The sequence below is a fragment of the Eleutherodactylus coqui genome, chromosome 3 (genome assembly GCF_035609145.1).
Source record: "Eleutherodactylus coqui strain aEleCoq1 chromosome 3, aEleCoq1.hap1, whole genome shotgun sequence".
Lineage (NCBI taxonomy): Eukaryota > Metazoa > Chordata > Amphibia > Anura > Eleutherodactylidae > Eleutherodactylus > Eleutherodactylus coqui.
The window spans coordinates 292,408,733-292,552,911 of NC_089839.1; the positions used below are offsets into that span (position 1 = coordinate 292,408,733).

General features: G+C 45.7%; 2 protein-coding genes across 4 annotated transcripts; one reads left to right on the forward strand and one right to left on the reverse strand.

Moving 5' to 3' along the window:
* Positions 1–1,874: 1,874 nt before the first annotated feature.
* On the reverse strand, positions 1,875–77,875 carry EFCAB7 (EF-hand calcium binding domain 7). Of its 2 annotated transcripts, none has more exons than XM_066597696.1 (14): positions 77,791–77,875; positions 69,000–69,187; positions 61,534–61,745; positions 54,638–54,724; positions 50,871–51,048; positions 50,079–50,188; positions 25,757–25,895; positions 23,381–23,490; positions 18,622–18,779; positions 15,673–15,806; positions 13,378–13,526; positions 7,667–7,876; positions 5,741–5,848; positions 1,875–2,085 (listed from the first exon to the last, which is right to left on the reverse strand). In XM_066597696.1, exons 2-14 carry the CDS (start codon positions 69,184–69,186, stop codon positions 2,011–2,013), a joined length of 1,857 nt encoding a protein of 618 aa, XP_066453793.1. In that variant the 5' UTR covers position 69,187; positions 77,791–77,875; the 3' UTR covers positions 1,875–2,010. The 2 variants fall into 2 exon arrangements, with proteins under 2 accessions (XP_066453793.1, XP_066453792.1); XM_066597695.1 differs by having other exon boundaries at positions 50,079–50,191.
* ITGB3BP (integrin subunit beta 3 binding protein) lies at positions 77,875–119,174 on the forward strand. Of its 2 annotated transcripts, none has more exons than XM_066597699.1 (8): positions 77,875–77,922; positions 93,926–93,968; positions 95,316–95,439; positions 99,892–99,973; positions 105,655–105,733; positions 111,604–111,697; positions 116,597–116,639; positions 118,708–119,174. In XM_066597699.1, the coding sequence occupies exons 1-8, from the start codon at positions 77,891–77,893 to the stop codon at positions 118,709–118,711; spliced, it is 501 nt and encodes a 166-aa protein (XP_066453796.1). In that variant the 5' UTR covers positions 77,875–77,890; the 3' UTR covers positions 118,712–119,174. The 2 variants fall into 2 exon arrangements, with proteins under 2 accessions (XP_066453796.1, XP_066453797.1); XM_066597700.1 differs by lacking the exon at positions 77,875–77,922 and adding an exon at positions 77,990–78,142.
* The last annotated feature ends 25,005 nt before the right edge of the window (positions 119,175–144,179 follow it).

Here is a 144,179-nt window from a genome sequence, read left to right on the forward strand (position 1 = left end):
GGGCAGGCATGGAAGCTCTAGTACCATGTTGTACCTCCCATAGCTTGGATTCAAGATGTGATACAGGCGGGCATGGAGGCTCTAGTACACTGTTGTACAGCCTCTAGCTTGGATACAAGATGTGATATGGGCAGGCATGGAAGCTCTAGTACCTTGTTGTACCACCTCTAGCTTGGATTCAAGATGTGATACGGGCGGGCATGGAGGCTCTAGTACCCTGTTGTACCTCCCCTAGCTTGGATTCAAGATGTGATACGGGCGGGCATGGAAGTTCTAGGACCCTGTTGTACCTCCCCTGGCTTGGATTCATGATGTGATACAGGCGGGCATGGAGGCTCTAGTATCCTGTTGTACCACCTCTAGCTTGGATATAATATTTGATATAGCCAGGCATGGAGGCTCTAGTATAATGTTGGGCAGCTCTAGCTTGGATTCAATATGTGATACGAGTTAGCATGGAGTACATGACTGTCTCTAGCTTGAATACAAGATATGACACTGGCGGGCATGGAGGTATACAGGTTCCGTATTGGTATTCTGCAGCATAGCCTTTAGAGTGTGCAAACTTGTAGGCTGTAGAAGTTGGCGTCCCATACATGTTCTTTGGCGACCGGGTAGCCACGAAAGTGTGTCAGTGTTGTGGAGGCATTCCTGTGTGTGCGGCCGAGTACTATCCTGCTGGAAACCACCATGTGGCTGCAGGATATGCTGAACATATCGCTGAGCTGTCATTGTCCCTCGTACCACTGTCGTATGCTATGGCCCCTGTAGACAGGTGAAGGGTAAAGTGCTAGATGGGGTGTATATCTTGCCCAGACACTTCTTTACCCCCTAACAAGCTGGGTACTCATTTTACCAACCTCTGACGGATGGAAGACTGAGTGAACCTTGAGCCGGCTACCTGAACCATGCAGGGATTGAACTCGCAACCTTCAGGTCATGAACAAGAGCTTAGGACTGCATCTAACACTGTGCCACATGAGGCAGAGAGCTCGTGGACTTTTGATCACCTTTGCTGAAAAGACTGCTGCCAATGGTTTCGTATCTCAAGAAGAGAGCATCTGGAGTGTTGCATTTCCACGTTATACGGACTGTGCTGTTATTTACATCTGGAACCTATGTTATGTGAATCTACAATATAAGCCGTACCCCGAAAATAAGCTCTAGCTGCAGAAAAAAACAAAAATAACACAAACCTCACCTAAGAAGCACTGTCTGGCTCTGCTGCATCTTCTCCACGATCCCCGGCAGTTGTCTTCAGGCATGTCTTCTGGCCAGGGATTGGAAGTTCCGAGCCTCCAAGAAGCGCTGCCTCTGATTGGCTGAGTGCCGTGGCCAGATCCATTGAATGGCTGTGATTGGTTCATTAAGTGCTGGCTCCGATTGGCTGAGCGCTCCATGAACTGGGCTGAGAGATGTTATTTGGGGTTGTTTCACCTGGTGTTCCCTATCCTTGGTAACATTCGTGTGGGCCCGGTGCTCACTCACTCACATGACCGTAACACAAAGAAGGTAGGCCAGCATTTGGCCTGTATAATAAAATCTTCAAAGTCTATTGGATGTGTCCTTTAAAAATCAAAAGCAGAGAAGGCTTATGCGTTTCGGACCCTAGTAGATTCTTAGTCATCGCGTAGCTTTTGAGTGTGCAATAACTTAGTATCCATTTCTTCTAGATATTTTGTGTGCTGCCTGTGACACGCTGCGTGCTGCTGCATAGGACGGCCTGCAGCCTCTCCTGGGCCTCGGACCTGCATCTGTCTATCCAGCATCCTGCTCACAACTGGGGATGATCCGTATGATATGGACCATGCATATGGGAGATACAGCTGTTGCCTGCAGACAGGGATTTCTTCAATGATCATGGAAGACAGAAGTTAGAGGAATAAATATTTATTAGCACTACAACAGAAAAATGTGATACTTTTTATATTGGATGAAAATCTTTGGCGATAAAAATATATAATTTCTTCTCAGAAAACCCGACTAGCGTCTTCCATGCTTCACTAGGCCTTATGTGAGGACACTCTGCACGCAGTTATAGACCCACTCCTGCTTCTCATTGACTGCCATAACATGCTGAGAGACCTGCAGATGGAGAGAGATTCATGTTAGCTCATGCCATTTTACTCCCATAGACTTGTGTGATGTCACTGAGGTCACAGTGATGTCACAGGAAGTTGCATAACTTTCTGTGAGTCTAAACTTAAAGGGGTTGTCCCGCGCCGAAACGGGTTTTTTTTTTTTTCAACAGTCCCCCCGTTCGGCACGAGACAACCCCGATGCAGGGGTTAAACAAGAACACCGGACAGCGCTTACCTGAATCCCCGCACTCCGGTGACTTCTTACTTACCTGCTGAAGATGACCGCCGGGATCTTCTCCCTCGGTGGACCGCAGGGCTTCTGTGCGGTCCATTGCCGATTCCAGCCTCCTGATTGGCTGGAATCGGCACGTGACGAGGCGGAGCTACAAGGAGTCGCTCTCCGGCACGAGCGGCCCCATTCAGAAAAGAAGAAGACCCGGACTGCGCAAGCGCGTCTAATCTGGCGACGCTGAAAATTAGACGGCTCCATGGAAACGAGGACGCTAGCAACGGAACAGGTAAGTGAAAAACTTCTGATAACGTCTGTATGGCTCATAATTAATGCACAATGTACATTACAAAGTGCATTAATATGGCCATACAGAAGTGTATAGACCCACTTGCTTTCGCGGGACAACCCCTTTAAAGGAGTTGTAGCAAAATAGACTTTTAGCACCTATCCATAGGATACGTCATAACGTCTGATCAGTGGGGGTCTCACCTCTGAAATTCCCACCAATCCTGAGAACGGGCTCCCATATCCTCCTCTTCTATTCACTGCAGTCTTACTGAAGCCCCCATCGTGCAGAGGAGAATAAATGGAGTGCTGGTTGCACATGCGCGGTGCGGCTCCATTCATCTTCAATGGGACAGCTGGGGATAGCCTTGTAGTCGACTATTTCCATCAGCCCCGTTGAATTGAATTGTCTTGTCACACAGTGTTTTGCAGTGGCTGTCACAAGTAGGATCTTCAGATATATAGATCCAGTGTATGCCATTCTATCGGAATCAAGTGTCGATCATTGCCCTTAAAGGGGTTGTCCCACTTCTAGCTGTTTTCAGACAGCTTCATACATTGGCCCAGGTTGGTACTGTAGGCTAAATCCTATTGAAGTAAATAGGACTTAGCCTGCAGTACAAATGCAGGCCACTGCACAATGTACAGAGCTGTCTGTAAGCAGCTAGAAGTGGGACAACTTCTTTAAGGGTGGCTACTAGAGATGAGTGAGCACGCACGGAGGAGAAGGTAGTTACCCGAGATGAGTGAGGCTCGCTCAAGTAACTCACCTTACCGAGCGTGCTAGCTCATCTCTAGTGGCTACTCACTAGCAATATTTCTTCTTACGCTGCAAGAGCGAGTGTCTCGCAGCGCAGAGAAAACTCTGTGATATCGCACACTATCTTCAATGGGGCCAGCGGCAGCTGTGGCAGAAGTCTGTGGTGCTATCCCATTGCTTTCAATGGGGTCGGGATTGCTGCAGCCCCATTGTAAGCAGCTGGTTGTAGGCAGCCCACGCAGCGATGATTTTCAGGGGAGGGCTTGAAATAAGCCCTTCCCTGAAAATCAACGCTAGCTGTAAAAAAAAACTAAAAAAAAAAAAATTACACTCCCCTAGAAGAGCGGTCCGGCTCTTTTCTCCGGCACGTCAGTCTTGTTCTGTGTTCTGGAGGCCACGGATTGAAAAATCCCCGCCCCCCCAGAAAGTGCTGGTGTCATTGGCTGAGTGCTCAATCAACTATAGGCAGCGCTCAGCCATTCACTGAATTCAATTCATTGAATTTGATGAATGGCTGAGCGGTGCCTGTGATTGGCTGAGTGCTGCAACCAATCACAGGCAGCGCTCAGCTATCATTCAATGGCTGTGCAGTGCCTGTGATTGGCTGAGCACTCAGCCAATGAGACCAGCACTTTCTGGAGGCAGGGATTTTTCAATTTCAGGCCTCCAGAACACAGAAGAAGACTGCCGTGCCAGAGAGAAGAGCTGGACGTCTCTTCTAGGTGAGTATCTGTGCCCGTTTTTGACATGAAAAAAAGTACCACATTTTGAAATTTTTGAAAAATTTTTTGCTCCAAAGTTGAAATAAAAAAAATGAGTGGGGTTTACAGGAACAAGAAATCCCATGACTCAACCGACTTACTATAATTTGCAGCAAAAACTGCTGTAAAATATAGCTCATAGCTGGAATAGATTTCAGCTTGTGATGCACGGACCACACAAGACGCTCTTAACACATTTGGTGCATCTTCCTCTAGTGGGGCTCAGATGAAGTATGAAATGCCAGGCTTAAAGGGGTTGTCTCGCGAAAGCAAGTGGGGTTCAGCACTTCTGTATGGCCATATTAATGCACTTTGTAATATACATCGTGCATTAAATATGAGCCATACAGAAGTTATTCACTTACCTTCCCTGCGCTGGCGTCCCCGTCTCCATGGCTCCGTCTAACTTCAGCGTCTAATCGCCCGATTAGACGCGCTTGCGCAGAAGGGTCTTCAGCCTTCGGCTCTGTCCGGCAGCAGCGGCGTTCTGGCTCCGCCCCTTCTACGCGTCATCGCGTAGCTCCGCCCCGTCACGTGTGCCGATTCCAGCCATACGCGATGACGCGTAGAAGGGGCGGAGCCAGAACGCCGCTGCTGCGTGACAGAGCTGAAGGCAGAAGACCCTTCTGCGCAAGCGCGTCTAATCGGGCGATTAGACGCTGAAGTTAGACGGAGCCATGGAGACGGGGACGCCAGCGCAGGGAAGGTAAGTGAATAACTTCTGTATGGCTCATATTTAATGCACGATGTATATTACAAAGTGCATTAATATGGCCATACAGAAGTGCTTAACCCCACTTGCTTTCGCGAGACAACCCCTTTAATAAGCTGTCGCTGCCATCCCGCTTCATATACGGACGGTTGTCTGACACTCAACAACCGCCTGTAACAGCCATGATCAGCATGTTAACCCCTTAAATGTTGCTGTCAATTCTGATAGTGGCATTTAAATGCCCCGATCAGTTTTAGGGGTACGGGGTCCTAAATGGCTCCCTTGCGATAAAATAGCAAGGTGCTGTTGTCATGGTAGCCTGGAGCTTTCTAAAGGCCCCCATAATTGCTATGAATGATTACCTATTCAGTTGTGCATGTGCCACGTCTTAATAGACTGCCTGTCAGAATGCAGTATAATGCAATACTAGGGTATTTCATTAGACTGCATAGGCAATCAAACAATGGTAGACTACGGTATTGCATTAGACTGCATGGGCAATCAAACGATCGCAAGTTCAAGGCCCTAGGGGTACGAAAAGGAAAAAATGATTTATTATTTTAAAAAATAAAAGGATATAAAAAAAGTTTTAAAAAGCCTTTTCTTATATATAAAATAAAACAATCAAAACAAAAAACATTTGGTATCGCTTCATTCATAATAGTCCGATCTAGCAAAATAAAAGCAATCTTTATCTCAAAGGTGTGGAGGAGAAGAAGGCCGCATCCTTAAGAGGTCCACAATCTCCCCCAATATGTTAAACATATCTAAAACCCCATTTAAAGCGCCTCTATTCACTGCATCATGTAGTTGGACCATCCCTTAGCAAGCAGTGTTTGCCAACGCATGCATGCAGGGCCGATGCCAGCTTTCTACAACTGTGTGATAAGGATTGCCAGCCTCTTTTACCATGGTTGATTTCCCTGGCACTTCTACAGCAAACATGCTCAATCCTCGGCTGCTGATACAGTTCTTGCTCTGATCGTTATTTACTTGCACCATGATCTTCTTATCGGACTGAGAAAAGAAAAGCAGAGTCATCATGTGTAATACAGATCTCCAGCCAGACAGAATCACTTGCACAGTAGAATGCTATTTAGTCTTCACCCTTTAACACTTCAGGACTTTTTTTTGGCCATTTTGGGCTTTGAGGACAACTTAAAACTTTTACATTTTCATCTCTGCATTCTGGAACTAAAATAAAAACAGTTTTATTTTTTCATCAACGCGGCCATAATGGGGTCTGGCTTTTTGAGGGACGTGTTGTATTTTCTACATGTACCACTTTGGAAGGATTAAATGAAGGAGTGGCCACTTTATTAGAGACCCCAATCTAATAGGGAGTTGGATGTCTTTTGGCCATAACCGCAGCGGTTCGTCATTGTGTAAAACCTCCTAGGTGTTGAAATTATTCTGCAGGAATACTGAAGTCTATTCATGTCAAAAAACAGTGATTCAGAAACGTTACTTGGAGCAGCAGCGTCGTATTCTGCTGCCCCTGGCTGTGCACTGCCTTTTCATCAGAATGATTCTTGACATCCTCTCTGACCCCTTTTGTCGACAAACTGTTTACGCCAGCAGGATCCCCTTTCGCTGGAGGTTTTTCCTTAATCACGCCATTCTCGGGATACTCCTCATAAAACTGTATGAAAAAAACCCACAAGGTTGGCAGTGAAATCCTGGCCTTGGCTAATGTATCACCAATGTCCGGGCCTCGTTGGAAGCCGCTCAGATCGCTGATGATTTGCTAACTAGCTGCAAGTAGTCATTTTTGGCAAGCGTTCCTGTGAATAGGTAGGGTTAGGGTCCCTTTACACGGGATGACTGTTGGGTGCTACAGTGCCTAAAGGCTCATTTCATGCAAAGACAATTTTTCAAATGATTGAAAGATTGACAGCTTCAGCGATCATTTTGCATAAAGTACTAATGGGCACTAATGCCCATAAGCACTTTATCAGCTTCATTTGCATGTAAATGAGCCTCTGGGAAGTGCTTGCAGAACACAATGTAATCAGCTACTCCCGTGCAGAACACAGTGTGCAGTGCCCGCTATCTCTTTCCGACTGAATGATGGATTTTAAGCTCACCTCAAAATCATCGTTCTGCCGAATAGTGAAAGATGTCAGCGTTTACACTGAACTATTATTGTTCAAAAGCCATAGTTTGAACGAATTTTAAGCGATAATGATTGTGTTTAAATGGGGCCTAAGAGTCATCCCAGAGATAACTGCTCAACTGCTTTTACACCGATGCGATGATCATTCAGTGAATGCAGGTGGAGCGGCCCGGAGATCGCTGTAGCCGCCCACCTCCATTCACAGTAAGCAATGAATGACTATCGATCGTCGTTTGATTTTTATGCCTGCAAAAACTGAACGACTAACAAATTATGGTTCATCGTTCAGTCGCTGCCGGCATTTACACTGAACCATTATCACTCAGATTCCCACGATCCAGCGAGAATCTGAATGCTTATCAGTGTAAAAGGGACCTAACAGAATCTTCTTGCAGACACCACCTAGTAGGCATAAGGAGACTTATAGGCCATGCAATGCTCCTCTGGGAAATTTGGTATGCAAATGGCAGATGTTAAAAGGTCAAACATCGACTTGTAGGGAAGCTACCTTCTAGTCGGTGGCGCTGCTGAGGCATTGTAACACCTCCCATTTCCGTTCCTATGAATAATCACACTGTCCCCATGGACCGTGTCTCCAAGGCATGCACAGTGAAACAAGATGTACTTGACTTAGCATTTGCAAAGAAGCGAAGGAGATTGAGCACATGTTCGGATATAGCTGTTGCTGCGTCTATGGTGATCACTCAGCTGGTACACACCTTATTCTCAATGACAGAAGTGATGCGGGTGTCATTCTTATAGGTGTAGATGGTGATGTGTTCATATCCATCCATGGGGCTTGCATCTCCTTTGAGAATGACTGATTTGCACAGCACCTTCTGCAGCAGGTGGCTGCCGGACTCCAGACTTGCGACTTTCAGCTTGGGCTTACTCTTCTCAGTATAGACATCGATGATAAAAGGACAGGCCTGCGGGATAGAATAAAAGCATGTCATAGTATACACACACACTATATCGCAGGGTTCTTTCCATACTGTTCTAACTCCCAATTTGCATAATTTTCATGGCAGAACCTTGAATGGACGCTTGTACAGTGGAACGTATCTGCTTCCTATCGAAGTATCCACCTCTTCCCTGAGAAAAAAACATTTTTAATGCCTTTTTACAACAAATTAGGCTTCCATTGTTAAGACATATTTCTAATGGTAACCTAGCAGGGAACCTTAGAGTTACAACACTGTTCTAACCACATGAATTGTTACAGAACACCATGTGCTCTAAGGTACTAGTGTAGTATGTCTCCACTCAGGAAGCGATTTTGTCAGCATTACCTGTAAGTCACCTTGGCCAACCCATACATCCAGTGGAGACATACTACACTAAGACTGTGTTCTAACTCCTGCTCTTACCTTACTATTTGATATGATAGCTTAAAGAAGGACATTCCCTTCAGTTCTGAAAGAGATCTAAATCTAAAAACTTACATACAAAGACACCGCATGCAGAGTTATACAGTGGCCAAAAGTTTTAAGACTGACAAAAATTTTGGTTTTCACAAAGTTTGTAACTTCAGTTTTCTTAGCTCTTTTAGGGCTCAGTTACACTGCGTTTTGACACGCACATTTTTGTGCGCATAATTGATGCATTCAAAAATTTGCATGACTGAAGCGGGCAGCACACAGCAAAAAACGCACCTAGCAACGTTTTCCACAAAAAGTACGCTGCCCGCTATCCCTTGCTGCGGCTGTCACATCCAGGGTTTTCACCTGTGGTCAATGGGGCCAGCGGCAGCCCCATTGACATACAGGGAACATCGCGCTCCTCTGCTACAGCTGTAACAGAGGATTTCTTCATCTCCGCGGGGAGTCCCTTTGTTGTCACTGAACACTATGACAGCATTGTCACAATGTCCACTGACAATGGGACTCCCCGCAGAGATGAAGAAATGGAGCTGTCACAGCCGGCTCCATTAAAAGCAATGGGCTGCCGGCAAGCCCTGCAATGATTTTCAGGGAAGGGCTTAAAATATAAGCCCTTCCCTGAAAAGCATCCCAAAACTGTGTAAAAAATATCTATACTCACCTCTCTGCAGCTGCTGGGCCTCAGGCACGTCCAGACGGCTCTTCTCTATCACTGCTATGAGGAGCTTTCAGCAGCCGGGGATTTAAAATCCCCGCCTGCTGAAAGGGCTGTCTCTGATTGGTTGAGCACTGTGACCAATCAGAGGCAGTTCTCAGCTATTAAATTACAGCTGAGAGTTGCCTCTGATTGGTCCCTGCGCTCAGCCAATCAGAGGCAGCACTCACCCATTCATGAATTCATCCCACTCACCCATTCATGAGAAAATCACGCTCCTCTGAAGGCATTGCATGAAATCAATGCGAAACACTTCCAAACCCCTATCGTGCATGAAACTTGCGCAAGAGGATTGTAATCTCACAGAAGGGATTGCAAGGCGATTTTGCATGTAAATCGCCTTGCATCCAAGGGTAAAAATGCAGGTTGCCGGGTGCAATATCGGGCTTATATCATGCTCGCCCTGTGGACAGGCGGCCTCAGTCAGATGTTTGTATAGTAAACTGAGGTACAAATATAAGTATTTCATCAGTTGTTAAACTTTTATTGACAAATACATCAAGTTTAGGGAAAGACTCAATATTTACAGTGTTGACCTTATTTTTCAAGACTTCTGCAATTCACCCTGGCACGCTGGATTATCAGCTTCTGGGCCAAATCCTGACTGATCAAGTAGAGAGAGGTGGAGCGAACCAGGTATGTGCCTGAGGCAGGAGGCATTGTTAGGAGTGAAGCAGAGGTGCTGCCAACCAGGTGAAACGTCTTTCTCCGAGGGGACGTGAGAGACAACGTATAACAATGGATAAAAAGCCTGGTACACGGGGCAAACCTCCAAAGAAACAAGAAGAGTCGGTTTTTATATCAGTAAAGCCGTAAATAAAACGTGTTTCAAGGCAAAAGAGCCTCTTCATCAGTTACCCTGGACAGTGGGCAGCGGCACCAACTCCTACCACTCACTCCAGCTACCATCATTCCCCTCCTTCCCCAGCAGCTAGACTTGGTCTACTATACAGTATAACTGAAGAAGAGGCTCTTTTGCCTTGAAACGTGTTTTATCGCTGGCTTTACTGAAATAAAAACCAAAATCCTGACTGATGCCACCCATTCTTGCCTATCAGTGCTTGGAGTTTATCACAATTTCTGTGCTTCTGTTTGTCCTCCTGCTTTTTGAGAATTGACCATAGATTCTCAATGGGATAGAAATCCAGAGGGTTGCCTGACCATGGACCCAACATTTTAATGTTTTGTTCACAGAGCCCCTTAGCAATCACCTTTGCCTTGTGACATGGTGCTCCATCATGCTGGAAAACGCATCGTTCCTCACCGTGGAGATCTGTCAGCTGGCTCATGCTCCCCAGCGGTGGCTCCTACAGCGGATCTCGCAACGCCCATGGACAGGCAGCCTAATAGTCACTTATGTGCCCGACAGTCTTACCATGTAAAGGTACCTTAAAAGATCTAAAAACACTTAAAAAGCCAACTTTGTGAAAACCAAAATTTGTGTCAGGGCTCCTTCACTGGTGAGAAAATTGTATGAGATTTGTGCGTTGCGAGCTTCTCTTGAATGGGTGCATTCACATTTGCGATGTTCTCCTGCATAGCACTGCGTTGCGATACAATGCAAAAAACAAATTGCAGCTTGTTCTCTCTTTTCAGCGATATTGCCCATTGTCTTCAATCAATGGGAGAGGATCGCGAAACAGCTTGCGGGGCTGAAGGAATCCCCCATAGCGACGAGATCCAAATATGGGGAGATCTCTAGGAGATCCCCTGTAGCTCCGCCTCCCTCTCTCTCCTCGCTATGGGGGATTCCTTCAGCCGCACAGTGATGCGTGGCTCTTTCCATGTGAAATTGCCTCGCATCCAGGGGTTTTCAGAAGGATGGCGAGGGCGATATCGGACCGTGAATCACAGCCGGATATCGCTCTCGTCAGTCTCAGAACTTTTGGCCCCGGCTGCAGGTTGTTCCACAAGTATTACAAGTAATGTTAACTAAAAAGTAGTACAAACCATTCCCTGCAGAAGAGCCCCCTAACGCCCTGCGCTCTCCGGAAGAGTGTTTGCACAGTTCTGTAATGTCTCTCGCTTATCAATGTTTTTTATCACTTCACATTTAGTTTTTATGCGATTCACAACGCTGACCGGCTGGAATTCGGAACCTTCTATTGGGGGCGTCTTCTACAGGAGAAAAGGGCCATTTTTTGTGTAGACTTTCTGTTTGGCCTGTGTCACAGAAGTTTTTGGCAAGATGCAAATTAGGTCACCGTTTTGTAATTGTAAAAGTCCTGAGACTTCGGGTGAATAACAATTTATTTCCATTTAGTAGGAGGGCTGATGATATTTCTGTGCACAGAACGTGGGCTATTTACTTTACAATTAGACTTTAATCCCTTAACACCCCGGTATGTACAGTTACATCATGGGGGTTCGGGGTTTGTATGGAGCGGGATTGGGAGCCAGTCTTGCTCCGTACAATGTGGGGGCTGGCTGTGTCTGACAGCTGACACTCGTTTGCAACAGCTGCGATTAGTGTGAACTCTGATCGCGGCTGTTGACCCTTTAAATACACCAATCGGTATTCTGGAGTCGCAAATGGCACCCTCCACGCAGAGATCGAGAGGAGCCGTTCAGTGGCCATGGCAACCTGGGCACTGTGAAGGCCAACAGGGCGGTCATAGCTGATTGCCTGTGGTGTGGCTTAATAGACTGCCTGTCAGAATGCGGTATGATGCAATACTTTGGTATTGCATTATACTCTATGATCAATCAAATAATCGCAAGTTGAGGTCTACTATGGAAACTAAAAAAAAAAAAGATAAGAGTAAAGAAAAGGCTTAGATTAATTATTAGAAAGAAGTAAAAGGCATTAAAAGTTTAAACCCTCCCGTTTTCCATATTTATAATGCAAAGTCAAAACAAACAAAAGATACATAGTTGGTATCGCTGCACCCCAGCGCCAAGAAAAAAAATGTAATAAAACACGGTCAAAAAGTTGTATGTACTACAAAATAGAAGCTATAGATGTTCTGTAAAAAAAAGAGCCCTCGCACAACTATGGTAATGGGAAAACAAAGAAGCTATGGCTGCCAGAAGATGCCGGCAGAAATAATTTTATTTTCTTCCAAAGATAGTTCATTTTTTAAAGCTAGTGCAGCAAAAAAAAAACTATATAAATGGTATCGTAGTAATCAGACTGACCCACAGAATAAAGCTATCGTGTATACACGTTGTATACGCCATAAAAATAAGACACCCCCCCCCTCCAAAAGATGAAAAAACAAGCCCTTCGACAGCTACGTCAAGGGAAACATTATGATTTTTTGAAAGTGGGGAGGAAAAAACGAAAATAGAAAGAAAAAAACAGCTGAGTCCGTAAGGGGTTAATGCTGTATCCAGCACACCTCCTGTACACTGCTGCGCCCCGGGTACCTGAAACATCACCTTATGCTTATCTTTACACAAGAACTCTAACGCTGCCACTGACATCAATGAATTTTGATTGAAATGAAAGGTCTGACCGTAGAATGATTGTTTGTGGACTGGCCCTTCTTTCTGTGAGCAGTTAAGGCCCTTTTACACGCAAAGATAATCGCCCAAACGACTAAATGACTCAATGAATTGATGACATTTTTGGATAAAATTACACGTACAGATAATGGATCTATTTCCCTCATGTAAACTTTGTAGAAGGAGAACAAGTTGTTTGCTCAGGTGGGCGTGTGTTTATGTGAGGGATTATCTAACCGGCAGGATTCCATTGTCTTCTCCAGACACAATAAGCGATGTACTCATTATGTATGCAAGGTAAACACAATGAGTACACTGTTTACTTCCCACAAGTTATCAAGCCGCTCAAAATACTGAATGATTTTTATTTAAAAGGAGCGAATTTTGAGCGGCGTGATGCCTTTTTATGCCTGCTAAAAACCTGCACTAAACAACCAGTGAACGAACAGTGCACGACTGCATGCATTTACACGTAACGATTATCGCTCACTTTTGGCTGAACTTTGAGTGTAAAAGAGCCTTTACATCACTATGGACGATACCGTATCCGAGAGTCTAATAGAACAAAATGGAAGGATCGGTATACCTTGTGGAATTATCATCCAAGCATAAAGTAACACCGCCTCCTCATAAATGACGGGAGTTAGAACACAGATGTATATTTAACAGAGTCGGACAGAAGTGAAGTTAGAACAGTCTAGAACTGCGGCAGCGATATATCTTCCCCCTCCCTATATTCACTATGTATTTGCGGACTTTCCTAATGTTATCTCTGCTCAGTTCTTGTACAATTCCACATAATATTGCTGGAAACAAGCGAAGGATTATCAAACCTTCTGGATTATAAAATGCCAGATTAAAGGACTGGTCACAAACAAATAATTACCTCTATCATTTCCAGTGCTTTGTTATAGCCCATGGACTGCAGCGTCACCCAGAGGTCACTGGGGTCTCCTTCTCGGTCATTGGCTTCCATCAGATTGAGATCCATAAAGCCCTTTCTTGTTAACTCATTCTTCTTTGTTTCAAAGTTCTCTGTTATAATAGAATGTGCTGCATGTGAACGAAGCACCAACACAGAAGTAATGTCATGTATGTACACAGCAGAATAGTGAGTGCAGCTCTGGGGTATAATGCAGGATGTAACTCAGGATCAGTATAGGATAAGTAATGTGTGTACATAGTGACTCCACCAGCAGAATAGTGAGTGCTGCTCTGGAGTATAATACAGGATGTAACTCAGGATCAGTGCAGGATAAGTAATGTATGTACACAGTGACTCCATTAGCAGAATAGTGAGTACAGCTCTGTAGTATAATACAGGATGTAACTCAGGATCAGTACAGGATAAGTAATGTATGTACACAGTGACTCCACCAGCAGAATAGTGAGTGCAGCTCTGGAGTATAATACAGGATGTAACTCAGGATCAGTACATGATAAGTAATGTATGTACACAGTGACTCCACCAGCAGAATAGTGAGTGCAGCTCTGGAATATAATACAGGATGTAACTTAGGATCAGTACAGGATAAGTAATGTATGTACATAGTGACTCCACCAGCAGAATAGTGAGTGCAGCTCTGAGGTATAATACAGGATGTAACTCAGGATCAGTACAGGATAAGTAATAAATATACACAGTGACTCCACCAGCAGAATAGTGAGTGCAGCTGTGGAGTATAATACAGGATGTAACTCAGGATCAGTATAGGATAAGTAATGTGTGTACATAGTGACTCCACCAGCAGAATAGTGAGTGCTGCTCTGGAGTATAATACAGGATGTAACTCAGGATCAGTGCAGGATAAGTAATGTATGTACACAGTGACTCCATTAGCAGAATAGTGAGTACAGCTCTGTAGTATAATACAGGATGTAACTCAGGATCAGTACAGGATAAGTAATGTATGTACACAGTGACTCCACCAGCAGAATAGTGAGTGCAGCTCTGGAGTATAATACAGGATGTAACTCAGGATCAGTACATGATAAGTAATGTATGTACACAGTGACTCCACCAGCAGAATAGTGAGTGCAGCTCTGGAATATAATACAGGATGTAACTTAGGATCAGTACAGGATAAGTAATGTATGTACATAGTGACTCCACCAGCAGAATAGTGAGTGCAGCTCTGAGGTATAATACAGGATGTAACTCAGGATCAGTACAGGATAAGTAATAAATATACACAGTGACTCCACCAGCAGAATAGTGAGTGCAGCTCTGCGGTATAATACACGATGTAACTCAGGATCAGTACACAATAAGTAATGTATGTACTCAGTGACTTCACCAGCAGAACAGCGAGTGCAGCTATGGAGTATAATGCAGGATGTAACCCAGGATCAGTACAGGATAAGTAATGTATGAACACAGTGACTCCACCAGCAGAATAGTGAGTGCAGCTATGGAGTATAATACAGGATGTAACTCAGGAGCAGTACATGATAAGTAATGTATGTACTCAGTGACTCCACCAGCAGAACAGCGAGTGCAGCTCTGGAGTATAATATAGGATACACCCCCAGATTAGTACAGGATAAGACATGATGTATGTACAAACAGCGACTCAACTATTTCTATACATTATATTAGAGTATATCCTAATTAACCGCCGTGGATAACACCAGGACTGTGCGTGGCAGCCCCGCTTGGTGCATGATCCAGTGACGTTCTGCACATCTCCACCAGGAGGGACTGTGAAGCTTTCCTATCCTTTTATCTGCATATTTCCAACGAGCAGCAGAATTAATAACAAGTAAATGATGTTACGTTTTCCTCGGTAACGTCCAAGGAAAGAGCCGGGCTGTTAGCGGGTGATATTAAGGTCATATGATAATAAATGCTACCCGCGCGTGGCCTTTATGCCAGAGGCTTTTTTTTTCACCATCTTGCTGAAAGGTTAAAAGAAAAGTAATTCAGTTCTAATGCATTCTTAATAGAAACCATAAAAATGCAAATGTTTTGCTCAGAATTAGTGGACTTTTTACAGCCTGTAATATAGCATGTATTATCAGCAGGATAGTGCGACATATTTAAATCTGTTCCAAATTATCTCCCAATAACACACTTTTTCCTGTTAAACAACTGTATTAAGTGACTTCATTAATATAAAGGAGACAACTGCTGGCAAGATGGAGGCGACGCGCACAAAATACAAAATAAAACAGCACGCACCTTTACAAACCTCCCAGGCATCGTCATCGCACTTCTCACCGCTGCTTCGCAACTCAAAGAAATTATATTCCTCCAGGCTCAGGAACCCGTTGCCATCTAAATCAATGATGTCAAACACGTCTGACAGAGCGGATCTGAAATGTGGGCGAGGAGGAAGACGGGAAGCCATTATTTCACAGCGTTCTATGGAGAGAGCTGGCGATACTATAAAACGCCTCCCGCTTCCAGAAACTTCTGCTTGGAAGGAAAGTCAATCATCTTTCCATTCGCTGTAGTTTATTATTCTCTGTTATCAGCCATTTCAGGCCGGTTACACACGAGCAAGAATCTTGTGCGAGTTTTGTGCGTTGCGGGACGTGCAAAACTCGCGTGAATATGTCATTCTTTTTTCAGCGATGCTGCGGGGAAAAAAATTGTGCCTTGTCCTATTTTTTCCGCGTTCCTCGGAACTCGCATAGTCCATTGCTTTCAATGGGACCTTAAATACATCACATGCCATTACAAATCCAGCGTTTAATACACTGTACCGCCATAGGCTCCCATGTTGTTGCTTGCACAAACTGCGCAAAATACATGCGTAAGAAAAATCGCAGTATGTATTAAGCGCACATACGTGCCAAGATAGTGCGTGGTGAATGGTGGTACGCCGCATGTACGCCGTGTCATTGTGAACTTGATGCGTGCCGCGCACATATCGGGCAGCATGCAGCAAATTACGCTCATGTGAAGCCGTCCTTCATTGAAAAATGAAAAGCTAATTGTAGCTCATTGTGTTGCCCTCTAAAGGCCAGTGTGGAAATTGCAACACTTGTTCATTTTCTCTTGCATGGCTGACACACAACAAAAAAAAAGCAAAAACTACCAACAATTAAAACAAAGAGTTAAAAAATGTTTTTGTTTTTAAATCTCCCTTTCTGACAATAGTGTGCGTTTAAGATTGAAATGATTGTAAAGCGTCTCTCCTTTTGCACTTTAGTTCAATTCAGTGGTTTGCTCCCTCTTATCAGCCATTTCAAGGGAGGGAGAGGCCAACTGCTGTGTCAATAGAATTAGGGTGGCTTCACATCTGCGTTGGAACCTCGGGTTGGAGATTCTGTCACAGATGCGTCTGAAAATGACGGAAGAAAGAGCGCTGCATGCAGGGCTTTTTTTTCCTTCCAAAAGTTGAGCAGATGGGCGGAAAGCGTGTTGGATCGCATTATAGTCAATGGGGTTGGCCCGGCGCTGTTCGCTGACTGAAACGGAACCGTTCGGCCGTGGGGATTCCCCTTTCCTGCTCCCCAAACAGAACAGGAAAGCGGAGCCCCCCCATGCAGATGTGAAAGCAGCCTTAGTGACAGGAAAGCCAATAAATAAAGGAGATGGAACAATATCTCCACAGCGCCACCTATTGGAAGGCAGCATTCCTTCAAGCCAATGTCAGACTCTTTATACAAGCCTTGTAACAATGACTGGGAATTAAAAGCAAAGCTCTCCCTAAGGAGAAAAAATAGGAAATCCAGTGTAATCCGTGGCCTCCTTAGTTGCTCCTTTTTGTGCCATCCCCCGTGCTGAACAGCTCCAGATACACTTATATACGTATCTGACATCCTTTAATGCTCCTTCCATTGGTTGGTAAAGTATATGCAGCCTTTATAACCAGCATATTGATGCTGTAATCAGCAATATTTTTTGCCATCCACAATAAAGGGGGTTTTCCAGCTCCTAAAAATTGATAACCTGTCTAAAGGATGGGTCATCAATAGTCGACCAGTGCTGGGACCCTGGGTGATCAGCTGTCCGCTGGGCTGCTGTCACCCTGTACATACCGTAGTTCCATACACTTTAGAGTGGTCCAGCATTGTGCTGCAGGCACAGTTCCCCCCTGAAGTGAATAGAAGCTGTGCCTGCAATACAACAACCAGCCACTACACAACGTACAGACTGCACCGTGCACACTGAGAGCTGCTTGGTGAACGGCGGATCGACCAGGACGACCTTGGACCATTGGACAGATCATCAGTTTTTACAACCTGAAAAACTCCTCTAACCCCTCAGCACTTGTCCATTTTGGGCCCTGAGGACAAAGGCATTTTGCCTTTGTTTTTAAGGTCCTTTTTTATTTTACATTTTTTGCCATGCAGGATAACTATTGTATTTAATTTATTGTACGACTCAATATAGATACGATGATACTAAATATGTGTTTGTTTGTTTTTTCATTTAAATAGGGAATGTGCGCAAAAACTTTTTTTTCAGTTTTTTTTTTGTAACCGCTCCCCCTGCAGAATGGCGCGGGTTCAGCTTCCGTTGCGTTAAGTACCCCACATCCAGGATGTAAAATTAGCTGTCGCACTAAGGGGTTAAGCGCTTATCTTAAGCTGTTGTTGGTACCACCTTGTGTTATAGAGGACTTGGTGCAGATCAGCACCAAAATCTGCATCATATTTTCCACTGCGGATTTTGACATGGATCCGCAGCAGATTTCACCCTTTCAAAAGAAAATCTGTATCACGTGCGAATAATCTTAATTGCTTTTGTTGGAAAATTATCAAAAGAAGCGCCATGTTGCCATTGTTTGTCTCTGTACGGCTTCACTATGCAGGGCCAACAAGGAGTTATTTACGCTCCTGGCCGCTGTGACTATAGGCCTGACGCCCACTGGGGACGGTGCGGATACAGCTGCTATACCGCGCCGTACATACTTTACGCAGATTCATTGGAAGCTAAAACAAATGTGCTGTCCGGCTGACACCCTTGACGTACGACCGCCATCATGTTTTTAGACACTACATTTATGTTGTTAGTTATAAACGCACAAAGGCTTCTGCGCCGCTGACATCTGTGCCGTTAAGGACTGAGGAGGAGAAGGATAAAATACCGACCCGACGGATCACTTTATTATGATTCGTTTTATTACAGAACAATAGCGCCGCTCCGGCCATTCGCCACCTGAACGCTCGGACTTACCTAAACTCGGCGGTTAGTTGTAAATCCTGGTTGTCGTCTCTGTAAACCAGCCGTGCCTCTTTGGTCACCGGCTTCTTATTCTTTCTCAGCCGGCAGCCGGTCGTAAATGGTAGAAGTGTGTAGGAGCCGGATCCAAGTTCACCTTTCCAGACGTAAGACTGAACAGAGAAAAAGAGGGACGTCAGCTGGCATCCATGCATTCATATACGGCCTGATCATGTGACCAGAATGATATAGGTGACGCTATAAATCCCTGGATGGTAAATATGCCCATCCTGTTATATGATGGGCTATGTATCCACATGTTGATTGCGGAGGTTCATTCGCGGCCCCTTATGGCCCCTTCGGAGTTTTACTATACTGTCCCTGTGATTAGTATTGCGGCACAGCACCAGTCACATGACGTACCTGGCTCAGTACTCTGCCCCTTCATTCTAATAACTAGTGGGGGTCCCAGAGGTCGTGTCACCCATGATCAGCAAGTGATGATATATTCTAGCAATATGTTATATCATTCGCTAAGGTGGGATATCCCCTTTAAAGGGATTATACCAAATATACAGGATAGGGGATTACTTGCTGGTTGGTGGGGGTCTCACCGCTTAGACCCTTGCAAATCTTGAGAATGGGTGTTTTGTGTCCCCCATCCTCTTCACTATGTGATTACTGTACCCCCTGCAGTGAGGAGGAGACTGAATGGAGGGCTGGTCTCGCAAGTGAGCTGACGCTTCATTCACTTTCAATGGGGCTGTGGAGAAAGCCGAATGGCAAGCACTTGGTGATTTCCAACAGCCCCAGAGATATTAATGGAGTGCCGATCGCACACGCTCAGCCAGCGCTCCATTCATTCTGACGTCACTGCTGAGGGATAAGCGACCCCCGCAGTGACAGGCAGAGGGGGACACAGGAACCCTATTATTGAGATTGGTGGGAGTCCTGTGGATTGGGGATAACTTCTAATCTTGGTAAACCTCCATTAACCCCTTAATGACCACCAATATGCCTTTTTTTTTTACTTCAGTCACTAAAAGGCTATTCCTGACTGAGATGGGCATAACAGACAATACATTGCGGGATTATGGAAACAGCCAAACTGGTTGTTCTACAGTGTAGCACAGTGAGTCACATTGTTTACGCACCTCGGAAGTTATAGAAACAATGTAGCTTGCTATGCTATGCTGTTTCCACAATCCCAGCCACTGGGGGCCACTGAAGTGTTCAGCCAATTAATGATATCCTAGGTCCTGCTTTAAAGAGGTGTTTCCATTTTGGATTTTCATAGCCAAGATGGGAAATCACTGTTATAGTCCCGGCCACTCAGCTAGTAACTATGAAAGCAGCGTGGGCTTCAGTGCAGTGTTGTTTCTGTAGCTTCTATTTAAGTGAATGGGAGCTATGGAGACAGGTGTTAGGCCGGCTACCCGTGTCTGCCACCCTCTTGCTATTTGGGGCAGATGCGGGCGTTGCTCTGCTCCTCCTGTATGTATGGACTCTTAGCTTCTACTTTCTATCACCACTGCAGGAGTTAACCCTCCTGAGTGCTCTCAGCCCTGCTGCAAAGTAAATGGCTATTAGCCACCTATTTAGCTGAACTGGGGACCAATGCTCTTTGTCTAAGTGTTGTTGTGTGTTTGTCTCAGACACCCAGCATAGGTCACCTGTCTCTGACTTTATTGTCTGCTCTTATCTTGTACTAGTATCTGTATACGTTTATTTGCTGCCAGATCCTGTTTATGTTTGTTTCAGTCACCCAGCATAGCTTTCCTGTCTATGACTTTACTGTCTGCTCTTTATCCTGTGCTCTTGTCAGTATTCCTTTGCTTGCTGCTTCTCTGACTTTGCACCAGATCCTGTTGGCAGCCCGGCCTGTTTTATGGTGCCTTGCACAGAAGCTTCTGACTCTTGGGGGTCAGCTGCCAACTACACCAGGACTATTCCAAGAGGAAGTGGCCTGCTCGGTTTCCCATGGGGGAGTCCAGATCCCGGTACAGGGGTTAAAGAATGAATACCAGGGAACCGGCAAGATAACGCCCTTAGGTTTAGCCCTAAGCCAAATCGGTTTGTTGGCACAGTGGGTCCAGACTTGCTGTCCAACAACAGGGTAGCATGGACCCTGAGAGCTAGTCCTGATGTTTTTGAATCTTCCCTAGAAAAGAAAGAGAGGATTCAAAAAGGGGCAGCGACTAACAGAATGGTATTTAACAAGGAGAAATGCAAGGTCCTACATTTGGGCAAGAAAAATGACAAAAAGCACATACAATATGGGAGGAATTGGGCTAAGCAGCAGCACATGTGAAAAAGACTTGGGTATACTAATAGATCATAGACTGAACATGAGTCAACAATGTGATGCAGCAGCCAAAAAGGCAAACACAATTCTGGGATGTATTAAGAGAAGCATAGAGTCTAGATCACGTGAGGTCATTATCCCCCTCTACTCTTCCTTAGTCAGACCTCATCTGGAATACTGTGTCCAGTTCTGGGCACCCCACTTTAAAAAAGACAGAGAGAAACTGGAGCAAGTTCAGAGAAGAGTTACCAAGATGGTGAGCGGTCTGCAAATCATGTCCTATGAGGAACGGTTAAAGGATCTGGGAATGTTTAGCTTGCAGAAAAGAAGGCTGAGAGGAGACTTAATAGCGGTCTACAAATATCTGAAGGGCTGTCACAGTGCAGAGGGATCAGCCCTATTCTCATCTGCACAAGGAAAGACTAGAAGCAATGGGATGAAACTGAAAGGGAGGAGACACAGATTAGATATTAGACAGTGAGGGGGGATCAATGAGTGGAACAGGTTACCACAGGAGGTGGTGAGTTCTCCTTCAATGGAAGTGTTCAAACAAAGGTTGGACAAATATCTGTCTGGGATGTCTTAGTGAATCCTGTACTGAGCGGGGGGCTGGACCCGATGACCCTGGAGGTCCCTTCCAACTCTACCTAGGATATTCCTTTAAAATTAGCCAGTTTATTCTCTTAGCAACTCGAATACATATTACTTCCAAATGGAGTACCAAGCTTCTTCATTTTCCAACAGTTGTCTCCAAGGTCAATGCTATTATGCTATGTGAAAAGCTAAATATAATTCAAAATGATACAGTTGTGCAAATCAACTCTGACAATGTGAGATATATATCTCTATACGGTCCTTGTTCCACCAGTCATTTGATATGTGTCATTGTATTTTTGATTCTCTGGCAAACTGTTGACTTGAATTATGTCTAGGTCTATACTGAAACCTTCTTGCTTTTGACACCTATATGTATGTCCTTGAAACATTTTTGGCACTGTGCGCATTTACTTTATGTTGCCTCATTGAGACTTCAATAAAGTTTTGTTTTTTTTTGTTTGACACTAAAATACCTTTTTGTGCACATACATTGAATAAAATCCAAATAACCTACATGGTATTGGCCAGTCGTACAGCCAGAATTTACCCGGAAACATGGATAGTATAAAATAAAAGTCAACGCTGGAACTCTTTTCTGCTATATTTGTGCCGTAGCAGAAAAAAAATATCTAAATTACACAGTAACATACCCTAAAATGCCGTATACAGAAGGCCTCATGCAGCCACATAATTGACAAAAAGAACAAAGGTTGTGGCTGCTGAAACCCGGAGAGGCAAAAAGGAAAACATTTGGCTGGTCATTCAAGTGTAATAGTGCTTTCTAAAAATTTTTGGCCTGCTTCACCCATTGATCGATAGAAGGAGGTCCGCTGAAGGGCTTTTATATAGCTCATCTTCACCTAGCAAGCAGTGACAGTACTAAGATGACTTGTTCTAGTTATCAATGGCAGTCCCGGCAGATGGATTCCCAGCGACCAAAACTTTGATATGTCCCTGTGATCACGTCTTGCATTAGGTAGTTAGAAAATGCGATTGGAGGAGCAGAAGCGAAAGAACAACTACTGGTAATATACCCTCCTCCTCCCCCTCTTGACTCCAGACAGAATTTTTGTCACAAAAGCTGCTTGAAAGGGATATTCTGGGACTTTGTTAACATTTGACCCATAGGTGATCGAAGACCTGATTCCAGCCAATTCCTGGTGCCGCTATGGTCAGCAGCAAAAGCAGAAAGCACTGACCATAGTGTAGCAGCCCGTGTTGGTATTGCAGCGTAGCTCCCGTTGAATTCAATGGGACCAATGGCTGCAATACCAACCCGGGCTGCTATGCTATGGGCAGCGCTTTCTGCTTCCTCCACTGACTATAGCGACAGTGGCACCAAGAATCTACTGATTGGTGGGGATCCTTGCAAATCATCTATTGATCATCTGTTGTCAAATGTCATCATCAAAATGTTAACAAAGCCCCAGAATACTCCTTTTAGGCTATGTTCTCACAAGGTGGAATTGCCACGGAATTTCCGTGAGGACTTTTGGCTCGGAAAGTCCGCCGGCAATTTTTATCCCGGGATAAAGCAACTAAGTGGACGAGATTTGCAAAAATCTTGTCCACACGCTGTGGAGTAGCTGTTGCGGCCAAGCCGTGATGAAACTGACATGCCGCGCAGAATTCAAAGCCCCACATGTCAGTTTTATCACCGTCTCCACTGCGGCCATCTTTCCTCTCTAGAGTGAGAAATGGCCATGGCAGAATGCAGGCGGCGAAGCCACTTCAAAACCCGTGCTGAACGGCGCAAATTTTGAAGCTGTGTTTCTGTCACGGAAATCTCATGGTATTTCCATGCGGTTCCGCTGTGGTCATTCCGCAGGATTTACGCCCCATGTGACCGCAGCCTAATAAGCGGACTCTTACTTCTTTGTTGCGCAGTTCTGTGAAGGATACCAGCTGAGGTTCTCCTCGCCCATCACTCTCCTTCAGGACATACAGCGCCGTGTCCACAGAACTCCAGGGGGAAGAGATCCCTACAGAAAGGGAGAATTTCTTTAAAAGAAAACTGAAAAAACTACAACATGAACATCACAGGATATAAAGCAGTAATCCATATATATAGAGCGTAGCGCACATCGTCACCCAGATATGTCTACTGAGCGCCACCATGTTTCCGTCCGCCATCTGTTCGGTGACAGGCAGTCCACTTCCATATCAGTTAACTGGCGGCGGTGCTCAGTAACAGTTGCAGGGTGATTATTTGCGCTGCACTCCTGGGCTGGCAGCACAAATAACGTGGAGGTGATAACAGCGCTCATATGCAGGCGGAAATTAGCTGAATCCGAGTCAAGGTCCGTACCAATGCGTGGATTTTGTTGCGTTTTTTTAATGCGAAAATGCAGCAAATTTTGCGTCGAAAATTTTCGCTGTCGCAGCATTTTTCTGCCTTGTGCATGTACTCTAAGGTCGCCATGAAAATCGCACAAGATTTGTGCGTTGCGAGAATGAATATGAACCCCATTCTTTTGAATGGGGTCATACACACAAGTGAGTTTTCCTGCATTACGGTGCTAGAAAAATATTGCGGCTTGTCCTATCCTTGGGTACGCATTGCCCATTGTTTTCAAAGGGGCGGCAAAAGCATCGCACTGTGTTTGAGGTGCACACAAGTGCGATATGAGGTAAATGGGAAACACTTGCTGATCGCTACTTCCCTGAAGTGATGGGAGGCGTTTTTGACACAAAAACAACTTGCATCCGCAGGGAAATAGCACATTGGCGAGTGCGATATCGAGCCGAGTTTCATGGACCGATATTGCACTCCCCCATGTGAAATTAGCCTATGGGGTGATCAAGAATTTTACTATTGATGATCTGTCCCCAGGATAGGTCATCACCAGTTGATCGTCAGGGGTCCGCTGCTCAGGATCCTCAAAGATCAACGATTTGTTGGGTCAGCTGCCAGGTTGGTATTGCAATAAACTCAATAGCAGCTGTGCCTGCAGTACCAACCCGTGCGGAGGAACCCCATTGATCAACTAGTGATGGCCTATTATCAATAGTAAAGTCTTAGCAACCCCTTTCATCATAAAGTTTTGCACCTATCCAATATATTTCCGGTTTCACCTCTTCATTACACTAATTACACTAAAAGTCTGAAAACCTGTTTTGACCCAGTCCAGCTCACGGAGGGTCCTAATAATGTATCAGAACATATAACAACCAGCCTGGGGTCCATTGAAGAGATCTGCGCTGCTGCACCGTATAGCTCAAATACAATAATCTACACTAAAAAAAAGTTTCCATTCACTGACAGCAGGCAGAGATCAGACTGTAAGTGAGGAATGGTAATGCAACATATATTAGAAAGTTGCAGAACTTTTTATTATGCAATGAGTAAGCTGGATGAGCCCCGTAAGTACAGAATACAACTCTTTATCGGTAATACAGAGAACATAAAGCTGTTTGGCGAGACTAGCTTTATATTGGTAGGTTAGCAGAGGTAGGGAGCAGAGGATTGTTTAAATTGCTGCTTTCACACCCAAATGCGAGCGCAAAATACGGAAATTTGAATGAACCCACTGAAATCAACAGCAATATCACATATAGCACAGATACAATATCGCTGCGATTTTCTCACGGCGATACCGCAATTTTGTGTCGCACGTGGTGCGGATTTTGACAAGGACTGGCAGCAGATTTCCCACTTTCAATTGAAGGGATGAAGTCTGCTGTGGATCTGCATCTAAATCCGCACCAAATGACGGGGATTTTGGTGCAGATTTTTCGCTGTGGAAAATCTGCATTAAATCCACATTTTTATTCCATAGCGATTGAGATTTTGAAGATCTCATCCACTTTGCTGAAAATCCACAGAGAACATCTGCAGCAAATCTGCCCCATGTGAACATGGCTTCAAAGTGGTTGTCTCCCTTTGGGGTTTCACCCTCGGCATGTCCCGAAGTTATTGCAGCAGCTGTTATGTACGCACGCTGAGCGCTTGAACTCAGCAATCTCCAGCAGTCCCAATGAAGAGGAGACGTGTATGCATGGCCACTGCGGCCAGAACTTCAGAACGCAGTGAGGGTGAAATCTCAGAGGGGATTCCAGCAGTTGGATCCCCACTGATCAGCGAGTTATCTCCTACCCTGTGGATAGGGAATAACTGTACTCCAAAAATACTCAGATACCCATCAAACTGTAGAAACAAAGTTTGCAATGTATTCAGTTCCTCAGAACAGCACTAGAGGGCAGCACATCCAAAGTCATGGAGTAGCTGCTGGACACAGTGGCACATACCTTCAGCTCTACTGAGGTTTAAGGGCTTGATTGTCAGGTAGACCGTAGATTTGAGTGTTAGCTGCAGCCGATAGTGATGGCTCGCTATGCTGTTCTCCTCCAGGAAGAAGCATCCTTTGGACCGAGTACAATGCCAGGCCTAGAAGTGACAAGAACATCAGAAAGTGTCAGAAGCCGCAGGGTGTCAGTCATCTACAGCAGGAGGAAGCCATGTAAGCATGTGTGCACTACACCAACTTGGACTGCCTCACAGGTAGATCCCCGGTGATCCCTGAGCCAGGGTAGCCCCCCACCGCCAGGCAAGCTATGGGCAGGATCCGTACATACTGGGTGAATGGGAGTCTACCAATACCAGCCTGCTGCATTTAGGTGGAAGCAGAGCCGCGTGCAAACGCAGCCACCCTTCTATTGAAAGACATGGAGAACACGGCGGCGAGGGATCTGTGAACAGGGATTGGGTAACATTCACATATAGTGGGTTCTCAGAAAGAACTTTCCAATCCAAAACTGGCACAAGAAAAGTTACTGTTAAGACGAGAACGAATAAAGTTATGTTAAAACGAAGCCCACCGCTGTTTTTCTAGTAAACTTCTCTGCCCGTCTGATATGTCACACCGACCTTCTCACTGAAAAAATGAGTCGAATCCAAGATGGCGGCATTCGAAATGGCCGTCATGTTGGTGATATGGCTAACAGGCTTCCCTCTTCCTCCGCAGCTTGTATGCAAACTTGCACGATCGTCTGCCAAACCGTTGTGATGCTATAATGATATTTCCAGACTTTTGAGACTTTCTGCTTAATGAAAAGTTCCACAACTTTCAGTGGCATCCAGTCTAGACAATCTGTGAAGAGCGCGGACTCCAAACTGATATATTCCACCTGCGCTGATACACTGCAGCAAAGTATCAGGACGGGAGAGAGATTTCTGCCGCTGCTGATGTGTTCACCTAACAGAGGCTGCAATTGTAGGAAACCCTCTGATTACACTTGGGATGAACCGTGACTTTGGGGGACAAAGTTACCGCAAGCGTGTGACCCAAAGGGCCCCGATCGCAAGGATTCCCGTGCGGTCAGGATTCTTCTGACTTGTCTGCAACTTTTTCCCAGCATAAGGAAACACTGAGGATGAAGTCTTAAAAGTCACAGTAAAGTCTTAGAGTTACAGTTGATCCGTGGATGTTTTCAATGTTTCCATTCACTGACAGCAATTACTGAAGAACTTAAAGCAAAGTTTATGAAAAAGAAGTATTCACTATACAATGAAGCTTATAGTGTCCCTCCAGTTATATTACCTGCTGTTGGTCTTTTGTGCCGCCATTCCTCCGATCCACCAGTTCCAGGTCCTGCTTTGGTCCGTCCAAAACGGCCGATAAAATCTTCTGACTGCCTTATCCCCACAGTGCATTGGTAGTATTAGACTACTAATGGACTGTACCTGCTCTCTGATTGGCCAGCCCTGCTCACATGATTAACACTGGCCAATAAGAGAGTATTACATAATTGAATTACGGAGATAGAAAATTGTAGCAGGCATCACTGTATAGCTTGGAACCAGTGAATAGAGGGACAATGGTAAGAGAAGAACAATGGCAGGTACTATACCCCTCCCCCTGAAACTATAGGGTCGCTTTAAATACTTAAAAGGGTTTTCTGGGACTTTAATACTGATGATCAATTCTGAGAATAGGTCATCAATATCAGATCGTTGGGGTCCGACACTCGGGATCCCTGCTGATCAGCTATCTGAAGAGGCTGAAGCGCTCAGGTAAGTGCCTTCACTGCGTAACAGGCATAGCGCCGTATATTGTATAGTGGCGATGCCTGGTAAGGCAGCTCTAGCCCAGCCACATGAAGTTGTCCTTAGGCCATGTGACATTACAGGTCTGAGAAAAGGTCATGGTGCTCACCTGAGTGCCGTCGCCTCTTCAATCAGCGCCTCCACCAATCGGATATTACTGACCTATCTTGAGGATAGGTGATAACATCTTAGTGCCAGAAAACTTCTTTAAGGACTAATACCCACGGAAGGATTTCTGCCACGTTTCACGTGGCGGAAATCCGCAGCATTATCCCGTAGGTTCTATTGAACCTAATAGCTTTCTGCCTTTCAATGTTCACACTGTGAGTATGGGGTCTTTGTGGGGCGCCGTGTCGGACTCCGCTGCGATATTCCGCCACGGCTGTGGGCATGAGGCCTAAAGGTGATCAAATGAAGGGGAAGAAGACAGAACTTCCATGTTGAAAAGTCCTCTTTGTCCTATGCTCACAAGTTCTACAGGTTCTTTCCCAAGCAATTCCATGAAGAAGGTTCTGTTGGACTGAAATGTAGTAAAGGTGAAATAAAGAGGTCACCGAGGAAGAGATGTCTTCTCCTCCTTCATCTGATTGCCTCTATTAGTAAGGGTTGTGGACCGAGTTCTGGGAAGACTTGCACCCATATTCATCCACTTCTGTGCCGTTTCATCTGACATATCCTAGGGGTTCTCGAATGGATACTCCTAATACTAGGACATGCCATTACTTTGTGATGAGTGGGGGTCCGACATCTGGGATCCCCACTGATCCTAAGGATGAACAGTGATTTACAGCTATGTCCCCTTCTAGTTTCTCCCTGCACCATGGCTTTCCGACTACCTGGCTGTACAGACAACTGAAGTAATTGCGGCCGTGCTGCAGTTTCCTGCACAGCCGCATGTCTGAGAAAATAGTGATGGGGAGACAGTGCTATGGGACTACTGCAGGATCTATAGGGGTTCCAGAAGCCGAGCCAAGTCCGCTCCATACCCAGGAAGTGCAGGCTGACTTTGTTAGCTGACACCGGCTGCAATGGTAGCAATCTGGGCTAGCTCCAATCACTGCCGTTAACTGTCAAAGTTGACATTGCATCTAAGTAGCCAGTTGGGGAGAATGAGCCAGCCTCCGATGCCCATCGGCCCTCCTGCAACACAACTGTAGGGTGTCAATGAGTTCACATGGGACTAGTGCAAGCTCCCAGGGCTGCCATGTATTGTAGCCTATTAAACTCTGCCTGTGGCAAGGCTTAATAGACTATTGTTAAAAAAACCAATATACTGCAATACTGAAGTATTTAGTCCGTGTGGGGACTATAAAAAACTTACCATAAAAATAAGTTAAATAGAATTTTAAAAAATCGTAAACAAATACTAAAAGTTCAACCCCCCCTTTTCCCATTTCTCACAAAAATAAATACATAAATAAATAAAATAAACAAAATAAACATAATTGGTATTGACGTGTCTGTAAAAGTCCAAACTAATAAAACAGATCATCATTTATCCATCATGGTGAAAGTCACAGGAACAAAAATACGTAATGTCAGAATTACGTTTTTTGGGCCCCATGTCTCCTAAAACAACTGAATAAAGAGTGATCAAAAAATCATTTGTACCCCAAAACGGTACCAATAAAAATGACAAGTTGCCCCGTAAAATACAAGCCCTCACACAGCTCCATGGATTGAAAAATAAAAAAGTTATGGGGGTCACAATATGGCGAAAGAAAGAAAACATTTTTTTTTTAACAAAAAAGGTTATTTTACTTTTTTAAAGTAATACTACCTGAAATAATAGCATAACGTTGTTGTCACATTCGCTGTGACCCGCACAATAAAGTTAATGTCCTTTTTGCTGCAACACGAACAGCCAAAAAACAAAACCCAAAAAACAATAGCGATTTTTTTTTTCTATTTTTCTCTACTTTATCGACTAAACGTTTTTCAGCACATCATATGGTACATCACACGGTACTCTAAGGCCGCTCTCACAATACGCGTGTTTTTCACGCGCGCAAAATAAACAGCACTAAACTGCCATTTATTTCAATGAGGCCTCTCACACCAGCGTTTTTGCACAGCGTATTTAACTTACACAAAATTGCGTGCTGCATGACAGCTGAATGACAGCTGAGAGCTGCCCCTGATTGGTCCCTGCGCTGAGCCAATCAGAGGCAGCACTCACTCACCCATTCATGAATTCATGAATGGGTAAGTGAGAGCTGCCTCTGATTGGTGAGGCTGTGACCAATTAGAGGCAGCTCATTCAGCAGGCGGGGATTTTAAATCCCCGGCTGCTGAATACTACTCAGAGCAGTTCAGGAGAACTGCCGGCCGGCCGCGGCTGAACTCCGTCTGCCGGGATCAGGTGAGTATATATATTTTTTTTATTTTTACACATTTCTGGATGAATTGCAGGGAAGGGCTTATATATTTAAGCCCTTCCCAAAAATTCATCATGAGATCGCCCGCAGCGCATTGCTTTCAATGGAGCCGGCTGTATTGCCGGCTCCATTGAATTCAATGCGCCGGACAGCGCTGCACTGCTCCGGCCCGTTTCTATTGAAAGGCGGCTATGAGCAGTTTTCTCGTGCGATTTTTCGGCCCCGGTCACGCGATTTGTGGATGCGCATCCGTCATGCGATCCGCAAATCGCGGGAAAAAACGCCCGTGTGACTAAGGCCTTACAGCGCAAAAATACACAGTAAAACGCAGACAGATGTGCACAAAATGCTGCGTAACACGCGGTGAATGGAGTCGATGAATGTACTTTAACTTTCATTGATCCATCCACACTTGTGAATATTCAGTGTAGATGGAATATTCAGTGTAGAATACACGCGCAAAAAAAACAAACAGCTGCATGTTCTATTTTGCCGCGTATTATGCGTTAGAGAGCCCATGGTTCTCTATGGGTGCGGAATCAACACTGTTCATACGCAATTACATTGCTTATAGGTGGCATTTATACACGCCGTTGCGAAACGACAGAGCGGGGAATGTAAGCAAAAAAAGAAACCAGGAAGACCGCGTATGGCGGCGGGCGTGAGATATGCCGCCATGCGCAGTCTAAAATCGCTGCCATATGCAGTGATAGCCCGGCACACCGCTGGCTTTACGTTTACAGTCCTTATTCGGCGCCGTTGATCAAAAAATGAAAAAGTTGTAGCCCTTGAGAAGCGGGGGACGGACAAATTGCTGGTCTTTAAAGGGTTAACAGGCGGCTGGAAGTTTTTCTCAATGTCTTAAATACGGCGATATATTTTATTCTTGTGAGCAAACAGTAAATAAATCTCATAAATAAATGGCGTGTTATAAACAGGCTGTGCGGCAGAAATATGACGTTTAGCGGGAGCACCTTTCTTTCGGTGAGCGGCGTCTAGCCGGACTCATCGCTCAGCGCGCCAGGAAATAGCCGCCCATTGACCCGTAATGTAAGTGTCAGGCCGGATACGATTTACAGGAGGTCGGGGTAGGGAACAAAACCAGGAGTTGTTATTGGAAATGAGAACGCGCCCCGGGAGGGCCGTGACTGCCGCATTTTCGTCCTGCGTTCTACAATCATTTTATGTGCCTGCTACGGATCCCCGGGGCCCTATAACGCGGGGCCCGACCAATTTGCCCTTTATGGTTTTGATATCTGCAGCTATTATTTCAGGTTGCGGGAAAAGAAAAAATAAAATAAAACAGAGACCCTAGTAAAGTCCGAATGAAGTAAAAGGACTGCGAAGAACCGCTGATCAATAATAACACTCTACAAATATTGACTCTGGGAAGGGAGTCTGATGGGTCCCCCACCGGAGAGGCTGCGCCTGTGATTTATCAACGGGACCAAAAGTCGCCTCCTAAATGAAAATCAATGGCAGTTTAGAAAGAAGTTCGGAGGAGGGGAGACAGGAGGTTATTAGGGTGCCTTGTACCTCGACTGCACAACATGTCCGCTCGGTACATGCCACTTAACCCATTCCACTTTACCACGGAGCTGCTGCTTGATACCTAGCCGATCCTATTTAAAGGGACCTAAACGAATGCAAATAAGGAAGATGGAACAATACCTTTGCAGCGCCACCTATTGGATGGCAGCATTCCTTCAAGTCAATCTACGACTTTTTAACAAGTCTGTAAAACAATGAATGGGAATAGGAAACCAACTCTAAACTAAGTTATGCTGCTTATAGGACAGGGAGTATGGAGTCCGGTGGCATCATTTGTATACTTACCAGGCTCCCCGTTCCCGCACTGTCACCCTAGGAAGTTGGCGTTCCATCTATAAGCATGACTCTACTGGTATTCTTGTATCTTGTCGCCACCAGAAGTGTAGGTGGCGACAAGATACAGTCTGCTTGACAGGGCTTCGTACGAGGACAGTGAGGGAGCGGTGGCACAGCGGCTGCCCCGCGGGGCTGCCTACATTGTGCAGCGGTGGGGGAGACAAAGTAAGCGGCGTGTTCTCGGTCAGCCTGCCTGTACTGCCCAGTGCTGGCGAAGAATCAGGGAGCGGTGCCGCCAGCAGAGCCGCTTCCCCGTCGGCCTCCTTGCACTCAGCAGCGGTGGCAGATTTTGGGGGACCTGCGGTGGCCACAGCACAGCGCTGCCTCAGAGTGAGTGACGGAGGGAGGGGGACGTGGAGCCTGGAGGGCAGCGGCGGACAGTGAGGGGGCGGTGGGGGCAGCAGAGCTGCTTCCCCGTTGGGCTCCCTTCACTCTGCAGCGGCCACGGACACTGAGGGAGCAGTGGACCTGTGGGACTGAAAGTCACTCAGGGAGGGAGGCAGGGAGACGCGGAGGCTGGAGGCCAGCAGCGACACTGAAAAGAAAGTGTGGGGACAGATCTGGCTGACGCTGTGGCTGGGATGGAGGGTGGCGGTTAATACAGAAAGCTGCCGTAAGCCTAACCCTTCATCCCAGCATTAACGAAAGCCACAGTCTGCTAGGACCTTAAAGGCTTGAACCAATCGGGAGCTAGGGGTGTGAGAGGGGCGTTCCTGCTGGCAAACCCCTAGCTTCCGGTGGCGTCAAGATACAAGAATACCGAGTCTATTTCCCCCATTGTTCTCTATAAGATAGAGTCAAGCTCATAGATCGAGTCCCAGCTAATCGGGGTGACAACACAGGAACTGGGAAGTTTAAAAAGTTTACCCAGACTCCTCGGGACCTGTCCTATAAGTATCATAACTTGGTCTATGATGCTTATAGGCAATTGTGTTTTTGACCCCGGCACAATGAGTTAATGACGCAACGTAATTGAGGATTGATACCCTAGGCCCGTGATGGCGAACCTATGACACGCGTGTCAGTGCTGACACGCGTGGCCATTTTCGCTGACACGCGGCCCGCTTGCAGCGCATACAGAAATTATGTGGCCGCACGCGGAGAACCGGGATGTTTCATCCTCGGCTCCTGCACGGCCAGGTGTAGTAGCCGAGGATAAAACATTGTGATGGGACGGTGGGACGGGTAGACGCTGTGCGCCGGAGGTCTGTAGGCCAAAACCACAGACCTTCGGCACAGAGCGTCTAGTAGTGCCGGGACTTCCGGTTAGGGGGCCGACATCACTTCCGGCCGGCGGCATTATCAGCCGCGGACTGCGCAGGGGAAGGGATCTGGAGGCCATATTAGCCACCAGCAGCAGCATAAGTAAGGCCATCTTAGCCACCAGCAGCAGCGGCGGCAGCCACCAGCGGTGGCGGCAGACACCTGCATCGGTGGCAGACACCACCAGCAGCGGCAGCCACCGCCAGCAGCGACAGCCACCACCAGCACCGGCAGCCACCAGCAGCAACGGCAGCCACCAGCAGCACCGGCGGCAGCCACCTGCAGCGGCAGCCACCAGCAACGGCAGCCACCAGCAGCAGCAGCGGCAGCCACCACCACCAGCAGCGGCGGCAGCCACCACCAGCAGCGGCAGCCACCTGCAGCAGCGGCAGACACCTGCAGCAGCGGCAGCCATCAGCAGCAGCGGCGGCAGCCACCTGCGGCGGCAGACACCAGCATCGGCAGCCACCACCAGCAGCGGGATCCAGCAGCAGCCACCACCAGCAGCGGGAGCCAGCAGCAGCCACCACCAGCAGCCATTACTGAGATAAGTGAGGGGAGGGTCTGTGTAGCAGCCATTTAAAAAAGCCCATTAGCGCCATTACTGAGAAGTGAAAGGAGGGCCTGTGTAGCAGCCATTTAAAAAAAGCCCATTAGCGCCATTACTGAGAAGTGAAGGGAGGGCCTGTGCAGCAGCCATTTAAATAAGCCCATTAGCGCCATTACTGAGAAGTGAGTAATCTTCTGCCATTGCGATCACTGTCTGATGGAGAACCCAAAAAATAAAAAAACAAGGTTAAGTAAAGGGAGTGGTAGTAGTAGCAGTAGGCGACCCTTTCAAGAGACATGGACTGAGATGTATGGCATTATAGAAAAAAATGGCAGATCATTTTGCGTTCTATGTACTGAGACGGTAGTAAGCAGAACATGGAATATAAATAGACATTTTGAAACTAATCATTCCCAGCTCTTGAAAAAAAGTGAGGATGAAAGGGAAGGAATACATTTCCAGGCAGCTACACCTTTATAGGGGCCAATCAAATTCCATCCTTAAATTTGTCAAAGGCTCTACAAATTTAACATCTGCACCCTGAAAAATATGGCAATGGCTTTACTCACAATTTTTCCCTCTACGTACTTTTGTGAGACCTTATTCTCAGCGTTAAATAATATCAAAACCAACAAAAGAAACAGACTGACAGATGACGTTAGTAGTGCTTGCTTGGGCTTGAAGTGTACAAAATACCAACCTTCAATTGAAGATGTAGCTGCTGAAATTCAGCAACAAAAAAGTCACTAATAGGCAGGTTAGTTAAAGAATTTCCCCTCCCCTCACTTATCTCAGTTCATGGCACCCCACATCAGTTAGAGTTTAATATTGAACTGTTAAATATTATCAAGACCCACAAAAGAAACTGACTGACAGATGACGTTAGTAGTGCTTGTTTGGGCTTGAAGTGTGCAAAATACCAACCTTCAATTGAAGATTTAATTTTAGCCACTGAAATTCAGCAACAAAAAAAGTCAATAATAGGTAGGTTAGTTAAAGAATTCCCCCTCCCCTCACTTATCTCAGTTTACAGCACCCCACACCAGTTAAAGTTGCATATTGGACCGTTAATTAATTTCAAGACCAACAGAAGAAACCAACTGACGGATGAACAAAGAAGTCACTAACCAGGTAAGTTAAAATAATTAATTTTTGGTTTATTCAATACTGTTATATGTTACAAGTATACATTTTTCTTATTTAAACTACAGATAGTCCCCGACTTGCGAACATTCGACTTACGAATTTCGCTAGATACGAACTATCTGTTTTGCACAGTATGATGTAATGCTATGGCATGACATCATACTGTGCAGGGACCGGACAGGCTTCTATCAAGCCTGATAGAAGCCTGTCCGGTCACATCGCGGTTGCTAGGCAGCCGGGGGCCTTCTGAAAGGCCCTAGGGCTGTCTATGCAGAGCGCCTAGCAAGCCGTGCGCTTGATAGGCACTCTGCATAGGCAGTCCTGGGGCCTTTCAGGAGTCCCCGGCTGCCTAGCAACCACACAGCGTCCCGCGATCTCATCGTGGGACGCTGTACGGGCCCCCTGAACGTCGGGTGCAGGCTGTTTCTTACAGCGGGCACCCGGCGGCAGCAGTTCCGACGAGCCGCGCCGCTCGTCAGAACTGTTAACACTTTAAATACCGCTGTCAGAGCGGTATTTAAAGTGTTAACAGTTCCGACAAGTGCCACGGCTCATCGGAACTGCTGCCGCCGGGTGCCCGATGTAAGAACAGCCGGCACCCGACGTTGTATGGAGCGGGGTCCACCCGCGATCCCCTCCATACTACCATTTGTTCGACTTGCGAACAAAACGGACTTGCGAACGGGCTCCTGGAACGGAACCCGTTCGCAAGTCGGGGACTATCTGTACTAATATCACAAATGTTGGTTTTTTTTCAAAGTGACACACCACCCGAGTTATGCTCGGTTTTTCGGCGAATTTTGACACACCAAGCCGAAAAGGTTGCCCATCACTGCCCTAGGCTACCTGCACAAGGGCGAGCGCGATATTGGGCAATGAAACTCGACCCAATATTGCACTCATGAACGTGCGATTTACCCACATCTGTGAAGTTCTGATCCTCTGGCGCAAGTTTCACATGTGATAGCGGATCGAAAGTGGTTCCCATTGATTTCAATAGGAAACCTCGCACTTGCATGCACATGACAAGGCATGCGAGGCATTACAGGTCCCACTGAAACCAATGGACGAAACGTTCTGAGAAACACGAAAAGTTAAGAGTATGCCACAATTTGTTTCCTGTACCACATCGCTGGTGTATATGACATCACTGTCCAAGAATGGGGTTCATAGTCACGCAAGATGTGTGAGTCTCACACGATTTTCTCGGCCGTGTGAAACCGGCCTTTGGGTGGGTTTACATGAGACAACTATCATCCATACAGTGGCTCGACATAACCACTACAGCAAGTTGTCGGCATATGGACGACTGGCGTTTGTGGGCTTTAACAAAGTTTTTCGGAGTTGCTGAAGAGCATGTCTCCCTGTAAACGTATAACCTAGTCGTTGAAACATAAATGATTGCCTGTTTACACCTGACGATAATCAACTAACGACTATTTTTGTTGAGCTGAAACAAAGCGATTAAGGACTAGTGAATGAATCATCACTCGCCATCCTGTTGATGGCTGTGTTTACACGCAACAGCTATCATTTGTATTCATTCTATCGAGCGATTATCCTGACGATAGTTGTCCCGTGTAAAGCGAGCCTTAAGCCGGGCTCACATGGATGGGTCGGATTCTGCATGCAGGAGACCTGCGTACCTGATTTCACTGTATTGCGTATTACCGCGGCGACTCGATGTGGGTCATGTGCAGCGCGTTTTGGTTTTTTTTTCACTGTTTTGTATTTTGTGTACCATCACTAAGCAATGACGTGGGTACCCGGAGCCCGTACGCAATGTTAATTGTGTATGGGCTGTGAACTGGACGCCTCCATTGACTTCAATGGAGGCCGTCCACACAGAGTCAGCAGCATGCTGCGATTTTTCTTCCACTCGCGAAATCTGCAATTTGTATCCATGAGTGTGAAGGAAAAATCAAAAGTTCATGCCTTTCAGTGCCTGCCTTTTGCCGTGGATCCTCCAGGTGGACGGCGATTGCGGATTCCGCAATTAGAATCCATTCATGTGAGAAAAACAAGAATGTTAACGGCCGGGCAGGCGATAAAATAACGAAAAAGAGCGTAAACTTACCTGTCTTCAATCCCCTGAGAAACTGCTGACTGGATGTTGCTGTCCAGTTCTGTCTACCAACACAGGAAGTCATCAGAAGCTGCAGCAAACTCCTGGCATCATGGCGCTTAGGATGTGAGTGCTGATGCCAGGAGTTTGGAAAGTGAGGCTGTGGCCTCTGTTTGGCCGAAGTAGTCACCTGACTTCGAGCAGGTGTTGTCACACAACCCTTCTAGGCCTCTTTCACATGGCTACAGCGATATCGCCGTGAGAAAAGCACAGCTAGGGTTTATTTTCGGGGTAGGGCTTATATTTCAAGACCCCCGAAAATCCCGGCAAAAGAGCGTGACTTTGAAGCAACACAAAATCGCAATATTGCCGTGAGAAAATGCAGCGATATCGCACAGAACACCAATGCGATATATCTGCAATTTTCTCGCGGTGATATCACTGTTGCCCGTGTGAAAGAGGCCTAAAGCCAGTATTAATTCGGGTCCATTTAGATGAGCCAATTTCTCGTTTGAACGGGTGGTGCCCAAGTGACCAAGCTGCCTCAATATGAGGGTGAATTCAAAATCTGTGATACGCAATTTACAGTATGATACATGGGGCTTTAAAAATGCCATCCACATATAGTGGTCCTGGGCTTTAATCCGGAAGGATAGCAAAAAAATGGTGCAGGATTAAATCCTTCCTGTAATCAAGAAGGAGCAGGTCAAGTCCTCGGCTGTCAGACCGCTTCTACCTTTTCCTATCCAGGCTACATAACGCTCAATGAGTGCTATGCACTAAAAAGTGAAAGCGGAAGTGTTGGTTCTGCTATGCAACTCGGCAATCACATGACCGCTGGGTGCCCCCTATTATGGCAGAGCTGCAGGGTCCTAGCAAACCCTGATCAGCTCTGCCAGTGACTATTGTCATTACAGGGTGATATTTTCCCCTATAACTGGGGCTCATATGGATGCTGATCCTATGAATGCCCGAGCTACAGTGGAAAAGAGTCAAATTAGAGTAAAAAAATATGTGAATGACCCCCAGGAGGTCTTATATGATGTCATTGGAGTCACAGATGGTAAAAAAAATCGTTACAAAAATAAGTAAAAAAAAAATATAAGTATAAACATTAAAAAAAAAAACTACTGACTGCCGACACCAAACAAAACCGTCGCTGTATGTGCCTGGAGTCCAAAACTATACAAATTCTAAATCAAAATGATTAACATATTCCCATTCTTTATTTTAGTGTAATATACTAATTTTAAAAATGAACAACTATAAATTAAAACAAAAATCAATTAAAAAAAAGGGATGGGGGAGAGTCAGCAAAAAAATATATTAAAAATCGCCCTTTATGTTACGGGGGGAAAAACGCGGCAAAAATAATTTTGGTAGCTGAAAAAAAAATAGGGCAGTAAAAGCAGCACATGGGTAAAATCCCTAAACAGTATCTGGGCCTTTAGGACCAAAACATCCCGGTCCTTAAAGAGTTAAAGGCAGCAACCTAGAAGCCATATTATATACAATAATTATATCCCATTGTGCCCATCCGATGTCACTGAGAGTTACCATGGCGATACGTAAAGTAGTGAGTAGGTCAGAGGGTATCTAAGAAGTGGATGGTATTGCAGGAGGTTGAAATGTAATCTTCAAAAATGAAATACAAGTTATATTCATTACACCGCTTATCCATTAGATTGGAAGACCGAAGCGGTAACCGCGCAATTTACTCAACAGCAGCAAAGCAAGTAATAGGATGGATGGATCTGATGATGATGATCTGTTCCCTTATCATTTAGGTGAAAGACGGCAACGAGTCGGGGCAAAGTACAAGGAAAGCTAGAATTCCCACACTATAAAAGTAACCGTTCTGACACTTGCGTATTGTATCTGTGCACTTATGTATTTCTCCCTCATATATGACATTGTATATCAGCATGGAAGGCGAGGAGGGGAAGGGATCATCTGCATCGGAGGTTCTGTCCAGAGCCTTCAACACAGGTTGGCATTAAAATCCGTGATGAAATAACGCTGCTTCATACTGGAGGGCGGAACAGAATCTGGACAAACCCTGTTATAATTAATGCCGTCCGGCTGGCGACGTTCAGGTCTGGCTTGTGCTGGGTCTGGCACTCCTGGATATATATCGTTCCTCCGCTTCTAGAATGGAGCCAGACAACTGAACCACGCAGCGCAAGCGAATTGCCCTAATTCTCCACGGTCAGCCTATCTATCAGATTAGGCTGACCGCAGAGATCCTCCCGCGGCGGAGCTCCGCCCATGGACAGGGGGCCTTAGGATTTCTGCTTGCAGTCATTGAATGGAGATAATCTCCATTGCATCCAAAGTCCGAGGTGAAGGTTTGTCACAGTTGTATCCAATCTAGACAATCTTCAAAGAGCATGGACTCCAAACTGATACATTTCTTCTGCACTGATGCATTGCAACAAACTATCGGGTCGGCAGAGAGATGTGTTGTTGCTGATGTCTTCAGCTCTACTAGACAGATGTTTGACAGTCAGTTGGAAGTAGTATTGTCCTGGGATCCAGTGTGATTTGTCCACACCACAATGTTAGTGAAAGGGTCTCCTTAGTGAGGAACCAGTTGTGCAGATGGGGTCTGTGTGCTCTCTAATGTGTTTGCATCTGATTTCTAAAGGGACGATGTCACCAATGGTTTATGTATTAATTAAAACAAATTTTCCATTTTTCTAATAAATTCTGATTGTAGAATGATTTATTCTGCAGTCTGCGCACGACTATGGCGGGGGGAGGGGGGATTATACCTGAGCTAGGTTTAACAGCATTTAGAAGATATGTAAGGTGGCCAGATTTTTTCTAGGATCAAAGTGGGACAGAGGCGTGGTCAGGGGCGGGGCTTATAACGGATGATAAAAAGTACAGGGCCGCTTCAAGAAAGGCAGGGAGCAAATTCTACATCCAAAAAAATAGTCAAAATTTGTACCATTGCGGATCAACAACCTGCTGGTCATCTAATGTCTACCACACTCAACCTAATGGCCACTATCTATCACACAGGCTCCGACCAGCACGATTCTATTATGATATCAGCAGCTCGGAACCCCTACTACTAGAGCGTGGCTGCCATTATAAATCAGTCCTCGCCGGAGCAATTTCAACCAAACTTGGTACATATATAACTCATCCCATGGGGACAAATTTGGAAGGGGGGCGCCCTACTCCTGTGGGAGAAGGGGGTGGGGAATGCCGGAATTGCACTTAAGCAGATGGTTTTTATTTCACAGTCTTATATTACACAGACGACCTCTTCCTCCTCAAATACCAATATATTAAATGGGGGGGGGGGAGGTGGGATGTGTGTGCAGGATGTGTGTGTACGTGCCACCATAACTCATGAACGCCTGGAGCAATTTCAACCAAACTTGGTACATATATAGGTCATCCTATGGGGACAAATTATTATTTTTTTTTGGGGGGGGGGGGGGGGGGAACCGGAATTGCACTTAAGGAGATGTTTTTTATTTCACAGTCTTATCTACTGTGTTTCCCCGAAAATAAGACAGTGTCTTATATTAATTTTTGTTCAAAAAGGTTTAACTTTTTTACATGTATAGCTGCCTGGACACTATTTAAATTGACTTTTTAAATTAAGTGTTAGCAGGGCTTTATTTTAGAGTAGGGCTTATATTTCAAGCATCCTCAAAAAGCCTGAAAAATCATTTTGCATCCTCAAAAATTCTGGGAAATCATGGTATGTCTTATTTTCAGGGTATGCCTTATTTTCAGGGAAACAGGGTAACACAGACGACCTCCTCCTCCTCAAATACTAATATATTACACAGACCTTCTGCTCCTCAGATAATATCTTACACAGACAACCTCCTCCTCTGCTCCAACTACCACACAGCTTCCCACCAGCACTAAGCCACTATGTACCACACAGCAATGAGCCCAGCACTCACTCTTATGAAAGCGAAAAGAAAATCTGTGTTGCCCATAGCAACCAATCACAGTGCAGCTTTCATTTTACCTCAGCAGTTTAACAAGTGAAAGCTGAGCTGTGATTGGTTGCTATTGGCGACAAAAATTACAGAGGAGGTCGGTGAGTTTTAGATTTTTAATTACGCCAGTATTCCACAGATCTCCTGCTCCTCAGATAATATCTTACACAGGCAACTTACTCCTCCTCAAATACTAATATTACACAGATGACCTCCTTCGTATATACCAATATATTACACAGACGACCTCCTCCTCATGCAGTAACATGTTACACAGATGACTTACTCCTCCTCGAATACTAATATTACACAGAAGACCTCCTCCTCATATACCAATATATTACACAGACGACCTCCTTCGTATATACCAATATATTATACAGACGACCTCCTCATATACCAATATATTACAGGTGACCTCCTCCTCATATACTAATATATTACACAGACAACCTCCTCCTCATATACTAATATATTAAATCTGTCCATATATATATATATATATATATACATATATACATACACACACACACATACACACAACTATTTAAATTCTTTTTGTGTAAAAAAAAAACATGGGCAACGCTGGGTAATCAGCTAGTGCTGAGATACAAGCAAATACCAAACACAGCGGAATGTCACATATATCACAGAATGGTCCCAACACTCAGGAGGCATCTACACAATACTGTATATAATATTCACTTGCTTCCCCAGTGTATACTGCTGCTGCTGATGTCACAGTACTGATGACATCACTATGCTGTATAATCTTGCTTCTCCAGTGTACTATATATACCTGCCGCTAATGTCGGACTACTGATGACATCATAATGCTGTGATGCCATCTGCTGATGACATCACAATGGTCATAATGACATCACTGAGACTATATAAGGGGCCGCATGCCTGGGACTGGCCATTTGCTCATTAGCTATTCTGCTGTGTGCTATATTATTGCTTTTACGCCAATTGCGAAAATAATGAATTCAAACGGAAACCCCATTCCGGCAGGTCCCGAACAACAACTTGGGTAAGTGAATTAGATTTCATCCTCCATATAGATTTCCATTGTTTCCTCATTAGGCCGTATTAACAAAGCTGATATCCTCGCACGAGTTTTGTGCGTTGTGATAGGGGCTAAAAGGGTTAATATATGTTGCTTAGCAAGCCATTTGAGAATTTTATGTGTAAAAGGACTGATGACTGTTTTGAGGAACAAGCCTGTGGTTTCCTGTCTTGAGCTCTACGCCTGACCTGAGTGGAATCAGGAAGGTCACCAGAGCAGATGTTCCTTAGTCTGTCAAGAAATGGCTTAACCACAGAGAGTTATCAGTCCCTAAAAAGAATGTGCTTGTCTAAGTCATATGTGGAATCACAAGTCTAAGTCATATGTGGAATCACAAGTTTCACCCAGGTTAACCACAAGTCGCATCCTGCGAGGGCGATTGTCTATAAAAACCAGGACATGCAGATAATAAACAGAGTTCATTGCTTCAACCTATACCGTGTGTGTATTGGTCAATGCTTTGCATCTCAGAGCGCTCGCACCTAGGTCAATTCGGAAACGGACAACATCACTGACCAGTCTGTTTGAGCAGACTAACCCCCGACAGTTCCGAGACGTATAAAGCGCACACGGAATCTATTATTTGCAATGGGTTGATGTGGAATGCTGAGAGATAAAACAATGTTGTCATGTAATTTTTTTGGCGTTATTACGCATTCCTTCTTGGGAGCAATAAAAAAATATTGCATCTCACTAAAATACAGCACAGCCATTAGTGAGTTTCTCAGTGTCGGACACGACTCGCTGTGCTCGGCGCACGCACTCCGCCTGTGCTGTGCGATGTGGGGGAGACCGCACGTTTGCATGCGCTGTTCTTGTGCGACACTAACGACGATAGGATAAGCTGCGATTTTTCTATCTTGTGGTAACATCGTCCGTGTAAATAGACCTATTGGGATCTACTTTCATCCACATTTTGGGCGTCCCGCAACAAATAAAACTCGGGCGATAAAACTGTGCGTGTAAATACTAATGAGCCGGAGATGAGGAATTCGGTGTCTACGATTTTCCTAGTAACTCGTCCCCGTCCACACCGCTGCTACATCCTGTATGTCATAGTGGATGGGAACGTCTGTGTGGGTGGAGTTGGTGGGAATGGGATGTAACAAGGGGTCCACTCTCTTCGTTCCTCTATTGTTCTCCTTTATCAGCCACTTCCATTACTGCACATACAATAGGGCTAGAAGGCTCGCTGGTTTCTTTCTACTCATAATGATCTTTTCCGTTTTAGGACCACGATGAAGGAGCTATACCACCTGCTCCAGAGAGAAGGAAGAGACAGCGACTGCATCGCCCACTTCTCTATACCTAATCTACAGTCTAGATTAGAGAAAGCCACGAAGCACCTAACATCGGTGCACATCATCGCCCATGGAGTCTTCTCGGAGGTAAGTAGTGTCATGTTTGTGTAGAACAGGCTATGTATGAAGATGATGGGATCGGACAGCTGTTTCTATCGCTGACCATATTCAGAGTTGGGCTATGTATTTGCTGCGGGTTTTCCACAGCGAACATACTGCGGCAGATCCGCAGCAGAAAATCCATCCAAATTGCAGCATTTGGCGCCTTCACAGGGTGTATTTGCGCGCCCACAATTTGTCCACATACTATGCAGAGAGCAGAGCCCATATATTTCAGAGGATTCATACCCATGAATGTTTTACTTGGATTTCATGAAGTGCAAAAAAGTAGGATTTGCTCTATTTTTCTACATATTTACGCACCAAGGGCCCTTATACAAGTCTATGGGAGGTGCGCAAATGCAAACGCAATACGCACACAAATGCGCAATATGTAAAAGAAAACACATCTGGACCCCATTAGGCTAAATAACAGAAAGGGTGTGTCATGCGTGAGTGTGCACTGGCCTAGCGTGCGCAAAAATGTTTTCTTTTTCTTTTTGCTAACAGTTTTTAAATTAAAAAAAGAAAAAAAAAATACAGTGCTATGCGCCGCCACATGCGCAAAACAGAGATTATATACCTCTTCATACCTCGTATATATGCAAATACGTTGCACTGCGGAGAGCGTATTTGTGCATACTGTAATGTAAAGTTGCCCAATCCCCACTCAAAGTTAAAGGGGTCGCCCGGTTGTAAACTATTGATAGCCTATCCTGAGGATAATTCATCAAAGGGTCCCTTGCCTGAGCCCCCTGATTATCAGCTGTTTGCAATGCCAGTGTGCTTGTGCACTACTGCAGTGGCCAGGGTTGGTATTACAGGCAAAGTTCCCATTCATTTCAATTAAAACTTGGCCTACAATACCAAGCCTGGCCACTATGGTAAGAACAGAGCTGCTTGCTTCCTGCAGAATTCAATACCTGAGTTTACTGGCCCGTCGAATAGCTGAACGGCGAGGGGCTTGGGTAACTCCCCCGTCAATCTACTACTGATAATTTATCCTGAGGATCAGCCATCAATATTTTTTACACCTGGACCACCCCTTTATCTCCCTCCCCTCTTCCCTTGTCCCTCCACTTCATGCATGCAGGACATTTTTAGACAGTTTTGTGTCAGTGGGGGACCAGTAGCGGTCAGCATAGGGACTACTGGGTATAAAGCAGTAGAGGACCAGTAGCAGTCAGCATAGGGACTACTGTGTATAAAAGCAGTGGGGGACCAGTAGAGGTCAGCATAGGAACTACTTTGTATAAAGTAGTGGGGGACCAGTAGCAGTCAGCATAGGGACTACTGTGTATAAAGCAGTGGGGGACCAGTAGCGGTCAGCATAGGGACTACTGTGTATAAAGCAGTGGGGGACCAGTAGAGGTCAGCATAGGAACTACTGTGTATAAAGTAGTGGGGGACCAGTAGCAGTCAGCATAGGGACTACTGTGTATAAAGCAGTGGGGGACCAGTAGCGGTCAGCATAGGGACTACTGTGTATAAAGCAGTAGAGGACCAGTAGCAGTCAGCATAGGGACTACTGTGTATAAAAGCAGTGGGGGACCAGTAGAGGTCAGCATAGGGACTACTGTGTATAAAGCAGTGGGGGACCAGTAGCGGTCAGCATAGGGACTACTGTGTATAAAGCAGTGGGGGACCAGTAGAGGTCAGCATAGGAACTACTGTGTATAAAGCAGTGGGGGACCAGTAGAGGTCAGCATAGGAACTACTGTGTATAAAGCAGTGGAGGACCAGTAGCGGTCAGCATAGGGACTACTGTGTATAAAGCAGTGGGGGACCAGTAGAGGTCAGCATAGGAACTACTGTGTATAAAGTAGTGGGGGACCAGTAGCAGTCAGCATAGGGACTACTGTGTATAAAGCAGTGTATACCCCCAGTGTGTAATTCTATCTCCACTTTCTTACTCAGCTGAACAAAATCGAACAGCTCGATGAAGATCCAGATAATTACATGAGCCCCCCACAAGTCACCGTCCTGGCCATAACAGCTAGCAGCCAGGACTCCTATATAGGGGAGGAACTCATGTGGGTGGATTACAACCTAACCACAAAAGACTTTATACCTAGAAGGTAAGTGATCGGGGAGTCGTGTCCCTACAACATACAGAGCGCAGATGTTCTCAGTAATTTGTTCTGTTTTATCTTATTCTTTTTCCTCTGTTCTTCCTGCAGGATTTTGCCCCTGGACCGCATCACCATCACCACCAAGCAGGTCCAGGAAGGAGCATTAAATATGGTGCATATAAAAACAACAACTAAAAAAGAACATATATTCCTCATGCACCCAAATAAGACACGATGCGGCTGTGACTGCGAGGAACGGATGCTCCTTCGTTGGCAATACATGTGCGACCAAATAAAACTGCAGCGGCCCGTGAGTAAAGATTTCCCTTCTGAATTCTTGGGGTTTTGGTTATTTAGTGAGATGTGAAGATGGAGAAGCCAGAGAATAATGTCCATCCCCAAACTATAAGACGTTCTAATATTAGGGGGATCAGACAATACTGATAATGATAGAGTAGGAGAGCGCCCCCTGCCTGTAGAGCTTGTACTCTACAGATACAGGACTGTTGGGTTCTTGTAGGTCAGTAAATGGAAATTAATCTCTTTCTTATTTCTTCTCTTTCACAGATTGATGTGGAGCTCTTAGCCCTTGATAACAGGTAGGTTATTTATCGCACCCTGTAATGTTCATCCCTAAACTCACACATGTTGTGCGAGAGCGGCGGTCTCCAGCCTCTGCGGCCCACCGATGCAAAACTACAACTCCCAGCATACCCCGACTGCCACAGCTGTAAAGGCGTTGTCAGAGCAGGCTGGAAGTTGTACTATTTTTTGTAAAGCCCATATTATACATATAGGAAGCCCCCTATTTCACTGCACACAGTAATAGTTACATGATTAGCTTCTAGCTGTCTGTAACCGCCACTAGGGGGCCCTCTCTCCTCAACTTTACAAAACTCCCTTTGAAGTCAATAAAAGAGGTATTAATTAGTAGAGGTGATAAGTAGCGCCTCTCAACAGATCAACTTTATCACAGATTAGTGATGACCGAAGCATAAAGGGGAACAATATTTGTTCCTTATCCACCGCCATAAATCTGCCCATGTCACAACCCAACTACTTCCATCTTACATAATTTTCTTTATCTGCCCTGTTCCTCTCATTTCATCTCCCAGTAGTTGCTATATTGTGTAGAAATGACTAACGAGGTTCTATAGTATAGATTAACGAATGTCGGTTACAATAATATTTTCTGCTTTTTGATTTCACAGCAATAAGGTGGAGCAAATAATAGAAATTATAGAAATGGCCAACTATTTACAAGCGATAGAAAGGAAGCGTGCACAAAACGGTAAGTCCTTCTTCATACAGAATGAGTTGGAGTATTCTGTATCGATAGATAGTAAGGTGAGGGGATTACTGGGATTTAATGCAACTTTTTATGGTTTGGATTCAGATGCCGCCACAGAAGTATCTGAAGAAGACCATACTACATCAGAAAAAGGTTTCATATCAGGAGACCAAACAAATGAAGCCTCAAGTGACCAGCAACACCAGCAGCCAGGGCCAAGTCACCAGCAACACCAGCAGCCAGAGCCAAGTGACCAGCAGCCAGAGCCATCTATCCGCAAAAGACGCACAAACGCTGAGCTCCTAGAAGAGGTCCATCTCTTAAGGGCTGAGGCAAAGGACCTAAAGGAGCAGGCCCTGGCATTAAAGACGGAGAAAAAAAGATCCTTTAGCTGGTTTAAAAAAAGCAAGAAGATCGAAAAAGGTCCTGACCCATATGAAGGACTTCATTTTTTAATGTAGTCTTACCAATAATCAGTAAGAATCTACACCACCAAGAAACCTTAAACATCACCTTCTGTCAGCAAAAAACTACCAGATACCATCTGCTACCACCATCAAACACCTGAAACCACCTGCTGCAGCCAAGTAGCACCTGAAACCACCTGCCGCCACTAAAAAACACCTGAAACCACCTGCTGCAACCAAGTAGCACCTGAAACCACCTGCCACCATGAAGAAACATCTGAAACCACCTGCAACAAGCAAGAAACATCTGACATCACCTGCCGCCAATAAGAAATACCTGAGAACACCTGCCGCCACCAAAACCACCATACAGACATATACTTTTGTATGTTTTCATACAGATGAATATTTTTATACGGATGTATATTTCATAGAGATATATATTTTTATACAGATACTATATAATATATATATATTTGTATACAAGGGGCTGCTGATAAGTCTTTGGCTTAACCCAGAAAGGATTTCGGTTGTGCTTCAAACCAGTCATCCATAGTAGCCATGGCATAGGAAATGGTGTGAAATTTGGCACCCTTGAGGTGTTTCTTCAGGTTTGGAAACAGATGATAGTCGGAGGGAGCTAGATCTGGTGAATAAGGTGGGTGGTCAACCAGCTGGAAGCCTAGCTCCACCAGTTCTGCCGTGGTCGCTTGTGTGAGCGGAGGCGTTGTCTTGCAGAAACAAGATTCCTTCTGACAACTTTTTTGGCCTTTAGAGCTGCCTTCAATTGGTCCAAAAGTTCAATGTAATACCTTGCATTGATGGTGGAACCATTGTGAAGGTAGTCCACTAGCAGCACGCCCTCCTTATCCCAGAACACAGACGCCATCACCTCAGTGGCTGAACTTCTTTGGGCGAGGAGAACCACTGGGCCTCCACTCTTTTGGCTGCTCCTTGGTTTCAGGGTCTTACAAATAAATCCAGGTCTCATCCATAGTGACCAGTCGATCCAGGAAGTTCTTATCAGTCGGGAAACGCTCACAAATGGACCAGGACGTTTTCACTCGCATACTTTTCTGATCTGTTGTCAAACATTTGGGGACCCACTGTGTAGATAGCTTCTTCATGTTCCAATGTTCATGGATGACGACACAAACATGTTCACGAGAAATCCCCATGAAGTCTGCTATTCCTGCAGCTGAAATTGGCCGATTCTCCAGTATGAGGTTGTGCACAGCATCGACGATCTCTGGAACAACAACCTCTCTCGGTCATCCAGGACGTTCCTCATCATTGGTGCTGAAGTGGCCCGTTTAAATTTGACAACCCAGTTCTTAACTGTAGAATATGAAGGGCATTGATCCCCAATGTCTGCGACATATCACCATGAATATCCTTCACGGACTTTCTTTGCAGAAACAAGAATTTTATCACTCTTCTGCTCTCATTTGCTGTGAATATCGCCTTAGATGCAGCCACTTTGTTTTCCCACGTGCCGAGATCACTGTTGCCATAAGCTACAAACACAATATTTTGAAAACATATATTAGAAGCATAAGGCTTTCATGTGATGTAACATTCGTTACCATTGAAACAAAAGAAGAACACAAAGCCAAAGACTTATCAGCAGAGCAGCCCCTCGTATATTTTACACAGATATATTTTTCTACAAAGTTCTATTTTTTATTTTAAAAAATTGTAAATTAAATATATATTTTTTACAAAAATGCTTGCAGTTATGAAGTTCATTTTTGAAAAATCCAGTGAAGAAGGGTGTGATCACCATGTTTCTGCACATGAGGTGATGGGTACAAAAAGGGCAGGAATTATCTTTAATCTCAAGGTCCCCGGCACGAAACCGGCTTGCTACGTTATTTTATGTAGCCCACAAGGTCCGGACACAGAGCTGTGCTAGGAAGACCCTTTAGCACACTGTGGACTCTTGCTGCCTGCCTCTAGGTACCGGGATCATGGATGCCATCTTGGTCCTATGTAACAACATTGGGTGCATGTGGACTGAGCGCTGTGGCTGTTACTGTAGCCCCTGGGCCCTTTGGTGTGCCCTCGTCTGACTGTTTCTCCCGCTGAGCCTATCCTGTAATATAGCACCACTTGCCGGGGCTCAGACAGTGAGGCGGCTTGTACAGCCCGGCTGGTCCTCGCTACCATACTGCGGAGAACAGTGTGTTCTAGCCCGCCTGTTCATACCCTGTGAGCCTGCTGCACGGACCAGCAAGGACCCAGTGAGGAAGAGTCTGTCCTTAGGAATTTTTTAGGAACCTTTCATCAGGTTCTGCCAACTCCCATAAGTTTTCCATTTCTCTGACTACCTTGCAGTTTAGAGACAAGTGTTTGTGTTGGGTGACTCGTGCCCCAATTATTCTGGACTATAACCTGTCTCTGGTCCGTCTGTTCTCCTCCATTTACTTGAGAAAGTGGTTTTTATGGTGAGTTATACCAAAAAATCCTATTTTTTCCTGCAAGCACGGGGATGCGAAAAACAAATCAGGGCATGTGCTATCTTGCTGCATGCTCTTGCATCGCAGCTGCATTCTTTTTAATAGGGCTGACAGCAGCATCACGAGGTCTCCTATTGAAAACAATGGGAAAAACTCCACGATCCTCCTGCGGCGTCCGTCAGCCGTGTTGAAGGATCCCTACATCCACAAAGAGATATGAGGCTGTTTTGGGATGAAAACGCCTCGCATCCACGAGGAATTTGCATGGTAGGGAGAATGATATGGGGGTAGGATTCATGGCCCCATATCGCGCTCGCCAGTGTAAATTTTTATGGAAAAAAAAAGTGTTTTCAATTCAGTAAAAAAAAGTATTGCAGAATGAGGCAAATACAAAAAATGCCCCTTCCCAAAAATTTGCATGTCATGTGAAAAAAACCACAACAAAACACAAACTGCAGCTCATTTCACAGCCACAGCAAAGTAACGTACAGAAAAAAGCTGTGTGTGAAAGCACCCTCAAAGGGCTTTTCCCAAAAGTGACACCCATCCACATTTTACAGGGTTACCTGTAGATCACTGGGTTCCACCTGCCTGCAGTTCTTGAGAGGGGCCATATTAATCACAGTAGACGCTGTTCCTCTGTAGTTTTGGGATGATGGCGGACGCGATTTACTCTCTGCTAAAATAGTATAAATGATTATATGTTATATTCACACAAAGACATTACATTGAGTATATTTAGGAAAAGGGTTGTCCGGTTAAAATTACTATGGATGACCTATCATTAGGATAGATCACCAATAGTTGATCGGCTCGGGACCACGCTATGGTCACAAGCTGTCAGAACCGCAATAACAGAGGTCGGAGCGGAAGCCCCTGCGACGACCTCCCATGTAGTAGTCAGCGCTGGTAACTGCAGGCACGGCTCTTATTGAAATCAATGGGAGCCGTGGCTGCACTTACAAGCGCCGGCAACTATACGGAGATTGGGGCAGGGCTTCCGCTCCGACCTCTGTTATTGCAGCCCTGACAGCTTGTACCCGCACAGCTGATCGGTCAGGGCCCCCAGCCAATCAACTTTTGATGACTATGCTGAAGATAGGTCATCAATAGTATTTTTAACCGGAAAACCCCTTTAACTGTCACTACTGGAGCCATCGTGTAATCCCAACCAACAATCCCATGAAAGCTATCACTGGTGAGCCTTACACTCCTCCTCTGTCGCAATTACATTGTATATGGGCTACAGGTACCCACCTTATCGTTAGGTGACTGAGCGGAAAATACAAGCAAATCAAACAAAAATCCAACCCATTCGTATGAGCCCAGCCCAAGTGTTCATATAACTTTGTACTCACCTTTCCGTGCAATTGTGTTACCATCACTGATCTTCTGATTCCGCGGAGATGCAGAACGTTCCGGAGACTCTTCAATTTGGCTTCCAAACTGCTGACGTTTGGTCCGACTATCGGCTTCCAATTTTTTGACTGCCATCTTAGCCCACTGATCACTGGTGCTGAAGAATGTGTCACAGAACTGTGCAAAAAAAGTGTAAATGTTGTTATAAAATGTAATATTATAAATCATATAGAACTGAAGTGCATCTACAAACTAGATAACACCAATGCTCGTACTGATCATGCCATTCATTGCATGTAATTATTTGCATTGATCAAGACTACAGTCAGGCTCCCCTCCCGTCAAGCCTGATTTGGATAGGCCATCAATAGTTGATTCCCGTTGATCAGTTGATATCTGGCCCGCTGTCATTATGGACAGCTCTGTCCGCAGTGCAGTGGTCAAGTTGGTATTGCATTAAATTCAATGGCAGCTGTACATGCAATACCAAGCTGGGCCACTGCACTACGGACAGAGCTGTCTGCTTCCGGCTCTATGCGCAATGACAGCAGGCCCAATATCAGTTGATTACTAGAGATCCAAAGCAGTCGATAACCAGAAATCACCTACTGATGACCTATCCTGAGAATAGATTAGCGATAGTGAAGTCATGGAACATCCCTTTAAGGCCCTTTTACATGAGCAGATAATTACCTGAAAGATATCATACTAACAGTTGTTCCCAATCACTGCCCTTTAATAGACATGTCCAGTTATTGAAGAGCAAATGTAAATTTGCTTGTTTGTCGTTCACCACTTCTTTGATAGCCATAAGAATCAATGTTTGTAGGCAGCACATCTCCTCATATAAACAGGGGCTGTGCTGCCGATAACATTGTAACTGGGAGGAATGACTGTTCATGCCAAAACCTCTTGATTATGAAATAATATAAATGCGAACAGACAAACGCCAATCAACTTTCTACATTGACGATTGGCGATCATTTAGGGTAATTTATCTGGCTATGTAAAAGAGCCCTTTGCGTGCCTTAAGGCTGATTTAGACACAACGATTTTTGCTCAAAAATCGCTCAAAGCCGTCTTTTGAGCGATAATCGTTGTGTCTAAGTGCACTGACATCCTGCAGTTTTCGTTAAGCAATCGCTTATCGTTCTCTTTTAGCATGCTGACGATGAGCCTTATCAGGAATTCACAGCAGGATACAGCTGATACTATTGTTTCAGCTGTATTTCGCTACCTGAACACAGGCGGGATATAAAGCACAGAGCGGTCCAGCTGTGTTCTGCATCCTCCGCTTGGAGTGCTCAGCTGTATAACAGCCGGGCGTTCCGAGCAGAGAACAGCTGGATGCAGAAGACAAGCAGCCACGCCCTTGTCTTCTGCATCTCTCACTCGGAGTGCTCAGCTGTATACCAGCTGGGCACTCCGACCAGAGAACAGCTGGATGCAGAAGACAAGCGGCTCTGCTTGTCTTCTGTATACCCCGCTAGGAGCGCAAAGTGATCGCTCAATGTTTGAACGATCACCTTGTGCTGTAAAGGCATACAACGATTATCTCTCAATCTTTTGAGCGATAATCGCTGTGTCTAAACCAAGCTTCAAAGGGTGTTCTGTGTCTGCTGAATCTGAGTAATGTGCCCGCCTCCACCTCCTATTGAATGGTCATTATTTATTATGTCTTTTAGACACTTTTTGCACCCTACTAGACAGTTTTGAAAAGTGTCTAGAAAAGTGGGTGTGGCTAAAGGGAGCCCTAAAACACTCCAGACTTAGTAACACTGCACACCATTAGCTTGCTGCAAAATACTGCTGTAAAGGTGCCCAAACATATTAGGCTAAAGTTGATGAAAATGGACAATATCAATGAAAACTTGATCGGGGGGTGAAATGCAGCAATGAAGGAGTGTTTCAGCTGACAAAAAATCTGTCATTGTCTGGGAAGAAGCGAGTCACGTGGGAGTTTTTCATCTGATAGTTAGAAGAAAGTTTTTCGCTCACGAACAATCTTCCTTTAAAAGGATATTATCAGAAAGATCACTCGTTTGTAGAGATGAGCAAATATACTCGGTAAAGGCAATTGCTCGAGCTAGCATTGCCTTTTTCGAGTACCTGCCCGCTCGAGATGAAACGTTTGGGTGCCGGCGCGGGGGGAGTGGTGAGTAGCGGCTGTCAGCAGGAGGGAGCGGGGGGGAGAGGTAGGGAGAGATCTCCCCTCCGCTCCGCTCTCCCCCTCTTGTACTCTTATCGAGTTCACCATCACCATGTACTCAGACAAATTGTTCCATAGTCTCACTGCTCTTACAGTAAGGAAACCCCCTTCTGTGTCAGTGTAGAAATCTTCTTTCCTCTAAGTGCAGAGGGCGCCCCTTTGTTACAGTCACAGTCCTGGTATAAATAGATGGGAGACATCTCTGTATTGTCCCTTGATATATTTATGCATAGTTTTTAGAGCGCCCCCTGGGTATAATAGATGATGGAAAAGATCTCTGTATTGTATATATTTATACATAGTTATTAGGTCGCCCCTCAGCTGTCTGTTTTCTAAACTAAATGACCCCAATTTTGATGACCTCTCTGGGTATTGTAGTCCGCCCGTTCCATTTATTACGTTAGTTGCAGCCTTTGTACCCGCTCAAGCTCTGATATGTCCTTCTTGAGTACCGGTGGCCAAAACTGTCCACAATATTCCATGTTTGGTCTGACCAGTGACTTGTAAAGAGGAAAAACCATGTTCTCGTCATGCGCCCCTAGACCTCTTTTGATGCACCCCATGATCATATTTTCCTTGGCAGCAGCTGCCTGACACTGGTTGCTCCAGTTAAGCTTACATTTAACTACAATCCCCAACTCCTTTACCATGTCCGTGTTCCCCAGTGGTTTCCCATGTGGCGTGTAATGGTGATGTGTATTTGCTGCCCATGTGCACAACCTTACATTTATCAGTGTTAAACCTCATTTGCCACTTTTCTGTCCCCAACCTATCCAGATCCATTTGCAACTGTATACAGATCTATATGTACCTGTATACTGTCCTCTCTTGTGTTAATTTCTTTACATAGTTTTGTGTCATCTGCAAATATTGATATTTTACTGTATAATCCTTCTACCAGGTCATTATATTGAAAAGAACAGGGCCTGTGGTACCCCAGTAGTAACGGTGACCCAATCAGAGTATGTACTACTTACAACCCCCCCTCTGCTTTCTATGACTGACCGGTTACTTACCCACTTACACACATTCTCATCTATATACCAACCTTTTATGTGGCACAGTATCAAACGTTTTGGAAAAGTCCAGGTCAAGCAAGTCAACCATCAAGCTACTTCTATCTGCACATGTAAAAAATTTGCGGCTATTAGAACCAATGGTCTCCCATGGGAGCGTTCAGATGAAGGAGTTTTAGATGCGCAAAAAACATCTGAACGTTCCCATAGGAAACCATTGGTTCTAATAGCCGCAAGTTTTTTACGCAAGTGATTTTTGTGCGCATAGGTCCCCGTGTGAAAGAGGCCTAATACACAGATAAGGAGAAACCTATCAATGAAGTCAAGCAGCTAGAGGGGAGAAGCCTAAGAGACTCTTCTCCCCAAGTTTGGCACTTTTACTATAGTTCCTTTGAGACATCACTGAAGTGTTATTCGGGAGACGGTTGGTATTTCATGCTGCCCATGGATAGAGAAACATCAACCCGCTGAAAAGTACTCTTAAATTACGTAGTTACATAGGCTGCGGTATGAACGTGGCTTCTGTATCTCCATGGCTTACCTTATTGTAGTCCAGCTTACTACTGCTGTTTACATCAGCCAAGCGGAGAACAGCGCTCACCTCTTCCGCAGACATCTTCTCCCCTTTCTGTAATCAGTGATGGCAGTTTTACATCTTGGCATAGTGCAGTATAAAAAATAATAACATATAGATAACAGTGAACTGGCAGCATTTATGAATGTTTCATGCCTCGAAATTGACCTGACAATGCATCCTGGAGAGACAACTGTGGGATAGACAAATAGATAGATAGGATATGAGATAGATAGATAAATAGATGTGAGATAGATAGATAGATAGATAAATAAATATGAGATAGAGAGATAGATAAATAAATATGAGATAGATAGATAGATGTATAGATATGAGATAGATATATGTTAGATAGATAGATAGATAGATAGATGTGAGAGAGACAGATAGATAAATAAATATGAGATAGAGAGATAGATAAATAAATATGAGATAGAGAGATAGATGTATAGATATGAGATAGATATATGTTAGATAGATAGATAGATATGAGAGATAGATAAACAGATATGAGATAGATGTGAGATAGATAGATAAATATGAGATAGAGAGATAGATAGATATGGGACAGATAGATGGATAGATGTAAGATAGATATGAGAGATAGATAAACAGATATGAGATAGATATGAGACAGATACATGTGAGATAGATAGATAGATAGATAGACAGATAGATAGATATGAGATAGATAGATAAATGTGAGGGAGAGAGATATGAGATAGATAGATAGATATGAGATAGATAGATGTGAGATTGACAGATAGATGTGAGATAGATAGATAGATAAATATGAGATAGATAGATAAATAGATATGAGATAGATTGATAGATAGATAGATGTGAGATAGATATGAGAGATAGATAAACAGATATGAGATAGATAGATAGATAGATGTGAGATAGATAGATATGAGAGAGATAGATAGATAGATAGATAAATATATATGAGATAGATAGATAGATAGATATGAGATAGATATATGTGAGATAGATAGATAGATAGATAGATATGAGATAGATAGATATGAGATAGATATGAGAGATAGATAAATAGATATGAGATAGATGTGAGACAGATAGATGTGAGATAGATAGATGTGAGATAGACAGATAGATAGATATGAGATAGATAGATAAACGTGAGAGAGAGAGATATGAGATAGATAGATAGATAGATAGATAGATAGATATGAGATAGACAGATAGATGTGAGATAGATAGATAAATAGATATAAGATAGATTGATAGATAGATAGATAGATAGATAGATAGATAGATAGATAGATAGATAGATAGATAAATGGATATGAGATAGATTGATAGATAGATATGAGATAGATATTAGAGATAGATAAACAGATGTGAGATAGATAGATATGAGATAGATAGATAAATAGATATGAGATAGACAGATAGATAGATAGATAAATAGATATGAGATAGATATATGTGAGATGGATAGATAGATAGATAGATAGATAGATAGATAGATAGATATGAGATAAATAGATGTGAGATAGATAGATATGAGATAGATAGATAGAGTGATAGATAGATAGATAGACATGAGGTAGATAGATAGAGAGATAGATATGATACAGATAGATAGATATATAGATAGATATGAGACAGATAGATAGATAGGATTTGATATAGATAGATAGGTATGAGAGAGATAGATAGATATGAGACAGATAGATAGATAGATCTGAGATAGATAGATCGATAGATGAGATAGATATGAGAAATAGATAAACAGATTTGAGATAGACAGATGTGAGATAAATAGATAGATAGATAGATATGAGATATAGATATGATAGAGAGAAAGATAAATAGATAGATATGAGACAGACAGACAGATAGATAGATAGATAGATCGATAGGATATGAGATAGATAGATAGATAGAGAGATAGAGAGATAGATAGATATGAGAAACATAGATAGATAAATATATATGAGATAGATAGATAGATAGATAGATAGATATGAGATAGATAGATGTGAGATAGATAGATAGATAGATATGAGATAGACAGACAGATAGATAGATAGATAGATAGATAGATATGAGATAGATAGCTAGATGTGAGATAGACAGATAGATGTGAGATAGATAAATAGATATGAGATAGATTGATAGATAGATATGAGATAGATAAACAGATATGAGATAGATAGATGTGAGATAGTTATGAGATAGATAGATAGATAGATATATAGATATGAGATAGATAGATATGAGATAGATAGATAGATAGATAGATAGATATGAGATAGATATATGTGAGATAAATAGATAGATAGATGTGAGAAAGATAGATATGAGATAGATATGAGAGATAGATAAACAGATATGAGATATACAGATAGATAGATAGATAGATAGATAGATAGATAGATAGATAGATGTGAGATAGATAGATATGAGATAGACAGATAGATATAAGATAGATAGATAAATATATATGAGATAGACAGATATGAGATAGATAGATAGATAGATATGAGATAGATAGATATGAGATAGATAGATAGATAGAGAGATATGAGATAGATATGAGCGATAGAAAACAGATGTGAGATAGATAGATATGAGATAGATAGATAGATAGATAGATAGATAGATAGATAGATAGATAGATAGATAGATAGATAGATAGATAGATAGGAGACAGACAGACAGACAGACAGGCAGATGGATAGATAGATAAGATTTGAGATAGATATGAGACAGATAGATAGATAGATAGATAGATAGATAGATATGAGGCAGACAGATAGACAGACAGATAGGATATGAGATAGATATGAGAGAGATAGATAGATAGATAGATAGATAGATAGATACATATGAGACAGACAGATAGATAGATAGATGTGAGATTGATAGATAGACATGAGATAGATAGATCGATAGATGAGATAGATATGAGAGATAGATAAATACATATGAGATAGACAGATAGATGTGAGATATAGATATGATAGAGAGATAGATAGATAGATATGAGATAGATAGATTGATGTGAGATAGATAGATATGAGATAGATAAACAGATGTGAGATAGATAGATAGATAAATAGATATGAGATATAGATATGAAAGAGAGATAGATATGAGATAGATAGATATGAGATATAGATATGAGAGAGAGATAGATAGATAGATAGATAGATAGATAGATAGATATGAGACAGACAGACAGATAGGATATGAGATAGATAGATAGATATGAGACAAATAGATAGATATATAGATAGATAGATCGATAGGATATGAGATAGATAAATAGATATGAGATAGATAGATAGATGTGAGATAGATAGATAGATAAATAGATAGATAGATAGAAAATAGATATGAGATAGATAGATAAATGTGAGATAGATAGATATGAGATAGATGTCAGAGATAGATAAACAGATATGAGATAGATAGATGTGAGATAGATAGATGGATATGAGATAGTTAGATAGATAGATAGATAGATAGATGTGAGATAGATATGAGATAGATAGATATATAGATAGATAGATAGATATGAGAGATAGATAAACAGATATGAGATAGACAGATGGATGTGAGATAGATAGATAGATAAATAGATGAATAGATATGAGATAGATTGATAGATATGAGATAGATAGATAGATATGAGATAGATTGATAGATGTGAGATAGATAGATAGATAGATAGATAGATAGATAGGAGATAGATAGATATGAGATAGATAAATAGATATGAGATAGATAGATATGAGATAGATAGATAGATGTGAGATAGATAGATATGAGATAGATAGATAGATAGATATGAGAGATAGATAAACAGATATGAGATAGATAGTTGTGAGATAGATAGATGTGAGATACATAGATATGAGATAGATATGAGATAAACAGATGTGAGATAGATAGATAGATAGATAGATAGATAGATAGATAGATAGATAGATAGATAGATATGAGATAAATAGATATAAAAACAAAATTAGGGAGAGCGCCATCACAAAAAAGGATAAAATAGGATAAAAAATGATAAATAACTATATAGGATTCTACTTACCGGGTGTCAGGCGGGGCAACAAAAATAAATTTGTGTCCCACCTGCACCGGGAATCCGAGTTCACCTTTAATAGATTCCTTTGCCAGAGGGTCCAGAGTTTTATCCAGAAAAACTGGTGCATAAGAATCTGATAGTTCTACTCAGCTAATCTGGAGAGCAGCAGCTTGAAAAGTACCCCAAAAGTTCCAGGGAACGAATGGGGAAAAAGAAATACAATACTAAATAGAAAAAACTTTTTTAATAGCTGCGCTGCACTCTCAACCCTAAACGTACTATGGGAATATACTACTAAAAACCAAAGTCAATAGTAAGCTACAGTTTTATTCCCCATGTTCCACATACAGATATATTAAAAGCAACGCGTTTCTGCGTCCACTGACGCCTTTATCAAGCTAAAATCTTGATTTTAGCTTGATAAAGGCGTCAGTGGACGCAGAAACGCGTTGCTTTTAATATATCTGTATGTGGAACATGGGGAATAAAACTGTAGCTTACTATTGACTTTGGTTTTTAGTAGCATATTCCCATAGTACGTTTAGGGTTGAGAGTGCAGCGCAGCTATTAAAAAAGTTTTTTCTATTTAGTATTAGATAAATAGATATGAGATAGATAGATATAGGATAGATATGAGAGATAGATAAACAGATATGAGATAGATAGATGTCAGATAGATGGATATGGGATAGATAGATAGATAGATAGATAGATAGATAGATAGATAGATAGATAGATAGATAGATAGATGTGAGATAGATAGATGTGAGATAGATAGATAGATATGAGATAGATAGATAGATAGATATGAGAGATAGATAAACAGATATGAGATAGACAGATGTGAGATAGATAGATTTATAAATAGATATGAGATAGATTGATAGATATGAGAGATAGATAAACAGATATGAGATAGATAGATAGATAGATAAGAGATAGATAGATAAACAGATATGAGATAGATAGATGTGAGATAGATAGATAGATATGAGATAGATAGATAGATAGATAGATAGATAGATATGAGAGATATATAAACAGATATAAGATAGATAGATGTGAGATAGATAGATAAGAGATAGATAGATAAACAGATATGAGATAGATAGATGTGAGATAGATAGATATGAGATAGATAGATAGATGTGAGATAGATAGATATGAGATAGATATGAGATAAACAGATGTGAGATAGATAGATAGATAGATAGATATGAGGTAGATAGATAAATAGATATGAGATAGATAGATATGAGAGATAGATAAACAGATATGAGATAGATAGATGTGAGATAGATAGATGGATATGGGATAGATAGATAGATAGATGTGAGATAGATATGAGATTGATAGATACATAGATAGATAGATATGAGAGATAGATAAACAGATATGAGATAGACAGATAGATGTGAGATAGATAGATTTATAAATAGATATGAGATAGATTGATAGATATGAGAGATAGATAAACAGATATGAGATAGATAGATAGATGTGAGATAGATAGATGGATATGAGATAGATAGATAGATAGATGTGAGATTGATATGAGATAGATAGATATGTAGATAGATAGATATGAGAGATAAACAGATATGAGATAGACAGATAGATGTGAGATAGATAGATAGATAAATAGATATGAGATACCGTATTTTTCGCTCTATAAGACGCACTTTTTCCGCCTCCAAAGCAGGGGGGAAAAGTTCCTGCGTCTTATAAAGCGAATGTGCCGAAAATTCGCCAAAAAAAATCATTACTCACCTCTCCCGGTGTTCTGCGGCGCTGCTACAGGCTGTCGCTCCCTCCTGGTCCCCAGCAGAGCATTGCTTTCTGGACGCGGGGCTTGAAATCCCGGCCTCCAGAAAGCTAATACTGTGTTGGCTAACACACGCCGTCAGCCAATCACAGCCATTCAATGACATCATTGAATGGCTGTGATTGGCTAACACACGTCCGCCTTCAGCCAATCACAGCCATTCAATGATGTCATTGAATGGCTGTGATTGGCTGACGGTGTGTTAGCCAATCACAGTAGTAGCTTTCCGGAGGCGGGGATTTTTAAGCCCTGCGTCCAGAAAGTAATGCTCTGCCGTGGACCAGGAGGAAGCGACAGCCTGCAGCGCTGAATGCCGCCGCTGCCGCCCGCCCGCCGCCCACCGCCGAATGCCGCCGCTGCCGCCCGCCCGCCGCCCACCGCCGAACGCCGCCGCCCGCCGGGGGAGGGTGAGTAATTTTTTTTTTCACCCATTTTCCGGCTCTAATCGGGGGTGCGTCTTATAGACCGGTGCGTCTTATAAGACGAAAAATACGGTAGATTGATAGATAGATAAACAGATATGAGATAGATAGATGTGAGATAGATAGATAGAAAAATAGATATGAGATAGATTGATAGATAGATAAACAGATATGAGATAGATAGATAGATAGATAGATGTGAGATAGATAGATAGATATAAGATAGATAGATGTGAGATAGATAGATATCAGATAGTTAGATAGATAGATATAAGATAGATAGATATGAAATAGTTAGATATGAGATAGATAGATATGAGATAGATAGATACATATGATATAGATAGATAGATATGAGATAGATAGATACATATGATATAGATAGATAGATAGATAGATAGATATGAGATAGATAGATATGAGATAGATAGATAGATAGATAGATAGATAGATAGATAGATAGATAGATAGATAGATAGATAGATGGATGTTATTTTCTGGGTGGGTTTAGGAATTATATTAATACAGGAGAATTTGGGGCACATACTGTGGTGAAGATTTTCGTGAAATCATCGTGTAGGATATATCCTTTGTTAGCGGGATCCAACTTTTGGAATGCTTTCAAGATTTCAGCTTTTGCTGCAGGTTTCTCTCTTTTTGCAATGGCACAAAAATCATCAAAGTTCAGTTCCTTGGTCTTCGCAGTCCAGTATTTGCTGAGAGTCTTGTTAGAAGGGTTGCGTCCAGCCCGTTGAAGAACTGCGAAAAGGAAGAAAAACATGATGAACTGATCAACCGGATATCCAAAAATGTAAAAGACCACTTTTCATATGCCCTCGCTGGGTCTTTAAAGGGAAGAGCCCGTTTATATTATAGGACTTTACAAATATATAAATTACATTGAATGTCACCATACGCAGCCAATCACAGCTTCCCACATATTCCCTTTCCCTCTGTGAGCCCTTTACCATTGCAGCACTAGGTTAGGTCATCAGTAGCCGATCGGCAAGAGTCTGCCACTCCGGACCCTCATTGAACAGCCGTTTGCTGGGCCTGTTATGATACATTCACTTCAATGCAAGCTCTGCCTGCAATACTGTGCCAGGCCACTGCGCAATGTATGGAGCTTTCTGTTTCCTGCTCTGTACTCTGTGACAGCTGCCCGGCGAACAGCTGATCAATGAATAGGATCAATGATGGTTGAATGGAATTTGCATTTTCTGGGACTTTTACTATTGATGACCTATCCTCAGGAAAAACTGAATTGTGGGAGCATGCTATAATTTGCAAATGGCAACAGGAATTTAATGTCATGTCGCCATTTACGACTAACTCCCCATTACTGTAACTCTAAAGGGATTGTCTGAACTATTAATCAATAATAATAAAAGTCCAATGACAGGGGTCTTTTACTCAGGATCCCAGCCAATCAGCTGGTTGCTGAACCGGCTGTCAGCACAGACAGCACTGGAAGCAAATAGCGCTGTCTGTATTGCAGCCGCCTGGGTTGGTAGTACAGGCACAGCTCCCATTGAATTCAATGGAAGCTGTGCCTGCATTATCAAGCCAGGTGGCTGCAATGTAGCTACTTGCTTCAAGTGACATTGGGCACAGGGATCAGCTGATTGGCAGGGATCCCGAATGGAGGAGCCCTGTCGATCAACTGATGACCTACTTGAGAGTAAGTCATCAATAATAATAAAAGTCCAGACAACCCCTTTAAAGTTACAGCTGCAGAAAAGTGGTAGGAGGGGTCAGTCGTAAATGGCGACATGAATTTAAATTCCTGTTTACGTTTGCAAATTCTAAAGCGCGCTAGTGACCACCTAAACCGCCCTGTCACATAACACTTTCTCGGGCCCCGACCATAAAAGAAGTGGTGCCACCGAAATACAAAAACAGCCAACTGTACTCCAACATCTCCCATCCACTATAACACAGAGTGACGTGCATACCAAAAATAGGGAACCAGTCACCCCTGTAATAAAAATCACTGAGTCTGGGCAATTCGGACCCCTCCCCATCAATCGGAGACACTTACTGCATATCCAATTTCTCCAAAGGGTTAACCCTTTAGTAAAACAATGAGCTGCCATGTTTTATAAAGCCAAGAGCAGCGCCCCCTAGATGTTAACGAATAACACACCACCGAGGAATTCTTGCTTTTGTCAACCAAGGAAGGTGGCGGCTCTCGCATTTGGGAATACCCCCATCTTAAGGTCACAGCTCCTTGAAATGCATTTTGGTCACATGACCGGCGTGCGGTAACATTATAACCTGCGAATTAGACTGCAGGAAAATTATTTTCATTCCTTCTCATTTATCTCCTGGGAACATGTTCCAGATCGCGGGGACAGTTAACCCCTTGAGCCGTGGATCCTGGCACGCGGGGCTCTGGAAGGTTTAATCATCATTTAATGACGGGAAATATTTGGTATTCTGACGGCCTGTTCTCTGCGACCTTGACACCGCCGCTCGTATAATAATAATTGGTCAATTGCTTAAGTGGCTCGTGGAAAGAGATGAAAGACATAACAAGCCGAAAGGAGATAACATTTGTTCTCAGCACTACTATTTTTGAAGCTGGATTATGAGAAACCTGCCATTAGCTGCGGAGGAAAAAAAAATCTTTTGCCATAATGTTGAAAGCCTTCATTAGGCTAAGCACATCTGCTGAATGTGACCGCCTGTTAAACTAGCCGTGGCGTAATTAGGATATCACGACTGAAAAAATCCAACGTGTCATCAGGATTTATCTCTCTATCAACATAGCAGAACGGCGGAGTTTAACCCCCGCTGCGCCGCTCCTCATCTGCTGCAATGTGCTGTAACGGCCCTGGCAGGCTGCGCCGCAAAAACAAGGAGCGTTACGAACTGATCCTATCGCTGCTCCTACGAATGCAAACTCTACAGATCTCGCTCGCGTGTAACCGCCGGCTGGACGCGGGTTTTCACCAAAACATGCAGCGTTGTCTGGCGGATTCAGATGACTGCAGTGCTGCCATATTTTAGGGCAACTGTAATAACTGGACCTCGTAATTAGACGCTGTTCAGCCGCGATGGTCAAAACTGTTCAACGTTCACGTTTAACGCGTCTGCCAGGAGAGCATCTAACGTACGTGATAAACGTGCCCGTATGGCTCCGCTGTCAGCCAGTATACAATAGTATATGCAAAATATAGCGTAGTATAATATGCTATTCCAACTGTGAAAAAAGTATACGTTTTTCACCATACTAGTTTATGGGTGATGGGTGCCGATGTATGACATGTCACAGGCATCCATTTAACCCCTTGAGTGGCACGCCCGGAAATTTTCCGGGACGAGCTCCACTGCTCATAGTGACATAGCCCGGAAGATTTCCGGGCTATGTATGACTATGGGAGCTGCAGGGCACAATGCCACGAGCTGTGACAGTGTGCTCTGCCTGTACAGACCCACAGAGAACAAAGCAAGGGCTTTGAAAAACCAGCAGAAGATATTGCCGACATGTCGACAATGTCCTGCTTTGTTTACAAGTTGCCATAGAGACCATCGGCTTGTCCAAGCCGATGGTCTCTGTGGCAGGGAGAGCTGGTTGTTAGCTGTCAGAGGACAGCTAGGTACCAGCTCTTACAGCAGAGATCAGAGAAAACCTCTGATCTCTGCTGTGTTAACCCTGCTGTGTTAACCCTTTACATGCTGCAGTCTATGTGACTGCAGCATGTAAAGGGTTGTCACTGCAGCATGTAAAGGGCTGTTACCATCGGACCCCCGGAATGTGATCAGGGGTCCTGATGGGTCCCTGTGGAAGTCCCCTAAAGGGGGAAAAAAAAAAATAAAAAAATAAAAAAAAGTTTAAAAATTATTAAAAAAATAAAAAAAACACTTGTCTCCCTTTACTTTGTAAAAAATCAAAAATACAATCACACATGTGGTATCCATGTGCGTCATAATGACCCAGAGAAGGAAGTTAATACATTATTTAACCCCTTAGGCCTTAGTCAGACGGGCGTTTTTTCGCGCGATTTGCGGATCGCATGACGGATGCACATCCGCAAATCGCGTGACCGGTGCGCGCAAATCGCCCAAAAATCTGCTCCTAGCCGCGTTTCATTAGAAACCGGCCGGAGCTGTCCAGCGCATTGGATTCAATGGAGACGGCAATACAGCCGTCTCCATTGAAAGCAATGCGCTGCGGGCGAGCCCGGGATGAATTGTCGGTAAGGGCTTAAATATATAAGCCCTTACCTGCAATGCATCCTAAAATGTGTAAAAATAAAAAAAGATTGTATACTCACCTTCTGCCGGCAGCCGGAGCTCCGTGCGGCGTTCTGCAGTGGGTGTGAAGGGGGTGTGAGTCAGACCTGCCCCCTGATTGGCTCAGCGCTGAGCTGGCAGCAGTCACTCACCCATTCATGAATTCATGAATGGGTGTGTGAGTGAAACCTGCCTCTGACTGGTCAGGGCTGTGACCAATCAGAGGCAGACCATTCAGCAGGCAGGGATTTTAAAGCCCCGCCGGCTGAATAGTGCCAAGAAGCAGTTCAGGAGAACTGACAGCGGCCGCGGCTGGACTCCGGCTGCAGCGGAAAGGTGAGTATACAATTTTTTTTTATTTTAACACATTTTAGGATGAATTGCAGGGAAGGGTTTATATATTTAACCCCTTCCCGACAATTCACCCCGCGCACGCCGGCAGCCCATTGCTTTCAATGGAGCGGCTGTATTGCTGCTCCATTGAATTCAATGGGCAAACATCGTTCTTCTCTGCCACAGCTGTTACAGCTGTGGCAGAGAAGAATGATTTGTCTTCTATATGTTCTCAATGGGGTCGGCGCTGCTGCCGCCGGCCCCATTGAGCGCATATACAGAAGAGAACAGGAATCGAAGATCGCAGATAGGTGCGATCTGCGATTTTTTGTTCTATAATTTATCGGACGAGCGCATAAAAAGCGCTCATGTGTCCGATACCATTGCAAAGCAATGGTTTTAAAAAATCGTGGGACGCATGCGCATGCGCAAATCGCGCCTAAAAACGCCCGTCTGACTAAGGCCTTAATGACATGGCCCCTTTTTTTCTTTTTTCCCCATTTCTTTTTTTCCTCCCCCCTGTTTAAAAAATCACAACTTGTCCCGCAAAAAACAAGCCCTTATATGGCCATGTCAATGGAAAAATGAAAAAGTTATGGCTCTTGAGACACAACTGCAAAACTAGTTGAAATTCAATGATTAGACCATTTTAAAAAACCTGCCCTGGTGGGCACGACAGGGTGGTAGGAAACCCGCCACTCAAGGGGTTAAAGGGCCATGTCATTCATTATGCAGAGATATACATACGGTATATATATATATATATATATATATATATATATATATGTACGTTAGTATTACCTTTCTGAAACTTCTGGCATCTTTCGCCTCGGATAGTCATGTGATCTCCCTTCTGACCAGCTCAGATTTAGCTTGGGTTTATATACTTGTAAACTAATCCCTTTCTCAGTCTGCATTAGGCTGGGTTCCCACAAGGCGGAATCCCGCTGGAAATATCGCGGTTTGGCTGCAGCGAAAAACCATGAGATTTCCGCGGGAAAGCGCTGCTTCAAAACCCACAGCACCTAGCCGTGGATTTTGGAGCGGCTTGGCTGCATGCTTTTCCGTTGCAGACGACGCTCACATAGAGGAGTGTGCGGCCGCAATGTAAAAAAAAAATTGACATGCTGCGGCTGGGGGACCCGCACCGCAGTACTGGCTTCTGCCGGCTTTGCTGCGACGGATTGGACATCCCGTGTGGACGAGATTTTTGACAAACCTCGTCCAAATGGCTGGCTAATCCCGGGACTAACGGCCACAGGCGGATTTGCCGCAGTGAAATTCCGTACGGAATTTCCATGGCAAATCCACCCTGTTTGAACGCAGCCTTACTCTTCTGATGGGCCCTACCACACATGCTCTTCACAGGGAGACAAAGACACTCTAAGTTACTGCTGATGGTTAGAGGCTCCTGTCAGACAGTTATAATAGAGGAGATGCTCATCCTCACAACTGTGTAATTATGGTCTGTAGTTTATTTAGGTGCATATAGAATACAGAAAGTAATGGCAGCGTCCTCCAGGCAGGCAGAGATGGTATAAATTAGAGCGGGTCATATGATGATGTATCATGGGAGTGTTAGTAGAGCACAGAGAAAGTGAGCAGAGAGAGATGTCAGCATCCAGATGGTGCTTGTTAAGTATCAGACAGGAGGCTGTGCTGCATGAAAGTGACTGCAATATACATAGGAGACACCCAGCGCATGGCAGGCTATCAGGTGAAGGGGGCAGGGATGGAGAAATGTGTTTTCGCCAGAGTGGCCCTTTAACAGATACATAGTTAGTTTTTAAATAGCTTTTCATGAAGTATCCATGACGTGAATGCCACTATTAGGCATCCATCACAGCCTCTGTTTAACATATACATTGGAGCTTATTACTGGCATATACGTTAAATGGAAATAAATAAATCATGTCCCCACAAAAGGTTCTTTCCAACCTTCTGGGAGACAAATTAAATGATAAAAAAAAAAGTATGCAAAAAAATTGAAAAAGCCATAATTATGCCTTAAAAATGTATTTGAAGTCCTGGCCCCGATGCAAGTCCACTAACCAGGCCATGTTATAGATCAAAATAAATGTCAGATGCCACATTATTGTCTCTCAACCTAATTTAGAAAATTAGTTTAAAGAGATACCGTCCTCTCAAAAACGTACAACACGTCAGAGGTTTTGATCACTGAGGGTTCAGCTAAACGCTGTGCTCCTTTGTCTGTGATTGGCTCTCCTTAGGGGTTTGGAGTTAACTGAGGTTTATGAACCAATCTTCAGCTGACCCCGAGGAGACGATCACAATTAGATGATCGCTTCTGTTCCTTCATTTGTTTCAGCGATTGGTGAGGGTCTCAGCACCCGTGGCGCCATCAATCAAAGCATCTGACAAGTTGCACGTTATAACAGAATCCCCGCTGAAGCCTGTGATTGGCTGAGCAGTCATGTGAGCAATGAACAGCAAGTGACTGCATCTGGCTTTTTCCGTGTTCGGAGTGATGGGGACCGCAACTCCATCGCTGGACTTCGGGGGGCGTCGCTGCAGGATGGATGATGATTTCACAATATTCCTCGGCTCGAAAAAAATTTTTTCTTGAGCCCTGGAAAATCCCTCTAATAAATCCCATTTCATCTAACGTTGGTCATAGCTTATCTAGCTGCAGAAAACTGGACCTGTTACCCAGAACAACCAATCACAGTGCAATTTTCCTTTTACTGGAGCGGTTCACTATATAAAAGTTGTGCTTTGATTGGTTGTTATGGACAACATTTTTATACTGTTTATTATACAGCATTTCTCTGAAAATAAGACCTACCCCAATAATAAGTCCTACCCTGATTTTGGAGTGGGAGGGGGGGGCTTGAAATATAAGCCCTCCCCCAAAAATAAGCCCTACACTGGATTTAAAAAAAAAACAGCAATCCTCACATAGCCGTCAGCATCCCGGTCCCTCGCGCTGGTCTCTGGCGCTGCGGCAGGCTTACAGCATTCTCACCTGGTAAAGGGGCTTTGAATACCCTGCCTCCAGCAAGGAGTGTTGTGATTGGATCACAAGCGCTGTGGCTCAGCTAACCAGAGGCGGCACTCAATCATTCACAGCCATTCAGTGAATGACATCACTGAATGGCTGTGATTAGTTCATCGAGCGCCGGCTCTGATTGGCTGAGGCGCTCGGGAAAAAGAATACTGTCAGCGCGGAGGACATGGCAGTCTTCTGCATCGTCGGAGACCAGCGCGATGCACAGGGACGCCAGCAGCTGGGTAAGTATAAGACACCCCCGAAAATAACACACTGTGCCTCTTTTGGGGCAAAAATTAACATAAGACAGTGACTTATTTTTGGGGAAACACGGTATCTAATTTGGTTTCTCAATTTTATTTCATTGTCATTTTTCTTGTGATTTTCAGTATAACAAAATCCAAGAGGTGTGAAGAAAGCAATATGGATACCCAGGCAGAGCTGCTGCCGATCGGTGATGTTGTCCAGGCTGCTCTTGAACACGGTCAGGTAAGCGGCTCGGCAAGACGTATAAAACGACTCCTCATCGTTGGGCTGGAGCTTCTGGGCTTCCGATTGCTCATCAGATGTATATCGTTTGTTAGATAGTGATGTTGTACTTCCATGCGGACCAGCCATCCTGCAAATTACCAACACAGTGTTACTAAAAACCCAGAAACTGGACCCGATTGTGCAGGAGACAAAACATGATATAAAGCTTTCATATAAAAAAACTCTTGTTATTTGTATAGCACCAACTTATTCCACAGCGCTTTCAGGTAATTATTATTTATTACTCTCCACCAAGCTGGGTTCTCATTTTACCGACCTCGGAAGGATGGAAGGCTGAGTCAACCTTGAGCTGGCTACCTGAACCACGCGGGGATTGAACTTGCAAACTTCAGGTCATAGGCGAGAGCAGTTACCCTGCGCCACACGAGGCTCATATCTTCTTCTCCAGTCACATCCGGAGCTGCATTTCAAGTTTCCTCCCATTTTTGGGAACCAATACAAAGCATGTCCTGCTGCGGCGCACTGAGGCTGCATTTACACGGGCAACAAACTCGCGCAAGTTCCATCCAATGTGATATAGACAGAACTCACGCGAGTAGAAAAGTCTATTATTTTCAAAGGCTTTATATACATGGGCGATTTTTCTCCAAAAGTCCAAGGTAGAACAATCACAGAAAGTACTGTTTTGAGGCAATTTTTGTTCAAGAATCGCCCATTGTTTCCTATGGGTGTGTGAAAAACAAAAAAATCACATCACACTCGCATCCCAGGGGATTTACATGCAATTGCAATGTATTTTTTTTCCATTTTATTGGAACTAAGAGAGATGGAACATAACCTCTCCATCTCCCTTATTTGCATATTACCCAGAGGAGCATGAATGGCCTTATAAGTCTCCCCACTCACCTTTTAGGTGCTCTCCCTAAGGAGAAAAGATAGCGTTCCTGAACTATGGGAATAACATGCGATTTTTTTTTTATCGCATGTACAGCGATGTGACACGTTTATAAAGTCGAAACGCATCACAGTCGCTGAAAAAAAAAATCGCAGGTTTACGAGTGCGATATTGGCCCCCTTTTTGCACTGATATTACACTCGTCCGTGTAATAATATAATAATAATAATCTTTATTTGTATAGCGCCAACTTATTCCGCAGCGTGTAAATACAGCCTGAGGGGAAGGCTGAGGTAGAAGATAAAATGCTTGCAAGGAGTACAATGGGATATTGTTCTAGAACCAGAATACCATCCCAAGATCAATATCTACAGCATGGAGATTTGTGAAAAGGGGCCCCCACTGACTGCCAGAATAACAGACGTCTAATTATGTGTTTACTTATGCAATAAGGTTTAATTAAAAGCTTTACACCATTTATCTTCTGCAGCTTCCACTTATCACTGTATATAGAAACTGCAGACTGAGTCTCAGAAGGAGAGCCATCAGTAAGGTTCGACTGACAGCTAAAGGGCTCCTGCACACTTGTGTTTTTCTTGCGCGTTTTTTCACGCGATTGTCAATGGGACTTTCTAATGTTAAAAAGGCATCGCAAGTTGGTGCTTTGCAATTTTTGTGCGATGCGCTTTTAACATTAGAAAGTCCCATTGACAATCGCATGAAAATCGCATGAAAAAAATGCACAAGAAAAACACAAGTGTGCAGGACCCCTAAGGCTCATTTACACGCAAGGAAAAACTTTCAAACGATTGAAAGATTGACAGTTCTAGCGATCATTTAGCATAAAGTACTAATGGGTAATAATGGCCATTAGCAATTTTTCAGCCTCGTTTGCATGTAAATGAGCCTCCAGCAGCTGTTTGCAAATCCCAGTATGTGGTCTGGAGTTTGCACTCAGCTGCATTGTCTTCGCATGGACTGCCCTGCTGCAGGCTGTCAGTTGAATACAATGTAATTAGCTGCTCATGTGGAGAACACAATGTGCGGTCCTTGCTATATCTCTCCAGCTGTACAATGGATTTTATGCTCACCTAAAAATCATCATTCAGCTGAAGAGTGAAAGATGGAAGCGTGTACACACAACGATTAGCGCTCAAAAGCCATCGTTTGAACAAAATTTGAGCAATAATCTTTGCGTATAAATGGGGCTTTCGTTTTCAACCCTTAGCCCTCCTTGCTTGCACTTTTTATCAGGTAATTTATGACCACAACAACGTTTATCTGTAGGTATGATTGTTGGGATTTAACAGACCCTTTTCAAAGACTTTGATTAGATATCTAAAACTGGCCAGCTGTGCACCTAGCTCTTGGCCGAATGTTCGTTGGACTTGCAGCTATTCCTCTCTATTCCCCCCTGGTCGAAGATGCATGTGTTCTCAATAAGTAAAGGGAAGTAAGCCACTGCCAGACACCTCTAGTTGGGGCTTATCCCCCTGTGAGAACAATAGAATCGAGGAAGTTGAAATTCAACAGGCAATCCCATCTGTACCCTAACATCAGCAGGGGAAGAGTCAGACACCCTCATTCACATTAAATGGTCCTCCCACTATGGACAGTGTTTACAGAGGAGTCCGCCAATGCATCCTCTTCATTATATAGGCAGTGTGAGAACAGGAAGGCAGGTGAGTGTACAGATTTAACCCCTCCCCCCCCACACACACACAGACTTAGCATCCTTCTCCTCTGAGCTCACAACTTTGGTTTATGTTGTTCATAGGATGTGACAGACTCCCTTTTAGAACACGTTTTTATGTTAAACATATTTTTTCACAATTTTTGGTGATTTTTTATTTTTATTTTCGATGTTACTATGAATTTTTTAAAAATCCTGAAATCCTACAATTTTCAAACTGACCACTAAGCTCAATAACAATCTGACACTTCCAGCTCCATACAGCAGCCTCGGGGATCATAGACATATTAGTCTGGAGCTGATTATTTTGACGTCTAAGGAAGTGTTGTGGATATGCTCTGTGATATGTGCAGGGAGGGGGAGGAGGTGAGCTGTGTCTATCGCCTATTATGGATCCTGTGTTATCTATATATAAGTGTTACTTCTCATTGTAATCCTGCCTGTGATGATACTGAGGTGACTGATGAGAATGTTTTTCTACAGGAAGTGTCAGTCTTTTATTAGGCTTAGTGGTCATTGTGAGAACTGCAGGATTTCAGGATTTTTTTTCCTTATACACATAGTGCCGTGAAAAAAAAAAAAAATAGGAGTAGGACAGCGACAGCACTACAGTCATTTCATGACGTGGCTGCTCTTACAGGAGTAGGAAACGTCCTTCTAGCCCTTTATAATGACTTCCTCTCCATCAGCACCACAGCGAGCCAAACTCAGGTCCCCTTCAGGACTCATTGGATTCTTGCTCCTGAGATACGGAGGTTTTTTTCTTTTACACTTGGGAGGGAACGTTAATAAGCAGCTTTCATGGATGAAGCAAGCCATTTACAATGGCCCCACTGCACACATCTCACATTTTCCTATTACAGCGGCATTACATGACCCCACCGGGAAGAGATATCACAAGTAGCGGCTTCTAACAGGCGTCACCAGATGTTGATGACAAGTGCGGCCTATAATTTATAATTTATGGGATATCTGAGAGAGGAAAGAAGGAAAATGGATTCTAAGATTGAGGGTTTACTAATCAATGTGGCCGCAATTACTGCCCTCTATCCGGCTTCCCAGGCTCCTAGGTCTCCATCTCTCATATTCGCCCCTTGTTCAACCCATGTGTTGTCCGTGGAGTAAAGGGGGATTCTGGACAATGGGCAAAAGCTTCAAAATTTCCCATTATTTCAAACGTCCATCCAAGTCATCAAAGGGTGCAGAGGTGCCTCCTTGTTTCTTTTTTGTTCTCGGAACGGATGGGTCTCACATTTTTTAATGACTTACCTTTTCCGAAAAATACGTTTTTGGTTTTTCAGGTAAAACCGTTTTGAAAATGGAACTGCTTTCCAGGAAATTTCAATGTTGTTTTATGATATGCCTAATCTCCCCATGTTGTATATTGCAGCAGGTTATGAAAGAAATTTTTAATTCCCTTTATGAGGTCATTGGTCCTCCGCTATGTAATGGCGGAGGGCCGGTGAGTTGACATGGCAACCGGACGCAAGACAATAGCATACGAGCCTGCCATGGACTGTGATTGGTATTGTAAGCAATAGTTGATTGCAATACAGAAGTCTTGCAGTGCATTATCATAGCTGTTCTGGTTCAAGTCCCCTACAAGGACATAAAAAATGTAAAAATAAGAATAGTAAAAAAAGAAAAAAACAACTAAACTAAAAGAAGGAGCCAAAATGCTTATTTTGTTCATTTCACCTCCCCCAAAAATGTGATCAAAAAAGCTGTATGTACTTCAGTATGGTACCAATAAAATCTACAGCTCGTCACACAAAAAACAAGCCCTCATAGAGCTCCGACCATGGAAAAATAAAAAAGTTATGGAACTTAAAATGCTGTGATGCAAAAAAGAAAAATTTTAAAAAGGGTATTAGTTGTGTAAAGGTAGAAAAACCTAAAAATAGATAATTTTGGTATCATCATAATTGTACCAACCTGCACAAAAAATAGATCATGTCATTTATGCTGTAAGATTAGCACTGTTAAAAAAATTAAAAACAAGACAGAATTGATGTGTTTTCTCTCCCTGCCCTCCAAAAAAAAAGCTATATCTTACATGCACCCAAAAATGGTACCAATTAAAACTACAGTTCTCCAAGCAAAAAACAAGCCCTCATACAGCAATATCGATAGAAGCATTAATTAGTTATGGCTTTTGAAAAGTGGAAATGAAAATCACAAAAACATCGTCACGTCCTTGTGGTCAAAACAGGCTGTGTCCTTAAGGGGTTAAAAATAGTTTCATCTGAAAAACTAAAAACTATTTTGTTTTTTATTTTATTTTTTTGAGTAAGTCAATAAGAAAATATCTTAGCCCCATTTTTTTCCGTGACAAAATAAGAAACAAAGGGGCACTTTTACTTCTTTTACATTCTTTCAAAACAGGGGTGTCGTGGAGAGAGAGCAGAGATGGGGAGACGCCGATTGATTCCGCCTCTATCACCGATTTGTCACGAATTGACTAATCTGAGCGCTCTCACCGCTGCAAACACTTGTCATGGCAAAGCCTTGATCGATCACTCTAGCAGGATTGCAAGTGCAGAGTAGTTAGATTACAGGCGGATTTGTACCCAGCTTTCCCAGGCTTCTGCATGCATGCAGAACGAAAACTCAAAATTACTCCCTGATCCGGTCTAATGACTCCCACACTCCACAATACCCACGCACGCTCGCTGCCACCACCAGCTTTTGCTTCCCAGTAAGCTGAACTATTAACAAAATCTTTAGAGATATGATTGGTTTTAAAACGGACAAGGTTCGACTAATAAATTGCAGATTTATTCTAAAAAAGACTAGCAGTGCTAAATATTTATATATATATATACACAAAAAGATGTTACAGTGGAGATAAAGTTTCCCCAGAACATACCTCCCCCCCTCTGAGGTCATTCAGAGAAGGGAGGGGAAAATGCATAGTACCTTTCGGCCATATCTCCGCAGGTGATCCTCCAATCAGGAATATATGCCTGGCATATTTCCAGTCATGATTTTATCTACTCAGCGATATCGAACGTGACATGTAAATTATAACCAGGTACGCGGATATGCCATTATGGGGGGGTTCTAGGGCTCGTACTTCAATGAGTTTGAATGCGTTTTATTCAGCTGTCCCACCCAATTCCAAAAATATCATTCAGATTTTAAATGTGGCAAAATAAAGTGAAAGTGCTGCGGTGACATCAAACACAACAGAAAAACTGTTGAGCTATGTACTTAGTGCCCCCATTATCTGGCAATCTGCAAAAAAGAGTCTTCACCTGGAAAACCCCTTTAACCCCCGCATGGAGGTATGTACTTCGCTGCAGGATTCCCAATTCCCCAGAATAGTCACCAAGTAGCAGAAGTAGCGCTGAGAGATTAGCAGTGTAGTCAGGAACAAAGCCACCATAAGAGCATAGGATGCAGCAGGCCAAAGGAAGAGACATGAGCAGAGCCAAGGGTAGATAGCAGGTACCAGACAAACAATCCCAAGGGCGAGACAGAGGCGATATCCAGGAACAAGGCTGGGGTCGCGATCAGGATCAGTCAGGACTAGAGATGAGCAAGCACGCTAGTTTAAGGCTGATGCTCGAGCGAGCATCGGTCTTCTCGAGTAACTGATTACTTGTCCGAGCAAATGCAGGGGGCGGGGGGGGCGGGAGTGAGAGAGATCTCTCTCTCCCCCTCCCCCGCCCCCCCCCTCCCCCCACATTTGCTCGGACGAGTAATCATTTTTCTTGAGAAGTCCGATGCTCGCTCAAGCATCAGCCTTAAATGAGCGTGCTCACTCATCTCTGGTCAGGAGTGATCATAATGAAGCAGCACAAGGAACGAGAGCCAGGAAACTGCATAAACCTCCATCAGCAGACAAGGCAATGGAGGCTGGCAGCCCTTTAAATAGCGATTACATTGCAAGCAATTTAAACAAAAAAAAGCAAGAGAAAGGCTGCACATGACAGCATGCGTGAGATACAGTACAACGTTGCTGCAATACGCGGCGCTACGCCGGTTCCGCAGCGGCAGAACCCTGCGTGACTCACTCAGGGTTTTACGCATACAGCCGTTTACCCGGCCTTAAAGGGAAGCTACTTTTGTTGACTACATTTGTGAATCTTTGCAATCTGTATTGAGCTACAATTCTTTCTGACTTGACAACAGGTGATGTCATCCAGAAGTGGGAACAGCGATGGGGACCCCGGTCACCCCACACTGACTAATATTTTTCTCAATGAGTTGGAGGAACAAATGATTGATAATTCTGAAAAATCTCAGGTTTTTACAACTTTATTTGTGTGATATAGTTGACACAATTTAGCAGGGGCAGGTTGGGTGCCCAACGTCGCAGACAGTCAAGGACCCGGGGGAAAAGACAGGAGAGGTTTCTACGTGCTCCTGTCTTCTCTATTACACCATATACAGCATTCAGTGAGCGCTATGTGATGAACAGACACATGTATGTTCACACGTATGTTGACATGTGGAAGATGTGCTGTAGATTTTCTGTGGATGAAAAAAATCAGCACCAAATTTTCAAATTTCGTGAGAATTTCCTAAAAATGTACTATAGCTGGGTCCCACAGGACAGAAATTGCGCGGCTTGGCCACAACGAAAATCCGCGAGAGAGCCACAGCTTCAAAACCGGGGATTTTCGAGTGGTTCAGCCGCCAGCATTCCGTTGCGGCTTTTTCTCCCCATAGAGAGCAGTGAGGCCACACTGGGAAAAAAAAAAAAGAATCTACTTGCTGCAGCTTTCAACTCTGTGCTGCATCGCCGATTCCACCCACAAAATCTTGTCCACATGGCTGGCTAATCCCGGGATTAGGAGCCGCGGGCGGATTTGCCACACAGAAATTCTGCACGGAATTTCTGCGGCAAATCCGTCCCGTGTGAACCCAGCCTAAGACTGGCATTTGCAACACCGGTCTTAGTATAACTTCTGCCGACGCGTGATGTGACTAATATATGAAGAGGTGCAACGCTTTGTGTCTTAGAATGCGGCGCTGCAGGTTCAATTATCTTCAAAAGGTGTTTTTATTGTGAAAAAGCAGTAAAAAATAAAAAAATCTCTATAAACCTGGTATCGCAGCAATGAAGAAAGTTAGCGGGTTATTTTTACTGAATGGTGAACGCTGTAAAAACAAAACGCAAACACAATGGCGCTATTTCTGGACAATTTTTCCCATCGCCTCCTGAAAAATGTAATAGAACGTATACAGCGCATTATATGTACCCCAGAGCGGCGCCATCACAACATACAACTAGCCCCGCTAACAACAAGTCATCATACGGCTGTCAACAAGTTCTGGCTCTTGTAACGCGACGATGAACATCGCTTGGCCCTTAAGGCCTCTTTCACACGGGCGGCAGCGATATCGCAGCTGTGTTCTGTGCGATATCGCTGCGTTTTCTCACGGTGATATCGCTACTTTATAGCGCTCTTTTGCCATAGTTTTCAAGGGGACTTAAAATATAAGCCCTGAATACATTAAAAAAACACAAAAAACAAAACAATACATTACCTATGTAATCCATTGACTCCATTCACTGCGTATCACACGGCCGCGCATCGCACGCGTAATACACTGTGAACTGAAGCCCGTGGACATGAGCCCTCACAAGAAGAAAAAGGGCAAAAATAATTCTGTTAGCCCAACAAGAAGAAAATGTTTATTTATTTATTTTTTTATTTGTTGGGCTACCAAAATTATTTTTGCACTTTTCCTTCTTGCGAGACGTGGGGCCATTAAATCGTTACACACGCAAAATCACTAAGGGAGGGGGGTCATTTAGGACTGAATTTGGCGCTTGAGCTCTGCTATCTCGGCGGTCCCACTGAAATGAATGGCGCGGCAGAGCGCATGCGTGACCGCGGTGACCCTCACTTCTGACTACCCCACTCTTGATATCATAGGGGTCCCTGCGGTCGGGCGTTCCTCGTCCACAAGTTACCCTCTATCCTGTGGACGGCAGATGACTCAAGTTGTCATTTGTGTCGTGGCTTGCCCTGGACCCACCCACATCAGCTCTTCTGGGACTAGTAGTTCCTATTTTGGAGTGGGCAGTCTTTTCTCCCTGTCATCCCAGAATTACACTAGAGTGCCAGCTCCTGGGGTGAGGATATATTCCACTACATATAAACTCTGGGACTCCCAATGTACTCACTCTATAACAAGCAGTCTTCCTCCCCGTCCGCTCTTTTAGTCTGCTGCTCCGTTACCAGGGGAACGCTAAACCGGAACTGACGTATCTTCCAATAACAAATATGGCCGCCACGGTTTCATCGCCTCAAAACGTGTAAGTGTCCAGTGTTTTGCATTAGGCCGGTCTGGCGGTTTATGTGTTTGTCTATGAAAGGCAACAGACCGTCGTTTAGAAATGTAGGTGGGATAATTAAGATAAATAAATGAGATACGGAACCTTTCTGCGTGTTACTTGTTCCCGGAGGAAAGATTTAGCGGCGCACAGGGCGCCAATGTCAGAAGTAGAAGTCTTGTGAAGACGGTGAGATTATGAGGTGAGTCCAGATCGCTGAGGGTCTGCTGGAGACCTGCTCTGTGCTGCCCCCCAGCGGGGGTGGCTGATTGTAGGTTGTCGTTTCACAATGGCTGTGAGAAGACTACAACTCCCAGCATGCAATGCTAGAAACGTTGGGCTGAAGTTTAGGCTTCTGGCTTTTTATCTTCTAACGAGGGTCATGATATATAGCTAGAGGGAGCACAAGTCTCAGCATGGCTTGGTAATAATCGAGATGTACGAGGTACAATATACATGGCCTCCAGCAGTATGGCCGGCTTCACACGGGTGGATTTACACGCAATACGGCTGTCCCTATTGTTTTTGTGCATTTTGCGAATCCAAACTGCCCATAGAAGTCATTGTGGCGCACGCAATCCGCTAATTAGTGATTTCAACATCTGGGTGCATCAGTTGGTTTTTCTTATTGGCGCGAGCAGAAAGTACAGTAAAATACCCCGATGTGGGCGCAAAAAAGTGAAGTCGGCCTTGGACCTGTACATTGCTCATACAATGCCCAGGTAAAGCCAAGAAGTGCCCATATAGTGCCCTACGCTGAATGCATAAGGCTGAACTATACCCGCATAGAGCCAAACTGTATAGGAAGTGCAATGTGCCCACCGAGACGAACTATTGTACCCATGTAATGCCATATTGTACCCATGTAGAGCAGAATACTGCCAAACAGTGCCCATAGATGGGTGTTCTGTGTCCGCGCAGAAGCTGTACTACTTTGTGTAGATGGTACCCACATAGTGCCACTTCATGACGTGCTACAGGATACCCAGAGATTGCAATAAGTGCAGTGCGGTGCCCACGTACAACTAAATTATGCACATAAGTTATACTTTTTGTCCATATGCAGTGCCCACATAGTGGCATACTTTGCACATACTGAGCTACATTGTGCCCAGAGATTGCCCAACTGTGCCCACATAGAGCCAAACTACATACAGAAATGGTAATGGACTCAAAATTGCGCACAGAAACTGTGATGCTTCGTCTAGATGGTACCACGTGGTGCATTACTACATGATACCCAGAGATTGCCATACTGTGCACAGAATGTGTAATGGGCAGACTAGATATTGTGCCAACATATTGCAGCCATGTACTGCCAAACTGTGCCCATAGGGTGCTGTACAATGCCAACATAGAACTGAACTATGCACAGACTGTGTAATTCCTCATCTATATGCCGTGTCCACATAGCGCTGTACTGCATGGCTTGCATAGTGAAAAATGATGCCCAGAGACTGGCCATTCTGTACCCACGTAGTACCAAACAATGCCCAGAATCCATAATGCACAAAGCCCACATAGTGCTTTTATGCAGCCATGTACTGCTGGACCGTGCTCATGGGGTGCTATCCTGTGCCCACAAGGAACCAAACTGTGTACACAAGGTGTAAAACTCTGTGCCCACATAGTGCCATACATAAATAGAGTTATACCTTGCCCACACAGAACAATACTATCCACAGAAAATGTAACGTACAAAGCTGGGCACTGTGCCACATTGTGACCTTGCAGAGCCAGATAATGACATGGTGCCCACGGAGTGCCATTGTTTGTCCAGGCCATCACAGCGCAGCCCCCACTCCTCCTGTGCCCGCTATTTTTATTTTTTTTATTTTCTTTTTTATGCCCGCAATTCCACTGAAAGAATTGTCGTTCAGATCGTGCCGCCATTTACGTGGCACGATTATCGTTCAGGTTCCCGCGATCTAGCGACAATCGGCACCATCACTTTTCTGTGTAAAAGGGCCCTATGTAGATGCGCTGAGGTATGACGCGGCCTACGTGCGCCCTGCTGGTTATCCTGACGTGTTGTAGATCACGTATGTTTCATCCGTGTGGATTCAGTAAAATGCGCAAAAGATCTGCATACAAACCGCCGAAAATCCTTGCCGATGACTTCTACAAGGTGTGAAAGTCTCCAGTGACGGAGTTGTGTGGGAGAGCGAGTACTGAAAAACATGGCTGCTCTCTTCAGAAACAGCGCCATACCTGTCCGTGGGTGCAGAGCTGCAATACCAAACTCAACCTGTGGACGGGTGTGGCGCTGTTTTTGGATGGAGGCAGCCATGTTCTTCTAATCCTGGATAGCTTCCTTGAACGGCTCGTGTGGTTACGCAGCGCAGTACTGATTTTCCTCCTGCGCCACTATGTGAGGCCACACAGATGTTAGAGGGCTGCGGGACGTTTTATTAGGTGGGGTTCCCACGGGGCGGGTTATCTGAGCGGACTCTCTGCATGGCAGCTTGCGGCGCTGACGGTAGTAGTAAAGGGGTGAGGGTTTGAAAATCTCGTCCACAAGCTGCGGAAAAAAATACGCACAAAACCCGTGTGGAAACGGACATGCGGAGCGGAGTGTAGTTCGGTAGCGTGTGAATTGTATGGCAGCTCACTCTGAGCGTTCGCCTCTCCTCAGGGAGGGGCTCATGGCCGCACACAAATATGCCATAAAACCCTCCGTTAAATCTGCACCACATGGGCCGAGTTTTCAGGCAGACTTTCTGCTGTAGAATGTCTGCTGTGAAGCCGGCCTTATGGCATCACTAGCCGATACACCCGTACGGGGCACAGCGATTTATGACTAGCAGTACTAGTGGGCAACAAAAATGAGTCCAAATCTATGCTGCTCATAGCAACCAATCACTGTGCAGCTTTCATATTACCTGAGCACTATAAGAAATGGCAGCCAATCACAGCACAGCTTCGATTTTACCTAAGCAGAATACAAAATGGCAACCAATCACAGCACAGCTCATGTCACCTCAGCAGAAGAAGAAATGACAACCTAGCACAGCTTTCATTTTACCTCAGCGGTATGAAAAAATGGCAGCCAATCACAGCGCAGCTTTCTTTTTACCTCAGCAGAAGAAGAAATGGCAATCAATCACAGCGCAGCTTTCATGTTACCTCAGCGGTATGGGAAATAGCAACCAATCACAGCGCAGCTTTCATGTTACCTCAGCGGTATGGGAAATAGCAACCAATCACAGCGCAGCTTTCATGTTACCTCAGCGGTATGGGAAATAGCAACCAATCACAGCGCAGCTTTCATGTTACCTCAGCGGTATGGGAAATAGCAACCAATCACAGCGCAGCTTTCATGTTACCTCAGCGGTATGGGAAATAGCAACCAATCACAGCGCAGCTTTCATGTTACCTCAGCAGTATGGGAAATAGCAACCAATCACAGCGCAGCTTTCATGTTACCTCAGCGGTATGGGAAATGGCAACCAATCACAGCGCAGCTTTCATGTTACCTCAGCGGTATGGGAAATAGCAACCAATCACAGCGCAGCTTTCATGTTACCTCAGCGGTATGGGAAATGGCAACCAATCACAGCACAGCTGTCATGTCACCTCAGCAGAAGAAGAAATGGCAACCAAGCACAGCTTTCATTTTACCTCAGCGGTATGAAAAATGGCAGCCAATCACAGCGCAGCTTTTATGTTACCTCAGCAGTATAAGAAATAGCAACCAATCACAGTGAAGCTTTTGTTTTACCTCAGCAATGTTAGAAGTAGCAACCAATCACAGCGCAGCTTTCATGTTACCTTAGCGGTATGGGAAATGACAGCCAATCCCAGCACAGCTTTCATTTTACCTCAGCGGTATGAAAAAATGGCAATCAATCACAGCGCAGCTTTCTCAGCAGTATAAGAAATAGCAACCAATCACAGCACAGTTTTCTCAGCAGTATAAGAAATAGCAACCAATCACAGCACAGCTTTCATGTTACCTCAGCAGTATAAGAAATAGCAACCAATCACAGTGAAGCTTTTGTTTTACCTTAGCAGCGTTAGAAGTAGCAACCAATCACAGCACAACCTTCATGTTACCTCAGCAGAAGAAGAAATGGCAACCAATCACAGCACAGCTTTCATTTTACCTCAGCGGTATGAGAAATGGCAACCAATCACAGCACAGCTGTCATGTCACCTCAGCAGTATAAGAAATAGCAACCAATCACAGCACAGCTTTCATTTGACCTCAGCGGTATGGGAAATGGCAGCCAATCCCAGCGCAGCTTTCATGTTACCTTAGCGCAATAAGAAATAGCAGCCAATCACAGCACAGCTTTCATGTCACCTCAGCAGAAGAAGAAATGACAACCAATCACAGAATAGCTTTCATTTTACCTCAGCGGTATGAGAAATGCCAGCCAATCACAGGGCAGCTTTCATGTTACCTCAGCAGAAGAAGAAATGGCAACCAATCACAGTGCAGCTTTCATGTTACCCTCAGCTGAACTGTGATTGGTTGCTATTGGCAACAAACATTACAGGGGAAGTCGGTGAGCTTTTTCCATTTTAAATTCCGACCGTACTCATCGCCTGGTGCTGAAGTGCAAAATCTCACTGAGGTCGGAGCAGAGCGGTGGGTTTGTCTACGGCACAAACAGATTGTATGCTTTCTATATAAGATGTGGCTGCCCACTGACGTGGCCCTCTTAGATGATTCCGCTCTTTAAAGCGGTTATTATACACATTGCAGCCGGCTGACACGGTCGGGAATCTTATGTGTATTTTGCGCGATGCGAGGCTCACAAAACTGGTATGAATATGATCCCCTTGTTCTGAGTGGACTTGTTCACACACGGGGTCCCCCAATCGCTGCATCCTCCTCGCATCGCTGTGAAAACCGCGTCTTGTTAAGCGCGATATCGGCTTGAGTTTATTAGGCTCACGTCACACGGCCGAGTGCGATATCCATCTGTGAAACTGGGCCTGATATGGCGCTCGCTTACAGGCCGTGTCCCGCGAATGCCCGGCGTTTTTGTGTTACGAGGAGTTTTTATCACTTCAGGGAAGTAGCGATCCCCCACCGCGGCGGCGGAGGATCGCGGAGTGTTTCCATTGTTCTCAATCGGAAATCTCACATTCTGTTCAGTGCTTTGCCGGGCAATGCGAGGAAACGCCCAGAGATAAGACGGGCGCGATTGTTTTCCTGCACCGCGATGCGGGAAAAAATCATTCATGTATGACCCCATTCAAATGAATATCGCAGTCTTTGGGTGATATCACGCCCAGTCCGTGGGGGCGTCTTATATATCGTACAGTCCAGTGGCCATCTTGTATAGTCTGGGTGATATTGCGTCTAGTTCAGGGGCCGTCTTGCACAGGTCTTTGGGTAATAGGGCGTCTAGTCCGGGGGGGCTGTCTCGCACAGGTCTTTGAGTAATAGGGCGTCTAGTCCGGGGGGCCGTCTCGCACAGGTGTTTGGGTAATAGCGCGTCTAGTCCGGGGGGCCGTCTCGCACAGGTCTTTGGGTAATAGCGCGTCTAGTCCGGGGGGCCGTCTCGCACATGTCTTTGGGTCATATCTCGTCTAGTCCAGGGGGCCGTCTCGCACAGGTCTTTGGGTAATAGCGCGTCTAGTCCAGGGGGCCGTCTCGCACAGGTCTTTGGGTAATAGCGCGTCTAGTCCAGGGGGCCGTCTCACACAGGTCTTTTAGTAATAGCTCGTCTTGTCCGGGGGGGCCGTCTCGCACAGGTCTTTGGGTAATAGCGCGTCTAGTCTGGGGGGCCATCTCGCACAGGTCTTTGGGTGATATCGCTTCTAGTCCAGAGGGCTGTCTCGCACAGGTCTTTGGGTAATAGCGCGTCTAGTCCAGGGGGCCGTCTCGCACAGGTCTTTGGGTAATAGCGCGTCTAGTCCAGGGGGCCGTCTCGCACAGGTCTTTGGGTAATAGCGCGTCTAGTCCGGGGGGCCGTCTCGCACAGGTCTTTGGGTAATAGCGCGTCTAGTCCGGGGGGCCGTCTCGCACAGGTCTTTGGGTGATATCGCTTCTAGTCCAGAGGGCTGTCTCGCACAGGTCTTTGGGTGATATCGCTTCTAGTCCAGAGGGCTGTCTCGCACAGGTCTTTGGGTAATAGCACGTCTAGTCCGGGGGGCCAGCTCGCACAGGTCTTTGGGTAATAGCGCGTCTAGTCCGGGGGGCCGTCTCGCACAGGTCTTTGGGTGATATCGCTTCTAGTCCAGGGGGCCGTCTCACGCAGGTCTTTGGGTAATAGCGCGTCTAGTCCAGGGGTCCGTCTCACGCAGGTCTTTGGGTAATAGCGCGTCTAGTCCAGAGGGCCGTCTCGCACAGGTCTTTGGGTAATAGCGCGTCTAGTCCGGGGGGGGCCATCTCGCACAGGTCTTTGGGTAATAGCGAGTCTAGTCCAGGGGTCCATCTCGCACAGGTCTTTGGGTAATAGCGCGTCTAGTCCAGAGGGCTGTCTCGCACAGGTCTTTGGGTAATAGCGCGTCTAGTCCGGGGGGCCGTCTCGCACAGGTCTTTGGGTAATAGCGTGTCTAGTTCGGGGGGCCAGCTCGCACAGGTCTTTGGGTAATAGCGCGTCTAGTCCGGGGGGCCGTCTCGCACAGGTCTTTGGGTAATAGGGCGTCTAGTCCGGGGGGCCGTCTCGCACATGTCTTTGGGTCATATCTCGTCTAGTCCAGGGGGCCGTCTCGCACAGGTCTTTGGGTAATAGCGCGTCTAGTCCAGGGGGCCGTCTCGCACAGGTCTTTGGGTAATAGCGCGTCTAGTCCAGGGGGCCGTCTCACACAGGTCTTTTAGTAATAGCTCGTCTTGTCTGGGGGGGCCGTCTCGCACAGGTCTTTGGGTAATAGCGCGTCTAGTCTGGGGGGCCATCTCGCACAGGTCTTTGGGTGATATCGCTTCTAGTCCAGAGGGCTGTCTCGCACAGGTCTTTGGGTAATAGCGCGTCTAGTCCAGGGGGCCGTCTCGCACAGGTCTTTGGGTAATAGCGCGTCTAGTCCAGGGGGCCGTCTCGCACAGGTCTTTGGGTAATAGCGCGTCTAGTCCGGGGGGCCGTCTCGCACAGGTCTTTGGGTAATAGCGCGTCTAGTCCGGGGGGCCGTCTCGCACAGGTCTTTGGGTGATATCGCTTCTAGTCCAGAGGGCTGTCTCGCACAGGTCTTTGGGTGATATCGCTTCTAGTCCAGAGGGCTGTCTCGCACAGGTCTTTGGGTAATAGCACGTCTAGTCCGGGGGGCCAGCTCGCACAGGTCTTTGGGTAATAGCGCGTCTAGTCCGGGGGGCCGTCTCGCACAGGTCTTTGGGTGATATCGCTTCTAGTCCAGGGGGCCGTCTCACGCAGGTCTTTGGGTAATAGCGCGTCTAGTCCAGGGGTCCGTCTCACGCAGGTCTTTGGGTAATAGCGCGTCTAGTCCAGAGGGCCGTCTCGCACAGGTCTTTGGGTAATAGCGCGTCTAGTCCGGGGGGGGCCATCTCGCACAGGTCTTTGGGTAATAGCGAGTCTAGTCCAGGGGTCCATCTCGCACAGGTCTTTGGGTAATAGCGCGTCTAGTCCAGAGGGCTGTCTCGCACAGGTCTTTGGGTAATAGCGCGTCTAGTCCGGGGGGCCGTCTCGCACAGGTCTTTGGGTAATAGCGTGTCTAGTTCGGGGGGCCAGCTCGCACAGGTCTTTGGGTAATAGCGCGTCTAGTCCGGGGGGCCAGCTCGCACAGGTCTTTGGGTAATAGCGCGTCTAGTCCGGGGGGCCAGCTCGCACAGGTCTTTGGGTGATATCGCTTCTAGTCCAGGGGGCCGTCTCGCACAGGTCTTTGGGTAATAGCGCGTCTAGTCCATGGGGCCGTCTCGCACAGGTTTTTGGGTGATATCGCGTCTAGCCCAGGGGGCCGTCTCGCACAGGTCTTTGGGTAATAGCGCGTCTAGTCCATGGGGCCGTCTCGCACAGGTCTTTGGGTAATAACGCGTCTAGTCCATGGGGCCGTCTCGCACAGGTCTTTGGGTAATAACGCGTCTAGTCCGGGGGGCCGTCTCGCACAGGTCTTTGGGTAATAACGCGTCTAGTCCGGGGGGCCGTCTCGCACAGGTCTTTGGGTAATAACGCGTCTAGTCCGGGGGGCCATCTCGCACAGGTCTTTGGGTCATATCGCGTCTAGTCCGGGGGGCCATCTCGCACAGGTCTTTGGGTCATATCGCGTCTAGTCCAGGGGGCCGTCTAGCACAGGTCTTTAGGAGATATTGCGTCTAGTCCGGGGGGCCGCCTCGCACAAGTCTTTGGGTGATATCACATACAATATGGGGGGCCGTCTCGCACAGGTCTTTGGGTGATATTGCGTCTAATCCTGGGGTGGTGTCTCGCACAGGTCTTTGGGTGATATCGTATACAATATGGGGATCGTCTCGCACAGTTCTTTGGGTGATATCGTGTACAGTCCCGTGGCCATCAGTTTTTGGGTGATATCGCGTCTAGTCCAGGGGGCCGTCTAGCACAGGTCTTTAGGTGATATTGCGTCTAGTCCGGAGGGCCGTCTCGCACAGGTCTCTGGGTGATATCGCGTACAATATCGGGGGCCATCTTGCACAGGTCTTTGGGTAATATCGTGTCTGGTCCGGGGGGCCGTCTAGCACAGGTCTTTGGGTGATATCGCATACAATATGGGGGGCCATCTCGCGCAGGTCTTTGGGTGATATCGCGTACAATATGGGGGGGCCATCTCGCACAGGTCTTTGGGTAATATCGAGTCTAGTCCGGGGGGGGGGGTGGGGGGCGTCTCGCACAGGTCTTTGGGTGATATCGCATACAATATGGGGGGGGGGGCCGTCTCGCACAGGTCTTTGGGTGATATCGCATACAATATCGGGGGCCATCTTGCACAGGTCTTTGGGTAATATCGTGTCTGGTCCGGGGGGCCGTCTAGCACAGGTCTTTGGGTGATATCGCATACAATATGGGGGGCCATCTCGCGCAGGTCTTTGAGTAATATCGAGTCTAGTCCGGGGGGGCTGTCTCGCACAGGTCTTTGGGTGATATCGCGTACAATATGGGGGGGCCATCTCGCACAGGTCTTTGGGTAATATCGAGTCTAGTCCGGGGGGGGGGGTGGGGGGCGTCTCGCACAGGTCTTTGGGTGATATCGCATACAATATGGGGGGGGGGGCCGTCTCGCACAGGTCTTTGGGTGATATCGCATACAATATGGGGGGGGGCGTCTCGCGCAGGTCTTTGGGTGATATCGCGTACAATATGGGGGGGCCATCTCGCACAGGTCTTTGGGTAATAGGGCGTCTAGTCCGGGGGGCCGTCTCGCACATGTCTTTGGGTCATATCTCGTCTAGTCCAGGGGGCCGTCTCGCACAGGTCTTTGGGTAATAGCGCGTCTAGTCCAGGGGGCCGTCTCGCACAGGTCTTTGGGTAATAGCGCGTCTAGTCCAGGGGGCCGTCTCACACAGGTCTTTTAGTAATAGCTCGTCTTGTCCGGGGGGGCCGTCTCGCACAGGTCTTTGGGTAATAGCGCGTCTAGTCTGGGGGGCCATCTCGCACAGGTCTTTGGGTGATATCGCTTCTAGTCCAGAGGGCTGTCTCGCACAGGTCTTTGGGTAATAGCGCGTCTAGTCCAGGGGGCCGTCTCGCACAGGTCTTTGGGTAATAGCGCGTCTAGTCCAGGGGGCCGTCTCGCACAGGTCTTTGGGTAATAGCGCGTCTAGTCCGGGGGGCCGTCTCGCACAGGTCTTTGGGTAATAGCGCGTCTAGTCCGGGGGGCCGTCTCGCACAGGTCTTTGGGTGATATCGCTTCTAGTCCAGAGGGCTGTCTCGCACAGGTCTTTGGGTGATATCGCTTCTAGTCCAGAGGGCTGTCTCGCACAGGTCTTTGGGTAATAGCACGTCTAGTCCGGGGGGCCAGCTCGCACAGGTCTTTGGGTAATAGCGCGTCTAGTCCGGGGGGCCGTCTCGCACAGGTCTTTGGGTGATATCGCTTCTAGTCCAGGGGGCCGTCTCACGCAGGTCTTTGGGTAATAGCGCGTCTAGTCCAGGGGTCCGTCTCACGCAGGTCTTTGGGTAATAGCGCGTCTAGTCCAGAGGGCCGTCTCGCACAGGTCTTTGGGTAATAGCGCGTCTAGTCCGGGGGGGGCCATCTCGCACAGGTCTTTGGGTAATAGCGAGTCTAGTCCAGGGGTCCATCTCGCACAGGTCTTTGGGTAATAGCGCGTCTAGTCCAGAGGGCTGTCTCGCACAGGTCTTTGGGTAATAGCGCGTCTAGTCCGGGGGGCCGTCTCGCACAGGTCTTTGGGTAATAGCGTGTCTAGTTCGGGGGGCCAGCTCGCACAGGTCTTTGGGTAATAGCGCGTCTAGTCCGGGGGGCCAGCTCGCACAGGTCTTTGGGTAATAGCGCGTCTAGTCCGGGGGGCCAGCTCGCACAGGTCTTTGGGTGATATCGCTTCTAGTCCAGGGGGCCGTCTCGCACAGGTCTTTGGGTAATAGCGCGTCTAGTCCATGGGGCCGTCTCGCACAGGTTTTTGGGTGATATCGCGTCTAGCCCAGGGGGCCGTCTCGCACAGGTCTTTGGGTAATAGCGCGTCTAGTCCATGGGGCCGTCTCGCACAGGTCTTTGGGTAATAACGCGTCTAGTCCATGGGGCCGTCTCGCACAGGTCTTTGGGTAATAACGCGTCTAGTCCGGGGGGCCGTCTCGCACAGGTCTTTGGGTAATAACGCGTCTAGTCCGGGGGGCCGTCTCGCACAGGTCTTTGGGTAATAACGCGTCTAGTCCGGGGGGCCATCTCGCACAGGTCTTTGGGTCATATCGCGTCTAGTCCGGGGGGCCATCTCGCACAGGTCTTTGGGTCATATCGCGTCTAGTCCAGGGGGCCGTCTAGCACAGGTCTTTAGGAGATATTGCGTCTAGTCCGGGGGGCCGCCTCGCACAAGTCTTTGGGTGATATCACATACAATATGGGGGGCCGTCTCGCACAGGTCTTTGGGTGATATTGCGTCTAATCCTGGGGTGGTGTCTCGCACAGGTCTTTGGGTGATATCGTATACAATATGGGGATCGTCTCGCACAGTTCTTTGGGTGATATCGTGTACAGTCCCGTGGCCATCAGTTTTTGGGTGATATCGCGTCTAGTCCAGGGGGCCGTCTAGCACAGGTCTTTAGGTGATATTGCGTCTAGTCCGGAGGGCCGTCTCGCACAGGTCTCTGGGTGATATCGCGTACAATATCGGGGGCCATCTTGCACAGGTCTTTGGGTAATATCGTGTCTGGTCCGGGGGGCCGTCTAGCACAGGTCTTTGGGTGATATCGCATACAATATGGGGGGCCATCTCGCGCAGGTCTTTGGGTGATATCGCGTACAATATGGGGGGGCCATCTCGCACAGGTCTTTGGGTAATATCGAGTCTAGTCCGGGGGGGGGGGGTGGGGGGCGTCTCGCACAGGTCTTTGGGTGATATCGCATACAATATGGGGGGGGGGGCCGTCTCGCACAGGTCTTTGGGTGATATCGCATACAATATCGGGGGCCATCTTGCACAGGTCTTTGGGTAATATCGTGTCTGGTCCGGGGGGCCGTCTAGCACAGGTCTTTGGGTGATATCGCATACAATATGGGGGGCCATCTCGCGCAGGTCTTTGAGTAATATCGAGTCTAGTCCGGGGGGGCTGTCTCGCACAGGTCTTTGGGTGATATCGCGTACAATATGGGGGGGCCATCTCGCACAGGTCTTTGGGTAATATCGAGTCTAGTCCGGGGGGGGGGGTGGGGGGCGTCTCGCACAGGTCTTTGGGTGATATCGCATACAATATGGGGGGGGGGGCCGTCTCGCACAGGTCTTTGGGTGATATCGCATACAATATGGGGGGGGGCGTCTCGCGCAGGTCTTTGGGTGATATCGCGTACAATATGGGGGGGCCATCTCGCACAGGTCTTTGGGTAATATCGAGTCTAGTCCGGGTGGGGGGGCGTCTCGCACAGGTCTTTGGGTGATATCGCATACAATATGGGGGGGGGGGGGCCGTCTCGCACAGGTCTTTGGGTGATATCACGTCTAGTCCCGGGGGCCGTCTCTTACAGTTTTTGGGTAATATCGCATCTAGTCCCGGGGGCCGTCTCTCACAGGTCTTTAGGTGATATCGCGTCTAGTCCCGGGGGCCGTCTCTTACAGTTTTTGGGTGATATCGCGTCCAGTACGGGGGCCGTTCCATATATTTTAAGTCTTTGTGTGATTAAAAATAACGTTGATGCGTAATAGACGCTGGCAGGCGTTGTCCGTCGCGCCTTTGCACGGCCGTCTTAGCTTCCCCCCGATGCTGTGTTGTGCGGCTGCGGATCCTTCTTCTATAGGTATTTAGTCCCCTGTAATAAAATGCTAATGTCTGCTCTTTAGGTGACAGCTGTGGGATGGAAGGCATTATAAATATTCCGCTCTCCGGGTTGGAGCTTTGCTATTAACAGCTGGGCATCCGGCTCAGGCACAGATCTTGGCACGGGCGAGGGACGCCTGGCATGTCTCTCCCGGTGGATGGCGGAGCTGAGTTTCTTTAAGGGTCGCTGACTTTCAGAGTCTCTGCACATCCATCTGCTTCCATCTCCAAGAAACAACTTCGCCTCCAGTCCTTTCTGAAAGGTTTTCACAAGTCAAGCGTTCATTGTCCGACGCCACACCTATACCGCAGCGCAGGTCATGTGTTCAGGATTTCCTTGGTATTGCACAGGAGATATAATTGTCAGTGCCTCCAGAAAGTCACAGGTCTTCCTTAAAGGGAACCTGTCATGGCCTTTGAGTCCCCATAAACTACATATCGGGGCTCAAAAGTCAGGGAATGGGGAGTCCGGGTAACGCTGTTTGATACTCACCGATGCTTAGTTCTGGCGTTGTGTCCCCGTAAAATTTGCCAGACGCTACGTAAGTCACTGTATAAATGTGGGGACACTACATAACAAAGGGGCGCCCAGGGAGAATCAAACACAGCTTCCCTAACCCTTGAGCCCCATAAACTACATTACAGGGCTCAAAAGGTTATGAAAAATTCCCTTTAAATCATTATAAAGATCTCTGCTTGCTGTCAGTATTTTACAGAATAGCCTAGGAAGGTGTTCTCACACATGAATCACAGCACGTCCTCGTCTGATCCGTGTCCGCTGTCTCCGCACACAGATGGGGCGGTTATGCGCTGTCCGATGTCAGTTGCGCCCATGATTCTTGGTGACAATGGGCATACAGCCATCTGAATGTGGCTTACATAGTAACATAGTATGTAAGGCCGAATGAAGACAATGTCCATCTAGTCCAGCCTGTCTATCCTCCTGTGTTGATCCAGAGGAAGGCAAAAAACCCCAAGGCCAGAAGCCAATTAGCCTTTTTGGGGGAAAAATTCCTTCCCGACTCCCTAATGGCAATCAGACTGTTCCCTGGATCAACCCCTAATAGTTCCTACCTGCCTGTATACCAGGATTGACACTTAACGGGAACATTCTTGCTTACATGGTCCTCACAGCTGAGGGTTCGCTACAAATATATCCAGTCTGATTGAACTACACAGTGTGGCCTGCAGGCTGATACGTTTTACCTGACTGATACATTGTAGCAAATATCAGGACAGGTGAGAAGGGAATCACAGGCTGGCGAAAGGCTGGGCTGACGTGACCGCTGTTGGCCGGTGTGCCACACACGTAACGCTTGCACGTTCTCGCTGTGTGCTGGCCATCCCCGTATGTGCGCTCTAAGATAGAACATGCTGCAAATTTTTTTTTTTTCTATGAGCGGAAATAAACGGCAAGTATGAGCGGCCCAGTACAAACCAATGGGCTATAGGCATCGCATGTCACACGCAACGACAATGCGCCCTGTGAGAACGGCCGTACGAGCGCGAAACTCCTCGAGTTGTGTGTTGCTAGCTTCCCAAAACTCGTGCGAATATGTTCTCAATTCATTTGAAGTCGTACTGATGCTGCGGGTAAAAAAAATCGCTTTTCTTTCATGTTCCTTGGAACGCATCACCCATTGCTTTCAATGGGACAGTGAAACCCATCGCACGCCGTACGATGTCATGTTACCCACTGAAATCAATGGGTAACCCCTGCAATCCTCTGAGGCACGCACAACACCCCGGAGGATCGCAGGAGTGATGCGGTTTTGCATGAAAAATGCTCGTTGATGAGTACAATATTGGGCTGAGTTTCTCATCCTTATGTCACGCTCGCCCGTGGGAATGTAGCCTAGGAGGGCACATAGCTGGGCCTACATACTGGGCTGTGAGCCCTATGCTTGTGGTCAGTCACCAGCCCAAAGGGCTGCTTCGGGAAAACCTTTTCCCCTTCATGATGTAACTAGCCCCACGCTATATATGAGGGCTCGCTCACACCGCCATATTTATACTGCGTATGGAACCCATTGATTTCAATGAGTTCATTCACAAATGCGTATTTTTCGTGCATTCTGACGTGTATCACGGACTGAAATTGCCCTTTAACCCTTTCCAATCCATTTATTTTTTCTCACCCATTCTCCCCAGCTCCATATAAATTGAAGCTGGGGAGAATGGGTGAGGAAAAAATACATTTCCCTGCACCCTCCTGAACTGACAAAGTTCAGGAGGGTGCAGGTGCTCACTGCACCGTGGGGGATCCTGCTTACCTGTCCGGCGTCTTCCACATTCTCCTTCTGCCTCCCGGCTCGGCGATCATGTGACCGCTGGGGTCAGGTGGCATCCATCAGCCACATGATCGCCGAGCCCGGAGACAGAAGGGAGAATGCGGAAGACACCGGACAGGTAAGCAGGTTCCCCCACGGTGCAGGCTCCCGGCTCGGCGTTCATGTGACCGCCGAGAGTCAGGTAACACCGGCGGTCACATGATCACCGGCCGGCCGGAATCTCTATGCATTGCATAGCGCTAATTAAAAACCCTTTCTGCCTTCTCCTCGGGGGTCCTCGATGAGGACCAGTGCAGGAGTGTATCTGCACCCGATGTGTCTGATGATCGGGTGCAGATGCACTCCTGCACTGCAGTGTCGGGCCTGTCCCGACCCGACATCGGACCTGTGGAGGGAAATTATGATGTCGGGGCAGGCCCGACATTGGACAGGAATGGGTTAAAATCTTTGGGGTTGTGTGAAGGCGCAGCAGTTGCGTGCGTGTCCACTGCCTTTTCACGCTTGTTGGCAGGAGACAGTGGGCTTAAAAAAGTAGGGACATTCGTGAGTGGTTTTTTTGTTTTTTTTTCCTAATGTGCGAAAAGTATGCAGTGAATGCAAAAAAGTGCATATAAAACTAAGTAGTATATATACATGCCATAAAGCCGCAAACGCCTGTGGGAATGAGCCCTAAGGGTATGTTCGCATGACGTAGTCCGGCTTTGACTCCATCTCTAAAACTGCGGCATTTCTGTCTCAATGGACAAGATCCATGTTTGATTTCTGGCGTGATTCCACATTAGGGTCACTTCGTAAACTCCACATTCCGATTTTGCCCATTGACGGCACTAAATCCACGTGCAGATCTGTGACCGAAATTGCATAATTATTTCTTCTGCACTTTGTAGACGCAGGCGATGATGTGACACAATCCACGGCTGAACGTACTCTAAGGCCGTTTTCACACAGCTGAGAAAATTGCGCGAGATTTGTGCATTGCGTGACGCAAAAAATATGAACCCTATTCTTATAAACGAGGTCACAGGCATGAGCGTTTCTTGTGTTTTTGGGTGTGCCCTCGCATTGTACCGCCCATCGTCTTCAATAGGGCTGGCGGCAGCATCGCACCACCTACTAGATGCACGCAATTCGATGCGAGGGAGACACTCCTCAATCCTCGAAGTAATGTGAGGCGGTTTTGATATAAAAGCGCCTCGCATCCACGGGGGGAAACGCATGTTGGCGAGCGCGATATTGGGCCGTGATTCTCATATCGCACTCGCCCGTGTGAAGTTGGCCTGTGTATTGTGATATTCATCATGGCCGCTACATTTTCTGCCTCCCCATCTGTCCTAATTCCATTTTCACCTTTGTTTCCAGAGCCAGAAGATCCCTCCGTCTGGAAGCGACGGACAACGGCAAGGTGCGTCCATCGCCGGATGCAGAATGTGTTTCCAGCACGTCAGGGGTTAAAGCTTCGCAATCCGCCGCCGGACCCTGCAATGTTGCATCTGCTGCCGGTTTTTATTATCAATCCAGGGTGTATCAGTCGCGTGACGCGGCGAACATAACCTGCCGAGGAAGGGGGCGACTTGCGGGATTTAAGGGTCGGGGACGGGCCAGTCATAGCGCAGAAGACAAGTGTGTGTTTTTTCGGCGCCCCGTAGTCATTTTCCAAGGAGAATGTGTTAGAAGTTGAAGGGGAGTCATCTGTCAGCTCTGAGAGGCGTAATTACCGCGGCAGCCGTCTTGTCATCGACCACCACTCCAAACAATATGGAATTATGATAATGTTACATCCAGCATATTAGAAACGCGCGAACGGGAAATGGAAACCAGACAGGCATTTTTATGCGGAGAACATAATTGTTTACCTCGGCTAATCTGCTATAATTAAGCCGTAAAAATACCACTGCTTCTATAAATTATCCCGCCATTACTATCGTATAAAATAAAACTCAACTATAACTGTTATGTTTGTAGAGCCCCGTCACAGCGGAAGCGGCGTGCCAAATGGAGGAGCCGCAATGCCAAATGTATCATGATATACTGGATGATGGCCCTCTCATGCCAGCGGCGGGTGTTAACGCGGGTACTAATAGTGGAGAGATTGTAATGAGTGGCATTTGAGGTCTATAGCTGGTCATCGCCGCCCTGCGCCACACGAGACTTCATCTTCCTGCTTCTATTAATCGAGATCTCTGTCACCCGGACCGGATGCCTTCACGTTAGAGCGTCTCTAAAGGGGCAGCGATACTAGTTTGTGCCGGTCAGGGGGAATGGAGAATGGCCTTCCAAATATACCCCTTCCCTGGTCACTCCCTATTGGACAAGGGGGGTCATGTGATGCAGCTGCTTGCACGCTGGACTCTGAAAAGAACAGGAAGAGTGTAGTTTTGGGGAGTGTTCACACGTGGCAGATCTTGGTGCAGATCCTCACCGAAATCTGCAGTGTATTTTCCACTATGGATTCTGGTACGGATCCGCTCCAAAAATGGCAACGAATGTCAGATGCTGAGTTTACATGGGACGACTGTCTACTATACGACTGCAAGAGCGTGGATGTCACCGCTTTCTCATGTGATTGTCATGGAGTCAATGGGGGGGGGGGGGACCCCAAAAACGAATACCTTCTCATGCCATACGAGTGCAATCCATTTTTAATTAACACACCCACTGACTTGAATGGGTGATTGTTGTCTCAGAACATGATGGAATATGTATCAGAAGAATTGTTGTGATCAATATGTTATTTCTTTATTACCTACAGAATGCCATGTCAAGGGTGAGTGCAGGGGCCGACCCGAGCTCTTACTCTCCACTCACTGGAACCCGACACATGAGCCCCTCATCGGCCTTCAAACATCGAGCAGCGGCTGGGGAACGGGGACAAAGTAAGTAACTAAAGGCCCATTAGGCACAACGATTATTGCTCAAAAGATGTCTTTTACAGCGCAAGGTGATCGCTCAAACATTGGGCAATCACCTTGCACTCCGAGCGGAGGATACAGAAGACAAGCGGGGCCGCTTGTCTTCTGCATCCAGCTGTTTCCCGTTCCGAGCGCCCGTCTGTTATACAAGTGGGATGTCCCCGCTTGTCTTCTGCATCCAAGACGTTCTCTGCTCGGTGCGCCTGGCTGTTATACAGCCGAGCGCTCCAAGCGGGGTATGGAGAGCAGAGCTGGACCGTTCTGTTCTTCTTACCCAGCCTGTCATCAGGGAGCGGGATACAGCTAAAACAATAGTATCAGCTGTATCCCGCTGTGAATCCCTGATAAGGCTCATCGTTGTCTTTCAGCACGCTGACAGACGACGATGAGCGACGGCATAACGAAAACTGCAGGATGTCAGTGCAGCTACACACAACGATTATCGCTCAAAAGACGGCTTTTGAGTGAATTTTTAGCGATATTCATTGTCTAAATGGACCTTTACTCAGATTTGTCTGCAAGCGATCTTACCCCAACTCCACCAGAGCGTGCCGGTTTAGGTAGGAGTGTGGATAAATAGATGCCAGACAACTTTGGTCACTCTTATTATTGAAAACTTACATCAAGGTTGTAAACGATCTGACTCTTTTATTCATATTCTCTACATCACATGACTGTAGAGTACCCGGGGTAAACACTTCCCAGAATGCACATGAGCAGGGCTGACACTGAACAAGCACGGAATGCTAGGTGAATTTAGGATGTACGATCACTAAGGATCAGTACAGGAGAAGTAATGTATGTACACAGTGACTCCACCAGCAGAATAGTGAGTGCAGCTCTGGAGTATAATACAGGATGTAACTCAGGGTCAGTACAGGATAAGTGATGTATGTACACAGTGACTCCACCAGCAGAATAGTGAGTGCAGCTCTGGAGTATAATACAGGATGTAACTCAGGATCAGTACAGGATAAGTAATGTATGTGCACAGTGACTCCACCAGCAGAATAGTGAGTGCAGCTCTGGGGTATCATACTGGATGTAACTCAGGATCAGTACAGGATAAGTAATGTATGTACACAGTGACTCCACCAGCAGAATAGTGAGTGCAGCTCTGGAGGATAATACAGGATGTAACTCAGGAGCAGTACAGGATAAGTAATGTATGTACACAGTGACTCCACCAGCAGAATAGTGAGTGCAGCTCTGGAGTATAATACAGGATGTAACTCAGGATCAGTACAGGATAAGTAATGTATGTACACAGTGACTCCACCAGCAGAATAGTGAGTGCAGCTCTGGAGTATAATACAGAATGTAACTCAGTACAGGATAAATAATATGCAAACACAGCAATTCCCTTTTATATGTACATTATAATGTGATGATCAAAAGTTGATTTATTTTCACCCAAAACATAAAGCTGGCCATATATTAGTAAATCAGTTTGTGCTGGAGATTGAAGTCCTGCAGCGACTGGAGAGCCTTGGGTTGTAGATCACTACCCCCTATACAATAACCGAGGGTCAATATAGAAGACTAACTAGATGAGGGCCACTTGGACTCCCTTCTGAGTTGGGGTTGGACTGATATTAGTCCATAACTCTTGCTGTATAGATGGAGACATGTAGTTATCATTGTAAGACGTCCTTCTGATCTGAATGTCCTGATAATCCGGTGACGCGTGTCGTAGACCACCTTGGCACTGTAAGGGTTAACCCGAACTTGTGTCCTTGATGGATATATATGGCTATATGCATATTTGTTACTTCAAGGAAGAATCGTATTGAAAGTCAGACATTGGCGCACAATCAGTATTCGGGTAACGTGAGGCGAGGGGGGGAGCCGGTAATGTAAAGTGTAAATGATATTGGTTTTAATAAACTTTGTTCAGGCTGCGTGTTTAACTGTTCTTCTCCGTCTGAGTGTATCAGTCTGTAAGTCATGCCTGAGAGACGTCTGATTACTTTTCTTAAGTGCGCCCATGGATTTCGCCCGAATCTCATTTTCTGGCTGCAGACGGTCGTTAGTGCTGCAAAGCATGGACACTGTAGAAGGGAGAAGCAGCAGCACAATGGCTCTGTAATGATGGCGGCCGCTGCTGCCCTTGCCGGCTGTGCTGTCTACACACTTACTTACCATTTGATCCCTTTGTCATTGGTTTGCAGCAACGTGACCGCTCCGGAGCAGCGCTTCACTGTTCGTCCGGATATGCTGGGAGTAGAGAACACAGAATAACATTAACCTTACTGGGGTCACTTCGGCTCTCGACCATCCAAATATTCCCAGGCGAAGTGAGCGAAGTATTTTGTTCTTGAACTTTGTACCAGATCTAGAGTCCATGCAGTCTCCAGCGCCGATGTGATTTGATGCCTTAGGGCGACTTCCCACGGCCGTCTTTATACGCATAAGATATACACGTGCTAAGCACAGAATAGAACCCATTGATTGCAATGAATCCGTTCTCATGAGTGCGTTCTCCATTTGTTCTTTTCCTACATTTTGCGCAACAAGTGCAACAAAGAAATCAATGGCAGGTAAGCAAATACGGAAGTGAAGTGTGAAACTCTGCTGGGGGAAAAAAATACATTTGGACCTCGTTAGGCTAATTAGCCTTTTAATATACGAAAAGAGTGCGCAAAAAGTATAGTAATATCCGGAGATGCGTGCAAAACAACCTCATTAAACCTCGTTCATGCGCAAATATGTTCTGCTGTGGTGAGCGTTTTTGCACATGAAGCCAAAATGTACTTACAATACGCGTCCCATTGATTTGTAATGGTGAACAATGTCCCTGTCTTGCCAGCGTGTTATTTTTTTCCCCAATGCATATTTAAAGTACACACTGCGGGGAAAAAGGTGACTTGTAACTACTTTACTTTTTACGTTTTCCACGTCTGTTTTTGGCTTTGCAATCAATGGGACTTTAAAATGTGCGTCCTCAGGTTACGGTCCGCTCACACAGGGTGCATTTGCTGTCATTTTTTCTGGCTTCGAAAATTTACGTCAAAATCCACACCATCCGGCGCGGTCTCCTCCCCCTCATTTGAGAAGGTGAAATCTATGCTGTAATTGTACGGCTAAAATTTGATTTGCTGCGAATTTAAATTCTGCGCCACATGTTAATTTCTGCACAGATTTGGTACGGATTTTTATCGCAGCGTGTAGACCAGCATTCCCCAACTCCAGTCCTCAGGGACCGCCAACAGGTCATGTTTTCAGGATTTCCTCAGTGTTGCACAGGTGATGTCATTATCGTCAATGCCTCAGACATTGCCACCGGTGTTCTTACTATAGGATACCCTGAAGACATGACCTATTGATGGTCCCTGAGGACTGGAGTTGGGGACGCCTGGTCTAGACGACATTTTGGAAATCACATCCACGCTGCGACTGGAGATCCAGAAACTCCATGGAAAATTTGTGATAAAATCCACCCTGTGTGACATAAACCTCAGACTGCGTTCACTTATAGTGGAATTTCAGCAGTGGAATATCTGTACATTTTGCTGCGGATCCACCCCAGAATCTGCGTGTTTTGTAGATTTTCACACTTTTCATTCCAAGAGGTGAAATCCGTGCTGAAAATCTGCAGCATAAAGTGACAAAATCCAAACCGCATATCAATGCTGCGCATATTTTTTCTGCACCGTGAGGGTGGGACTTGTTAAAACCTCATCCGCCTGGCTCTTACTGAACACATTCCAAGACCTTAAGGGAAGTGCGCATGTAAATCCATGGGCGCACTTACAGTTCAAGTCATGTGGATGGGATTTGAACAAATCTTAGGCCTGTGTCTTACAAGTGTTTTTGCACACGCAATACGCAGTGAATAGAACCCATTGATTTCAGTGTGTTCGTTCACGTAAGCGTATTTTGCACATGCAATTAATTCGTGCAAAAACCTCTTTTGCGGTGCATTTGCGCATGATAACTGCACATATTGAACTACTTAACTTAATTGCCCATTACTATGAATGGGAGCGTGCTTACGCGTATTTTGCGCACTGAAAAAATACAGTAAAATACGCACAGGCGTGCGTAAAAGCAGAACGCCCATTGTGCAAATGCACACAAAACCATGTGACGCCAACCTAATGTGGTATGGAGAAAATTTGCATAAAATTTGTAGTTGGCATACAATGGGAACCAAGCTGATTTGTCTGTAAGGCAGAGGCGGAGAAATGCTTGGTGCAGATTTAGGGCTGTAGGAAATCCGCAGCAGATCAGACCAATCTGCATATATATTGTACCTAATGAGTTAGTTACATGTATTTTACGGACCTCCATAAACATGGCGGCTGCTTGCGGGGCGCATATTCTATTGCGTTTGCTTAATGTGTGTAGTAACATCCTTGCAGATTCTATAAGGACAAGGAAATATATAATATACACGATTTTTGTCTCCCATAGGTCTTGCAGACGATGCCGGTAGCAGAACTGCAGAGCCGGAAACGTCCAGCAGAGGGCAGTCCTCTCCAGAAGAAAATGTAGAGTAAGTTGACAAAAAAAAAATGTTGAGGCTCCTGGACCCGATTTTATTTATTTATTTTCCCCTTTACTGGAATGAATAATTCATGGTTTTCACTGTAATCTCCAACTTCAGACGGACTTAAATGAAGCGAGCTTACATGAGGAGAATGCACTTGTAATGTCCTTCTCTGATGCCATTTTACTTAAAGGGCCAGTTCTGTTCTGACAGTCCGTTTTTGATATTGGAGGTCCCCAACCAACCCGCTGACTCCTGGAGTCCTGCGGCCAGGATCCCCATTATTAGTGGAGTTACTCAATGACTGACTTGTAATGCTTTCCCTATAGGGTAGAACGCCCTTTTACATCCCCGTCCCCCCATCTTGTGTGCGGTTGGGTCTTGTCTCTACCAGCTCCCCCATTTTGGATGTTTTTTGAGTCATGTAACATGGAACATCGCACCCTACATTTCTCCAATGAAAATCATGGTTTTGGCAAAGAGAGGGGTTCAGACTGGGTATCCTCCTTCTCAATTTGCTGACCATGCACATGTTTCCGCGCAGATCTGCAAAAAGTGGTGACATGTCACTTCTTGCTTATCTGCACGAAAACGTGTCAGAAATTCTGCGTGTGGATCTGTGGCAGAATCCGTTGGTATGACTAAACCCTTACTATTACAAACCTGGGCCATTTTGCGGATCCAGGCTACAGTCTCGCGTCTCTACTGTCAGATCCACTGACGTCATATGCACAGCCCATGGGCCCTGTGGCTCTGGGGACCATTACATCAGCAGCAGTTATGTGTGACCGTATGTGATGAATTGGCGCCTATTTGTAATAGTCATTTTTATAAAGCTGCTCTTTAAGACGTAAACACAGGTATAATACACTGGTTTGGGGTCTCAGACAACCCCTTTTAAAGTGGTCTTTAAAGCTTTTGGGGTTTGTTTTTTTTGGGGGGGTTTCTTGGCTACATTCACATAAGCGCGAATCGCATAAGACGCACAGAACTCGGGCAAAAATTAACTCCATTTTCTGGAATAGTGTCATACACATGAGCAACGCTACAGAATCCCAGCGATATCGCAGATTTGTACACGTGACTTTGTAGCGTCATTCATGCTTTTTTTTTTTGTGAAAAATCTTGCGCCGCTGCTGCCCTTGATTTTGTCGCTCCAGAAAATCACACGATTTTATCACAAGTAAGTTAATAGGAGTTTCTAATGTATCACATAGCACGAAAATCGCAAGTTTATGCGATGCGATAAATAAGGAGGCTCCGTAGGGAAACATGGGCTACAAAACATAGCAAATCGCAGCTGTATAGAGCATGGCGTGATGTGGCATTCTTGTAATGTAGCAGCCTACTAAACATCGCTCATGTGAAAGAAGCATGGGCGTCACATACATGTGATTTGTAGCGATTTCATATCACTACAAAATCGTGCAATTTTTGTAGCCCGTGCAAAAGCCGACCTAAAGGAATGAAATGCTGAAAAAAGAAGAAATGCCATGCGGTCTGTTTTTTTTCTCATTACTAAGCAGTTAAAGCAGAGAAAAACTAAGGCCTCATGTCCACGGGGAAAATCATGGAATCCCGCAGCGGGTCCCTCCTTTCCCGCGGACATGAGGCTGAAAATAAGATTAAACTTACCTGTCCGGGCACTGCGGATCTTCCCTCCGTCGCGGCCGGATTTTCTTTCTTCGGCACGCCGGCAGCGTGCCGCGCGCATGCGCCGGGCACTCCATTTTTTTCGGTTTGAACTCCTTCTCTCCCGCGCCGGAGAGCAGGAATTCAGGTACGGGTGTTCCGCGGATCCGGACGGCTTCCATAGGCTTCAATAGAAGCCTGTGGGAGACCCGCACTAAAAATGGAGCATCTTGCGGGTGTTTTCCCGCAGACGCAATCCGCGCCTCAGGGGAAAATGACATCCACAGGTATTTAACTACCTACGGGTGTCCAATGCATCCCTATGGGGCGCGGATCACACTGCGGGAAAAACGCTGCAGATTTTAAATCACATTTTCCTCGTGGACATGAGGCCTAAAGGTTAGGCCTCCTTCACACTGGTGACAAAGTTGCACGATTTACACGAGTTGCGACAATGCTACAAATTGCATGTATGTGAAGCCCATGCTTTCCTACAGGTTTCTTCACATTTGCAAGGTTTTGTAGCATGTGACATTGCGAGTCAAAAACCTCATGGGTTTCGCGATATTCAAGCGACTCGCGAGGTTTTGTAGCCCATGTTTTCTATGGAGGCTTCTTCTTTGTTGCAGTAGGAAATCCTACTGTCAAAGCCTTAAACTAAACCCTAGCTGCAGAAATAAATAAATGCATCACCTAAGAGGCGCTGTCATCTCCCCGACACTTGCTTAAAGTCTTCTGCCAACCCTTCCTGGATTAGAGGATCAAAATCTCTGCCTCCTGGAAGGGCTGGCTGTGATTGGTTGACGAGCTCCGTGACTCAGTCAATCAGAGCCAGTGCTTGTTGAACCAATCACAGCCATTCAAAGAATGAATGGCTGTGATTGATTGATCAAGCTCCGGCAATGATTGGAAGAGCCATGGCGCTCGTGAACCAATCGCAGACAACTCTTCCTGAAGGCGGGGATTTTGATCCTCCAATCCAGGAAGGGCTAGCAGAAGACTGAAGACAAGTGCCGGACGTGAAGAAGAGACCCACGCCAGAGATGACAGCGCTTCTTAAACGATGTGTGTTTTTGTTCTTTTTTTCCTGCCGCTATGGCTTATATTCACATGGCTGTTATTCTCGCGTGACTTTTGTGTGTTGCAAGATGCAACCGGTTATTTGCATGGGTGATTTTGTTCTCGCAGCAGTACTGTGAGAAAGAAAAATTGCGGCATGCGCAATTATTTTTATTTTTTTTACAATCTTGACCATTATTTTCTATGGGACCCCAAAAAAATTGCATTGAACTCGCACACAGATGGATTTTTCAGGTGAGTGCAATGTGGTTTCCCCCCCCCCCCCCCCCCCCCCCCCACCACATGCTTTTCTTGCATCACCAGCTTCCAGCGTTCCTGGGATCGGTACCGGTAAGTAACTATTATTCCCGTGCACCTGCTGCACATAGTCCAGCATTGCACACCCACTGAATGATGGAGTCCCGAACGGTGAGCGACATCTACTTCCCTCGAACCGACAATCAGAGGCACGGGTATTTAACCAGCATTTACAACAAGTCACAATTGAAGCCTATAACATCCTGCAACATAAGATAACACAAATTGAGCTATTCGGCGTGAACTCCGCAGCCCCGAGGCGACTTCCACGGTGTAGAATACGGCGATGCTGACATTTCCTCTCTTGGCAGACATCTGTTGCAGCCACGGGAATGCAGTAAACAGCAACTTAAGTGCCTGGTAAATGCCACTTGTAATCAGTCCTTCTGTGGGATCAGGATGGGAGGGTCCGCATCGCCTGGGTTCAGTTTCTAGCCTTCAGTATCCATTTACAACTTAATACTGTTATTCTTCTAGTAAGAGCAGGAGGGGGGGAGGGGTCATCTGAAAGGATGTTTAAAGGGCCGCAGCCACTCGCTGTAATCCCTTTACAGTAAGACGCTGCGCTGTGACCACTTCCTTCTATCAACCTTGATGGTAATGTCAGAGAATGCTCCAAACGGCTGCATCCCTTGTATCACGAACAGTTACCACTTGGCAACCAAACTCCGTCAAATAGGAAATGTAGTTGCAACACATGTCCTGCTCGGCTTCTTCTCTAGTGCCCTCCCAGTGTCTTCCAAAGAGCCGAAATCACATATAAAGTGCCAGTCTAGGTAAACTTCCCCCTATATATCACTGCATACAGTGGAACTAAGAAAACTTCCTTATGGTGCTCCCCTAAAGCCTCTTGAGAAACTTCTTAAAGGGGTTGTCTAGTTTCCGGACAACATTCTCCCTATACCACCGACTGTGCTATAATACGCTGTACTTGCCCATCCTCTGCCACGGTGATCTAGCGCTGTAGTCTCATCATCGTTATCCCGGTGTTTGTTGAAGATTGTCACCGAATATCACTTAACCGCTGCAGCCAATCAGAGCGTCACTATTTTGAACTCCTAGCATTATGGTGCCCTGGATGACAACGCTGATGCTGGATGAAAGGCCAGTGATCCTGCAGCCTCTGATTGGCTGCAGCGGTCATGTGATATCCGGTGAGGAGGTCTTCAACAGCAAGCACCAGGAAGACGGCAGGGCTACAGTGCTCGATCGCAGCGGCAGAGGACAGGTAAGAACAGCTTTTTTTGCTGCTCTAGCAGAGTTGGTGATATGGTAAGGTAAGTTGTCCTGTAACTGGACCATCCCTTTAATTATTTTGAAAATGTTCAAATGTCTTAAAGAGGTATTCTGATTACAGGACTCTTCCTCCCCCCCCCCCCCCCCAGCTCCAATTTTTTCATCCATCCACCAGATGGGTAAAAACTGATAAATCGGTAGGGGTCTGACCGCTGGGATCCACACTTATCAGGAAAACGGGTGTTCCCGCTCTTCCCATCCTTCTCGTTGCAGCCCCTGCAGTGAGGAGGAGATTGAATGGGGCACAAGTCGCTCCATTCGCTTTCAATAGGACTGCCGGAGTTAGTGGAGTACAAAGTGCTTGGCTAGTTCCATGACCTCTATTGACGTTAATAGAGCGGCAGCTGCGTAAGGGAGACCTGCACTCCATTTAAGGACGGCACTGTGGATTGGAGAAGCCACCCAGACGTGAGGAGTAATCCGGGCAATGGGACCCCCATTCTCTGGAGTGGTGGAGTCCCAGCAGTCAGACCCCCACCGATCTATCAGTTTTTACCCATCCAGTGGATGGGTGAAAACTTGGAAAAAATATCCCGTAACTTGAATATTGCTTTAAAGGGTAAGTGCCATGATGTATAGTTTACCGCTATTCATCGGGCAGGGGATAACTTTATGATCAGTGGGGCTCAATCATTGATGCCCCCACCATACCAGAGAACGCTGTCGTCTTAGATCCCCACAAGAGCAGAGCTGAGAACACCAATGGGCGCTCCATTCATTTCAATGGCTGCATTGGACATTGCTGAGCGCTTGTGTTCAGCTATCTCCACTGCTGTCATTGAAACTAAGGGATCCGCAGCGTGCATGAGCGTCCTCCTCTCTGTTCATATGGAGACCTTTTGGACCACCATTCTCAGGTTCAGTGGTGATCTCAATGGTCCAATACCCAAAGATGATGTTATGCTCTGTCCTGTGGATAGCAGAAAACTTTATATTTTTTGCAATCCTCCCCCCCCCCCCCCTTTAATCTGGAACAATGCATTTTAGAGTGCTTTTAGGGTGTATGTCGGCACTGCCTTACGTTAACCTAAATATATAACTAATTTCCTAACTAACGTAAAATATGACATTGTAAATATAAAATGAAATGGACATAGAAAATCTGTCCTTTTGGAGCCAGAGAAAAAATGAGCTAAAAGACCTTTAAAATATCTGCTCCTCCTCTGTGTCTACAGCATCTATGCAAACCTGTGTGTCGCCATGGTTACAGACTACAAACTGTGTAGTCTGATCCAGCAGACACATTCCTTTCCACTTGTCCCCTTCTTGCTAGACTACCATTTGTTACACGGGTCTGTCCGGAATCTGTATACACCATACGGTAGAAGACTGTACCATGGAGCAGTAACCCATCCATTTTACGCCATATTTTTTTCCATTAGGATTTTTCAGCTCTTCTCACAAGTGGAGGGATCGCTGGATGAATTTTCGAAAATGAGACAACGCCTAAGAGACTTAAAGGTCAGTGAGCTGCGACAGTGAGAATGTTTGTCAGTCATCTATTAGAATGCATGGGTGAATTTAAAGGGAACCAGTCCTGTCCACAAAGCACGCCATAACCTTACAATGCTCTTAGAGGACGTTACCGGTAGCCGGGTGAGGTCATTTTTGTACTCTCCTATTCCCACGATCCTGTGCTGTCCTCCTCTGAAGTCGTCATGCGGCACTGAAAAGCCGTGCTTTCCTATACAAGTCTATGGGAGAGCGTGTGTACGAGAACATCAAGAGGCAGATTTTCATGCGCCGCTGGGACTTCAGAGGCGGACATCGCTGGATCACGGTAGTGGATGAGTATAAAAACGACATCACCCGACTCCCTGTCACCTCCCCTAACAGCACCATAACTTAAGGCCTATTTACACTGGAAGATGATCGCTCAAACGACAGTTATGCAAAGATGATCGCTCAAAACTGTCACTCACGGTAGCTAATTAGCTTCTTAAAAGTTAATGCAGGCGGAGCGGGATACCGACGTAATAGCTCCAAGAACAAAGCAGCTGTTTTGTATATGCAAACAGCTGCATTGTTCTCAGAGCTTTCAGCTGTGTCCCGCTAAGAACTGCCAGCACCAGCGGGATACCATCTGAAAGAATGCTATCAGCATTGCCCACTGAGAAAATCAGCGTGGCAGCGCTGATGACATTCATCGTTGATTTCTAGCTTGTTAGAAATCACCGATGAACAAAAAGTGCATGATGGCCGCGCGCTTAGACGCAATGGTTTTTCACTCAAAAGATGGCTTTTGAGCGATAATCGTTGTGTCTAAATGAGCCTATAGATTAGGACTATAGGTGAGCGAGCACGCTCGTTTAAGACTGATGCTCGACCGAGCATCGGTCTTGTCGAGTAACTGATTACTCAACCGAGCACCATGCAGGGGGGTGAGTAGGTTTAGGTGCTCGGTGGTGAAGAGATCGTGGATGGTTGGGAGTTTGCTGCACGCAGATTGACAGTTCCAGAGGGCACAATTTAAGGGGGGGGGGGCGACTAGAAGTCCGTCTTGGTGGTGGTGGTGGTGGTGGTGGGGTATTGGCTGCTGGTGATACAGAGAGTGCCACGGTTTTGGCAAATGTCCCCCGCATCTAAGAGTAACAAGGTAGCGAGGGTGAGCAGATGGTTGGGGGATTTATGAGGGTGAAGGGTGGCATCCTATTAATAGTCAAACCATTATGGCAGTCCTGGGAAGCCTCAGAGGGCTTCAGGCTGCACTGGCACCTCTGTGGTGTAGGGGGATGTTGGCATTTGGGATATTTAAATTCCATTCAATCAAGACACTTAAATGCCACTGTCAGTTAGCTGTAGCATTTAAAGGGTTAACAACCACGATCAGTGTTCTCTCTAACTGCGGCTGTTGCGGGCAGGTTGTCAGCTGTCGACAGCTGATCTCCGCCGATCATCCGAGGCCGCTTCATACGTAGCGTATACTGTGCACGTCTGTATACGTTCTAACTGCATTGGGCAAAGGTAGTTAGGATATATAACCGTATTGCTGATGGGTATCAGACTTCCTTTAACCCTGTCCCATGTTTACTATATGATACGAATCCCAATATACGCTGTGCTTGCCACGGATAACGGGAAGCAAACCTTGCATGCTTTCGACTTTCAAAAAATTGTATATTTGCCGTATCCGCAGAGGAAACAGGTCGCTGTGGGCGGTTTTGCAGCCAAAGTTGTCTGGGCTCTCTTCCTCTCTGCGCCCCTACCCTGATGCTTGGTGTCTGCGTCGCACTTCCAGCTTCAGCTTATGTGCAATGATGGCGTCGTCTCTCCATAGCCTTAATGACCTCTTGTGAATGCGCCAAAGCTGGAAGTGCAGTGCTGTCACAGATGAATGGAAATGTCCGTCAACGGTGAGGGGCGTGCTTGCAAGTATGGAGGAGGAGAGACCTCCGACAACTTCAGCTGTGGAACTACACAGGAGGTGGGGAAAGTCCAGTCTTTCATGATGGCAAGTATTCGGGAACGTAAGAATCTATTCCGGCCATCCGTAGTCGGCGCAGCATATATTGGGATTACCTTCATATAGTGAATAGATGACAGACAATCACATGTGCCTTTTTTTAAACAGGTTTTTTTTCTTGTAAAGCCAGGCCTCATTCACACAGCGGTATTTGGTATCGGTATTTGTGGGTCTAAAATACGGAAGAAATGCAAATTCCCCTCTTGGTTTGGGCTAATAAATACTGATACAAAATACTGCTGTGTGAAAGTAGCCTAAATATATGGGAAATACACAGGAAGGACATCCAGTGCTCCATCCGGCGCTTTGTCACGATTTAACTTTATCGTCAGCCACAGGGAGCTGCGGCCGACAGCGTGTTTTAGCGCACCCGATCATTGTGATGGATGATGAGGCGCGCTAAAAGCCACAACGCTCAAAAATTGCAGCAGTGGAAAGCGCCATTGAGCGCCGTGTTCGAACGCATGTCTGCAAGGCTCTATTGATTTCAGTGGGAGCATTACACCGCGATCACCGCCGTGGTAAAAAAAACGCCTGTGTGAGGGAGGCCTTAAAGGGAATTTCTCAGCTGGAACATGCTGCCCAAACCGCAGGCATGATGTTATAGAGCTGGATGAGCCGAGCAGATCGATGTATAGTTTTATGGGGAAAGATTCAGTAGAACTTGTGTTTTATTCATTTATATCTCTGCACATTCTGAGCTGAAGAGTCCAGTGGGCGGAGCGATCAGTGATTGACAGCTTTCTGGGTATGACTGTACATAAGGGGTCGTTGTCAATCACTGATAGCTCCGCCCATTAGACTCTTCGACTCAGAATGTGCAGAGATATAAATGAATAAAATACAAGTTCTACTGACTCTTCCCCCATAAAACTATATATCGATCTGCTCGGCTCATCCAGCTCCATAACAGGATGGCTGCAGTTTGGACAGCGTCTTCTAGTGTGATTCCAGCATTTCCATACATAGTTTTTGCCACGGATCCACAGCCGGATTCACTCGATCAGTTGAAGGGGGTGAAGTCTGCTGCGGATCCACAATAAAATCCGCACCAATTCCGCTTCATGTGAATGTACCCTTAGGGCAGGGTCACACATGGCATGAAGTAGGTAGGGTAGGGTCACACATGGCATGCTTGCGGAGTATTTTCCACCTTGGATTTGCATGACCAGTAGAAGCCGAGTGGATGAGATATGAAGAAATCTCCTCCTTACACTGCGGGGGAGATAATATAAGCGTAAACTGACTTGCGCTGCAGATTATAAATCCACAACATGTCAATTTATACTGCAGATTTGGTGTGGATTTTGCCTTTATTTCAGTGGGAAGTAGAAATTAACAGCCGATCCCAATTGTTGTGGATTACCTGCTGAGCCGCAGCACAATCTGCAGATAGGGATAACAGTAAAATTAAACCCGCCGCCCCCATATGGAGTCTTACACGTCGCTGCATCCTTACCTCCGTCAATAGGCCAGATTCACACAAGCGTATTTGCACACATTTTTGCGGTGTCTATTTGTACACACATCCGTGTATTTTACTGTACTTTTTAAAAACACAGATGCTCTCAGCCATAGAATTGGCCAATAGCTTCACGAGTTCAAAATGTACTCTTTCCCTACATACATGTGCAGGAAAATGGAGCATACTGCATAATCTTAATTTTTGCGAATTGCACACATGAACTAACCGATGGAAATCGGTGGGTTCCATTTTCAGCATATTGCGCTTCCTAATTTTGCACGCAGAACTACAGTCGTGGGAATCTGGTTTTAGACTCGTATATTGATTTGCTTCTAAATTCCATCATATCTTCTACTCCATTCACATCCAGATCTGCAATCAATCTTCAGTTTACTGCTGTATGAGATCTTTTAGTATTGTGCGGATCGATCTTTAGGGGAGACCATGTGATGCAACGCACTCCTTTTACGTATGTCGCTGCTGCAGCGATCAGCTCATTTTCTCAGGCTCGATCGTGGCACCCGCTGCAGACTAGATGGTCTTTGCTAGGCAAGCCACAGCCTACCAGGCGTTTCCTCTGCAGGTTGGTTAAGTGGAAATGTAATTATTACATGGCTGCTATGTCATACACGGATAAGTTCTGACTAGGGATGAGAGAGTATACTCGCTAAGGCACATGACTCGAGCGAGTAGTGCCTTAGCCGAGTATCTCCCCACTCGTCTCACCTGTCACTCGCGCCGGCCCCTGAATCTTTAGAGACGAGCGGGGAGATACTCGGCTAAGGCACTACTCGCTCGAGTAATGTGCCTTAGCGAGTATAGTCGCTCATCTCTCGTTCTGACATATAGGGTGTGTCCCCAAGCAGCTGGGGATGTAAATACCTCAACTCCTACATATACGGCAGTGCATATTCTGTACAGACCAAAAACCAGCAGCGAGATATGCTGTTTTTTGTAAATTTCATGTATACTTTTTTTTTTTTGTAGTAGTAGTAAATCGGCATAATTCTTAACGCTGCTTTGGATGTGAGTGGAGAACACAACAGAACATGATGTAATATAAGTTAATCAAGGCATTTGCAAAGTTTACTCAACTTTGTAAAGTGTGTGTTTTTTTTTTTTTTTTTTAAAGCCGAGCTACAAGAGCCGCCTTTTTGACCAGGGAGCATCGATGTAAAGTATTCAGCGGGACGGCTGTAAGTGCCGAGTCGGCAGCTTCTTGACTTTGTGCACTAGACATATGTCCTTCTGTTTACCTAATTTAGGAGGAAGCTGTTTTAATGCGTCTTAGCTGTTAGCAACACATGCTGTGACATTTACAGCAGCCGTGAGCGCGTGTGGATGAATTTCATGGGTGACACTTGCACGGCTCGCTGGGTGGTTTGTACATTTTTACGTCTGGGGCCGGGGGAAAATATTTACACAGTGTGAAATCTGCTCTGTTCCCTGAAGATTATCACTTGTTACAAGGCGGATGAACTTGAGGACTTGCAGAAAAAAAAGGCCAAATTCACCAGGAGAAGGGGGTATACAGCGTGGAGCTTGGCGAGGCATACACGGCTTTATAAGAATAATGGAGAGAAGGCAGATGATGAGAATTTGTTTTTATTTTAAAACTTTTTTTAAATTTGTTTACAATATGGCGGTTATTGGTGGTCATGCTCTGCAGCCTTACGTGACCAGGGACCAGACTTGGGAGGGGGGGGGGGAGTTATAGACTTGGTGGGGAAAAGTTATAGACTTAAGGGGAGGGGAGTTATAGACTAGGGGGGAGAAAATTATATTACCTGGTGCCCCTCTTTATTCCTCCCTGATCAACCTATTTCTATGGCCCACTGCAGTGCCACTTTTTAGACTCCCCAATGCACACTGTGCCTTGTTAATCAGTTACTTAAAGGGGTTGCAATCTAGCAGGAGCAGGTTGGGTTCTCGGCTGGTGGCGAGAGCCAGGAACCCGCTCCTGCCATCTTTTTTACATGCTACATAGTGCTTAATGAGTGCTATGTAGAGAATACAGGAAGTGGCACTACTGTTTCCTCTATGGGACCCGACAATCACATGATTGCCAATGACCCCCGGCATGTCAGAACTGTAACGTCTAGGCAGCTCCGCCAGGGACTATTGTCACTATAGGGGGACGCCCTGGAATACCCCTGTAAGCATCCCTCTATGATGCAAGCGCTATTAGAAAGGTAAAGCAACTAGTCCATGAACACATTGAACGATCTACATGCTCCTTTTCAGGTCAAGCGTTTTGTTCGGTGTTTAACTTCCTGTAAGTCCATAGAATATTTTTATTTATTTATTTTTGCAACTTTCCTTGCAAGCCAGTTTTTTTGGTTGGAGCGTGTTATTATAAGTTGTGTCCAGTTATGTTACTTTTTCCTGTATTTCCTCTCCTAGGCTGAAGGGGGCAGCAGAGAGCTGGGAAACCTCTTCGGTGTGGATTGCAGCACATTAGATCTTAAAACAGAGATGGAGAAAATGAAAGTTCTAAGTAAGGACAAAAAAAAAGCCTCCTCTACAATTCATGAGGCCTCTGTCTTCTTTGTACGTGCTAGAAAAACATTTAAAGGTCGGGGGAGAGAAAGCGATCCAGGGTTAGGAAGCAGCCGCGGCCGCATTATGGGGATGGCTGCTTTAGTGCCGTCCTCAATAAAATATAGAGTTTCAGTATAAAGACTTAAGGAGCGCTACTGTCTGGCTTCAAAGCAGGGTAAAGGGCACCTTGGTTAATAGGATAAACTGTCCTGGGAAGACATTTCCTGTGGCCATGTGTTCAGTGCTGGCCAATCACAGAGCAAGCATAGTGTAGTTAGAAAATCATGGCCAGCCAAAAACTAAATCCTGAATCGGTGGTCAAGAAGGTCAAGTACAGGTACTATACCTCCTCCAGTCCCAAAACAAAGGGTTGCTCTAAAGGTGTTTTCCAGGACTAAACTATCGATGATCCATCCTCAGGATAGGTCATCCATAGTTGATCGTTGGGGGTCCACCACTCGGGACCCTGCTGATCAGCTGATTGACGAGGGAGCAATACTCGGGTGTACGCCGCGGCCTTATTCCATATTCAATAGTCACTTAGCCTAAAAGCTGCTCAGTCCCATTTTAGTGAATGGAATTGAGCTGCAGTACCATGCACAGACACTCTACAATGTATGGCGCTGTGCCTGATATGGACTCTAGTGACGGCGGCATTCACTCGAGCACCACTTTAACTTCAATCAGCACAAACTGTTTACAGAAAGATAAAAAAAACCCTCCTATCACAATTACTGGTGATGATCACCCAGCTCCTGTCACACAGTTATACTAGGAGATCACAGCTCATCCTTCTGACTATACTTTTATGGTCTGTAGCTTATTTAGGTGAATATAGAAGGTAATGATAATTAAACTGTCCCTCCAGTAGGCAGAATGAAATAAATATATATATATATATATATATATATATATATATATATATATAATATATATAATCTCAGCTAATGCTGTGCTGATGCGTCATGGGATTGATGTGAAAATATCTCAGCATCATGAAGATGCCTGATAAGTATCAGACAGGAGGCTGCGCTGCAGACAAGTGACTGCAATACACAAGAGACCTCCAGAGTGTGATGGGCAATCCCGTGAGGGTTGCAGGAATAGAAAAATGTGTTTTGCTGGAGTGGCTCTTTAATATTTTACCATTGGATGGGGTAAGGAGGCGTGACTAACCCACCCAAGATGTCCTCCAGACTTGTCTTTACTTAGCTGGGAAAGTTGGGTGACGACTCCAAAAAGGGGCTGCAGCGCCAACAGTGTTGGTTGTCACTCAGATTTTTTTTTAACACTTTGACAGAAGTGGTCCATTAGTTGTTATACCTGGAGCGGGGGAGGGGGAAGTGTTCTGTTGCCTCATGCAGGTTTTCATGGACTTAAATTCCACACCGCATGTCAATTTCGCAGTGAACACGAAGGCTGACGCACGGTCCCTGCTTTTCTAAATACACCCATAGAATTTAGGGCCCGGGCACACCGGCGTGTTTTCTACCCTTATTTTTACCGGTTGAATACAGATTGCACGCAGACCCATTAAATTTGTGTATTTAGACATGCATTTTTTTATGTGGACCGATGTTACATGGAAAAATCACAGGATGCCTCAGCATACCCCTTAAGGGCTTATTCAGACGACCATATATCGGCTAGATATTCACACCGGCCGATATACGGCGTCCCTCTCTGCAGGGGGAGGAGGCTAGAAGAGCCGGGAGCAGTGCTCTGAGCTCCTGCCCCCTCTCTGCTTCCTCTCTGCCCATCAGCACTATTTGCAATGGGAGGTGGCGGAGCTAACTCCCGTAAATTAGCTCTACCCCGCCGCCTCTCATTGCAAATAGTGCCGAGGGGCAGAGAGGGGGCGGGAGCTCAGTGCATGCTCCCAACTCTTCCAGCCTCCTCCCCCTGCAGAGAGGGACGCCGTATATCGGCCGGCGTGAATACCTGGCTGATATACGTTCGTCTGAATAAGCACTAAAGTCTATGGGTGCATGCACCTCTGTTATGAGCCCTTAGGAACAACTTGAAGAAAAGCTTATCATTCAGGCTTTTTTTTTTTTTTAATGAAAACCATATGTAACACGGATGTAAAAAAACAGTGAAAATGATGAGTTCGAAAATTGCATATGCCCATGTGATTAAGGCCTTAATGGATGATTTTCGGTCTGTGAATTCAGACCAAAATCTTTCATTCTGCTATTATACAATCGGGAGGTGTATCATCACTCCTTAACCCATTAAGGACCAAGCAGAGTAAATTAACAGGGCTTTAATCCCGTCCGATAGTAAAAATATGGCGCGGTATTAAATCTTCTGCAATCAAGCAGAAGCAGGTTTGGTGGTCGGCTGTTAGTTACAGCTGAGAACCCAAGGGCTAAAGGCAGGAGTGGTTTTTAACCCTTTCTGCCTTCTCCTTTCCCTGGTACACAGCGCTCAATGAGCGCTATGTACTTAGAAGTGGAAGTATAACTTCCACTACGTGAGCCAGCGGTCACATGACCGCCGGGTTTCCCTGCCACAACAGTGCTGCAGGGTCGTAGCAGACCCTGATCAGCTCTGCTAGTGACTGTTGTCACTACAGGGGATGTTTTCCCTGTAACTGAGGCTCCTATGCATGCTGCTCCTATGGATGCCCCGTAGGAGCAAAAGTGTCAAAAAAACAAACAAACATGTAAATGTCCCTTTAGGTCTTGTATGACGTCATGAGGGACATAGATGGTAAAAAAAAAAATTTTACATAAATAAGTAAAGCAAAATTACAGAATCAAAAAAATGTACATAAAGAAGAAAATGACTAGAGATGAGCGAACGTACTCGGTAAGGGCGATTTTGCAATCGAGCACCGCGATTTTCGAGTACTTCACTACTCGGGTGCGCTGTGGGGCGGGGGGTTGCAGAGGGGAGTGGGGGGAACAGAGGGGAGCCCTCTCTCCCTCCCTCTCCCCCCCCCCCCCCCCACTCCCCGCTGCAACCCCCCGCTCACCCACAGTGCACCCGAGTACTCTTCACCCGAGTAGTGAAGTACTCGAAAATCGCGGTGCTCGATTGCGAAATCGGCCTTACCGAGTACGTTCGCTCATCTCTAAAAATGCCGCAAAGCTGACGCCAACCAAAACTGTCGCCGTATGTACCCTGTAATCCAAAACCATCCATATTATATATCAAAATGTCCGAAACAAAGTGATTTATTTTAGCATAAATATACTTTTTTTTTTTTTAAATAACTACAATGTTAAAAAATATATTTTTTAAAGCTTTTTATCCCCAATAGAACAAAAAAATGGAAAATCAAGTCAGTGAAAAAAATATTTAAAAAATAGCCCTATATGCCACGGGAAAAAAACGCAACAAAAAAATTTTGGCAGCTGAAGGGAAAAAAGATAGGCCAGTAAAACCTCCACGTGGGTAAAATACCTGAAAAGAGTCTGGTCCTTTTAGGTACAAAACAGCCTGGTCCTTAAGGAGTTAAAGGGAGCACCTAGAGAGTGAGTGAGGAGACTTATAAGGCCACCCATGCTGCTCTAGGAAATATATGCAAATAAGGAGGATGGAACAATACCTCTGCAGCGCCACCTATTGGATGGCAGCATTCCTGCAAATCAATGTCAGATCCTTTATACAGGTCTTCAGAACAATGATTGGGAATTGGAAACCAAGCCAGAATCCATACACAGACAGCTGTTTCAGGGTTTTTGCCCCTCTTCAGTGTGCAATAGTATCTTGGCTTGGCTAGTGAGAGACCTGTGATGTGGGTCAAGAAGGGTAACATCACTCCTTAGGGAGAGCACCAAGAAGGTGAGTGAGGAGACTTCAGGCTGCTATATATCAGTCCACATTAGGGCGGCTTTCACACGGGCGACTGGATAGCACGGCTACAAATTCGCAGCAATATCGCTGCTATGTACACGCAATTTTGTAGCGTCGATGATGCTTTCCTCTTGGGGAAAAAATGTAGCATCGCACAATAAAATCATGAAATTTTGACAGGAGAAAGTTAACAGGGGTATCTAATGATAAATCCAATCACATGGAAATCGCAAGTTCAGACGACGCGATAAACAAGGCGGCTCCATAGGAAAACATGGGCTACAAAAAATTGCAAATCACGACTGTATAGAGCATGCCGCTATTTTGTATACTCTCATTGTAGCTGCCTGCAAAACATTGCTAATGTGAAAGAACCCATTGGCCTCGCATGCATGCGTTCGTAGTGCCGTCACATCGCTACAAAGTCGTGAGATTTTGTAGGTCATGTGAAAGGAGCCTTAAAAAAAAACAAAAAACGCACGTCTACTACATCAACTTAATTCAGTAGGTTCGTGTACTTTCCATATACTGAATATGGCCAGAGAATCCGCTGGTGTGACTGGGCCCTTATTCTATGCAGGTAAGCCATAGCTATACTGGATTATGGCAGAGCGGGGTGACAACCAATACAGAAATGTAAATGGGTGAATAGCAGCTCAGGCTCTTTTCGGATGGCGATTTTCTTTCCAGCGCCGGCTGTGTTACCGGTTTCCATCTTGTATGCATAGGGGCAGAACCATAGTGGACGTATAGGAGATGCAGCCCTGTTTAGTTGTCTTTTCACATAGTTTCTGTCCCTGTCAGTCTTTTAAACTGGATAGAAAAGCGTGGAAGACTTTTTTTAAAGGTCTAACTGGGATGCAAGCTATGTGAAAAGGAGACCAAAGGGGTCTCCGTCTCACATATTCTTCACTTTAGTTCCGTCATGGTTTCTTGAAGTTGCTCCCTCAACCCCTATGAGTCCTACACCAGCTGTGCCAGCTATAGCCACCATGTAATAAACCGTGTGCCCGGAGGATGAGCGTGATGAGTTATTCACATTTTCTTTTAGTTTGTGAAGTAAGAAGGAAGAAGCAGCAGCAGCGCACCGGACTGTGAGTAAATACATTGAATGTTATGTCATCCCTGTTCCCAATGTAGCTCAATTGGAAGTCAAGAAGGATCTTAAAGGGGTTTTCCAGTTACGGGACTTTTTTCAAATTTTCACCCATCCATTGAATGGACTGGTCAATGGGAGTCTGACCACTGAGACCCCCACGTTCCCGAGAACAGGGGTCCCATTGTCCCAGTCGGCCGTACTGCAGCCCCTGCAGTGAGGAGGACATTGAATGGAGCGCAGGTGGTACTGCTGGAGATAGATGAGTACAAAGCGTTCTGCCAGCCCCATTGAAATCAATGGAATGGCAGTTGACACACCAAAATGAGGAGGAGAAAGAGGGGCGCTGTGCCTCTATTCTTAGGATCCATTAGTTTTCACCTATCTAGTCCATGCATGAAAAGTTGAGAAAACGTCCGGTAACCGGAATACCCCTTTTGAGTATTAAGAGGAAATCCTCCTAAGATCAGGAGAACCCATAACTCCATGCAGATGTTTCTCCTGAGTAGACTTGAACCCAGGACCCCAACACTGCAGAGGAACCGTGCCACTGAGCGGCCCCAAGTCCTTTTACAACTTGGAGTCCTTCAGCGTATGTTCGCATGGGAGAAATCTGATAAAATGAAAATTGCTGCAAAAATCAGGATCTTTGCTATGGATTTGCATTACTGCAGCCGCAATCTGACCGCATTCCACATGCGGAAAACAAAGCAAATCCTGCGTCCAGAAGCGACAGCGACTTCTGTTTTTCTACAATGTGAATTTCAGATCCACCTGACGAAAAAAATCCATTCCCTATAGACTACAGCACAGACTCCCATTCAAGTGAACGGGATGCTTATCTGATGTGGAAACCGCGGTATACGCTGCCACGTGCGGACGTTTTTATTCTGGTGTATTCTATGGCAGCCCGGCATGCACAGAACGGCCACTTTATTAGAACCCACTGTCTAGTGCGTTGGACCTCCTTTGGCCTTCAGAACCGCAGCAATTCGTTGTTGCATAGATTCCACTAGGAGTTAAAATTGTTCTACAGGAATATCGGCCCCTGCGGACTGGAATCTTGCCACAAAGTAGATAGAGGTGCTGATATGTTTGGAGCAGTTGACAGGAAGGGGTCATCATTTCATGCTGCTTGCTCCAAGTTCTGACTTCCCATCAGCACGGGGCAACAGAACTCTGGATTCATCTGACAGGTGATGCTTTTCCGCTGCTCAGTGATACAAGTTTTGCGCTCTTTTGCCCTCTGGAGTCTCGTCTTTGTGTTTCTCTCGGACACAATGGCGCTGGAACTGGTTGTCTGTTATAGGCTGTTATAGGCCATTTGTGCTAAGGAGCGATGAGTTATGCATTCAGACACGTTGATTGGAGCACCAGCATTGTATTCGGCTGCAACTTGAACAAGCGCTGCACAGTCAAGCATCAGACGGATTCTGGCCATCCTCCTCTGACCCCTTCCAGTGATGAGTTGTATCCGTTCACAGAATCCCTGCAGGAGAAAACCCCACGCGGTTGGCAGTGACATCCCGGCCTTGGCTGGTCCAGCACCGATGACCCGGCCTCGTTGGAAGTCGCTCAGATCGCTGGACTTTCTCATCTAATGTGGATTCACCGTTGAAACTAATCCACAGAAAACGTGTCACATGACTTTATGCTGCACTCCGGGGTCACGGGGGTAATTTCCATACTAGGAGGCGCCAATCATGAAAGGGACGGGGGCTCCAATAAAGTGGCCAATCGGTGTATGTGGGATATCGGTAGTAATGCACCATTTTTCATGAATATACATATGGCTGACACGCAGGGGAAGCCGCCACCTTCATAGATTTCTGTCTTTGGCAGTTAAAGGGGCGGTCTCGGCTGATTGCTTAAACCTCTGGTAATCAGCTTGGTGCAAGTGGATGGGCGGCATCGGCACCATCAAAGTCCCTGATTTTTCCTGGAAAGCCAGGAAGTGATGTGGCGGCACTTTCCTGTCTGTTGGGAATTGAAAAACAGCTTATGGAAGCCACGATGTGCTGCAGATTCTAATATGTCCTCTATGTTGTTTTTTCCCCCTTGCCCAGGTGATTGATGTTTGTTCGACACTTTTTACCACCAGCGGAGTTTTTTTTTGAATACATCCAGTCATAAAGAAGCATTCACCCATGGGGACCGCACAGGGACCCTTCCCATACTGCATCGGAATAAGCACAAGATTAATACTCTGTGGGTTTTAAATCAAAAATCAAATCAAATCATGGTATTTGTATAGCGCCAACTTATTCCGCAGCGCTTTCGTTTTATAAATAAAGCAGAAAAGTTCTAATTGTATTTCAATTTCTCACTGCTTTTAAGATCTCTGCTTGCTGTCAGTGAATGTGAAAACAATAATTCACAAGTAGAGGCAGAAATAAAGGTGCTACAGCCATACTCTGTCCACACAGTTCTCTCTGACCCACATCGTTTGGACTCCTGCTACATCTTACCTGCACTGATACTTTGTAATACATTTGCGCTGCTGATGGCTGTTGGTCACGGAGGATACAACTCTTAACAAACCCGGAGCTGAGAGAAGTATTGGCCTTTGGATGGAAATAAGAGCGTCCACACTAGGGATGAGCGAGTATACTCGCTAAGGCACTACTCGCTCGAGTAATGTGCTTTAGACAAGTATCTCCCCGCTCGTCCCTGAAGATTCGGGAGCCGCCGCAGCTGACAGGTGAGTTGCAGGGGAGAGCGGGCAGGAGAGAGGGAGAAAGAGATCTTCCCTCCGTTTCTCCCCGCAGCTCCCCGCCCACCGCCGGCCCCCGAATCTTCAGGGACGAGCAGGGAGATACTCGTCTAAAGCAAATTACTCGAACGAGTAGTGCTTTAGCGAGTATGCTCGCTCATCCCTAGTCCACACGGAAGGACAACTTATTAAAAACCGCAAGGAGTTAAAATGCAAAGTATGTCAAAGTTGTAGAAGTTGTAGCGATTAAAGCTACATTGTAACATGTTTTTCTGAGACAGATTTCTATCGTGTTCGTACCCTTGCTGCGGCTTATGGCTAACTTACACCGCGGCATTGTAGTAGCCTTGTCTATAGGAAGCACAATGTCTGCGCACACTGACCGTATAGTAAGAGAGTTCAATTCACATTAATGGTTTTCTGCGTTTGACAATAGAGGATGATGGTCTGGTGGCTTCCTGCAGAACTGCATACAGATGGCAATACATAGTATACCACACATCGCTGGTGGGCAGCAGCAATATAGAATAGCCTGCAGTAAGAAGCTACTCAACGTATATCGGCCATATGGAGGCCAAGAGGATGCTTGATGTACACTGCAGTATAAATGTGGCTTGACCCACTTGATGAACCCCACATGGTCAGGAAACCCATCATCCTGAAGGGAAAGTTTGTATCAGGCATCGCATAACACAACCCACCTTTTTATACTACTGTTAACCCCTCTAAAGTGACCGCCTGGTTTTAGCGCAAAATTCTGTACTAGAGGGGTATATTACTTATACTTGTTCTCTGATGTCCCGCTGATCTACCGGTCCTGCTTTTGGCCATCCAAGATGGTGAATGCAATCTTCAGACTACTTAATCCTCAGTGCATTGGTAATGTTAGACTACCAACGTACTATACCCGCTCTCTGATTGGCCATGGTTGCTCACATGATCAGCACTGGTCAGTCAGAGAGCAGGGCATAGATTGGGCCGCAGAGGAGAACTGCAGGAAAACTACCCCTCTTCACAACTTGTTCCAGGACAGACTCTTGTCATAAATCTGACGGTCACTTTAAAGGTTTTCTGTGGTTTTGTTTTATTTTTCCTTTGGTGACATGAGGGCTTGTTTTTATATGGAACCTTTATTTTTCAATTTAAGGTATATCGAACATATTGATTAGCTTTTATTAACTCATGGGGGTAAAAACTGTAATTTTTGGCTTGTTTTTCGTTTTTGTTTCCGCTACTGCCATGCGCTATAAATGACCTTTTTGTCTTGTCGTTTGTTTGTTTTTTCATAATAATAAAGCCTATTTTATTGCTAAAAAAAAAAAAAAGCAACGCTCTTGGTGTGTCTTTGATTGATTATTTTAGTCCCACAACGGAATTTGAACCTGCGATTCTTTGCCTACATAATATACCCTGTTTCCCTGAAAATAAGACATAGCATGATTTTCCAGAATTTTTGAGGATGCAAAATGATTTTTTAGGCTTTTTGAGGATGCTTAAAAGGTAAGCCCTACTCCAAAATTAAGCCCTGCTAACAGTTAATTAAAAAAGTCAATTTAAATAGTGTCCAGGCAGCTATACATGTAAAAAAGTTAAAGGGGTTGTCCGGCCATAAACATTAGGTCTCATTACTTCTGTTTACCCAATACAATGCACTTTGTAATATACATTGTGCATTGTAAATTAGGCAAACAGAAGTTATTCACTTACCTCTTGGGCTGTCCCCCCCCCCCCCTGTGTTGCTCCTCGGTTGCCATGGTCCGACAAGTCTCTAGTCCTCTTCTTGTCGGGACGAGGGGACAAGCTTCTCCAGCACAGCTCTGCGCATGTGCAGAAGAACTTCAGCCGCTGGGAAGCTCAGTTCTGCCTGCAGGGGAGGCGTGGTTGTTGGCTCTTCATCTCCAAGGTAAGAATGAGTGGAGGGGCGGGCCCTCGCGGGGGGGGGGGGGAGGGAGGATGGATGGATGGATGTGTGCAGGGGGGGGGGGGGTGCAGTGATGTGTGTGTGTGTGTGTGTGTGTGTGCTAGTGGTGTCTGGAGACCCGGCTGTCAGACGTCCCGGGGGAAGGGGGGGGGGTGGAGAGGGAGAGATGGATGGATGGATGTGTGCAAGGGGGGGGGGTGCAGTGATGTGTGTGTGCAGGGACCCGGCTGACAGAAGTCGGGGGGGGGTCATTGTGAGAGGGGTCGCTGTGGGAGGGGCACTATGAGGGCATGTGTGTGTGGGGAAATGTTTTGTTTTACTTTAGCAGGGGGGGGGGCAGTAGGTAGCTTTGCAGTGGGCGGCTGCAGGAGAGTTTTCTCTCTCGGCTCTCCCCAGCCCCTCTCCATTCACTATACACTGTGCTGCTGTTTACACTCATGGTAGGATTTTATGGTGAACCATGACAGTCTCCCCTGGCCACAACCCCTCTGATTATAGTATGCAGGGGGAGCCTGGGCGGGGAGAGACTGTAGATCAGTTCAATAGAGGTGGACGTGTCGTGGGCGGGGCTAGGACGTGAGCTGAGGGAAATCCTGCCTTTTCATGTCTCTTACTACCATCGAGAGCGCGCACACAGAAGAGGGAGAGCGCAGAGCATTGTGGGAAGGCAGCACAGAGGCGCCATCTTTGAAAGCTGCAGTGAAGATCAGAATCTAAGGTAAGAAACTGACATTGCAGCTGATCTGCCGGCGGGTTTGAGCCCCTGTATGCTGTCTGTTACTATCCTTACTGAAAGGAAAGCAGCAGCATTATAAAAATTTTTACCCTGTGTGGCCGGACAACCCCTTTAAGCCTTTTTGAACAAAAATTAATATAAGACACTGTCTTAGTTTCGGGGAAACACGGTATATTACTTTATGGAAAGCCGTGCATTACGCCTCCTAAGGCCTAGGGGGCTGTTCTACAGTTGGATTTTACCATCTACCAAGTGTATGTTTTTAATATTCGATAAAGTATTACAACTAGAGATGAGCGAACGTACTCGGATAGGCACTACTCGTCCGAGTAATGTGCCTTATCCGAGTACCTCCCCGCTCGTGCTGAAAGGTTCAGGTGCCGGCACGGAGCGGGGAGCTGCAGGGGAGAGCGGGGAGGAACGGAGGGGAGATCTTTCTCTCCCGCCCGCTCTGCCCCGCTCCCCGCTGCGACTCACCTGTCAGCAGCGGCAGCTCCCGAACCTTTCAGCACGAGCGGGGAGGTACTCGGATAAGGCACATTACTCGGACGAGTAGTGCCTATCCGAGTACGTTCGCTCATCTCTAATTACAACCTTTAGCTTCATGTACCCATTGGTCAGAACTGGTGAAACCTGCTTCAAAAGTGTGAACTCTGACTCCATTTGATCTCCCGTACATTTGTGGACGGTTTATTTTGTGGGATAGAGAAGCGTAGCGTGCCACGGTGTTCCGTCCCACCAAAAAATTAGGAAAACATATACTATTTTTTTAATTTTTTAATTCTTTTTTTTTTTTTTTCCCCACATTGGTCAACAGAAAACGTGGAAACGGGACCGTGCGTTTCTGTATCTTTAATGAAAAACGTTTGGTGTGGTAGTAGAGCAAAATGTGATTGTTCACAGTGAGAGAAACCAAGTACAGTGATCCCTCGTCTATCGCGGGGGTTGCTTTCAAGAGACCCCCACGATACATGAAAATCAGCGAAGTAGCGGCGCTATATTAACACATATTAATCTGCCGGGTCAACTGCTAAACAATCACAAAAGTGAACAAACAGACGGATGTCACGATCAGGGAGCCAATCAGCACCCAGGATACAGAACACCTTCCATCAGCCAATAGTGTGCCGTGTACAATCTTGGATTTGCAAGCGCTAGTGGCGTACTGTATCTCCTGCACGTAGCGCAAAATTCCACGATATAGCGAAAAACTCTGCAAAAACAGAATTCTAGATGGTCTATCTAAAATCCGCAATCCACTGAAGCCGCGATATAGCGAGGGAGCACTGAAATCTTGTAGATATGATACCTTTTAATGGCTAACAAAAATGCATGATGCTAATGTGAGCTTTCAGATCCTTCATCAGGATAGAAGAGGCCCCATTGAAAGCAAGGCTGTGATGCAAGGCTGTTGTCACATGGAAACGCCTCTCATCCACGGGGCTTTCACATGGTAAAAAAGGGTGATGATCGGGCCGTGAGGCACACTCCGATATCGCCCTTGCCTGTGTGAAACTTGGCTAAAAGTGACTTTAAAAAGTCGTATGTACCCCAAAATGGTACCAATGAAAACTAAGGCTCATCACGCAAAAAACGAGCCCTCGCAGAGCTCCGTCCATGGAAAAGTAAAGACGTTATGGAGCTGAATGCAGTGATAGAAAGATAATTTTTTTTTTAAGAAGTTCTTTTTGTTGTTGAAAAACCTGAATGAAAAAAAGATTTTCGGTATCAGAAAAAAAGTTATTCTGCATGATGAAGGGCTCCTGTCCACGGACGATGGGGCATTGCGTTACTTGCGGTAATAATATGGAAAGCGCTATGCCATAAGTATACACCATTTGCTCTACACTCTGCTGACCGTGATGGGGAAGGAAGGCGTTCAAGAGGTTCGCATTCGTAAGTAACTAAAAGCTCTATCGTTGTAGAATGAAAAATTCCGCAAGTTTGTGTACTTTTGTATTTTACTTCTTCAGTCTTAAAAACCTCTGTTTGCTGTCACTGATTAGAGTCATTAGTTGTTCTATAGGCTACCTGCAGATTGTGATGTGGAATTCCACAGCTGCGGATTTGGCCGCGTCATGAGGCGTAAGGGTTGAGGCCCTTTTAGACCCAACGATTCATGCTCAAAGCCGTCTTTTGAGCGAGAATCATTGGGTCTACCTGCACGGCCATCATGTAGTTTTCAATAACGAGTAGTTCATCGTTGTCTTTCAGCAAGCTGGAAGAACGATGAGCCTTATCAGGGCCGTGCACTGAGTTCTCAGCGGGATACTGCTGATACTATTGTTTCAAATGGTATCCCGCTCGGCAAACACAGCCGGAGTATGCAGAAGACCGTGGTCCAGCTGTGTTCTGCATACCCCGCTTGGAGCGCTCAGCTGTGTTCTGCATACCCCGCTTAGAGCGCTCAGCTGTGTTCTGCATACCCCTCTCAGAGCTAGATTATGCAGAAGACAGCGCTCCAGCTGTGTTCTGCTTACCCCGCTCGGAGCGCTCAGCTGTGTTCTGCACACCCCGCTCGGAGCGCTCAGCTGTGTTCTGCATGGAAGAAAATGGCTGCATGCAGCGCTAATTCATCCGGGATTTTGAGTCGGATCTGTGATGGAACCTCCATCCAGAGATTCCCACGTAGATGTGAAACCGGCCTTGGGGTACGTTCACACATCGCTGATTTTGGTGCAGATCTGTAGCAGATTTCACCCCTTTAATTGAAAGTGTGAAATTGGCTGCAGATTTGCAACAAAATCCACAGCAAATCAGTAACATGTAAACACATCCTTAAAGGGGTAGTCCCAGACCAAAGTCAAAATAGTCATAACTCATCTCACAGCGCTATAGTAAATCCATACTTTACCTTTCCTCTGCTTTTTCTGTTGTCGTCCTGCTTCTGAAGCATCGGCTGCGCTTGGTTGTTGTTACATCAGTGCTTCCTGTTCACTGTCATCCTGAGCTTCTCTACTACATCTCCCAGAATCCCCTGGGCTGCAGCTCTGCCTGTTCACTCTGTATGCTCCTCCTACACAGTTCATGAATACTAAATCCCACTCACTAAACAAATGCTGATCATTGAGCTGCTCTCAAGCTGAATAAGGGCGAGCACCCACTGGCGTTTGCGTTTTCCGCTGGGAAAAAACGCAGCGTTTTCGCCGCGTTTCCCGCGTTTTTTCCGCCCGTTTTCCGCGGCGTTTTTCGCGGCGTTTTCGCGGCTTTTCTATTAATTTCCATGGAGAAAAATAAGGACACATATGCAACTGACAGCTCCTATGTTAAAAACGCAAACGCAACGCAAAAAAAACGCCAGTGGACAGGAACACATGTTATCTCTATGCCTGTGCAGGAAAAACGCAAAACGCAAAACGCAGGTAAAAAAACGCCAGTGGGTGCTCGCCCTAAGGGGGGAGTGCCTGTATCACCACCACCGGCCATAGCTGTACCTTCATACAAGAGAACAATCCTAATCGTACGGTGAAATGTGTGTCCTTCCAAAAATAAAATGCTGTTTTTGGACCAAATAAATGTATGCCCACTGTCAATGAGGTTGGCTTCAGCCAGGATTTGAATCGGTCTCCTATATTAAAGGCAGCAGTCTTGGCTACTGCACTATCCATCCCCTCCATATTACATGGACACATATGCAGTGTCATACAGTACAATAAGCACATTTGCCTTCCAGATCCTTTAGAGAAGGGAGAAGGCTGCGCGGTGTTAGTGAGCATGCAGTATCCTCTCCTGAGGGTAGAACTATGCCTGCTCACACAGGTGGATGGCGCCTGCAATATGCGGTGCTAAAAACCGCATGCTTTCTATTGGCTCACTCACACCTGCGGTTTTCTTTTTTGCATGCGTGTGAAGAGCACACGGTATATTCTATTATGGTGCGGCTTTACGCACCGCTATAAGCTATGGGGATTCAAGATATGCAGAAAACATGCCTGTACATGCGTGTAAAATGTAGTATACAACAAATACACAACACATACACCCGTGTAAGGGAGCCCTCACTCCGGGTGATCCCCTGCTCCCGGCTGTGGTGAAAGGTTAGGAGTTAGTGAAGTCCTGGAATACCACTTTAGGGTAATTCCCACGGGCCGCAATCGCTACAGAATGTCCACTGTGTAAAATTTGGGGCAAATTCTGTAAAACAGAATCAAAATCGGCACCATTTGTGGAGAATTTGACTCTAAATCAGTTCTGGATCTGCAGCTGATTTTGGTAACTACCGCGCTCCCCTTCCAATTCTTCACAATATCAGTGCAGCTTTTCACCCGGGACTCCACTGCCTCCAGTGAGTGCAGCACCGCAGGTCAGGTGATACGGAAGTGGCATCACCTGACCGGCGGCGCTGCACTCACCACAGGGTGCCGAGTGATAGGCTGTGCTGATAGCGCAAAGAATTGGTAGGTGAGGGGACGCTGTATCCTTAGAGATCAGCTGCGGAAACGCAGACGATTTCAAGTCAAAATCAATTCTGACTCTATTCTTGGATGTGGAAATGCTGTGAAATGTCCCGCTGTGGGAATTCCGCAGCATTTATGCCCCGTGGGAATGTACCCTGAGGCCGGCTTCACACGGCCAAGAATTTCGCGCAGATAAGAACCCCATTTTTTTGAATGGAGTCATATACATGAGCGATTCATGGCATGTCCTATCCGCGTTCCTCGGACCGCATCGCCCATTGTTTTTAATGGGACAGTAAAACGCTGCATGGCGTGTGATGTGAGGCTTCTTGCTGAACCTCTAACGCACCTGAAAGCCAATAATAATCTTTATTTGTATAGCGCCAACATATTCCGCAGCGCTTACATAGACAGGGGGATACAGAAAGACAAAAGTACAAACATTACAGAACCACGGTTACATAGTAATCAATTGATGGAAACAATAGGGGTGCGGGTCCTGCTCCAACGAGCTTACATACTACGAATAGTGGGGTGATACAGAAGGTAAAGGGGCTGGAGATGTGCACGGTATGGAGAGGTGGAGAGTGAGCGATGTTATACACATAGACAATGGTCAGACATTTAGCCGTGTGACGGCAGAAACAGTGTGACTGCAGGAGCGGTTTATGATGGCTAGCAGGGATTGCAGTCAGTAGGTCAGGGAGCATGTTATCAGGCGGAGTACAGAGGGGTTTGTTTAGGGAATGCGGTATGCCTCCCTGAAGAGGTGCGTTTTTAGAGCACTCCTGAAGTTCTGCGAGTCCTGGATTGCCCGGGTAGCCTTTGGTAGTGCGTTCCAGAGGACAGGTGCTGCTCTGGAGAAGTCTTGGAGGCGGGAATGAGAAGTTCGAATTAAAGGGGCGCTCAGTCTGGTTTCTTTAGCAGAGCGGAGAGCCCGGGCTGGTTGATGGATTGAGAGGAGGGAGGCGATATAGGGGGGCGCTGCGCTGTGGAGGGCTTTGTGGATGAAGGTAGCGAGTAAGTGATGATAGGCGGTTTTTGCAGAATGCAAAATTTGTGCACATAATCGGCAGAGAACAGGACCTTTTGTTTTCATTGGGTTGGTTCACGTGTCTGTATTTTGATCGCGCGAAAAAAAAATAGAGCACGCTTTAATTTTTTGCGCATTTGTGTACTAAAGGTCTTCGCAGAAGTCATGGGGAGGTCCACAAATCTGCACGCAATATGCAACGAGATGCGTGATATGATGTGTAATTCCGTTGGAAAAAGAAATCTGGAACTCATTAGACTAAGGCGGCTTCACACGGACAAAACTCTCGCACTAAATTTCTGCGTCGTCAGACGCACAAATAGGAACTCCATTTTTTTTAATGGTGTCTTGGACATCGACGATTTTATTTTGCATGACGCTGCGATGCGGGAATCAAATCGCAGCACTCGCCCGTGAAGTCATCCTAAATTAGCTATTTCAAGTGCCGCATCTTGTCTGCCATGCGCAAAAAAAAAAAATTGGACGGGGGGGTTCATATTTGTGCAAAATTTGTGCGCCGCAATGCACAAATCTCGAGCGACTTTCTTGGCCGTGTGGAAACGGCCTTACACTAAAGGTCTACGAGTTGGCTGCAGGGTCTTCACCCGCCTGGAGCGCTGTCGCCTAAAGCTTGTAGCCATTCAAGCAGCTTCGCTCTGACCTTTGTCTTGTTTGTTCTTCAGCCTCGGACTTAGAGGGACATTTCCATTTCTGGGCTCTGGGAATCCTCTTCCCTGACGGATGTCTTCGGTCCAGTTGAGTTTTGCACCTCGGAATGTAAACCTATTGACTGAACAAAGTGTAAGATGCAGCGATTGCAGGGGTAGTCCTGAGATATAAAGTCATCCACAAGATATGAGATAACTTTATGATTGGTGGGGGTCTGACCGCTGGTATCTCCACTGATCTCGAGAACAGGGGTCCCGAAGGTCTCTGCATTAATGGAGCTGCGGTCATACAAGCGCTTTGCTGATCTATTAATTTCAATGGAAGCACCAGAAATTACCGAGTACACGCATTCTGCAGTTTCCGACACTTCCATTGAAATTAATGGAGTTCTGGCGCAAATCCGTGACCTGTGTTTCATTCTGTGACCTTTGAAACCCCCATTCTGGGGACCAGTGGGGGCGCCAGCGTTGGACCTCCATGATAATAAAGTTACCCCCTAACTAGGTACAACATGACCCTATTAGGCCTTGCCGGACAGTATACTACAATATACAGAAGGATTGCTGTATATTATAGAAGTGTGGTTGACTACTATGCCAGGACTTAAAGGGGTTGAACTGGAATTGGGGTTGTCCTGTGTCCCTCTTTCCTGATCACTGTGGGCTCGCTGTATCCTCTGCAGTGATGAGGAGCCTGATTGGAGCGCGCTGACACTCCATTCACTTTCAATGGCACTGCCGGAGATAGCCAAACGGCGAGCACTCGGCATTTCCGTCAGCGCCATTGACATGAATAGAGCCTTGGCTGTGCATGCTCACTCAGCGCTGCATTTCATTCAGACGTCGCTGTGGGGGTAGAAGCGAGTGGCACTGACAGTCAGAGGGGAACATGGGACCCCTGTTCTCAATATTGGTGGGGGTCTCAGCGGTGACATCCCCATCGAGCATCAAGCTATTCCTTATTCTGTGCAGAGCTGATAACTTGTGATCCTGGTGCAACCGCTTAACGCCACAGGACATAAGGCTGACTGATGTAATTGGCCTAAGACTAGACGCTATACGCTCGTGTGAATAAGCCCTAAGACTGGATAGCATACGCTCGTGTGAATAAGCCCTAAGACTGGACGCCATACGCTGGTGTCCGAGCCTGCCATGGCCTGCCATCTCTATTGTGAGCCATAATGCATTGCAGTACAGGAGTACTACAGTGCATTATCATAGCAATCCCCTACAGGTATATAAAAATGTACAAAGTGTACACCAGAAACTAGCGCAAACTCTGGCAGTAACCTACTCTAGCCTGCAGCCGCTGTAAGCTTCCATCTGGTGCACAGAGATGCCATCAGTAGGCTTGTACCTCTAAGGCTGCCTGCACACCGGCGGACATGCATTGCAGAATTTCGGAGCGGGCGTCCACCTCCAGATTCCGCAGCAAATACTACCCATAACATGGTATTGAAAAATCACCTTTTCCTCTACATGAAAGGAAAATTCACAGCGTGTTCTATTTTTGCGGGGATGGCTTCCATTGAAGTCAATGGAAGCCGTCTGATCCATGGACCTTCCACAATCACACGGGGAAAACAGAGTTTTTAAAAAAAAAATCTGTGCTGCGCATGTCCGACGGCTCGCTGTGCGGACCATCCGCAGTACAGAGAAGATTTCAGAAAGACAGGTACGTGCAGATGCCGTCCGGGCTCAGAGTCGGATTCTGCATGCAGCCGGCCTTAATGAATTTGTCACATTTATGGCAAAAACACGTGTTTTTTTTCCTCCCCTTACACATCCGCAGCTATGCTCCATAGCAGCGAGCGTAGCAGCGCCTTAGGGTATGATCACACATATCTGACCATATCATACATGAACAGAACACTTGGCTTCCAATCTATATATTCATGAGCAATTTTTCTCTCAGACTAATAGACCAAGATTGAAAAATCGCAGCGCGTTCTATCTATTGGCGCTTCCTCGGAACGCCTCGCCGGTTGTTTTAATGGGACCTTTATAAAGACATTGCCTGCGCTCCCCCGCCGTCTGATGTGCATGCGAGTGCGATGTGATGTTTCCCATTGAAATCAATGGGAAACATTGGCAATCCTCTGACGCACGTGAAAAACGCGGCTGAAGGTCGCAAACTCACAGAAGTGACGTGAAACGCTTTCGAATTAAAATCGATCTCATCAGTGTGAAAAACACATGTTGACAAGTTTCCTGCCTGATATCACACTCGCCAAGTGAACCCAGTCTGTCCGTGTTGGAGGTCTTCTAAGGCCAGGTTAGGCAGCCTGTCCACCGAGCCGCCGAGCAGGAGCAGGAGGCGGCAGACGGATCTCCGCCGGTCAGCCTGTCTGACAGATAGGCTGACTGCGGTGAGTCGCGGCAAATCACAGCATGCTGCGATTTGCTGGCCGCGAGCAGAGAATCGCAATGATTCTCCGCTCGTGGACAGGGGGGAAGCACTCTCCATAGCAACGCTAGGGAACGCAATGAAGACCCGCCTGTGGACAGGCAGCCTTACATTCATTTAAATGGGTTCGTTCACATCTTGGCATTTTGTGCACGCTCAAAAAATAGAACATGTTCTATTTTCTGCGTATTTGCACACCAAAGGTCCCCACAGAAGTCAATGGAGGTGTGCAATACGCAAGAAGATGCGTGAAAAATTGCGTAATTCCGCTGGAAAAAGAGCACATCTGGAACTAATTAGAGGAATGTCAATCAGGACGTATTTGTTTGCCACGTGCAAATAGACATGCCTTGCGGGCACAAAGAGTACAGTAAACTACGCCGATACACGGACAAAAAAGTGTTATTTATCCTGCAAAAATGCTACACTCAGATGTGCGCGCAAGTATGCTTACTAGTGATGAGCGAGCATTGATTCGGCTGCCAGCGGCGGGCAGGGAGCTGCAGGGGAGATCGGGGAGGAGCGGAGGGGAGATCTCTCTCTCCCTCTTCCCCCCCGCTCTCCCCTGCTGACTGCCGCTACTCACCTGTCACCTGCGCCGGCAGCCGAACCTTTTCTTCCGAGTGGGGAGATACTCGCTAAGGACAATGCTCGATTGAGCAATTGTCCTTAGCGAGTATGCTCGCTCATCTCTAATGCTTACGCTTGTGTGAAGACCCTAAGGCCTCTTTCATATGATTGTTGTTTTAACGCTCAGATAGCCGCCTAAACCGGCGTGGCTATCTGAGCATTAAATCAGATGAACGAATAGCTGCCATGAGTATGTAGCCGCTGCTATTTGCGAGTATGCCCCTCCCTTTGCCGGCCAGCTCCCATGGGAGTCTATGGGAGCCACCAGCATTATGCCATCAAAAGATAAGACTAGTCCTATCTTTTAATGGAGAGAAATCTTTTGACGGGCAATTTTTTTCAGCGTGCGAAAAAATCGTTCATCTGAAAGAACCGTAGGAAACCATGGCTGCTTTTAGACGCAATTTTTGGATGTGCCTATTCCACGTCAGAACTAGAGATGAGCGAGTATACTCGCTAAGGCACATTACTCGAGCGAGTAGTGCCTTAGCCGAGTATCTCCCCACTCGGCTCTAAAGATTCGGGGGCCGGCGCGGGTGATAGGGGAGTTGCGGCGGGGAGCGGGGGGTGGGGGGTGGGGGGGAGAGATCTCCCCTCCGTTCTTCCTCGCTCTCCCCCACCGCTCCCCGCCGCCCCCCGAATCTTTAGAGACGAGCGGGGAGATACTCGGCTAAGGCACTACTCGCTTGAGTAATGTGCCTTAGCGAGTATACTCGCTCATCTCTAGCCAGAACGGCGCTCGTGTGAAAGAGCCCTAAGAGTGCGATATTGGTCTCAGTTTCCCGGACCAATTTGGCACTCGCCTATGTGAACACACTCCCAGTCTGTCCATGTCAGGGGTATTCTAAGGGGGCGCTCTTCATACAACCTAATACAGACGCCCCTCCCTTGTTGTGCTGATATAAAGCCGGATCATTAAGGGCTGTGAAAAAACCCTTTTCTGGGTATTTTCCCATATAATTCCCCTTTGCATCGGTGATACAAACCCGCCGCACTTCTACCCATTTACTTGTTGTCTTTTCCGTGTGGCTTTGCTTCTCCACTACACCTGCGGGGCCGAGGCTTCTGAGGGTCTTAGGCAGTCAGTGGGGCTGCTCTCCACCTGCTGGGGTCTCCGGCCCTCATATTGTCATGAGCTCAGCACTAGTGGGGGGAATGCTGTGTCCGCGCTCATCATGGGGGCGACACGGATCCGTGATTTAGCAGCCGTTAGGATGGAGTTATAAGACAAGCTCCGATCGTTCATCACGACCCTGGAGCGCGGCTTAACCTTGCCCAGGAGTGGCAGGCACATCCAGTATTTAGAGGCACGGACCCGTCAGCCGCAGCCTTGTTACAGAAAACTTATGGAAAAAGAATTTGGAAAGAGTCGGGAACTTTTGTCGATTCCAGCACTTTAACACAAAATTCAATATTTATTTCCACTCGCTTCGTTTTCAAGAACTGGCCCAGAATTTACGACTCTTGGGTGACAAGAAAAGCCCTGGAGCCAATTCTATCTTGTAATTTAACGCTTTGTAGAACATAAAGGACCGTTGTGTTCGGCGCCGAATGGAGTTAATATACAATTGAGCTTATTATTGATGCAATCACATTGCTCCGACCGCCCCTTTAATTAACAATTAGCATTTTCACCCATAAGATAATATTGTCCATCTATGAAGAAATTGCAAGTTACGGATATTCGTATTTCCCTGTTTCGCTGTGGTTGCCATTTTTGAAAAAGTGATAACAGGAAGTGCCGCCATGTTGGTTGTTACCTTTAAAGCAACTCTCGGAACAAAACTCTTTCCTAGTATGAGCGGGGGCGGGGCTATATTACCTGCAGCTGTTATTTTCTGCTTTTCCCCTGATCCACCAGTTCCAGGTCGTGGTTTTGGCCATCAAAGACCGCCGACATAATCTTCAGACTACCTAATCCCCCACAGTCCATTGGTAGTGTAAGGACGGCTTCACAAGAGCGTATGCGTTTTTGTGCCAGCCTCAGCATAGGTACGAGGCTTTTTTGCACGCATATTGGCGTATTTTACTGTACTTTTTGTGCATGCCGGAATTGTTTTTTGCGCGCGGGACACTTCACTGATTAATATGGCTAATTAGACTAATGAGGTTCAGATGTGTTCTTGTTTTCACAGAATTGCTCAGCGTATTGCACATTTGCGCGACTCCCAGAACTTCTATGTGGATCCATAGTTCGCAAATGCACACAGTAGAGCAGGTCCTATCAAGGGGTTCTATTCTCTGCGTATTGCGCGTGCAAATACGCTCATGTGAAGCCGCCCATAACAGCTCTGTGATTGGCCAGAAATGCTCATCTGATCAGCACTGACCAATCACAGAGTAGTGTGCATTAGGTAATTGGAAAATTGCTGCCGACTTCTTGGATGGATGAAAACAGGTCCCGAAACTAGTGGATTGGAGGGGAGTCCGAGAAGAACACTGTATACAGCAGAGCGCTCCGAGCGGGGTATGCAGAACACAGCTGGAGCCCTGTCTACTGCATTACCCTGCTGTGTTCTCCAAGCGAATACCAGTTGAAACAATAGCATTAGCGGTATCCCGCTGATAACTCAGCCCACCGTCCTGATAAGACTCATTGTTGTCTTTCAGCTAGCTGAAAGACATCGATAAGCGAATTATTAACGAAAACTGCACGTGGCCACTTGTTTAGACACAACGATTATTGCTCAAAAGACTGGCTTTGAGCAAATTTTGAGCAATAATCATTGTATCTAAATGGGCCTGAATACAGGTTATAACTCAGGATCAGTACAGGATAAGTAATGTATGTGCACAGTGACTCCACCAGCAGAATAGTGAGTGCAGCTCTGGAGTATAATACATGATGTAACTCAGGATCAGTACAGGATAAGTAATGTATGTACACAGTGACTCCACCAGCAGAATAGTGAGTGCAGCTCTGGAGTATAATACAGTATATAACTCAGGATCAGTACAGGATAAGTAATGTATGTGCACAGTGACTCCACCAGCAGAATAGTGAGTGCAGCTCTAGAGTATAATACAGGATGGAACTCAGGATTAGTACAGGATAAGTAATGTATGTACACAGTGACTCCACCAGCAGAATAGTGAGTGCAGCTCTGGAGTATAATACAGGATGTAACTCAGGATCAGTACAGGATAAGTAATGTATGTACACAGTGACTCCACCAGCAGAATAGTGAGTGCAGCTCTGGAGTATAATACAGGATGTAACTCAGGACAAGTACATGATAAGTAATGTATGTACACAGTGACTCCGCCAGCTGAATAGTGAGTGCAGCTCTGGAGTAGAATACAGGATGTAACTCAGGATCTGTACAGAATAAGTAATGTATGTACACAGTGACTCCACCAGCAGAATAGTGAGTGCAGCTCTGCAGTATAATACAGGATGTAACTCAGGATCAGTACAGGATAAGTAATGTATGTACACAGCGACTCCACCAGCAGAATAGTGAGGGCTGCTCTGCAGTATAATGCAGGATGTAACTCAGGATCAGTACAGGATAAGTAATGTATGTACACAGTGTCTCTGCCAGCAGAATAGTGAGGGCTGCTCTGCAGTATAACAGTATAATACAGGATGAAACTCAGGATCAGTACAGGATAAGTAATGTATGTACACAGTGACTCCACCAGCAGAATAGTGAGTGCAGATCTGGAGTATAATACAGGATGTAACTCAGGACCAGTACAGGATAAGTAATGTATGTACACAGTGACTCCACCACCAGAATAGTGAGTGCAGCTCTGGAGTATAATACAGGATGTAACTCATGAGCAGTACAGGATAAGTAATGTATATACACAGTGACTCCACCAGCAGAATAGTGAGTGCAGCTCTGGAGTATAATACAGGATGTAACTTAGGATCAGTACAAGATAAGAAATGTATGTACATGGTGACTCCACCAGCAGAATAGTGAATGCAGCTCTGAAGTATAATACAGGATGTAACTCAGGATCAGTACAGGATAAGTAATGTATGTACACAGTGACTCCAACGGCAGAATAGTGAGTGCAGTGAAGCGGCCACCTACAGACAAGGCATGCGCTGAGGAGTTGAGAGTGTAGAGTTGGCACTTGTCACGGTGGCTCTTACCAGGCTCTTACGGGAGGGACACATGCAACCTTGGCCCAAGTACCGCTAGGCCTCTTCCAGGCAACGCTGGGACAGCGATTACCTGTATACGTGCGGTAAACTGTAGGCTTGTCACACGTCACGCCACTGTTCCTTACAGACCGGTATGATCCTCGTCAGAGAAATGAAGGAAATCGGCACATGTGACGGGGGCGGAGCTACACGATGACGCGTAGAAGGGGGCAGGGCCAGAATGCCACTGCTGCCGAACCGAGCCGAAGGCGGAAAACCCTTCTGCACAAGTGCGTCTAATCGGGCGATTAGACTCTGAAGTTAGACGGAGCCATGGAGACGGGGACGCCAGCGCAGGGAAGGTAAGTGAATAACTTCTGTATGGCTCATATTTAATGCACGATGTATATTACAAAGTGCATTAATATGGCCATACAGAAGTGCTTAACCCCACTTGCTTTCGCGAGACAACCCCTTTAATACACACCAGTGCAGGTAGGACAGTAGACTGTGAAGTCAGGGAAGAGACACAGGTAGACACCGGTCCCATAGTCCACGTTATCTGTAATGTACCGCTCCTGGAAGGGGAACACTCCGGAGGAGGATGGGGGTAGGATCACTCCACAGACACTCACTTGATTAAACTCGAATCACTGCACAGCGGACCTCTTTCTTTCAACTCAGCTCTCACTTTCAGATAAAGGTTCCTGGGATAGGGACATCAGGATACCTCTCCTCCTTCATCACTTCACCACATGAGGGTTGAAGGTACCCCCATGTGTCCGGTGCTCGACTCCATACTCAACCTTTGAAGATGATGAAAGACGCAGACATGTCTCACTCACTCCCATTTATAGGGTCTAACATACCACATGACTAGACAGATATCGATACTTTTCCAGACATATATAAGCCACTTTCAAACATTAACCACTCATATGCTGCAGCTGTGCAATACACATAACAAGAGACTAGATATATTGCACAGTGCATCTACACAAAAAAAAATGACATTATGGAGGGGACAGAAATAGGTGTTTCAGGCCACTACAGTTCATCTCTACTTAAAATAAGCAGACCCCGGCGCCTCTAAAGCAGAGTGTAATATTCAGAGAAGGGATATCTCAGTGTTCTAATCTAACTCACCTTTAGGATCACTACACAGTCACAGAGTATGCAAGGCAAAACCTTAAAACTCCTACTCTACGGTTACTTGTAAAAAGATTAACCCATTCTAGTATTCGTAGACTACCATATGAATTTCACTTTCTGCGTAAAGCACTTTTTATGAAAGCATGTATGAAATTATGATTTGCAAGTACATTTGAAAGTTGCGTTAGCCCAAGGCAGAAACAAGCTATCTATGGGGCACATACATTACTCTTCTCCCCAAAGACAAAGAATATGAGACAACTGGAATGAACATCACTTCCTCTCACAGAAAGAGAATATACACTGTTTGCAAAACTTAAAAAAAGAGAAGGGTGACTGGCAGGAAAACAAGAGACAAGTGGACTGACCATCACTTTCTCTAAAAAAAGGAATAGACTCCGTGACAAGTGGTAGCTTAAGTCAATACCCCACGCCCAGGACTAAAGAGATAAGATGAAAATATGCCCTGAGACAGACTAGGACGGTGGACAGACGCTGGCACTAAGGACTAGACATTGGGAACAATGAACCTTCGGTCATACACATAAAATCAGGCATACCATTCAGACAGAAGCGTTTTGTGAAGCTAAACAATTTTTACTTTACAGCAATAAGCATATTTAAACTACTCCCTCCTGCGCGGTACTTGAACAAAACGTTGCATAACAACAGGAACATTTTTCGATATGAAACAACATTAGGCTATGAAAAGGGGGCATAATAAAATAACTTTTCAGTCCATTTCAAATAAAAGGGGCTTAACGGGGAAAACAAAATGTCTCTTACGGAGAGTCCTTCTTGTTAGAACTTGAAGATGTTCTTTGTTCGCTACACGCTATACACAGGGATCTCTTCATCCACTTCGGAATCAGTGGTCCAGCCCGTGGGCGTAGGAAGGCTGCTCCAGGAACTGACTCCGAGGGACACAACAGAAGAGGGACTATCTGTGTCCCGGACACGTTTGAGCTGCCGCCGTGCTGGGGTAGAAGGTTGCATAGCGCGTTCAATTTTGGGTGGTTCCATAACAGGAGGACGCAACTGCCTCTACAAATGCAGGCGCTCTCGATTGTGGAATAGAACTGTTACCTGAGGGGCCTCAAAGTCCTGTATGAAGGGACGCAACCCAGGGGGAACAGCCGCACGAACCACCTGATTGTCCTTGTGGTTAATGATCCACGGCAGAATCATGGCTTTTGCCTGGTAGGGCATGATCTGCTGTGCGGGAACCTGGTGTGGCATCGGCGTAGGTGCCATCCGGTCTGATGGCCATGGTACCATTCTTCCGGGGCCTAGCCAGTTTTAGAGTCCCAGGCCAGAAGAACTTCCTTTTTGGCGGGGCCTCTTTAGAAGTATCCCCAGATGGAGAAGAAATGGTAAGCTCTATCAGGACGGCTGATCCAGGAACCTCCAGCTCGTCTTCCCAGAAGTACCGCGGCTGCGGTAGTGGGTAACCGGAGGCCACACCCTGGATGGACCCAAGCTGCTGGAGGAAACATCTCTGTAGCAGAATGGCTGAAACCATTTTGCCAGGACAAGTCCATAGACTACTCTTGTGTAGATAACTCCACCCCCTGGGGCCAGACTTTAGATTGGCACTAAACTTCATGAGTAGGGATGATCCTCCCCCTACTTTGCAGATAACCAAAGTGGGAACTTTTTGGCGGCAAGGTCTTGGTGGGAACACCCTGTGAAGAAGAAAGACAGGGTGGCTGGGCGCCATTTTGGGTAGACATGTTGTGACTCACGTGGGGCTCTGCAACAAAGTCCATCAACTGCACATGGTCCAACAAGATTATCACACTCTCTCTCAGCATACCTCTGGAGTATAATACAGGATGTAAATCAGGATAGGATAAGTAATGTATGTACACAGTGACTCTACCAACAGAATAGTGAGTGCAGCTCTGGAGTATAATACAGGATGTAACTCAGGATCAATATAGGATAAGTAATGTATGAACACAGTGACTCCACCTGCAGAACAAGGAGTGCAGCTCTGGAGTATAATACAGGATGTAACACAGGATCCATACAGGATAAGTAATGTATGTACACAGTGACTCCACCAGCAGAATAGTGAGTGCAGCTCTGGAGTATAATACAGGATGTAACACAGGATCCATACAGGATAAGTAATGTATGTACACAGTGACTCCACCAGCAGAATAGTGAGTGCAGCTCTGGAGTATAATACAGGATGTAACTGAGGATCAATACAGGATAAGTAATGTATGTACACAGTGACTGCACCAGCAGAATAGTGAGTGCAGCTCTGGAGTATAATACAGGATGTAACTCAGGATCAATATAGGATAAATAATGTATGTACACAGTGACTCCACCAGCAGAATAGTGAGCACAGCTCTGGAGTATAATGCAGGATGTAACTCAGGATCAGGATAAGACAAGTAATGTATGTACACAGCGACTTCACCAGCAGAACAAGTAGGGCAGCTCTAGAGTATAATAAAGGATACGCAATGTATGAACACAGTGACTCCACCAACAGAATACTGAGTGCAGCTCTGGAGTATAATACAGGATGTAACTCAGGATCAATATAGGATAAATAATGTATGTACACAGTGACTGCACCAGCAGAATAGTGAGCACAGCTCTGGAGTATAATGCAGGATGTAACTCAGGATCAGGATAAGACAAGTAATGTATGTACACAGCGACTTCACCAGCAGAACAAGTAGGGCAGCTCTAGAGTATAATAAAGGATAAGCAATGTATGAACACAGTGACTCCACCAACAGAATACTGAGTGCAGCTCTGGAGTATAATAAAGGATGTAACTCAGGATCAGTACAGGATAAGTAATGTATGTACACAGTGACTCCACCAGCAGAATAGTGAGTGCAGATCTGGAGTATAATACAGGATGTAACTCAGGATCAGTACAGGATAAGTAATGTATGTACCCAGTGACTCCACCAGCAGAATAGTGAGTGCAGCTCTGGAGTATAATACAGGATGTAACTCAGGATCAGTACAGGGTAAGTAATGTATGTACACAGTGACTCCATCAGTAGAATAGTGAGTGCAGCTCTGCAGTATAATACAGGATGTAACTCAGGATCAGTACAGGATAAGTAATGTATGTACACAGTGACTCCACCAGCAAATTGGAGACTTTGTGCACATTTTGTTTATAATCTGATGAAATGAAGAAATGAGGATGAATAAAGGGACGGGAAGGTCTAGTTGGCGACGTGCTGCTGTTCTGTCTTCACGTTGTCTTTTTTGGATGTTTTCTTTTCGTGATTACTTTTGATTAGTTCTGCTCAGAAAACTTTAAACCCGTGACCATTCTGCGGCTTGCTCGAGTCTGAATGTCACATTATCGTCACATGGCGGAGCATGAAATTTATTTACTTTACTTGAACAAGCTTTCCTTAAATGGTACACCCATTTTGTCTTTTACACCTGGCTGTTCTGAAATCTGGATCACCGTGTGGAGGTACTACTGGTTAAGTCTAGTAATTTCCTGCACTGTCATTTCTCTAAATTGTGCCTTGTATTATTGAAGCTTGCCAAGTAAAATTTATTCCAGGCCCTTACTGTTCCCAGGGACCTGAGGTACTTCATAACTGTCTGCGGCTCATTTTTTTCTCCGCTGGAATTCATTCTGGTGTGTACTGGAACAGTGGCGTCACCCGTGACAAACTCTTTCCCTGTTCAACCACCTATTGGGAATCCCTATCCTAGGGGTGTTCGGAAGAGACCCAGCGCTGCTCTAGCCTAGGCTGCATGCGTCCCTCCAGGAGGGAGCGTGGTAAATGCCGCCGTGACAAGCCAGCATTCTTGCCCTCCCAGCTCCTCAGCGTATGCCATGTGTCCGGGGTCACCTTACAGGACGCTGCAACTGACAGCTGTCATTGGCTGCTACAGCATGTTTGTAGACGGGGCTAAGCATGCAAAGTGATATCACAGGGAGACCTGCGGCGGACGTCGAAGCGGGAACGAGGAGAGGTAAGTAACTGCTGATTTTTTATTTTAACGCACAGGGGAACCATTGACAGAGGTTTCCTTAACTCGGACAACACAGTTACCTTTCCCCACCACCCTTACAGTATGGGAGGTCAGCTATGCTGAGACGAGAAACATTTTGAATATTTCAAATATTCAACTGACATCCAGCAGAATAGTGAGTGCAGCTCTGGGGTATAAAATGGAATGTAACTCAGGATCCGTATGGGATAAATAATGTATGTACACAGTGACTCCACCAGCAGAATAGTGAGTGCAGCTCTGGAATATAATACAGGATGTAACTCTGGACCAGTACAGGATAAGTAATGTATGCACACAGTGACTCCACCAGCAGAATACTGAGTGCAGCTCTAGAGTATAATACAGGATGTAACTCAGGATCAGTACAGGATAAGTAATGTACGTACACAGTGACTCCACCAGCAGAATAGTGAGTGCAGCTCTGGAGTATAATGCAGGATGAAACTCAGAATCAGGATAGGATAAGTAATGTATGTACACAGTGACTTCACAAGCAGAATAGTGAGTGCAGCTCTGGAGTATAATACAGGATGTAACTGAGGATCAGTACTGGATAAGTAATGTATGTACACAGTGACTCCACCAGCAGAATAGTGAGTGCAGCTCTGGAGTATAATGCAGGATGTAACTCTGGACCAGTACAGGATAAGTAATGTATGTACACAGTGACTCCACCAGCAGAATAGTGAGTGCAGCTCTGGACTATAATACAGGATGTAACTCAGGATCAGTACAGGATAAGTAATGTATGTACACAGTGATTCTACCAACAGAATAGTGAGTGCAGCTCTGGAGTATAATACAGGATGTAACACAGGATCCATACAGGATAAGTAATGTATGTACCCAGTGACTCCACCAGCAGAATAGTGAGTGCAGCTCTGGAGTATAATACAGGATGTAACTGAGGATCAATACAGGATAAGTAATGTATGTACACAGTGACTGCACCAGCAGAATAGTGAGTGCAGCTCTGGAGTATAATACAGGATGTAACTCAGGATCAGTACTGGATACGTAATGTATGTACACAGTGACTCCACCAGCAGAATAGTGAGCACAGCTCTGGAGTATAATGCAGGATGTAACTCTGGACCAGTACAGGATAAGTAATGTATGTACACAGTGACTCCACCAGCAGAATAGTGAGTGCAGCTCTGGACTATAATACAGGATGTAACTCAGGATCAGTACAGGATAAGTAATGTATGTACACAGTGATTCTACCAACAGAATAGTGAGTGCAGCTCTGGAGTATAATACAGGATGTAACACAGGATCCATACAGGATAAGTAATGTATGTACACAGTGACTTCACAAGCAGAATAGTGAGTGCAGCTCTGGAGTATAATACAGGATGTAACTGAGGATCAGTACTGGATAAGTAATGTATGTACACAGTGACTCCACCAGCAGAATAGTGAGTGCAGCTCTGGAGTATAATGCAGGATGTAACTCTGGACCAGTACAGGATAAGTAATGTATGTACACAGTGACTCCACCAGCAGAATAGTGAGTGCAGCTCAGCTATGCTGAGACAAGAAACATTTTGAATATTTCAAATATTCAACTGACATCCAGCAGAATAGTGAGTGCAGCTCTGGGGTATAAAATGGAATGTAACTCAGGACCCGTATGGGATAAATAATGTATGTACACAGTGACTCCACCAGCAGAATAGTGAGTGCAGCTCTGGAATATAATACAGGATGTAACTCTGGACCAGTACAGGATAAGTAATGTATGCACACAGTGACTCCACCAGCAGAATACTGAGTGCAGCTCTAGAGTATAATACAGGATGTAACTCAGGATCAGTACAGGATAAGTAATGTATGTATACAGTGACTCTACCAGCAGAATAGTGGGTACAGCTGTGGAGTATAATACAGGATGTAACTCAGGATCAGTACAGGATAAGTAATGTACGTACACAGTGACTCCACCAGCAGAATAGTGAGTGCAGCTCTGGAGTATAATGCAGGATGAAACTCAGAATCAGGATAGGATAAGTAATGTATGTACACAGTGACTTCACAAGCAGAATAGTGAGTGCAGCTCTGGAGTATAATACAGGATGTAACTGAGGATCAGTACTGGATAAGTAATGTATGTACACAGTGACTCCACCAGCAGAATAGTGAGTGCAGCTCTGGAGTATAATGCAGGATGTAACTCTGGACCAGTACAGGATAAGTAATGTATGTACACAGTGACTCCACGAGCAGAATAGTGAGTGCAGCTCTGGAGTATAATACAGGATGAAACTCAGAATCAGGATAGTATAAGGCCTCTGGCAGACTAGCCTGCTTTGGAGTGATATGCTGTGTAGATGACCATCTATTTATATAGAGCTGTTCCCCAGCAAAGTTCAGGAAATGTGTCCTTATCTGTCCTTCTCCCCAGTAGAAGACATATCCCTTAAAAGCTAAAAAGGAACCTGTCTCCAAAACTGAGTCAATATTATTCTCTATCTGGACTCCCAAAGCGGCCATCATAAGCCTGGATGGTTGTTTGCCCTTTCTATGAGCGCCTTCTTGGTCTTCCAGCAGAGAGGGAAGTGGTACATGGTTAAAAAATCCATCGCAAAGATGGTAAATGTTCCATCAGTGGGACCCTCACTGATCGCTAGAACGGGTAACAGCTTCCCCAACTGAATAACTGCGACAAGGCTGAGGTCGATCGGAGTGCCGTTCTCGGGTATTTACATACATCCATTCAAACTTGTCCTTGCAATATTTGTGCAGTTTCAGGGGGTTCAGACCAGGTTAGATTAGGGGAGGGGCTCACTTCTAGCCCCAATGGTGATTTCAGGGGTCACTTTAATGGATGTCGTTGCTTTTTAAGACATGGCTAGAAGTAACACTAAAAGGGAACCTGTCAGACTCTCCTTAAGATGAAGGAGAAGGGGTGGTTTCACATCTGCAGCGGGAAGGGGGTCCACTTTCCTGTTCCATTCGGGGGGCAGGAAAGTGGAATCCCTGCTGCCAACGACTCTGTATCACTTCGGGACTGAACAGCGCTGAAGGGACCCTATTGACTCTAATGGGGTCTGTTCCGTTTCCGGCTTTTGAGTGGAAGAAAAAGCGCAGTATTTTGAGTCGGATTTGCAACAGATCCTCCAACCGGAGGTTCCAACGAGATGTGAAATTGGCCAAATTGAAGACATTTTGTCTAATAATCTGATGAGATGAAGAAATGAGGATGAATAAAGGGACGGGAAGGTCTAGTTGGCGACGTGCTGCTGTTCTGTCTTCACGTTGTCTTTTTTGGATGTTTTCTTTTCGTGATTACTTTTGATTAGTTCTGCTCAGAAAACTTTAAACCCGTGACCATTCTGCGGCTTGCTCGAGTCTGAATGTCACATTATCGTCACATGGCGGAGCATGAAATTTATTTACTTTACTTGAACAAGCTTTCCTTAAAACAACCTAAGAGAGAACATCATTGCATGAATGGCGGCCATTATGTGTGGGTCAGTATATCATTCTCCCGGACAAGCGGTAAAAACGGACCCATTGTTTGCCCGTGACTAGCATTAACTGTAAACAAAATATTTTCTAACAGAATATAAGCAAATCCATCTTGCAGCTGCCAAGAGATGAAATCTATGTCATGCCTGAGTATCACGCTCAGCTTGTAATATCCCATGGATTCCTACAAGAGTTGTATAAAAGGTTCCATAATGTACATTAGAAATGTCAAAACTGCTCCTTAATATCTCACTTCTATCCTGAGATATGATCGTTTGAAGTTACAGG

What these genes read in the sequence shown, in the direction of transcription:
- EFCAB7 (XM_066597695.1), bottom strand. Translation starts at nt 69,186, where the DNA reads ATGGCTGGTCCGCATGGAAGTACAACATCACTATCTAACAAACGATAT. An exon ending in TCGGCAGCAGCTCTGCCTGG is followed by an intron (nt 61,746 to 68,999) that starts GTATCCATATTG and finishes TCCTTTTCGCAG; the next exon opens with TTCTTCAACGGGCTGGACGC. An exon ending in TGCCAGGGAAATCAACCATG is followed by an intron (nt 2,086 to 5,740) that starts GTAAAAGAGGCT and finishes CTCCATCTGCAG; the next exon opens with GTCTCTCAGCATGTTATGGC.
- ITGB3BP (XM_066597699.1), top strand. Translation starts at nt 77,891, where the DNA reads ATGGCCGCCACGGTTTCATCGCCTCAAAACGT. An exon ending in GTTTCATCGCCTCAAAACGT is followed by an intron (nt 77,923 to 93,925) that starts GTAAGTGTCCAG and finishes CTTTGTTTCCAG; the next exon opens with AGCCAGAAGATCCCTCCGTC. An exon ending in GGCTGGGGAACGGGGACAAA is followed by an intron (nt 95,440 to 99,891) that starts GTAAGTAACTAA and finishes TGTCTCCCATAG; the next exon opens with GTCTTGCAGACGATGCCGGT.